We start from the raw sequence: 125535 nt of genomic DNA, 5'->3' as shown, positions 1-125535 counted from the left end.
GTAGTTTTTGTGGGGAACGCTCTGCCGGGATATAATCCTCTGCAAGTGACCACTAGATGCCGCTCACCCACTGATCTGAGGATGACCTGGACGTCTCCATATTGGTTTCCAGGGACTGTATATTGGGCCTGATATGAAGGAAACGTGGACGTTGTGGTAAATAGTGAAGCTGAGTTTGTTGCATCATATCCCAATATCGTCGCTATGTATTTTATGTAGGTTTGCACATGAGCCTATCATATTAGTTTAAGCAGATCTGTAATTTAAAGGGGTATTCTGATTTATTATTACTCGTCCCCCATCTACAGGATATGAGATTGCAGGGGGGAGGGGTTCATCCTTTGCCCCCCTCCCCTGAGATTCAATACAGCGCCACCCTGACCGCTTTGTTTTGAATGGAGCCGAAGGTCGGTGTGTAACCTGCAGCTCCATTCATTCTCTATAGTCAAGGACAACAAAACGGCCGGGTGCCAGTCTAGACATCCCTGGAGGACCCCCGCAGTCTCATACTTGTCCCCTGTCTTGTGGGGGTTGGAAACCCCTTTATCTACATCCAGTCTGTATATCCCAGGGCCATTAAGAACGTTTATAATTTTGGGTTTGGGTTGTTTTGACGCATTGAAAAAGGATCAGCCGTCAGCTGCACATCTCCCCTTCTAATAGCAGATGTGTGGGTGACAGCTGATTGCAGGAATAGGCAGCTAAAAGAATCCAGCGATTGCCCACGCAGCCTCCCCTGCATGATTACCGTGTAATAGTGTCCGTACATGAGGCCGATCTATGAGGTAGGTATAATGGTATATAGGTATTATGCACCCACCCTGACCTGAGGCTGGGACTTCCATCCATAATACAAACTGAAAACTGCGCGTATGATACACCTGTGTGACCCTGGCCTTACGATGCCGTCCTATGTGACTATGATACACCGTTATTTTCACTGGATTTCCCCATTTTAAAAGTAGATTAATAAAGAAGTTTGACTTTGAAACACCTTGTCAGTGGATTTAATAGGGGGGGGGACCCTTTACAATGCACTGATTTAATTAAATGGGTATTCCACTCAAGCTTTTAATAACTTTTGATACATTGCTGCCCATGGTGAGACTAACAATTCCTTCTATATTTGTTATTATCTATTCAGTCTCCTTCCCCCAGTTCTCAGCTGCTGCTTTCTGCCGAAGACACAAAAAGCTATGTGTGAGCCTGTCTCTCTGTCTCCCCCTCCTCCCTTCTGAGACAGCTGATGTAAACAAGTCCCTGGCAGGCTGTATCTGTAACATTGTAACTTCTTTGTAATGTTGGGAGGGTTAATCTGGGGTTAAGTTGCTGATGAACTCACTGTGATTATTCCTCCTGGTGTCCTGGCATCATGTGGATGTTACTGTAGCACCAACCACCTACCTAACCATTATACACACCAAGCCCCCTAATTCATAGCAGCAACCGGGGGGGGGGGGGGGGGGGCGCACTGCAGACAATGTGCAGGAGTGGTTTGATCTCTTTATCATGTCTAACTGTCTACAGCTGTGTGTCATATCTATCTCATTACCACACATGACAGATACATATATACCACCACATCTTCATCATCATCCTCATTATATATGAGATGTGATGGTGTGTGGTTGGTATATATATATATATATATATATATATATATATATATATAGTGGGAGATTTATCAAACATGGTGTAAAGTAGAAAAGGCTCAGTTGCCCCTAGCAACCAATCAGATTCCACCTTTCATTCCTCACAGACTCTTCGGTAAATAAAAGGTGGAATCTGATTGGTTGCTAGGGGTGACTGAGCCAGTCTCACTTTACACCATGTTTGATAAATCTCCCCCATTGTATCTATCTATATGAGATGTGATGGTTTGTGGTATATATCTATCTATATACAGTATATACACACCACACACCATCACATCCGCGGCTCAGTGAGGCAGATTTTGTGAATGGAATCTGGGACGCTTCTTGGCAGAGGATTCCAGCATTATAATACAAACACAGGGACGGCTTCTATGTGAATAAGGGCGCTATTACACGGGACGATTATCGTACAAATGATCTTTATATGGTTTGAAATTAAACGATAATCACTTCATATAAATGCAGGGAACGATCAAGCGACCAACGAGAAATCCTTCATCGTTCGTTTGGTGCTGACACCAGAATCATCTTTAACCGTTCGCTGTAATTCTGCATCGTTCCTTCATTTGACGGAATCAGACGGAGGAACCGACTGTAGTAACGGCCATCACATGTGTAATATACTGACCGATTTCAGGTTAATGATAAACAATCTTATGTCACTGACCGGGCTAGAGATGAGCGAATTATCTATCTATCTATCCCCTATCTATCTATCTATCTATCTATCTATCTATCTATCTATCTATCTATCTATCTCTAGTATCTATCTATCTATCTATCTATCTATCTCCTATCTATCTATCTATCTATCTATCTCCTATCATCCATCCATCTATCTATCTATCTATCTATCTATCTATCTCCTATCTATCTATCTATCTATCTATCTATCTATCTATCTATCTATCTCCTATCTATCTATCTATCTATCTATCTCCTATCTATCTATCTATTATCTATCTATCTCCTATCTATCTATCTATCTATCTATCTATCTATCTCCTATCTATCTATCTATCTATCTATCTATCTATATATCTCCTATCTATCTATCTATCTATCTATCTCCTATCTATCTATCTATCTATCTATCTATCTATCTATCTATCTATATATCTCCTATCTATCTATCTATCTATCTATCTCCTATCTATCTATCTATCTATATATCTCCTATCTATCTATCTATCTATCTCCTATCTATCTATCTATCTATCTATCTATCTATCTATCTATCTCCTATCTATCTCCTATCTATCTATCTCCTATCTATCTATCATCTATCTATCTATCTCCTATCTCTCCTATCTATCTATCTCCTATCTATCTATCTATCTATCTCCTATCTATCTCCTATCTATCTATCTATCTATCTATCTATCTATCTATCTATCTATCTATCTTATCTAATCTATCTATCTCCTATCTATCTATCTATCTATCTATCTATCTATCTATCTATCTCCTATCTATCTATCTATCTATCTATCTATCTATCTATCTCCTATCTATCTATCTATCTATCTATCTATCTATCTATCTATCTATCTATCTATCTCCTATCTATCTCCTATCTATCTATCTCATATCTATCTATCATCTATCTATCTATCTCCTATCTCTCCTATCTATCTATCTCCTATCTATCTATCTATCTATCTATCTATCTATCTATCTCCTATCTATCTCCTATCTATCTATCTATCTATCTATCTATCTATCTATCTATCTATCTATCTTATCTAATCTATCTATCTCCTATCTATCTATCTATCTATCTATCTCCTATCTATCTATCTATCTATCTATCTATCTCCTATCTATCTATCTATCTATCTATCTATCTATCTATCTATCTCCTATCTATCTCCTATCTATCTATCTATCTATCTATTTATCTCCTATCTATCTTCTATCTATCTATCTATCTATCTATCTATCTATCTATCTATCTATCTCCTATCTATCTATCTCCTATCTATCTATCTATCTATCTATCTATCTATCTATCTATCTATCTCCTATCTATCTATCTCCTATCTATCTATCTCCTATCTATCTATCTATCTTCTATCTATCTATCTATCTCTCCTATCTATCTATCTATCTATCTATCTATCTATCTATCTATCTATCTATCTATCTATCTATCTCCTATCTATCTATCTATCTATCTATCTATCTCCTATCTATCTATCTATCTATCTATCTATCTATCTATCTATCTATCTCCCCCCCCCCCCCTCCTCTCCGGCACATACAGAGGCTGCAGGGGGGCAGGTATGGGTTGGCACTGGCTGGCACCTCCTCGCTCCCCCGGGCACCGCTCTCTCTCTCTCTCTCTCTGTCTGTCTCTCTCCCCGCACAGGAATCCTCGGTCACGTCACTCGGTGTCGGGGCAGCACGTGGTGCGGGAGCCGTTATAAATGTGCGGGTGATGTTATCTGCTGGCAGAGTCCCGGCCGGAGCGTCACACATGGGGCAGACCGTGCGCCTCATAACGGTGAGTGCCGCATCCGGAGCCGCCAGCTAGGAGAGAGCCGCCCCGGCCGCTACACAGTGGAGGAAGCTGCCGCCTGGATGCAGCCTGCACGACACGTCAGATCTCCTCCAGCCTCGTCCAGCCTCAGCCCCCCGCAGCAGCAGCAGCAGCAGCTCCCATCCTCCCCTGCCCTGCGCCAGTCTGTGTGCGCCCTGGCCGGGATCTGGAGGTGATCAGGAGCCCCAGCAGCCTCAGTGTCTCCCATCACCTACATGACTGTCCCCTCCATGGACTGCTCCCTCCTCAGCCTCCCCACTCTCCCACTAACACTTATATTATTATTACATGTTGCTCTTTAGGACTTTTTTATACTTTGGGAACTTTTGGCAACTTTTAGAAACTTTGGAGACATTTTTGGAAACTTTGGGAAACTTTTTGAAAACTTTTAGAAACTTTTGAAAACTTTTTTTTTTTGGAAACTTATTTTTTTTTTTGCCTTATTGTTGTGTTTATTGTTATTATTGTAATTATTTGTACATAGACCTTGGGCTCCTGCAGTGTCCTGCTTGTGGATTGGAGAATCCCAGGGAAGATGCAGTCTTCTTCCTATCTGGTGAGCATGTTCCTCACCCTGGACCTGGCCCTGCTGGCCCTCAGCCTGTCTACCTGCAGCACCCTGGACATGGAGCAGTTCATGAGGAAGAGGATCGAGGCCATCAGGGGGCAGATCCTCAGCAAACTCAAGCTGAACAGCCCCCCAGAGGATTACCCCGAGCCTGAGGAGGTGTCCCAGGATGTCATCGCCATCTACAACAGCACCAGGGACCTGCTGCAGGAGAAAGCCAACCAGAGGGCCATCATCTGTGAGAAGGAGAGGACTGATGAGGAATATTTTGCTAAGGAAGTTTACAAAATAGATTTTCTCCCCCCGACTTTCACCTCTGAAAGTAAGTGCCCCCCCCCCCCAGCCCCTGGACCTGAGCACTGGGCGAGTATGCCAATTTTCCCATTCTAGATGTCCTGTTAGTGGTAGACGTGTATAGCATTCATCGCCTATGTCTGAGAACTACAATGCCCATTATTGGAATGTGATGGGAGTTGTAGTTTTGTAGTTCATTTGTAGCTGACTGCTGCTTTCCAGGACTACAACTCCCACTATGCTATGAGAGTGGCAGCTGAAACCCCCCATCGGCCTCTCTATGGGGCATTGACCTTATTGCACTTTATGGCAGTTCTCCCCAACCTGTTGCAAAACTATGGCTCTGTGCATGCTGGGAGTTGTAGTTTTGGAGAGCCACATGTTGGGGAACACTGCTCTTCTTTATTCCCTAGATCAGGGGTAGGGAACCTTGGCTCTCCAGCTGTTGCAACACTACAACTCCCATCATGCCTGGACAGCCAAATGGGAGTTGTAGTGTTGCAACAGCTGGAGAGCCAAGGTTCCCCTACCCGTGCCCTGGAGGCGTATTTGGCGCTCACCCCCCTTCCCCTCCAGTAGTCAGCACTCACACATGGATAGGAGTGATTATATAACCCTTACCCCTGTATAACAACCTATGGCACAGGCTCGGAGGGTCATCAGGCACCCTGGTGGTCCAGCTGGCACCACCTCTTCTAGCGGCCATGGTGACATAGTAAGAGATAGCGGGGTGCAGCCTGCCACCCCCCCATACTGGTCACACACTGGAGAGAGAATGAAGCAAATACAGAATGTGAACTGGAAATTGACTTGCAGCCAAGAGAAATTTTGCAATGCACTGTGAGCTCTCCTGGTGGTGACAGCATTAACCCTTCCTTCCCTGCTGGGCTGGAGCTTGTGGTAACCTCTGGTTGAAAGGAAGACATTGGGAAAGGGTGTTAGAGCTGGAAACCTTCTAGGTGGGTGCAGGGATAGATCTCAGGGGGCTTCATGCTGAGTAGTGCAGTCCTTGGATTATAGGGTTAATGAGGTCACTACAGGAAGGCTGAGAAGCGGCGCAGTGTGTAAGCGACAGAAGGGCAGAGATGTGGTGTAGTCATGGCGGAGGTCACTCGAAGGATACTAGACTTGTAACCACCAGAGAAGACTACAACTCCTAACATGCCCCGATGGGAGTAACAGGCCCAGAATTTAGAGACCACTTCGTTCTCCAGTTGTTTGCACATCTACATCTCCCACCATGCCCTAACAGCCGAAGGCTGTCAGGGCATGGTGGGAGATGTAGATGTGCAACATGGTGGGAGGTGTAGTTGAGATGCAACATGATGGAAGATGTAGGTGTGCAACATGGTGGGAGTTGTAGTTGAGATGTAGATGTGCAGCATGGTGGGAGTTGTAGTTTTGCAACATGTTGGAGAGCAGTGTCTTAGTTGGTCCCATTTGTATCTGCCATAAGATCATATAAACAGTAGGACACGATGAGAGTTGTAGTTTTGCACCACATGGGACGCCACAGGTTACGGTACACTGCATTAGGCCATAGCCATTAATGGAGCACCAGTGAGCCTCTATATTAGCTAGCAAGGCATGCTGGGCATTGTAGTTAATAACCCTATACAGGCCATGATGGGAGTTGTAGTTTCACAATAGCTGGGGGGGGGGCACAAGTTGGAGAACACCGTCTTAGATGATCACATCTGTATATAATATGAGACCATAGACACTTGCACAGTAGGACACGATGAGAGTTGTAGCTCTGTAAATCTTGAGGAGCATAAGACAATAGTTATTAACAAAGTGTCAGTGGGTGCCAGTTGTCTTCTGTACTATTTCTATACTTCAGTGACTAAGGCATGCTGGGAGTTGTAGTTTTGCAAATGAGAGACTGTCAGGGCATGCTGGGAGTTGTAGTTTTGAAAATGAGAGCCTGTCAGGGCATGCTGGGAGTTGTAGTTTTGCAAATGAGAGACTGTCAGGGCATGCTGGGAGTTGTAGTTTTGCAAATTAGAGGCTGTCAGGGCATGCTGGGAGTTGTAGTTTTGCAAATGAGAGACTGTCAGGGCATGCTGGGAGTTGTAGTTTTGCAAATTAGAGGCTGTCAGGGCATGCTGGGAGTTGTAGTTTTGCAAATTAGAGGCTGTCAGGGCATGCTGGGAGTTGTAGTTTTGCAAATGAGAGACTGGTAGGGCATGCTGGGAGTTTTACTACACTACTACTACTTTACACAATAACATTGTAAGGTCAGAGTAAATTTTCTTCTCTGCTATTTTTCTGCAGTAGAATCCATCTGTTGCCCTGTTACCCCTTCTCCCCCACATATATACCCCCTTATGCCCCCTATTTGCAGTTCTTACATATGTATTTATGAATGACATCAACTCCTCTTTGCATACACTTAAGCTGCTGACTTAGCGGTACTGTCCCTTCAAATCTTCATCATTACAAAATTCAAGGGGCCTTTATGGCACCTTACAGACATTGGCCTCCAGCCCCACTATGTCTATGCATCAAAAAAAAAAAAAAAAAAAAAAAAAGAGGTTCTGCAGCAGGTTCTATTATAACCCTAAAATGTGCAATAATCTCAGGCCGGAGATGACAAGAAATGGCCCATTTTCCCTTCTTCCCCACCGGCCAAGAATTCTCCTGCACTTAATGGTATTTTAACACGGCTCATTACATAAGGAATATGATAAACATACTCCACCCTTGTCTTTCCTGTTACCTGCCGGAGCCAAAGGACTGTTTCTAGTGCTTGTCAGCTTTTCTTCATCAGAACTTATAATGGCAAAAGAAGCGATGGGGACGTTAGGGGGCGCGGGCCTTCCTACAGATCCCATTGAGAATCTATATCTGATGGCACCTGCTGTATACACGTTATATCGACATAGGAATTGTTACAATATTGCAACTTTGTATGGGTGCAAAATAAATGTAGATCCTATTTATTGGGATTGAGTGAAATCTGGTTGCAGTTCCACCTATGACCAATAGAGGGCGACAGATCTTCTCAGATCCATTGCTTTTTCTGATGATTGTCTCCTGGTTGTGTCCTGGGATATTGGGAAGAGTTATTATCTCCATAGAAATGTCTGAATGATTATAGTAATGCCGCCTTTGATTATCAGAGGGAATCGGCTATGATGACTGTAATGTAATGCAAGTGTATTTATCATCTTAGAGCAACGCTTCCTAACCCCAGGCTCTCCAGCTGGTGCAAAACTACAATCCCCAGCATGCCCTGACAGCCGAAGGCTGTCAGGGCATGCTGGGGATTGTAGTTTTGCAACAACTTTTAGGGCATGCTGGGAGTTGTAGTTTTGCAACAGCTTTTAGGGCATGCTGGGAGTTGTAGTTTTGCAACAGCTTTTAGGGCATGCTGGGAGTTGTAGTTTTGCAACAGATTTTAGGGCATGCTGGGAGTTGTAGTTTTGCCACAACTTTTAGGGCATGCTGGGAGTTGTAGTTTTACAACAGTTTTTAGGGCATGCTAGGAGTTGTAGTTTTACAACAGTTTTTAGGGCATGCTGGGAGTTGTAGTTTTGCCACAACTTTTAGGGCATGCTGGGAGTTGTAGTTTTACAACAGTTTTTAGGGCATGCTGGCAGTTGTAGTTTTACAACAGCTTTTAGGGCATGCTGGGAGTTGTAGTTTTGCCACAACTTTTAGGGCATGCTGGGAGTTGTAGTTTTGCAACAGTTTTTAGGGCATGCTGGGAGTTGTAGTTTTACAACAGTTTTTAGGGCATGCTGGGAGTTGTAGTTTTACAACAGATTTTAGGGCATGCTGGGAGTTGTAGTTTTGCAACAGATTTTAGGGCATGCTGGGAGTTGTAGTTTTGCAACAGCTTTTAGGGCATGCTGGGAGTTGTAGTTTTGCAACAGCTTTTAGGGCATGCTGGGAGTTGTAGTTTTACAACAGATTTTAGGGCATGCTAGGAGTTGTAGTTTTACAACAGTTTTAGGGCATGCTGGGAGTTGTAGTTTTGCAACAGATTTTAGGGCATGCTGGGAGTTGTAGTTTTGCAACAGATTTTAGGGCATGCTGGGAGTTGCAGTTTTGCCACAACTTTTAGGGCATGCTGGGAGTTGTAGTTTTACAACAGTTTTTAGGGCATGCTGGGAGTTGTAGTTTTACAACAGATTTTAGGGCATGCTGGGAGTTGCAGTTTTGCCACAACTTTTAGGGCATGCTGTGAGTTGTAGTTTTACAACAGTTTTAGGGCATGCTGTGAGTTGTAGTTTTACAACAGTTTTTAGGGCATGCTGGGAGTTGCAGTTTTGCCACAACTTTTAGGGCATGCTGTGAGTTGTAGTTTTACAACAGTTTTTAGGGCATGCTGGGCGCTGTAGTTTTGCAACAAATTTTAGAGTATACTGGGAGCTGTAGTTGTCCAACAGCTTTTAGGGTGTGTTGATATTGTAGTTTTGCCACAACTTCTAGTGCATGCTGGGAGTTGTAATTTTGCAATAGCTTTTAGGGCATGCTCGGAGTTGTAGTTTTGCTACAGTTTTTAGGGCATGCTGGGAGTTGTAGTTTTGCAACAAATTTTAGGGCATGCTGGGAGTTGTAGTTTTGCCACAGCTTTTAGGGCATGCTGGGAGTTGTAGTTTTGCTACAGATTTTAGGGCATGCTGGGGATTGTAGTTTTGCAACAGCTTTGAGAGCATGCTAATATTGTAGTTTTTCAACAGCTTTTAAGGGCATGCTGGGAGTCGTAGTTTTGCAACAGTTTGGGGGGTCACGTTCTTACATAACTACTGGTGACTTAAAGGTCTCCAGATGTATTATAGCAGCTGAGCTCAACCAGATGAAGTAATATATAGCAAAGTCAGTTGATGCCAATGCCAGTAAGATGCCATAAAGGCCCCTTTAATTTTGTAATTTTGTAAAGCTCAACCACATGCAGTACACATATAATACATGGCGAAGCCATTGGATGCCAATGCCTGTAAGGGGCCATAAAGCTTCTTGAATTTTATAATGGTGAAGATTTAAAGGGACAGTTCAGCTAAGTAAGCAGCTTGCTATGTACAAAAAGACACTGATTTCATTCATAAATAGGGGGCATTAAGTAGTATATAGGTGGTGGGGGAGGGGAGGAGGCCATACATAAATTCTACAATATAATGTTAGAGGTGATAGTTGATACTCATGGATGACCGTATATTGGCTCCTGTCTATAGCAGAGTTCACCAACCTGTAGACCTTGCAAAAACTACAACTCCCGGCATGCTGGAAGTTGTAGTTCTGCAATAGCTTGAGAGCCATGGGTCGGCCCCCAATGAGCTAATGATGATGCTTTGTTCTCATCTTGTAGCCAGGTGCATAGATCTATATACTATACAGTAAAGTCAATGGATGACTGCCAGTGCCTGTATGGTGCCATAAAGCCTCTGTAATTTTGTAATGGTGAGGATTTAAAGGGACAGTACATCTAAGTCAGCAGCTTGCTCTATATAAAGAAGCATTGATGTCATTCATAAATGGATAGGTAAGAACTGCGGATATGCAGAAGCAGGACTCGCCGGGAGTTTTTGGAAGACTTAGAGGTGAACTCGATGGTCACAGCCAGTATACGCCGTGCGGTTGTATAAACTTGCACAGTAGGTCACATGATGAAGCTGGTAGCATGGGAAAGACTCGCAGGGAGTAGCTCCAAACTATTACAAGTATGCCCCAGCGCTCTATATATATGTATACGGCCTGGCCGATATTTATAGCAGCGCTGAGCGGCTGTGATAGACACTGCGTATATCCCAAAGGCTTATTCTGAATTAAATATTATTTTTGGCTAAGTGAGCCCTTTAAATAGAGTTAATAGGGATTGATATGGCGCAGCGCCAGGCTCCGGGTTATATGTTAGGCCAGAGAAGTATTTGTGGGAGATAGGAATAATTGTGTGTCACAGCTTATTACGCTCCAGTCCTGTTCAGGGGGGGATTTAAAGGGGAACTCCATCTCCGCTCCTTCAGGCTACTCTGGCTTGCCATATGTTACACACATATTGTGGGAAGTCACATGATCACTATGCAGCCAGTCAGAGGTCGCTGATTAGGTCACGCTCCCCCAGTGTCCCGATGTGGCCTCTCCGGTTTCCCCTGCTGGCTGCAGCTCCGCTTCTTCTGAGTTGAACTCGTCGCCTGCTTAGCCAATCACTGCCCATGGTGCTGTCCTGTCTCAGGCAGTGATTGGTTGAGTGGGCTGTCACTCCTGGGACGAGTTCATCTCAGAAGTGGCGGAGCTGCAGTCAGCAGGGGAAACCAGAGAGGCCACATCAGGACAGAGGGGGAGCGTGGAGAGGTAAGTATAACATGTTTATTAGGTTTACCAACAGGGCAGCAATCTATAAAACAATTTTAAATGTTGGATAACCCCTTTAACTTAAAATTCACGGTAAACGTGTCTCAAGCCCCCTCTGACGCCTACACTAAGCGTTTGGTGCCTGACACATTATATTGCATTGTGTGCCATGTGAAGGTTCACTTAAGGAGAGTAAAGCTCACCGCCGACGTACTCCCTAGATCAGCTGATCACAGTGGGGGGGGGGGGGGGTAGGACCTCAATCTCCCATCAGAGGACCCTCTTATGCAGTAGCACATCCTTTGCACGTGTAACGCTTGGCTCCCGGCGGCGTGCACGCGTCATTTATTGAAGGTCGGGATAATGCGGTTTGGTGTAATCGGGAAGTTTATCTTGTATTGCTCATTTACATTTTACGGGCAAGTTTACATTGTAAAAACACGTCGGCAGGAGCTTGCAGGTTGTCTGTCACGTCCTATAAAATGGAAGATCTGTATTGTTCGGCTGGATGAAACGCGTTTCGCTTTGTTTTGCATTTCTGTCATTTTTGGAAGGATTTCAAAAGAACTTCCTGGCTGAAAGCTGAAAATAATTATTCAAGACGTAGCCGAGTTCTTCGCCGGAGCTTAGAGACGACTGTATGTGGCTGTGGAGCCGAGGTGGTTCAGTATCCGGGACCCCAAGCCAAGAGCGCCAATGGGTTATGGTGTAGAGACTGTGCCGTAGAGTGGTGCCGGGTCAGTAGAGTAGCTTCAGCCATTCTCCATAGACACTGGTCAGGCTTATATAGGCCACAGAGAAGGCCCTTCAGCTCTTAGGGCTTATCGATATCAATGGCCAACCACAAAACCCTTTGTTGTGTAACGAAAAAGCTAAGCTGATCAATGTTTGCAAAGTTATAAAATCATGTTTTCCTTCCAAGCCCAAGAGTCGTAGAGGCCGGGCTGAGCAGCATAGATGCCTACTCCACCACCTTCCCCCGCCCTGCATGATCGATGTATAGGGCACAGTGCTGTGAGTCAAACAGGGAAGGTGTGGGGGAGGGTGGAGGCATGCATGCTGCAGCTCAGCACGACCTCCATTGAGCTTAGAGGGAAAACATGATTTTATAACTTTGCCTCCTTATCAGCTAAAAGACAGGTGTAATTTATTTTATCTCCCTTTTACCTATATCTGCAGTGGTGGATGCAACATAATTTAAAATTTTCAAAAGGGCAGTTCTTTCAAAAACAGCGCTACCCCTGTCCACAGGTTGAGTGTGGAATTGCAGCTCAGGTTTGTTCAAGTCACCGAAGCTGAGTTGCAATACCGGATACCACCCTGGGACAGGTGCAGCGCTGTTTTTGGAAGAAAGCAGCCATGTTTTTTCTAATCCTGTACACCGGCTTTCGTGCTGGCTCAGCAGCAGGATATAAACAGATGCATCTGTAAATCAGAATAGATCGCTGGGGGAACAGGTGTCGAGACCTTGAGCGGTTTCGGTCTAACAGGATTGAGTTGTGCCTTTATGTTGCTGGTATGGCGGAGGATGCCTATCACGGTCTTAAAGGGGAACGTCCTCCAAGGTCACCGGTGATGTCACAGAACATAGGAGTACGGCTCCGAGCTCAGATCGCTCGGGGTTAACGACAAGTTACTGCACATATCGCTAAAATCTGCAGCCTCTAATTATACCCCATGCAAAGGAGCGTTCTGACCCTCAATGGCAGCGGATTAGGAATTAGGGTCGATGATTGATTACAGACTGAAGAATGACAGACATCTCATAGCCGACGGCCAAGGCCGAGCAAAGGGCCCGGTGACGGGAAATCAGAAATTAGCACATAGGTCAAAGCAATTAAGAAAAGTTCTGTCCGTGGCTCCTGGAGAAAAGGAGAGAGAGAGAAAAGAACGGCCGAGGTTAGTTCAGGTCGAGTCACGTGAATGGAACGGTAACGGTCCAAGTCCTGAAATAAAGGGAACGTTATATGGACTCGAGGCCTGTAAACAATGATGTCATCCAGCGGAGCCCTGCGGGGGAGGTGGTCAGCTACAAACAGGGCAACATCTGGGCTGATAGCGATCAGCCAGAACATTAAAACTGGGAAAGAACGTGAAGGATGTGGTGAGAATGGCGCCTCCTAGGGGTGGGGTGTCAGTCAGTGTAAGGGTCCTATTACATGGAACGTTTATCGTTCGAAAAATCGTTAAGTTCGGATTTGAACGATAATCGTTTAGTGTAATAGCAGACAACGATTAAACGGCCAATGAGAAATCGTTGGTCGTTTAATAGAATTATTTTTATCGTTGATCGTTTGCAAATCGTTCGCATAGAATAAGACGTTGTTCGGTCGTTCACAGTAGCCATGACAGGACGAATGCAATAACGATCATAAGTAACGATTATCGTTCCTTGTAATTGGGTGAACAATTTCAGGTCGTTCGCCATGGCGGTCGTTTGATTTCATTTATCGTTAATCGCCGATCGTCGAAAAATCGCTTTGTGTAATATTTCCCTAAGGGTCCTATTACACGTCCCGATCAAGAATGTAAACGAGCGCTGATCTAGCGTTCGTGTTGACCAGGGACAGGGCCAGGGCGGCCCACAGGGATCAGTACAGACAGTTATCAGCTAAATGAACGCTCAACCAACAGCTATCTTACGTGTATACTTACCTTAAAGTGGTTATCCAGGTTTAGAAAAACATGGCTGCTTACTTCCTTAAACAGCACCACCCCTGCCCTCAGGTTGTGTTTGATATTACAACTTGGCTTCATTCACTCCAGTGCAACTGAGCTTTAATACCACACACAAACTGAGGACATGGGTGGCGCCGTTTTAGGAAGAACGCAGCTGTCTTTTTCTAAACCTGGATAACCCCTTTAAGGTTACTCTACATGTAAGATAGCAGCTGTGTTTTTCTAATCCTGGAAACCCCCTTTAAGAGGGGAAACTACGGCGAAAACTCATTGTATAACAATATGTAGCAGCTTGGCCGACTCCATTACCCCAATTCTTGACCACCATTCAGACTCTTCTCTTGGATCCCCTGTTCTGCTGATCCTTTGGGCCCCTTTGTGGTCACACCTCTATGACTCTATGCTACATCATAGGAACCTCACTTTCAAATAGGGCAGAGCTGCAGTACCACATACAGCCTATATGCAAGTGGGGCGCTGTCTCTATGAAAAGAAGAATAAACCAATGATACATGGGCCACATTGCATCATGCCTAGCGTTACAGTGGGTGAAATGGTCCGGCGTGCCGTAACGCCATATGGCGGCAGATGCTCACATTCCTCACTTGCAGCTGGTCGGTTTTTGTGTCACACATGTGTGTAACCAGTTGTAAGTTGTTTTTCTAATTAAGCGCGGTGTCGTTGGCTCCTCGGCTGATATTCCAGGATATTAGGCTGCTATCATAAATAGTGGGATCATTCTATCTGACATGTTAGATAATAGGTTCCTTCTGTGGAGCCTCGGGGACTCCTCACCCGCTGCGCTGTTTGCATACTACTGTACTACCGCTCTGACACCGACTTTCTGTTATCTTCTCCATCTTGATCACTGTGAGTTGTTGTTTTTCCATTAAATATCTAAACATGGAATCAACTGGTGTCACAAAGTTGTATAGATCTGTAATTTTCTTCTATTTAAAAATCTTTCAGTACTTACCAACTGCTGTATGTCCTGCAGGAAGTGGTGTATTATCTCCAGTCTGACACAGTGCTCTCTGCTGCCACCTCTGTCCATGTCAGGAACTGTCCAGAGTAGGAGAGGTTTTCTATGGGGATTTGCTACTGCTCTGGACAGTTCCCGACATGGACAGAGGTGGCAGCAGAGAGAACTGTGTCAGACTGGAGAGAATACATCACTTCCTGCGGGACATACAGCAGCTGATAAATAATGGAAGACTTGAGATTTTTAAATAGAAGCAAATTACAAATCTGTATAGCTTACCGACACTAGTTGATTTAAAAGAAAACAAAAGTTCACAGGAGGACCCCTTTAAAGGGGGTTTCCAGGATTCTATGGTTGATGATCTATTCTTAAAGGGGTTGTCCAGCAAAAAACTTTTTTTTTTTTTTTTTCAAATCAACTGGTGTCTGAACGTTATATAGATTTGTGATTTACTTCTATTAAAAAATCTCATGTCTTCCCATACTTATCAGCTGCTGTATGTCATGTCATTCTATGGGGATTCATATAAAACCAAGACAGAGTTCCTGTCTCGGACAGAGATGTCAGCAGAAAGCACTGTGTCAGACTGAAAATAAAACAACACTTCCTGCAGGACATACAGCAGCTGATTAGTATGGAAAGAAGTATGGAGTATGGAATAGAAGTAAATTACAAATCTATATAACTTTCTGATATCAGTTGATTTGAAAGAAAAAGATTTACGCTGGACAACTCCTTTAAGAGAAGCCATTAACATCTGATCAATGGTCATCTTGAACCTTTGTCAATTAGTTTGATCAAGAACCGAGACACAAGCACACAAGCAGACCTTGTGTAGCGGTAGTGCTGAGATACTGCGCCATACTTCTCATTCTCTTTAGTGGGAGCTCAGCTGCAGTAACACAGCATGGCCACTACACAGTGTATGGAGCTGTGTGCTTCCACTTTTGTTCCCTGTATTTGAGGGCCCATTGTTCTGGCAAACAGTTGATTGAAGGGGTTACAATGTGTCAGAATCCCACCATTCCAGGTGTCCTGTGGATAGGCCATCAGTTTTATGAAATACATGGAAAAGCTGAGGCTGGCATTTGTCAGCTAAAATTGGCCATATGGGTGTGATAGTTCAATCAACAGCTATCTCCCCTGATCCCTTATACACATTGCCAATTTTTGATTGATCCCTCCCTCCTCTCCCCATCCCACTGTAGGTAATCCCCTGTTTATTAGCCCTCTGCCTAGCAGATAGCAAATGTTAGACATCTCCCAGTATCCATCCAGTGCCCCCCCCCCCATGGTAGACAACTGACCTAGTGCCTAACATGATAGGTATCTATCCTATTGTCCCCCATGGTAGGCATCTTCCCTACTCTCCCCCATGGTAGGCATCTCCCCTAGTGTCCCCCATGGTAGGCATCTTCCCTAGTGTCCCCCATGGTAGGCATCTCCTCTAGTGTTCCCCATGGTAGGCATCTCCCCTAGTGTCCCCCATGGTAGGCATCTCCCCTAGTGTCCCTCATGGCAGGCATATCCCCTAGTGTCCCTCATGGTAGGCATCTTCCCTAGTGTCCCCCATTATAGGCATCTTCCCTAGTGTCCCCCATGGTAGGCATCTCCCCTAGTGTCCCCCATGGTAGGCATCTCCCCTAGTGTCCCCCATGGTAGGCATCTCCCCTAGTGTCCCTCATGGCAGGCATATCCCCTAGTGTCCCCCATTATAGGCATCTTCCCTAGTGTCCCCCATGGTAGGCATCTCCCCTAGTGTCCCCCATGGTAGGCATCTTCCCTAGTGTCCCCCATGGTAGGCATCTCCCCTAGTGTCCCCCATGGTAGGCATCTCCCCTAGTGTCCCTCATGGCAGGCATATCCCCTAGTGTCCCCCATTATAGGCATCTTCCCTAGTGTCCCCCATGGTAGGCATCTCCCCTAGTGTCCCCCCATGGTAGGCATCTCCCCTAGTGTCCCCCCATGGTAGGCATCTCCCCTAGTGTCCCCCCATGGTAGGCATCTCCCCTAGTGTCGCCCATGGTAGGCATCTCCCCTAGTGTCCCCCCATGGTAGCCATCTCCACTAATGTCGCCCATGGTAGGCTTCACCCCTAGTGTCGCCCATGGTAGGCATCTTCCCTAGTGTCCCCCATGGTAGGCATCTCCCCTAGTGTCGCCCATGGTAGACATCTCCCCTAGTGTCGCCCATGGTAGGCATCTCCCCTAGTGTCCCCCATGGTAGGCATCTCCCCTAGTGTCGCCCATGGTAGGCATCTCCCCTAGTGTCGCCCATGGTAGGCATCTCCCCTAGTGTCCCCCGTGGTAGGCATCTCACCTCATACCCCCCCCCCCCCTCCCATGTGTGCTTTCTTTTCGGAGTAGGGAATAGGAAACCCCCAGAATAGACTGACAGCGCCTTTCCCCCTTCTCTAAATTTGAGAACATAGGCACACTTGCTTATCTATCTAAGAACAAAAGGAGGCCATAACACAAATGAAATGGTCATCCAGTCCGCCAAAGATGGCAGCTGTCTTAAAGGGAACCTGTCATGAGCAGGCGGCTAGTTATACAGCTGGAGGAACTGAGCAGATTGATGTATAATTCTGTTGGAACATTTTCTGTATAATCTGTTATTATTGCTCTTTCTGGGCTTAGGAGTCCAGTGGGCGGTCTTTGTTACAGTTATCTGTGTGTAAACACATTCCGGAATGACTGTACATGACTGATTAGGACCGCCCACTGGACTCCTAAGCCTAGAATAGTAGACTAGTAATTGCTTACAGGACTTTCTTAGTTTTTTCTAGAAGCCGTAGAGATAATGAATAAGGAAAAAGAGGGAGAAGCCTGTAGAGTCTGTGTCTTTCCTTAAAGTCTGTGACTAAATATGTAAATAAGTCTAAAGCATGAGGTCTAAGTATTAGAACTGCCAATGGAACAAGCTGGGGCCAGTGTCAAAATGGGACAAAACTCATCAAAGGGGTTGTCTTGTGAAGTTTATAGGGGGGTCCTAGTCATGTGATCATCTTATTACAGGATAGAGCTCTAATAACTGCTCTGTAGCTGTAAAAGAAGTTCTACCCTTTATATGTATGGATGGTGCAGTTTCACAGGATCAATTCACCTTAAACCCCGCCCCTGCGGAGCTTACTGAGTAATTTCCCTACTTAAACCCATACACTGTTTCATAAGGAAGCGTATTAGAGAACTAGGAGGAAAATGATGGACTCTTCACAGGGGGAATGTTAACACATGGCGCACATCATACCCATGACCTTACGTTCAGCAGCACAGCCAGAACTAACCCCAGCAGTCCTGAACATCATTAGGTATACTGTTCTTTTTGCTTATTTTCCTTATATTTTCTTTTACATCCTGTCTTTTTTATTTTTACACGTTTTTGTGTCCTTTTCAAATTGACAAATGTTTTTGTTTATTTTTGTCCAAAAAAAAAAATAAAAAATCAGCTGAAAACCAAGACAGAGGAGACTTAGTGTTACTGTTTACTTAACATTAAGTCAATTAGCTAATACTGAAGTATTATTCTTCTGCTTGGCACAAAACTTCCTTCTGTTACCCTGACCCCGGCCGTGTTTATTTGGCTCTATCTGGCCGTATCAAACCCCACACCACACTGAGAAATACCACATCTGTCCCGGCTCCTGACTAGGCCGTTGTTTCATTCATCAGACTGGAAGAAGCCAGATGCAACAATTGAGAAGCTCTTCGTGTTTCTTTTTTTTTCTTTTTTTTTTTTTAACTTTTTGAAAAGAAAAATTTGAAATTGTTAAATAGAATTTTTTTTAAACTTTTTTTTTAATTTTCTTTTAGGCATCGACAATAAAACATCTGTTGTTTGTGGGTGATGAAATTAAAATGTTCAGGGAGAGATAATTGAATTTTTAAGTGTTGGATAGATTTCAGTAACTTTAATTTCAGCGCTTCCTGTGGAAATCAAACGCTGGATTCTGGATTCTCACGAGTGCGGCCGTAAAGCTGTCATTCTTTCCAAAGCCAGTGTTTCCCTCACATAATTCCTTTGTTTCTGTATTTTTTTCCTCCCTCCCCTCCCCCTATGTTTGGGATTTCGATTTTCCTTGGCCATCATTTTTTCTTAACCCCCTCCTAGTATCTCGTTTCCAGGACTGGTGAGTAAAGCTGGGTTCCCTTCCCGTGTATTGTTGGGCTTCCCCAAGGAACCCCGAAGATTGCGGTAACACATGTAGAATTGCAAAATAGTTTATCTGATTTCTTTACGCTTTTAAATACCGAAATCTATAGGGATGTTCATCCTGATCTTCCTGGTTCATGAATGTCAGCTTATTCCCCTGTACCCACTTAGAACACATGCACATATTTGCCATACACTTGTACGGAGGGTCAAGGGTAATTGCAGTTGGCTGACTGTTTATTTACCCAACAAAAGGTGCGGCCACATAGAGCGCATCATCCAACCCTGCCAATGGTGGACACCGCTCATGGACAATGTATGGAGCTTTTACGTCCAGTACGTCCAGTACTGGCAGTACTGGCTCACCTGATTGTAGTACTGGTTCATCCAAGGGCAGTGCTGGCTCATCTGATTGTAGTACTGGTTCATCCAAGGGCAGTGCTGGCTCATCTGATTGTAGTACTGGTTCATCCAAGGGCAGTGCTGGCTCACCTGATTGTAGTACTGGTTCATCCAAGGGCAGTGCTGGCTCATCTGATTGTAGTACTGGTTCATCCAAGGGCAGTGCTGGCTCACCTGATTGTAGTACTGGTTCATCCAAGGGCAGTGCTGGCTCATCTGAGGGCAGTGCTGGTTCATCCAAGGGCAGTTTTGGCTCAACTGAGGGCACTGCTGGCTCATCCAACTAAATCGCCTACATCTCTAGTATTCAGAATAAATCGTCTTTCAAAATATTGCTTGCCGCAGGAATTGATAGTTTGGAATCTTTTTATGTATTTCTAGGCTTCTGTATGGAGACCTCGGTAGCTTCTCGTAGCCCCAGGAAGTTTTGCATCATCGGAGGGAGGGTAGGCCGCGCAGCATCTGTTTGTAGTTTACAGAACACATCGTACATAGAAACATCTTTGGACACGGCAAAATGGAGACTCCTAATAGTTGTGTTTACACTGCAGGGACGAGAGCCAATAAATCATCATCAGTCCTTCTTAAAGTTCTTGGAATGCCCTTTATTTGAAAGCTCCTCTAGCGGAGTTCACAGCCGTGGAGGAATGCTGCGCTCTGTCCACACTCACTCGCTGGAAGGAGGTGCAGGCTCTTCTAATTACTGCAAATATTTTCACAGCACAAGATGACAAAAAGAATAAAAACGAAAAAAAAAAAATCCTTTACGTAAATCAAATAGAGTAATGTGACCGATCCGTCACTTTTATTTTATATATATGTACAGTAGCTATTCCTGCCCTGGGCCGGTGTTATAGTTGATGTGCCGTCTAACAGTGCACAAATAACTATATCGGTGTGATAAAGGGTGGGGTGCCAGTGGCAGTTTGTTCCAGGCATCTCCTACTCTTATATTACCTGGTCGAGGGCAGTGCAGGGATCCCGGTGGAGGTGGGCGTGGCACCCGCTCCAGACTCCAGACTCGCCGCTCCCTGTCCCCCCCCCCCCCCCCTTCTCATCAACATCTCTTGTTCCAATAGGCCAGGTGACACTCACAAGGGGATGTCTTCCCGAGATAAGAGACCCAGGGGGCTACCTAGACAACACTCTCAGGGTGGCCCAAAGTTGAGTAGCAGGTCTACACCACTTGTCCATTCCAGGTGGTCACAAATCTTTGGAACCAGGTCATCCGTAATAGTGGTGCCCCCTTAGGTTCCACGTTTCTAAGTCCGAATTTCGAATATTAATGGTAAAGATTTATTTTTTATTTATTTATTTTAATTTTAATTTAGTTTACTTTGATCATGCCCTATGGCAGATCTTAGATGACCTGGAGGGAGCTTCCTGCTTTGTATAGTGTAGTGTATAATAGTTGGGGAGTCACATGTCGGAGGCATGAGAGATACATGTAGCCTTTAAGTTACTGGTTGGAGAAGACCGTTTTAGTCTTAAAGGGGAACTATCAGCAGGTTAGACCAATCTAACCTGCTGATAACCCCCTAATGCGCACGAAGCTCTGAGGAGGAACGTATGTCTCTTACCTTCCTCTTCGTCGCTGTTCCCGTGCAGTTAGTAGTTGAATCCATGTCCTGGAGCACCGTTAAGAGCACTGCCGCACCCCTATCGCGCCAATCCGGCCCACCTGCACCTTTGATTATTATTAGAAGGAGCGGGTGCTCTGGGGCCGGGGCAGTGCTCCTAACGGTGCTCTGGGACGTGAATTTAACTACTAACTGCACGGGAACAGCGCTGAGGAGGATGGTAAGGGACATACCTTTCCCCTCGATGCCCTGTGCGCATAGGGAACTATCAGCAGGTTAGATTCGTTCTCCGCTTTTGGTATACTGACCTCAGGAGGCAATCTTACAAATTAGGTTTTGAAAGGAGTACAACATATATACATCCAGCCCAAAGTGGGGTTTTTGGAGCATTTACGGATGTTTTGGGAACACTAATCCAAAGATGACAACCAATATGGCTTTACTTCCTGATAAAATTTTTACTAGAGAAGAGAGCAACTGGAGCATGCTTAAGTCTCATCGTGTAACATTTGAATACTGATGGGTGAAAAATTTGGATGCAGCCCTAGGCCATAGGCTGCACCCATGTTTTCCCAGACTCCCTAGGGCTGCGTCCAACTTCTTCAGCCACCGGTAATCAAACGATCAGTCTCAAGCATGCGCCAGTTATGCTCATCTCTAATTTTTACCAAAATGGTCTCAACTCAATAGAAAATTGTAGGTATTCCTTAAATGTTGATTTCTTTAACTCCTGATTTGCAGCTCTATGGCCAATGGGGGGGGAACCTCTAAAGTGTATAACGAACACGTGCTTCTAGATCTGAGACCCCTTCTTGGCTCCCCCACTGGACTGACTGTACAGATGTAAATGAGTGAACGCTAAATACCATCCTGCTAAATATTTCCAAAACTGGGAAACAAACAGCGATAGCTGCCGAGCGCTCTTCAGCTTAAATTCCGCTTAGCAAAGTTTATTTGGATAGGAAAAACCACCGGGCTCTTCTACCCGTGTGTGAGGTGAAGTAAGAACCACAGTGGAATAAGGAGCAGAAATGAGGCGGATTTATGGCCGTGCGGTGGGTGAGGTGACATCATCCAAAATACAAAATTATATTCATGGCCGGAAGACAAAAAGTTTGTATTTGTTGTTAGGTGGAGATACTAAATTATCCCCGTTATGCAAATGTGATTGGCCGGGTTGGCGGCTGTTCTTGCTAAATTTTCCCAATATATGACATGATTAAAAATGCTAAGGTCTACAATGACACCATAAAAACAACAGAAGTCCAGTCATTCAGGGTGGCAAGGTTTAACCCTTTATGTATTTTTGCTTTTTTTTAATCTAAAATAAGAAATGTACTGGGAAAATTTTACTTACCGTTTTGTGTATACAGCTCCAGTGCAGACCTATGTGTATGTATGGTTCAAATAAACTTGTATGCATTATGATAGCACTAAACCAGGGATGGGGAACCTTCTGCCCTCCAGCTTCCTATCACAGCTATACTGTAGATGCGGTAGAACTTGCCAAAAGTTCATGATCGCACCAACCCGAATGATCAGCATTTTAATCCCTTTCCTAGAGAAGGTGGATGCAGTCTGTATTTATGTGTTCCAGGCAGTCCGCAGACTGCATCCACCTTCTCCAGGCAGCGGGATTCAAATTCCGATCCTTCGGGTTCGTGCTAACATGAACTTTTGACATTCGCTTAGCCTCGTGTATACCATGGTTTATTTTGACTTGGTTTTCAAAACATTAAGCAAAAACAAAATCATTAGGATCAGCCAAGAAAAAATTCTATAGCTAGACTACTTGACAAGAATATTTACTTGTACCTAGACTAGTAGACAAGAGATGGAGGATCAGCTCTAGTGTCTCTCCCTCAGTGTGTAAGACTATGCTGTGAGAGGGGTGGAGGGAGGAGCAGCAGCAGCAGGGGGTGAAGGTATTTGATTGGTCAGAGCACTCAGCTGAGCTCTGACATCACACCAGAAACAGCCCTCCCCTTCTCATCAAGTACGGAGAGAGAAAATGTTCAGGTACGGACACAAAAATCTGCAGGCTATATGTACTTTTCTGGCTGCACCACATCTATTACTATGACAGGTTTATAAGGAGGGAGTTGGCCGCCAGGGTGATCAGCTGGCTCACAGGGCCATGCCACTGGAGGACACTCATTTAGATGATTGGCCATTCTTATAACACAAGGGAATCTCATCTACCAGAATGGAAGCCCCCCTACTGATCAGATCATAGAGTGGGATCCAATATGGCGGACCTCCCTCTACAATATCCATGTGCCCTATCAGAGGCTCCTTCTTTTACTTTCATATATATGGTATAGCCCAATTAGAGATGCATCTAGAAGTGGTCAGAAGTACCTACCAGAAGTGTAAGATCCTAAAAGAGGTTGTCTGGGATTAACAAGGAATGGATGGTTGTACTGGATGGCTGCTTTCATCCAGTAACAGCACCACACCTGTCCACAGGTTGTTTTTTGTATTGCAACTCCGTCCCATTCACTTCAGTAGTACAGAACTGCAATACCAGACTCAAACCATGGACAGGTATGGCGCTATTCTCCTAATATTGCCCCCTGCCTGGAAGTCAGTAGCCAGGATAGATGCCCCAGTTGCCCCTGTCTTGTGTGACTGCACCATTTGTGGCCAGTCTGTGGCATGGAGACCTCTCTTATGGGTATAACATGTTCCTTAGTTTGCATATTTTTATCCATGGCACAAACTTTTTTTTTTTTTTTTCGGCCTCCATTACAGGTTCACTTTCACATTCATGCTCCATAGTTAGTATACTGTGCTCAGCGGCCGCAGCAGCGCACCGCCTGCCAATTTGCCCGTGTGCCAGTCCTACAAGCTTGTACCTTACCCGTTTCTCACACTGGAGTCTGTTATTTGCTTTTTATAAGAGTCTTTACAGTCTTCAACTTTGTATTTAATAAACATATTCAATCGGTCTCCCCCGGGAGCCGTTCTTTCTGACATACCTTTTCTATTCCAAAACAGTAGCGCAGTCTTCAAGAGTGTTGGAGGAAGATTTAAAAGATTAAGATATGGTCAGCGCTGCATATGTTTAATCTGAAACAGCTTTTTAAGAGGGGAGAGAAAAGTGAGACTCGGGGTACTGAATAATGGAAGTCAACAATCCAGGACTGGTCAGTTCAGGCTGTTACTTAAAGGGGTATTCTACTCAAACGTAACTTTTGATATGTTGCCGCCCATGGTGAGACTAACAATTTCTTCCATACTTGTTATTATCTCTTCAGTCACCTTCCCCCAGTTTTTTGCTGCTGCTTTCTGCTGAAGACACAAAAATCTGTGTGTCAGCTCTTCTCTTTGTCTCCCCCTCCCCCCCCCCCCCCCTCCCTTCCGAGATGGCTGATGTGAACAAGTTCATGACTGGCTTTATCTGCAACATTGTATCTTCTTTATAATATTGGGGGAGTTAATCATGGTAAGTTCATCAGCAGCTTGACCTCAGAATAACCCTCCCAGCATTACAAAGAAGCCACAATGTTGCAGATAAAGCTTGCCAGGGACTTGTTTACATCAGTCGTCTTAGAAGGGAGGGGGGAGGAGGGGGAGACAGGGAGAAAGGCTCACACACAGATTTCTGTATCTTCAGCAGAAAGCAGCTGCTGAAAACTGGGGGAAGGAGACTGAATAGATAATAACAAGTACAGAAGGAATTCATCTCACCATGGGCAGCAACGTATCAAAAGTTATATTTGAGTGGAATACCCCTTTAAAGGGGTTTCTAGGAGCAGCTGGAGGGGCCGCCGTCTGAACGATCCTTGGATTGTTCGGGTGGCCCATTGAAATCACCACCTGCTGCTGCTGCCACCATTCCTATTACACTTGAGACCATTGCTGCATAAATTGGGATCTTTCAACATGTTAAAAGAACACGATCAGCCGACATGCACAATTGTTGCCTTTCAAAATGTGCCATTATACCAAACGGTTATCGTCCTAAATGGTTGGTAATCGACCAAGTAAGGCCGATAATCGATCAGTCCAATAGGCCTTAAAATAATGAAGTTCTCCGGCAAATTCTCAGGAACCCGAATGGCCATAGACACCCAGACTCAGTAGCCAAGTGTCCCTGGAAATGTTGGCGGCTACGTTATACCATGTATAATGGTACAGTGCACATTGTATACAGTCCCCGATGCAGCGAGGCATCCGAATATCTCATTTTTAGCTTTTTTTCCACCCCTTCTCCTCATGTAAAAGTAAATTGTAGAATTTTCAGCAAAATGTTGTATGAAAGTCTCATTTATTGTAATTTATGAGCCGGCCTCACACTTGTATACAAAGAGACAAGAGAGCCATTCATTCCATATACACTAAACTTCGGGCCTGTAAGTGTTGTTTTGTAAAGTATCTGTAATCCCGGCCTCTCTGAGGGTGGTCTCTGCTTTGGGACCTTGCTGAGGGGGGGAACTTGCGGCCTATGTTTTATAATGTATAAGTATGTGTTAGTGATTTACGATGGCATCGCCTCTTTCTTTTTAAAATCAATTTCTGATCAAGGTTCTGGCATTTTTTTTAACTCCTGATAGGTGTGAGGTTGTCACCTAGTCAGGAATTAAAGGGGTCTTAAAGGGGTAAAATGTTGATGCAGGGGGTATTGAACCTCAGAGTTGGCGATAAGGCTCACTAAGATTTACGGTACTGTCTTATAGTAAGATTCTCCTTGTTGCCCATAGCAACCAATCAGGGCTCAACTTTCATTTCTCACATTGCTCGGTATAATATAAGCTGAGCTGTGATTGGTTGCTATGGGCAACGAAATATAAGACAGCACAATATATCTCCCCTAATGTGTATACCGGTATTGTTTATATACTGTATAGCACTGTTATTAGACTAGTGTATGTATGGAGCTGGTGTTTGGTAATTGTATGTTAGTATCATGAGTATAGGGATTAAAGGGGTTCTCTGCTTTGTCGCTTGACAGTAAGCAGATTACAATGTGACCCCAGTGATTACCTGTAGGCTATCTGGAATAGTGAACGGTAACAGCAGTATAAAGATAAGACAGTTGGTCATAGCTCAGCCTCCCCCTCCCATGGATTTACCTCTGCAAAGGTCACAGAGCATGCCAAGACACCTTTCCTATTCATTTTCATAGAACAGCTCCAGTCTATTGATCCCTATGTTTATTTCACACAGGGCATCACCCATCATAACGTTGTCCCTGTCAGACCCCAGGGACACAGGCCAGATGTTTACACAGGCACCTATGCTCCTGGCTGTGCCCAATGCTAATGTTCATCTGTTCATTTTACATTAGCTATTCCATCCATTTTTTGGCGTTTTACTTTTTATTTTCCACTGTTCTATATATATTTGCATTCACCGGGCCCGCGACTGCAGCTGTGCCCCAATACACAGGACATGCTGCCACTTGTGGGTGATAGAGCAGAGACCCCGGAGGCATGGGCATGACCTAGACCCGAATGTCCTGCAAGAAGTGGTGTATTCTTTCCAGTCTGGAGAGCAGGAGAGGTTTTCTATGGGGATTTGCTGCTGCTCTGGACAGTTCCTGACATGGACAGTGGTGGCAGCAGAGAGCAATGTGTCAGACTGGAAAGAATACACCACTTCCTGCAGGACATACAGCAACTGATAAGTACTGGAGGACTTGAGACTTTTTAATCAAAGTAAATCACAAATCTTTGGCACTTTCAGGCACCAGTTTATTTGTGAACTACCCCTCTAACTTCTGATTCTAGATGCATCCCTTATGTTTGTTATAAAGCCCCTCTAACTTTATATGATTTAGTTAATGACCCCCAGTTTTTAAAAATTATCCCGGCTATAAGAAGTTCTTTTTTTTTTTTTTTGGAGTTGAGATCCACCTGGCTTCACACCGCCTCCTCCGCCTGTGCAAGTGCCAGACAGGTTAAAGCTTTAAACCAAATAGATCAATTTACGACAGGATCTTACCACCCACGCTGCACTAAATGACAGTAGAAGGTGTTGAAAGCCGGAACAGGCCGATGTTTTTGTAATTCCCTCGTAGTGTTAAATTGGGCATGGAGTCTGCACGTAATCCGCAACCACAGCGAAATCTTTAATTCCATTAACATACAAGTGGAAAGGCGACTCATTGCGGGGATGTCACTGCAGCTCATGGCGTCCAAAGCGACAAAAGACAAGCCGCCTGCTCGCTTCGTGCTCCGCAGAGATTTAGCATTCGCCATGAACAGGGGAATATTTGATTTCTAAAGGTTTGAGTGCATGAAAGACCTTGGGCGTCCGGCACCACCATAGATGAAAGACATTACTATGTGAAAACCTTCCGTCAGGCAGATTGAGTATCACTCGTCCAGAAGCACAAATGTTCCATTAATGGTTTTCACATGGGCACATGGGTTTAATACTACGCTGCTGTGGCTTCACCGCGGGTGTCAGATTAGAACGTGGTTTATTTTTGGAAATTCTTTCGATGGATGCTCTGGAGGCATTGTAATGTGTTTGCTATAAACCAGTGATGGGGTTATAAACCGGTTATAAACCAGTGAGGGGGTTAATAGGTAGAACCTGGAACGGACGTGGTTAACATTATGTTGTCAGGCATGTACACCGCCATTATGATAAGGAGCACAGGTGCGTCTTGTCGATAGTAGAAGGTAGGTCACATACCGGCATTGTGTAGGTCACATGCTGGACATATGGTGCACAAATGATCCCCATGTTCTCTATACATTCCTCACACATGCACCTCCTGAACCGAACACGTGCTGCTTATCTGCCAGAAACATGCCATCTGCTGGATGCATGCTGCACACGTTACAGTCACACATTGGACACATACCACTCATATACTGGGGATATGCCACACTCGCATCTAGTACAGACACGTGACACCTGGCTCCTCAATACCTTCGGGCCATATTGTCCTTACATTTACTTATTTAATTGTACCCTCTGAACCCTAGTTTGCTGCTACCTGCCCTTCTCTGAAGCCTTGGCCTACGGGCATAATACAGGCTTTCCGAGCTAAGTATACCAATCCAGGAGCCACAGATACCATACCATAGAACCACAGATAGCAAGTTTTAAAGCGACTCTGTACCCACAATCTGACCCCCCCCCCCCCCAAACCGCTTGTACCTTCGCATAGCTGCTTTTATTTCAAGATCTGTCCTGGGGTCCGTTTGGCAGGTGATGCAGTTATTGTCCTAAAAAACAACTTCCAAACTTGCAGCCCTGTGCCCAGCGGCCATGGCCTAGATTGTTTATGCATTAGGCTGGAACACCCTCTCTGTCCCTCCTCCCCGCCCTCCTCATCATTAGGAATGCTCCAGGCAAATTGTCTCTTATTCCTCACCTGTGTCAGCACGGCACGTGGGCTGGATCGTTAAGGCACCTGTGCAATGTTCAGACAGGAGAAAATGTTCCAGTGGCATTCCTAATGATGAAGAGGGTGGGGAGGAGGGACGGAGGGGTGGTGCAAAGTTAGGGCACAGATATTCTAAGCAGCTATCCGAAAGCACAAGTGGTTTGGGGGGGGGGGGCAGATTGTGGGTACAGAGTCATTTTAAAGGGGAACTATCAGCAGGTTAGACAAATCTAATATCTGCCTGTTTTGCATGTTGTGCTGAGCATTAGGCATGTCTCTTACCTTCATCCTTTGTGCCATTCTCGTCCAGTGTTAATGTAGTGCCCAGTTTAATGTGTACCCAGTAAGGCTGTTTGGAGCACTGCCCTGCCCCCATAGTGCTGATCTACCATCGGACGGCCCGCCTATTCTAATAATATCAGTGGAGCGGGCTGGCCAGGGTTGGACCAGATTGGCGATCCTGGGGTGGGTCAGTGCTCCAAGCAACCTAACCGGACACAGGATTACATTAAAACTGCACAGAAACAGCACAGAAGATGAAGGTAAGAAACATACCTTCATCCTCAGCACCCCGCACACTATAAGGAGCTATCAGCAGGTTGGATTAGACCAGCTTTGCCTTAGGATACAAATCCATGCATAAAGGGCGATCCCTAGCTATACATTGCTTTACTAGATGTCCGTTACCCCACGTCTTCTATCCACAGATGAAGAGCTTTTAATCTTTATCTTCAATCTTTTAGCATTAGGTTAATAGCCTTAATTCTTCCTAAGCGGCCTCTATAAGTGGTTTACTAGGCTTAAGGGGCTTTCTTGAGATTAACACAATAAGTTTCTAGAAATGGCGCCACTCTTAGACTGGGTCTTGTATTGCAGTCCAGTGAGCTGTAATAGCAGAAATGGGCATGAGTCGTGCTATTTCTAAGAAAGGAAAAAAAAAAACCTTTCTGCTCTTATAAAACCTTTCCATTCTACATATGTATGGAGAAATAGTGGGCAAAGGTGTAATTCCATTCCTGACCAGTAGGGGTCTAACTTAAAGGATCCCTTGATCAAGTGATCAAAGGTACAAAACCCCTTTTAGGTTTTTCCTGTACATTGATGCTTCCATCCACCAATGTTCACTGAAATGCGAGATTTTAGAACGATATGACGATTTTTTGCATGATAATCTTTCAATGTAATAGAGCCCTAAGCGCTACATCCAACTTCTTCAGCCACCGGAAATCAAATGCTGCACGATTGGCTCAGACAAGCTTGCTCAAGGTTCGCTCATCTCCAATCCTGATCTCCTGTTGGCGCACCAAGTCTCCCCCCCCCCCCCCCCCCCCCCATCACATTTATGATATCTAGTAGAGTCTTGTGTTGAGCCGGGTGAACTCTTCATATGTTTATGTTGCTTACTTGTTACCTTTGGGAATACAGTGCGTTGTACATTGGTAATATAGAAACCATGTTTTACAATGTTTTATTCTCCCTTGAGACCAAGGCAACTTAGACCCTTGACCATCATAGAAAACTTTGAATAATATCCATTACGATTTTCACAGTCACCAAATGCCCCCCCTTCCCAATTCTGATCGCTAGATCGTCCGGGCAGCCCATAGAGGATAGCGGCGGTCTGCTTCTGCCGCTCCTATTCCACGGAGCGACGGCAGCAGATCGCTGCTATCACAGTCGCTTGTTTTTGAACACGTTTGAAAATCAAAGACTGCAATGATCAGCCGACATGAACGATGCCTTCTATTCCACGGGACAATTATCGGCCGTAATGGCTTACATCGGCCAAATACGGACGATAATCGTTCCGTGGAATAGGACCTTAAGAGACATATCTTCCTCCTCGGCATCTCTTCTGCAATAGGGGCATACCAGCAGGTTAGATTCATCTAACCTGCTGATAGTTCCCCTTTAAAGTGTCCTGGATTCCAGGGTGAGGGGGACAAACAGGATCATTACAAAATCAGACCACATCACATAAATAAGGTAAATGTCAGATTGGTAGATAGGGATAGAGGACCCTGCCCGCGAGGGCTGCCGCTATGGCTTCTACGTGTTTACTTTGGCTTATAAGATTTGCTTTAATGCGGAGTGTTCTTCTGTGTATTTTGACTAAGCAAAATTATCCAGCAATTTTTTTTTCTTTTTTACTTTTTTTTTTCATGACCATAGTGAAGCACACATACTGTAGGTTCATTGTGGCAAACAAAAAGCCTTCTTTATCTCCGTCTTTTCATTTCTAAGCGGCACGGGAGCTGCCATATTGATTGATCGCCTGCAATGACATGAAACTTCAGCCATAAACAGCGTTCATCATATAATCGGATCACTGAATGGGCGCCATTGCCTGGCTGAGAAAGAAATACCTTTTCTTCAAGAGGTCTCCTTCAGGCTCGGGAGTGAATTGGTTTTATCTAGAAGGACGGGGCGTGAACTATGCCCCTTTTATTTTTTTTTGCAATATTTAACTTATGCCTTCCAAGTTTTCTTTCGGCTTCTGTTGCTCTCTTACCGTTATAGGCGCCCAAAAGTGGAATGACTGGCATGTATTAATGGGACTTATGGTGCGTTTACACAGACAGATTTATCTGACAGATCTTTGAAGCCAAAACCAGGAACAGACTATAAACAGGGATCAGGTCATAAAGGAAAGACTGGGATCTATCCTCTTTTCAAATCCATTCCTGGCTTTGGCTTCCAAAATCTGTCAGATAAATCTTTCTGTGTAAACGCAGCATTATAGTGCAAAGTTATTTAAAGGGGTTATTCTCCAAAATATTTTTCTTTTGAATCAGCTGGTGCCATTTTTAGTTTACTTCTATTAAAAAATCTCAAGTCCTCCAGTACTTATCAGCTGCTGTATGTCCTGCAGGAAGTGGTGTACTCTTTCCAGTCTGGAGAGAAGAAGAGGTTTTCTAAGGGGATTTGCTGCTGCTCTAGACAGTTCCTGACATGGACAGAGGTGGCAGCAGAGAGCACTGTGTCACACTGGAGAGAATACACCACTTCCTGCAGGACATACAGCAGCTGAAAACACCATAAGGGTGCGTTCACACCTACAGGATCTGCAGCAGATTTGATGCTGTGTTCAGTTATTTAAATGAAATCTGGGGCTGCAGTGCTTGCTGCATTGTTATAGCCCCTCACCGCATTATCCATCCAGCCCAGTCAAATACTTGGCGACGTGGCTGTGTCTGGTATCGATGTTCAGGGCGAGGGTGAGCGGCGTGTGGTCCTCCTTCCAAGGGTTGAGCTACCTGCTGAATTTATAACCAGTCTAGAGAATAGATGGCAAATGGGGGTCCGACTCCATTCACCTTCAACGAGACCGATGGAAACAGTTGCTTGGCTATTGCTGTGAGTTCCGAGTGTTGACGATTTGGCTGCATTACTGCTCCATTCATGCTCTTGACTGGTGATCTTTCATCTACTACCTATTGCTTTTAAAGTAATTAGGTGTGAACTGCAGCTTAGCTGTAATACCAGACAAGGCCACATGGACAACAATGGCGCTGTGTTGGAAGTTAAAGTAAGGGGTGCTGTGTATTAGTGAGATCTAGTGTTGAGTGAGCACTAAAATGCTGGAGTGCCTGTTACTTGAGTGCTCAACTTCAGTAATGGGAGATTGGAGCATTTAACCAGGTTCCCCTTCCTCGGCAGAAGGGTGGGTGTCTGGTTCACCTGAAAACCTCAAAAAGTTAGGGTCCAATCACACGGAGCGATTTTTAACGATTAACGACTAATAATAAGTGATCGCAAACGAGATTGTTTATGGTTAACCTAAAATTGTTTACCATATTAAACAGAACGATAAGCGTTAGTTACGATCGTTACTACGATCACTATTGCGATTGTTACTATGATCGTTTACTCCTTCTGATCCCAGCAAAACAATAGGCAATGTCAATTACACTGAACGACTAGTGAACAAATGCGGAACTTGAGCGAACGAAGGTGGAATTACAGCGAACGATTAACGATAATTTTAGGTTCAGATCTAAATCAAAGATCAACAACACACGAACGATTTTTTGATCGTTGCCTGCAATTACACAGAACGATTATCGTTTAAATTAGAATGATTTAACGATTTTTTGCACGATAATCGTTTTGTGTAATAGGGCCCTTACTGTTTGGCCCCCAGAGGGTTATGTGCATCTTCACTTAACCCCCCTGGGGCCAGACTGTGCTCTGTTGGGGAGGGGGGGATTATACTTACAATCCTGGGATCCCGGCAGCATCTTCTATCTTCATCTCTTTCATCTGCAATCAGCCAACTAACAGCTGAGGCTGTTACACTGCTACAGCCACTGATTGGCTGAGTGGAGACTCCTGCAGTTTCTGCTTAGCCAGTTAGCAGCTGTGGCTGTGTCCCACCCCAGCCACTGATTGCAAATGAAGGAGAAGACACTGCATGCCGGAAGCCTAGGATGGTAAGTATAATTTGTGCTCATTTGGGTCCATACATGGCCCCATATCAGGCTGTATAAAAGGACCCTTACTAATGGCCAGATTTCTATGCACTCCTGGAAAATACAGCCGATTCCTGGTCACACTGGGACCCGCCTACCGAAAGTGTAAAAAAAAGAAGCAGCCGCTGTAAATAAATATTCTAAAAAGATACACTGAAATTACACTGAAGATTTCACACAGATAGTGAATATTGGAGGGTGTATTATTCCATTTTTATTTTTTCCTTTTTAATGGCACCCCTTTAAAGGGGAACTATCAGCAGGTTATATGAATCTGCCCCCTAATGTTCAGGTGACACCGAACTTACCTTCATCCTTGGTGCTGTTCTGGTGCAGTTAGTCATTTGCTCCACAGTCCGGTTAGACCGCTAGGAGCACTGGGGCACCCCTGTAGCACCAACCGCCCTTGGATTTGCACTATGGGGGTGCCCCAGTGCTCTTAATGGTCTTACTGGACCATGCAGCAAATGACTAACTTCACTGGAACAGCGCCGAAGATGAAGGCAAGAGACATACCTTCCTCCTTGGCGTCTCCTGTACAATAGGGGAATATTAGCTTTGGATTAGATTTGTCCAGCCTGCTGATTGTTCCCCTTTAAACCCCCTTTTATTGTGTTGCATGGCCTTAAAGGAGAAGTCCAGCAAAAGTTTTTATTAAAGTATTTTATTGTCCCCCAAAAGTTATACAAATCACCAATATACACTTATTAACTTCCTGGATAACATGGTGATGTCACTTTCCTAGATAACATGGTGATGTCACTTCCTGGATAACATGGTGATGTCACTTCCTGGATAACATGGTGATGACACTTCCTGGATAACATGGTGATGTCACTTCCTGGATAAAATGGTAATGTCACTTCCTGGATAACATGGTGATGTCACTTCCTGGATAACATGGTGATGTCACTTCCTGGATAACATGGTGATGCCACGACCCAACTCCCAGAGCTGTGCGGGCTGTGGCTGCTGGAGAGGATGATGGCAGGGGGACACTGAGGGACACAGGGCACTGGAGGGACACTGAGCATCCCTCTGCCATCATCCTCTCTAGCAGCCACAGCCCACACAGCTCTGGGAGTCAGGTCGTGACATTACCATGTTATCCAGGAGGTGACATCACCATGTTCATCCAGGAAAGGACATCACCATGTTATCCAGGAAGTGACATCACCATGTTATCCAGGAAGTGACATCACCATGTTATCCAGGAATTGACATTACCATGTTATCCAGGAAGTGACATCACCATGTTATCCAGGAAGTAAAGCCTTGATGCAGTAGTAAGTGGAGGGAAAAAACACTTTATAAGCATTTCCTGTAATAAGTGTATATTAGTGATTTGTATAACTTTTGGGGGGCAATAGAATACTTTACTAAAAAAATTTACCAGACTTCTCCTTTAATCCTGCACACTCCCTTTAAATTAACCCTTCAAGATCAAATGATTTTTGCCGACGGAATAAAAACGGAATAATGTTTATGGTTTCACCATCTGCACCCACGTGTAATGCCGGCCCGCCATACAGTAGCCTCCGAGAACACTTTAGTCTTTCTTTTGCAAAGTTTGTTCAGCAGCAATAATTGCCTAAGCCCTTTGACTATATGCAAACGGAATACCGAAGTTTATATCCTCGCGATAAATGTTTAAGAAAAGCTAAAAGAAACACGGCGAACAAAGGAGCGGCGTTTGTTTAACATCTGTTAATGTGGCAGCTAGGTATTTGACGTTCTTTGTAATAGCAGCCTGCCGAGGCCTTTACAAATACACATGTCATAATACAGTCCGCCAATGGAGGAAATGTTCCTTAATCACTCAGCGGCTTGTCTGACGAGATAGAGCTGGGACCTCTCGACTCCCGTCGAAAACATTGCAAGGGATAACCCAAAGATAGCAAACAGCCATCCCAACCTGCGGTTTTCTAAGCAAACAGTGAATTAAACCGCTCAATCCTTTGTGTATAATTATCGGCATTAAGAAAGTTTAAACACCCCTCGCACCGACGTCAGCCGAGCCGCCGCTGCTATACTTCTCTCGGTAAAGGCTCCGAGTGTTTTTCCTATTGCACTATACAATTATGTGGGTACGCTTCTAATACAGACTTCCAGTTACTCTTTGTAGGCGCATGTCTATGGGGCGCCTGAGGGTTCGGTTATGGGAGATTCGCCAGATTTTTATTTACAGATGTTAAGGTCAGTGTGACATTTAACTCCTTGGGGGATTGTCTGGGATTAAAAAAAAAAAATGGTTTTCTTTTCCTAAAATAGCGGCAGTTTCATCCACTGGTTATTTTTACTGTAAAATTACAAGTAAGCCCCATTGACTTGAATGAGCTGCAATACCAGAAACAGCTATCGTGGGCGGTCATGGTACGGCCTTTTAGTTCCTATATAGACAACAGAATAGCTTGACTATTGCAATATTTGCAATAGCTAACTCAGCCAAAATCAGGACATGTAAGTCCTGCCCCCTTGACCACACAGACACCCCCCCTGGACACTCCCCTGAACAAACAGACATATGCTCCGAACCACATAGACACTCACCCTCGGAACACATAGACATACCCCTTTAACCCCACATACACACACCCCTTGTACAACACAGACACACCCCTGGACCACATAAACATACCCCTTGAATCACAGATACACGCACACACACACACACACACACACCCTGGACCACCCAGACGCAACACCCTGAACCAAACAGAGATACCCTCCTGAACCGTATAGACACCCCCCTGGACCACACAAATCCCCCCCGACCAAACAGACATACCCCCCCAAACCACATAGACACGCCCCCACATAGACATACTCCCTAACCACACACCCACTTGGACCACATAGACATACCCCTTTAACCCCACATACACACACCCCATGAACCACTCAGACACACCACCCTAGACCAAACAGACATACCCTCCCAAACCACATAAACACACCCCCTTGGCAGACATACTCCCGTACCGCACACACAGCCCTGGACACAGAAACCCACCGATCCACACAGATGCACCCACAAAGATCGCAGAATTGGCCACAAAATACACACTTTAAAGTGAGTCCCACCAAAATTAGAGCTGTTTGAAATATTGTATTGTGAACCTCTTCTTTTCTTACTGTATATCTCAAGGAGACCAGATACTGATGGGTGGTCTTACTGGGGTCTTCTGAGACCTGTTGAGAAGGGGTTTTGGGGGGTAATTTAACGTAAGTAATTATTTGAGCTCAGCGCAACTCGAGCATGTTCACGTCTGATCATTCTTTGTTTGATTATGGATTAGGAGACTGAAGAAGTTGGATGTAGCCCTAAGGCTGCCTGGCGAACATGGATACAGTCATAGGCCATAGGCTGTATCCATAACTCCCTAGGACTTTATCCAACTTCTTCAGCCATTAGTATGCCGAACAATCGGACAGTACACTACTGTGACTTCGCTCATCCCTAATTTTAAAGTGTAAACTTAGCAGTAAAAATTGTTTATTTTATTGATTTGTTTATATGTTACTATTAGGCTGTGTTCCAATATTTCATCTGGCTCACCTGGTGAGGGCACGACCAGAGGGTTTCTCAGTCTGCAAGGCACAGTCTAGGAAGATATAGAAGAAGGGGTCAGCACTTACTAAATAAACCCAGTTTTATCTCGTATCTATTTCAGGGAACCTGTCACCCTGTCACCCGGGGCAGAGCCCGCCCGACCACCCAGTAGAGCCCCCGATACTTACCCGTTCCTGCCAGTCACGCCGACTAGAAATCGCCACCCAACAGTCTACCCGCTTAATATGTAAATGCTGCTGTGATTTCCTATGGATTCATCTCTTCTCATTTACATACTGAGCGCACAGACAGTCGGGCGGCGATTTTTCCATGGCAGGACCAGCAGGAGCAGGTAAGTATCAAGGGCTCTACTGGGGGGTCGGGTGTGCTTTGCCCCAGTGCTGGGGTGAGAGGTTCCCTTTAAAAGTCTCTGCACAATCTTCTATATTAACAGCAGCCACTGGAACAGAAACTAATGGCCGTCATTATCAAATTAACAGCCGTTATTTTCAAAACACAGCAGTTATTTGGCCTCGAATGGCCAAAAAAAAGAAGGTGTGTTAACCTACGGCTAAGGCTATGCTCCCACGATGTCTTTTTAGGCAAAAGAGCATTTATGAATAATATTAACGGCCGTCATTATCACCTAAAAAAGCCGTTGTGTGAACATAAGATGAATTTGGACCCAATTCTTGCCATGTAGTATCAGTGTCGTTATCGGACTCCTTTATGGAAGAGGAGCAGTTGGGTGAGTTTAGTCCCAACCTGTGCCCCCCCCCATAATGTATCATTGATATGTGTGTTTTTGGTGTCAGGTAATGAGGTTATTGTGCGGTTCACCACCACCACGTTCAGCACATCTCTCTATCAAATCTAGCGTTTCTATGCGAGATATCGAGTTTGCCGGAGACTTTTCCAATTCCCACAGAGGATTTCACTCGGAGGTCTGATAAGCAAATTTGGTTTGGACATTTACAAAACGTCTTCTTCCCAAGCTTCATACTGCGCAATGGAATCTCTCGTATTTACTACAGAAGGCGGGAAAGTGCCAGACGCCCACGTCCAGCCATCACCACTGGGCATCATAGAGGATAGGATATAGACTAAGGGGAATTCTATATGGTATTAGTGCTGGTTGTTAAAGGGCTCCAAATAGGCGGAGGGCAACAGCTATACTCGTAACTTTTTTTATTTATATATATATATTAGTATTGTTATGCTTATTTTTTAGATTTGGTTTTCTATATCTCTTTTCCCACTAATAGATAAGTGTATTGCTGTTTGGTAGCCATATTTATATCCATCAGTCTTCCTCTTTGGTGCGACCTATTGCAGCAATCATCCTGCACGTTAATACTCGACTGCTTTAACTATTAGCCAAGCTAGAATCTCCTCCCAAAGGAAGACTTACTAGTCCATACACCGCTGCTTTGGGGTTCTTGCCCGGCTTTACAGAGTCAGCTGGTACTCCCCAGTCATACAGTATTTCAAAGCTGTTTGAAGGGGTCTAGCACTGACTACCAAATACCCCCTGTAGGTGGCACCAGAGGGCAGGTTCTCTTCCTTCCGCCAAGGAGGAAGATATGTCTCTTACCTTTATCCGGCCCACCCCTGGCCACCCCAGACTGGAACTGCACCGGAACAGCGCAAAGGATGAAGTAAAGAGACATACCCTCCCCCTTGGTGTCTCCTGCGCAATAGGGACATATCAGCAGGTTAGGTTTATCCAGATTTGCAACAACGGCCGTGATTAATAGAAAAATTATGTTGCACTGCAGTCAGAGGGAATCCCGGCTGGAGTGTATACACATAGTATACACTCCGGCCGGGATCCCTAGCGACCGCAGCAAAAACTGACATGTCAGTTTTGTGTGGCCACTATTCATTGAATAGTGGCCGCACAACACTGACAGCTCACACAATGGAGAGTGCGGCTATGGCTATGGCTATAGTGATTGCACCCACATTACTTTTCAGCATAAATGAAGTTCATCCGTCTGGTACTGCAGTACCAGCCGGGATGTACCTCACTGAGAACGGCCAGTGTCTCACGTAGTGAGAACCCCACCTTAAGATGTACATTACTCCAGTTCAACCAATCACTGGCAAATCACTTTCTATTTTCCTGTGGAAAACTGTAACATATTGGACATATTGTTTGTTCTAATTTTTGTATATTTTGTCTACACATCCCTTCAGGGGACAAAATATACAAAAATTAGAATGAAAAAATGCAATAAGTTACTGTGGCGGGCAGGAGATATAACTGACGGCCAGTCTATGGCCACCTTTACCTGAGATATAACTGACGGCCAGTTTATGGCCACCTTTACCTGAGATATAACTGACGGCCAGTTTATGGCCACCTTTACCTGAGATATAACTGACGGCCAGTTTATGGCCACCTTTACCTGAGATATAACTGACAGCCAGTTTATGGCCACCTTTACCTGAGATATAACTGACGGCCAGTTTATGGCCACCTTTACCTGAGATATAACTGACGGCCATTTTATGACCACCTTTACCTGAGATATAACTGACGGACAGTTTATGGCCACCTTTACCTGAGATATAACTGACGGCCAGTTTATGGCCACCTTTACCTGAGATATAACTGACGGCCAGTTTATGGCCACCTTTACCTGAGATATAACTGACGGCCAGTTTATGGCCACCTTTACCTGAGATATAACTGACGGCCAGTTTATGGCCACCTTTACCTGAGATATAACTGACGGACAGTTTATGGCCACCTTTACCTGAGATATAACTGACGGCCAGTTTATGGTCACCTTTATCTGAGATATAACTGACGGACAGTTTATGGCCACCTTTACCTGAGATATAACTGACGGCCAGTTTATGGTCACCTTTACCTGAGATATAACTGACGGCCAGTTTATGGCCACCTTTACCTGAGATATAACTGACGGACGGTTTATGGTCACCTTTACCTGAGATATAACTGACGGCCAGTTTATGGCCACCTTTACCTGAGATATAACTGACGGCCAGTTTATGGCCACCTTTACCTGAGATATAACTGACGGCCAGTTTATGGCCACCTTTACCTGAGATATAACTGACGGCCAGTTTATGGCCACCTTTACCTGAGATATAACTGACGGCCAGTTTATGGTCACCTTTATCTGAGATATAACTGACGGCCAGTTTATGGCCACCTTTACCTGAGATATAACTGACAGCCAGTTTATGGCCACCTTTACCTGAGATATGACTGACGGCCGGTTTATGGCCACCTTTACCTGAGATATAACTGACGGCCGGTTTATGGCCACCTTTACCTGAGATATAACTGACGGCCACCTTTACCTCTTTTAAAACACTACTAAGTAGTAAACTATAAATCAGGGGAACTTCATCAGGAAAGAGGAGGATACAATGTGGGTCTTTAGGGATAGGAGACTGCTGCCAAATCTTTTCCTCTGTGTATAACCGACCATAGTCCTCTGTATAGCTTTATTGCTTTTCGGGGTGATTTTGTCTTCCCTATAGTAAGCAGAGTAGTTTTTGTTTGGAAACTTTTTGCATTTTATGTTTTTGCAGTCTCTGATGACTCAACTACAATTCCTGTTTCCCCAGAATATTCACCATTGTGTTTTTCCTGCCCAATGTTCCCATGTTAGTTTTGGTGATATCATTTGTAAGGGTTTGCAGGGTTATTATTATTATTATTATTGTTTTTTTTGTTTTTTTTTGCATAAGGGGAAAAACATCCTCCTAACTTTTCTCCGAGATTCCCGGAACCACCGCTTGTGTGAATGATTTATCTCGACCTGTTGCGTGTGTACAGGGGAAGTCTCAATTTGTTATAATGAGGATGTAGCCCATCGAGGATGTAGATCAGTTCTATGACCCGTAACGTACGCGGAGCAAAGTGATGTCATTTATTCCCCCGTGATGGGAAGGGTTACTATGCAGGGGACACGGTTCAACCAGAGGCCAATTATTTACAGTACCTGTTAACATTCACAGTAGGCCGTATGGCCTCCATACATCCTTGCTTTATTCTGCTGATCATGTAACCGGTCACACGATCGCCTAGGACAATATGTAGAGTTAAAGGGGCTGTTTGGCGCTAAAAAACTGGGATATTAAGCACTTAAATGAAAGGGGTAGTTCAATAAAAAAAAATCTTTCAAATCAACTGATGCCAGAAAGTGCCAGAGATTTGTAATATACTTCTATTTAAAAATCACCAGTCTTCCAGTACTTATCAGCTGCTTTATGCCCTACAGGAAGTGGTGTATTATTTCCAGCCTGACACAGTGCTCTCTGCTGCCACCTCTGTCCATGTCAGGAACTGTCCAGAGCAGGAGAGGTTTTCTATGGGGATTTGCTACTGCTCTGGACAGTTCCTGACATGGACAGAGGTGGCAGCAGAGAGCACTGTGTCAGACTGGAGACAATACACCACTTCATGCTGAACATACAGCAGCTGGTAAGTTTTGAAAGACTAGATTTCTCTTTTTAGTAGAAGTAAATTTCAAATCTAGGACACTTTCTGCTAATAGTTGATTTAATTTTTTTTTTGTTTGCTGTTATTGAATAGAGGCGAAGAAAAGATGCTAATATATATATATATATATATATTTATATATATATATATATATACACATATATATATATAAATATATATATATATACTGTGTATTTATATATTATGTACACTGTTGTTTCCGTCACTGTAACATCCACACATAACTCTAAATATACTGTGGCTGAACATCGAGGATTATTTGTCAGTAGTTTATATATATCTTATTATGTCCAGGTTCGGAATATCTAACTGTTTAGCACCTACCAGCTGCTCTTATGTGTTTATTACCACTCAGATTCAGAGATTTTAGCTGGATTTTACCCCCAGCTGAATAAGCAACATCTGCGAAACCTCCCAAATACCAAGGCACCATCCCAGCTACTCCGAGCCCCCCAGGACTTTGGTTCTCACTGTTATTGTTGTACATGTCACAGTTTGAATATTTTTAGTTTATATTTGAATTTTTGAATCTTTATATTTTGGAAAACAAACAAAAAAACTCATTATTCTGGGTTTTGTTGACTTTTTATTTTTATTGTGTAGAAAGATTTTTTTATTCTTCTCAAAGGAAAAAGTGAGCCATAATCATAATTGGTTATTACTGCGCCTCTTAAAAAAAAGTGTCTATTATAGAAGCTGTAATTCAATAAAAGTGTAAGTTAAAAGGGGCCAGGAGGCCAGTTTCCAAAAGCGAAGCAGATTTCTCCATGCTGAGCTTAGATGAGAGGAAAATGAGCGGTGCCAAGACTTTACACAACCATTTTATCACCTTACATGAACTTCTTCAGTATATGAGTAAACTGTTTATTATGGGAGTTGCGTTCACATGGTCTCTTCTTCCACCCGTACAATTTTTTGGATTTGTTCTTGTATCATCATCATAAAAAAAAAATTCTAAATTGAAAACATCTTATATTTAAGCTGGCGCCCGAATGGAAGATGTGATGTACAGTTCATGTGTGGATAATGTAATATCTGCTCAATATCTGGTATAGATAGTAACCTCTGACCTTATCTCTTGCAGAGGAAAAAAACTTTACTTTCCCATTGTAATTATTTATATAAAATTTTGAAAACTTGTGGTCCCCCCCGATTTGGGAATTCTACGTTAAAGAGGATGTACCATCACATACGTCCTCTTTAATCTGACTCAGGGATAGAACGGCGCCGTCACGGGGAAGCCACAATCAGAGAGATTGTGGGTACAAAGTTTCTTTAAGTGTCAAGGAGGTGGTGCTGAGCCGCAGTATGCAAGCCTCCTCCCCCATCTCTCTCTGCCTCAGGGATTGATGTACAGGTCTCAGTGCTGTACATCAATAATGCAGAACAGGGATGGTTGGGGGAAGGAGGGAGCATGCAAACTGCGGCTCAGCACCGCCTTCTTGACACTTGAGCTCTTAGCATGATCTAGATATGACAGATTTCCTTTAACGCTGTTTGTCCTCTGATACCTCTAATATGCTTTTGGACAATTCAATGTCCTAGCTTTCTGGAGTATTGTCCATGTGAAATTCGTGGGATAAGGGACATGTGACTTATTCCTGCATATTCCAAAAATACGCTCTGTGGTTCGCGGCTCCTGCTGGTTGGTAAATCTGGTGCATCCTCTGACTATCTTTTTGCTTAAAAACTGTAGCGGGTATTTTACTAAAAAGTGCTGTGTCTGACACCTACCCTAAAGTGACCAGTGAAAATTTATATCAGTTGACCTCCATCAACCATTGTTAGAATAAGTTGGAGAAGCGTGCGGCTAAGCACTTCTCTCCCCGATGTCTCACTGCAGGAGATGGGCTCCATTGGGGAGATTTATCAAACCTGGTGTAAAGTGAAACTGGTGGGTATCTCTCATACCCCAACTGATGTAAAGTTTTTTTTTCTCTATGAAATGTCAAAAGTTATGGGAAATTTATGGGGAATCACTCCCTGTTTAAATAATGTTTCTATGTTAAACAAACTTTTATAGAATTTTTTGCTTTCTTTTATCTAATTTCCATTCTTCTATCTATATTATAAAATAATCCGGATATCCTGCAGTTCTCATTCTCACCACTGGGGCTAAAACTAAGCTGAGACTTCCTGTTGTGTCTGTGGGGATAAGAGGAGGCTGCTGTAAAGTGATCTGTAAAGCATTGCAGCATCATGTGACCCCAGTAGATAGAGGAGACAATAGCAGCTCCCTGTGGAATGACCTCTTCACAGGTAACAGAGCGCGCTCAGTAATGTCTCACATTCATCTCAAGGGGACAGAACTGTCTATTGTTGTCTATGTCCATGGGTCTTGCTGTAAAGCATGTCACTAAATTACAAACAGCCCAGGAAAGATGGCAAAATATACAAAAAGTGAAAGAAAAAAAAATTACAGTCAGCAAATAGAAACAGATTAGAACAAAAGAACAAGTTTTATTATCTGACTTAAATCAGTAAAAGAAAATAGAGGTGACGCATTCTCTTTAGAGGGGTTCTGGAACCTTATATGTATAGGCTATTGCTACAATGAGTGGTTCCTACCAATGAGCACAGTAAAGGTATCATTTGCAGAAATGGACAAAGAAAAGCAGTCAGAGTCAACAGTTTAAAGGGAACCAATCACGCCGAAATTGCCCCCATTGATAAGGAAACGTGCTGGTACATCACCCAGCACGCTTCCCAAACATCCCCCTGTACCCTCCGTCCCCCCCTTTATTACCACGCAATCTTACATTTGTGAAGTCCCACGCCATATGCTAATCAGCCCCAAGTTGTCATGGTGGGCTGAACTAGTCATGGTCCTGGGCGTAGTTATCCGAGTCCTGGGCGGCTTCCAGCGTCGTAATCAAGCCCAGAGGGGCGTGATTCAAAAACCTGCGCTCCGCCAACGTCATCTCTGGCTTGCGTTCCAGGTTGGCGGCGCTTGCGTTCCACGACGTCGGCGTGTCGCGTCTTTCGTACACCACGAATGCGCAGTACGGCGGGAGAAGATGCTGACGCACTGCGCATGCGTGGCGTGCGGAAGACGTCGGCGCGCCGTCATCGTGGAATGCAAGCGCCGTCGGCGTGGAACGCAAGCCAGAGATGACGTTGGCGGAGTGCAGGTCTTTGAATCACGCCCCTCTGCTGGAAGCCGCCCAGGACCCGGATAACTACTCCCAGGACCATGACTAGTTCAGCCCACCATGACTACTTGGGGCTTAATTAGCATACAGTGCGGGACTTCTCAAATGTAAGATTGGGTGGTAATAAAGGAGGGGACGGAGGGTACAGGGGGATGTTTGGGAAGATGTACCAGCACGTTTTCTTATCAATGGGGGCAATTTCGGCGTGAATGGTTCCCTTTAAGGCTATATTCACACATTGTATGACACTGGCCGTTCCGTGACCCTGCCGGGTCATGGAACGGCCGGTGTCAGATAAGATCATCTCGGATGATCTTTAGCATTGCTGAGTTCTGATGCGGGCGCATCAGTGTGCATCAGTGTGCGCCTGCATCCGAACTCCCCACTACACACAATGGAGCTGCGCACTTTGTTGTGTGCACTGACAGGCTCTTGCGGCAGCTGCTCAATGAATAGCAGCCGCAGAAAACTGACATGTCAGTTTCTTGCGCCACCGCTAGAGATCCCGGCCAGAGAGTATACTATGTGTATACGCTCCGGCCGGGATTCCATAGACGGCAACGTAACGTATATTTTCGTATTAATCACGATTGCAACAACGACTGTACTTTTACAAAAATATGCGTTGTGTGAACATAGCCTAAAGGGGAACTCAGCAGGATAGACGAATCTAATCTGCTGATAAAATAATAATAATTTTTTATTTGTATAGCGCACACAGATTCCGCAGCGCTTCACCCATCTGTATGTTTTTGGGTTGTTTTTTTTGGGGTGTGGGAGGAAACCCACGCAAACATGGAGAGAACATACAAACTCTTTGCAGATGTTGCCCTTGGTGGGATTTGAACCCAGGACCCCAGCGCTGCAAGGCTACAGTGCTAACCACGTGCTGATATGTCCTTATTGCACAGAAGACACTGAGGAGGAAGGTACAATATGTCTCTTACCCCCCCTAGGCCCCCTGCCTCCGGTAAGACCCTTAGGAGCACTGCCCGCCCCCACAGCGCCGATCTGGCCCGCTCCATTGATTATAGTTAGAAAAGGGCAGACCAACCGGGGGCAGATCTTCATATATTTTTATATATGAGAATGGGGTAACAACAGTACAAGGGACATGACCACCGAGACCCCTTCATTGTGCGGCTAGGGTACACTCAATACCTTCTTCAGATTCCCTTTCCTTCTCATCTCATTTGTCTCCTCTACCTGCACGGACGCTACAGTATATGGTTTATAGGGACAGTTTTTGACGCTTCATTTTGAACGCTAGAGATGAGTTTCTTCTTAGAACCGTCTCTGCTCCTCCTCGAAAATTCCACAAAACATCCCGTACAATGACATAAAAGAGCGATGTGCTGAGTTACACATACTGTCTCGCAGAATAATTCCCAAACGTTGACTTAAAGCAACAATTTTTCTGCATGGAAGAAGGAAAATAAGGCCGTCTTTTGTAAATGCCTTTTGGTGAGAATCTTTGTTGTATGCTTCGCTTGGTTCCAACTGGCTCCTAGTCCCCGGTTTAACCTCATCCAGAAACACCAGAGCATAATCACTGCAGCCGCCTGTGCAAAGCGCAGCATTCCTGCTCGAGACAACAGCTGTGTTTTTAATGCCTTAGAATGTTGCCATTGTGGATTAAGTTGGCAAAGTCGGAGCGGGATAAGGGAGAAAAGTGTTTTTTTGGTTTTTTTTCTTGTTTTAGCTGAAGACGGAGATAAAGCATGCACCGACGGCTGAGAAGACCCGATAGTTTGTATGAAAATCTGTAGCCATATGTGGTGCACATCTAGCCCTACTTTATAAGAGGCTATGTTCACACAACGCATATTTTCGTAAAAGTACGGCCGTTGTTCAAATCGGCAACAGCGGCCGTACTTTTTGCGAAAAGATATGCTGCCTATTCTTCTATGGGATCCCGGCCGCAGCGTATACACATAGTATATGCTCCGGCCGGGATCTCTCGCGGCGCCACAAACAACTGAAATGTCAGTTTTCTGCACCCGCTATTCAGTAAATAGCGGACGCAGAAACCACTGTGGAGCGAGCGGATCCGGCCACTCACTCCATAGCGTGCAGTGGGGAGTTCGGATGTGGGCGTGCACAGATGCGCCCGCATCAAAACCCTGCGGCCAGAAAGATCATCCAGTCGGAATGGCCGGTCTCTTACGCTGTGGGAACACAGCCTAAATAGTACATGATAACAGATATGGGGACTAGAAATGAGCTAACCTTAAATAGGCGTTTGATTACCGATGACTGTAGAAGTTGGATACAGCCTTAAGGGCCGTATTACATGGGGCGATTACCAATGTAAATGAACACCAATCTCCTAAATCGACGCTCGTTTCCCAAGCGGTGGCCGATGATTTTTAGTCAAGACCAAAAGACATGATCAGCCGATGATCATAATGATCGGCTGAGCATTGTCTTTATTACATGGAGCGATAATCTGCTGAATCGGCCTGATTCAGCAGATAATCGCTCTGTTTAGTAGGGCCCTAGGCTGCCTGGAAAACATGAATACAGCCATAAGCCATTGGCTGTATTTATTCATATCTTCCAGGAGTCTCTAGGGCGCCATCCAACTTCTTCAGCCACCAGCCAGCCACCGGTAATCAAATGCTGCAAGCTCAGGTTCGGACAAATCGGAACCATAGGGCCAAAACCTCCCTCACCCAAGGCAGAACTTAAAGGGGTTTTATGGCTCTTTTGATACTATTGATCAGTGACGTTACAAATTAAAGGGGTTGTCTAGGGTTATTTTTATTTTTTTTATAAATGCCGAGTTGGAACCTCTGTGACTCCTATAGCTATGCCTCCAGAAGGTTTACAGTAAAAATATAAAAGTAATACTTACCTATCCCAGTCCCTACACTCACATTTCCCACCCATCCCACATTTGTGTCCTGCCTCCTGGTGCAACAGCTATAGGGGGGCACTGGGTAGGTGAGTATTACTTCTTTAGTATTTTTACACTACAATGAGGCATATGAAAAACTAAGACTAGGAGCAACAACAAAAGTTGTTGTCGGGGGGACCCCCACCGATCCTGAGAACGGAGTCACAGTCTTTCCCGCAATGAATGGAGGTTCCTGCACTCCATTCATTCTCTATGAGGCCTGACAAATGTTTCAATGTACTGTACAATGCCCAGAAACCTTTAGTCAATGGAGTGCGGGCCCTGGTGGTAATGCCAGCATAGTGGGTCTCCATTCAATGCGGGGTGAGTGTTTACATTCTTAGGATTGGTGGTGGGGGGGGGTTTCGATCTCACAGATAAGGAGATAGGAATACCCCTTTAAGTAGCATCATTCTACTAAAAATAGTTTGTAGCAGCGAATTCTCACCATTATCCAAACCAAACGTCTTTCTCTAAACTCAGCAGCAAGATAAGAGATTTGATGATTAAGTAATCTCATCTGGAAAGAAGAGCGAAGCTGACTCAGGGAATCGCGCTTTGAGAGGAGGCCCAGGAATATCTGTCCGGGCCTGGAATTACTTACATGCCAAACGTGTTGTAAATAGAATCGGCATCAATCAAAGACAACGTTTGATGCTGCAAAAAAAGTCATAAGTTGCAAAAAAAAAAAAGATTTGAAGATTTCCATTGTAAAGCAACAAAATGAAGGAATAAATCACATTTATAGTCAGACTGAGGGCAATTTTTTTTATTCTTCCAAGCAAATTATTGAGTTCTGTAACTCGTCATATTTCTCAGTCAATGAAGGTTGGCATGTCCAACATTTATCCAGACCACTCAATTCTTTCCAACGTGGTCATCAATATTCAATTCTTAATGTTCTGATTTTTTATTTTTTTTTGTAAAGTTCCTTCAGCAGGTGCCTCAGATTGTTCTTCAGATTTACTGTAGCATCTGCTTTAGTGAGTCTCGGGATTTACACCTCCTTAGACGGGTTCATTTTGCATCAGGTGCCTTTGACTTGCGTCACGTGGTTGGTTTTTTATTGACTCCATTTGTTACCAATAGGATTGTCAGGCTGTCGTCCCCTTTATAGAGGTCATACCTGTGGTTTTATCCATGTGATGTACATATTACACTTTCCTTAGACTCCTACTTTTCATAGTTCCTTGGAGTGGATAAGTAGTATTACTCTAGAAGATCTTTTTGGGTCTTTCATGTTCTCTATGGTTCCTCCCATTGACTTCATCTTGTTCTTGGTTGTCCTCTTTACTTTTAGATTTTTCCTAGTCATCATTGAGGTGGTTTTTCTTATAATATTACTGGTCAGTGACTTAATTATAAGACCAGACTTGATTTGACCAAGAATCATGTTCTTTTCCCTTAACAGATCTTACACCAAAATGAAAGTTGTCTGTCTTCTCCTGCTTCTTCTTCCTCTTTTCGACATAAAGGCCTATTTTTTTAACCAATGTTAGAGTGCGAGTCTCTTTGAATTCTAAGTTACCTGTATCAGGCACACACCCTAGGGACAATTCCATAGCCTAGGTAGGTTTTTTGGATTGAGGAGAGAAACTGGTAAACCCAAAGGAAATTCATCTTCTGAAATATGGAGAGAATGTATAACATCAATGCAGATGTTGGTCTTTGTCTGATTCCACTCCGCGACCCCATTGCGGCAAGATAACATTGTCGGCTAAGTTGTGCGATTCTTTAGAGAATTGGAAATTTAGCTTAAAGGGGTACTCCGGGCTGGGGGGCTTTTTGCCTATGGCCAGGGAGGAGGTGAATGAGGGCAATGACGTCCCCTTACCTCCCCTGTTCCAGCGCTGTGTCCCGGATCGCGCTGCTCTGGTCTGCGCTGCCCGGCCGCTTCCTGGTCTGTGCACGGGCTTGAGACGTGACATTTCAAGTCTGCTCAGCCAGTCAGTGGCAAAGGCGGGATCCCGCTCCCACCACTGACTGGCTGAGCAGACTTGAAACGTCACATCTCAAGCCCGCGTCAGAGACCAGGGAACGGCCGGGCAGCGCGGACCGGAGCGTCTCGGATCCGGGACACGGCGCAGGAACTGGGGACGGGGACATCATTACCCTCATCCACCTCCTCCACGGACATAGGCAAAAAAGCCCCCCAGCCCGGAGTACCCGTTTAAGGCCCTATTAGACAAAGTGATTATTGGCCATATTGTGCAATAGAAGACAATGATCAGCCAACATGCACGATAGGCTGAAACACAAACGATCAGCCTGGCAGCGATCTGCTGCCATTGCTTCGTGTAACAGGAGCAGCGGCAGCAGACTACCACTATTTTCTGTGGGCTGCCCAAATAATTTAACCATTGCCCCGGCAGCCTCCCAGCAGCTAATGACACCCCCACCCCCGCTCTTACCTGCTCGCGAACGGGGAATGAGGAGCAAGCAAGCGCTGACCTGACATATAATAGGGGCTTCAAAGGGTTTCTCCAACATCCAACTGTCCCAGTTCTTAAACCACCAAAGATCCTTTTGTTTTGTGGGTATATAGTCCTAATCACTACTATTTCAGAAATTGTTCCTGATGCGCAACTGCTTAATAATACAGTTCCCCGAATGCATTGCTTTACCTTATCGCTCCATCACAGCCATCCTGCCCTGACTACTCCCCTACCACAGCATATCTTCCCTGCCCAGAACATCTGGAGAACATTGCACCTACTGTATTCATTCCCTGTCTGCTCCTCTGCCTGTGTCATTGTTCAGCTAATGGCTGCATGCTATAAACACACCTCATTCTTCCCTAAATTTCCCAAAAAGGGTATGTTAACACACTGTGGATCTGCTGTAGATTTCAGTATTTTACATTATATACAGCGGCAGATAGTAGACCCACAATGTGTGAGCATACCTTAAAGACATACTTACCTGTCCCATTCCCCTGCCCTTGTTGGTTCCTGGGCCGCCCGCTCTGTACAGCTGCTTGTGTTTTCGTAAAATCGGATCACGTTACGCTCCCATAGGACATGGTCGCTCAGTCATTTCCTGAGAGGTCATTTCCTATGGGAGCGTAATGTCATTGTATGTTATGAAAACACAGGAAGTGGTGAAGAGCGGTAGAGGAACGGGACAGGTAAGTATACATTACCGACATGTCCCCCTCAGCCTAGTATTCATTTTTCCCAGACAACCTCTTTACCCAGTGATTTCCAACCTTTCAGCAGTCCTGCATACTGGGAGCTGTAGATTTGCATCACCTGGAAAGCCACATTTTTCAAAGCAGCCTCCATGTCAGCAGGAGCCACGACCAAAGTGATGAATCCATTCTGGTTCTTTGTATAATATACCACCTAGGTACATGCCCTCATTTATTAAACAACATCATTCTAATTGACCAAAAGTAACCAAAACTTTACAAAGTGTGATCAGCTGATCTGAGTCTTGCTTCCCCCCCCCCCCCCATCAGTTAACTGTGTCCGCCATTTTGCTTGAAAAAGAAACATAGTTAACAAATAACAAATAGAGTTCTTGCTATAGAGGTTACATAGGGGTTGTTATAATGTCTATGACTCTGCTCTGCCGTGTTCTATATACTGCCGTCCAGCAAGGTGACTGGAAGCAGAGGCAGGGAATGTATCCACGTAGACAGGCTGGCAGGCAGAACATTGACACGAGGATTAGATCTGGAGCTATTACTTTGCCTGTTTGAGCATTTCGAGCTTTGTTTCTTCACCTCGGTAATCGAACAAGTCATATTGTTTCTGTCCAGGGTTTTTTTTTTCCGGCTGCCGCGGTCCCACATCACATTCCCTCATCTCATTTTATGGATTTATTCATGAATACATTTTACTTTTCATTTCCCCTGTGCGCCATTCCTTTCCAAATCCCTTCCTTGTCTGTATCGGTCGCCTACTCTCTGAACTTGTGCTGGATTTTTTTTTTTTTTAGAGTAAAACTTTTTCCATCTGGACAGGAAAAAAGTAAACTGTAGTGAAGTGTCGGAGCTGAAATCATAGGATCTATGTATGCTTCTGCAGCCGCTGAGGAACTACAAGTCGCACGCAATCTTTCTGTTATTCGTGTTCCGGCACACGCACTTGGCCCATGGGGTGCCAGAGGGTCGGATTTTTATGGTTTATAGAATATTTTAATAAAAAGTTGATTGAATTTTTGATACCGTACTAAAAGTCTTAAAGTGCGCCTGCAGGGGAGGATTTTTTATACGTTGTGTTCCCATGACTGTGAATATGTCCATAGATAGAGACCAAGTCAGGGATCGGCAAAGGAGACAATGTTCCCGGACCCTCATCATTTACAACAGGGACCCTTTACCCGCCAGCTGTTTCAAAACTACAATCTCCATCATTCCTGGACAGCCACAGCTTATGCTATCCAGGCATGATGGGAATTGTAGTTTTGCAATTACTGGAGGGACAAAGATTCCCAGTCCTTGTTCAAAATATTAGAGTTCTCGAATGTTGTCTCCTTTCCTTTCCCTGACCCAGTCTCTATGGACGTATCCACAGTCATGGGAACATGGGACAGGATCTCCGTGACCACAGTCACTATTATTATTTGCAGTTTCAGCTGCACAACGTAGCGATCTTAAAGTGCAAGGTGGGCGAAAGTCACTCTGTAGCCCTAACTTTAAGGGGTTCTTAAGGATTCGAGAAGCATGGCTGCTTTCCTCCAGAAACAGCGCCACTCTTGTCCTCAGTTCGGGTGCGGTTTTGCAGTTCTGTTCTATTGAAGTGAATGGACCCGAGTTGTAATAGCACACATAACCTGAGGACTAGTGTGGTGCTGTTTCTTGGGGAACAAAAAGAGTCCAACTGTGGACAACCAACACTTGTAAAGGGGTCATTCAGGAATAGAAAATACTCATCTACTTTCTGCACCCCTGTCCTCAGGTTGTGCATGGTATTCAAATTCAGCTCCATTCACTTAAATGGAACTGAGCTGCAAAACCCCACACCCCAAACTGAGGACAAGAATGTCGCTGTTTCTGGAGGAGAGCGGTCATTATTTTCTAATCCTAGATAACCTATTAAAGAGGTACTCCGGGCTGGGGTCATTTTTATTGTACCTCCGGGGAGGGGGTCGGTCACTTACCTCTAGTCACTCACCTCCCCGGTTCCAGCGCCGGGTCCCGGATCGTGCAATCCCGTTCTCCCGTCCGGCTGCCGCTTCCAGGTCTGAGTTGTGGCTGGAGACGTGACGTCTCAAGGCAGCTCAGCCAGTTAGCGGTCGTAGCACAGTCCTGCCTCGGCCTCTGACTGGCTAAGCGGACCTGACACGTTATATCCAGGGACCCCACTCAGACCAGGAAGCAGCTGGGGACCCGATTGGCGGTATGCGGTCACCAGAGTTGGAGCCGGAGCATGTTGTGAGGCACATGTGTTGAAAGCCTGTCCTGGTCCGTACGGTGCAGTTAAGAATAGAGCATTTCTGCTATAGACACGGACATCTGCTTCCAAAATACTCACACGTGGGTCATGTAAGCGCCTGCCGAGGACAGGCGGGCATTTCTGTAGACTATTGTAAAATATAATCTCACCGGTGATGTCATCAGTTTATATGTCAGAGAGCGATAAAGATAGCAGCGTATCTGAGCTTCCACTGCACCAATGCCATCTGCTTGAGGGTGCTTCTAAGGAAGGAGTTAAAAGGGGGTTAAAGGGGTTATCCAGCGCTACAAAAACATGGCCACTTTTTGACAGCACCACTCTTGTGTCCAGTTTGGGTGCAGGTTTTGTAATGCTGCGTTTACACGGAACGATTATTGTGCGAATTTGCACGATAACGATTGAATTCGAATGATAATCGTCCGTGTATACGCAGCAAACGATCAAACGACGAGCGAGAAATCATTCATTTTGATCTTTCAACAAGTTCTCAAATCGTCGTTGATCGTTCCGCGTGAAGAGTCGTTCGCCGATTTAACCAATGTGTGAGATAGGCTTTAAGCGATCGCAAAACGAATTTCTGTACAATATATCATACCGTCTAAACCCTGATCTTTATGAAAAAAAAAATCGTTAAACGTACGATCGGGCGAATTATCACTCCGTGTAAACGTAGCATAACTCAGGTCCATTGAAGTGAATGGAGTTAATTGCAAACCACACCTCACCTGAAGCCCAGATTGGTGTTCTCTCTGGAAGAAAGAGGCCATGTTTTTGTAGCGCTGGATGCGGGGCAGCGCACTGATTGGCCAAGCGGTACGTGCCAGGAACCCCCGAAGCAAGCCGGAGCGGGGACCAGGGGATGTATAGGCTCCAGCGGCCGGGGGGTTAACGGGGGGGGGGGGGAGGGGGGTGGCAGACATACTTACAGCGGTCATGAGTGTACTGGGCAAGGATCCGCAGCTGGTCTCGCTGCAAATTCACAGCGATAAATCCGCTGCGGTTCCGCCTAGTGTGTTTGTACCCTTCAGCAGCATTTATAGGAAGGAGCAGCAGTGCATATTATAAATCCATACATGTCTTGTGCCTGGGCCAGGCGAGAATGCCACGCAGTATAAAACGTATGAAAACATAGGGATGGAAGACAGATTAAAATATTCAAGAGATTGGTGTCTTCCAAAATACACAAAGCACAATCCTAAAATGGGTTTTTGGTTTAGTGACTTTGAGAAAACAGCTGGTTACATAATATGTGGAGATTTGTATTCAGGTCACTCTCCACCAACCTTCACTTTCCATTCAAACGTCCCGTATCATTTTCAGCATGCTGTAGGCTGTCAATGTACGATGCCCAGGATCTGATGTCCCTCCATTACAGCTTCCCCTACAGTTATTAGATACGGCATCCCTGTATTATCATGGGGTCGGCTGTTTGGACCCATATATATGTAGCCACGGCTCCTTCAGCTGTTTTCACAACCTTTGCCAAACTTAACCACCCGCAGCTGCAATTCCGACACAGTGCTAGGTCTGGTGAGGAGCCAAAGAACTCCTTAAAGTGCTTGCCTAGTTTACAAAACCCATTTTCTTACACCCTAATAGAGAATTAATTAGAGAAGGATAGAGAATAGAGAGTTAATAGAGAAGGATCCGCTGTTCAGGTTCCTCATCTCTTGGCCAGAGTGTAAAGAGATGACAAAGAGCGTCTCCCGCTCTGGAGGACCTGTCCTGTCCTGTGCTACACAGACACATGAATGGCCATTGTGTAGTTCTTAGATTCCCCTGTGGTGGAGCTGTAGGGAAATTAAACACTTACTGATAGGTTTTACTAAAGGCTACAGCTGATCGCTGGATGTCCCCATAGTGGGGCATTGGTATTCAACTAGTGGTTTAAGGCTCATCTCAGGGAACCCTTACACCTTAAGACCCTATTACACTGGCTGTTCTGAAGGAGCAAGCAAGCGCCGACCTGTCAGATCAGCGCTCGCTTGCTCCTCCTTCCCCAACCGCCAGGCGGTAAGAGTGCGGTGGGGCCTCCCAGACGGAAGCCATAGGAGATAGGGGCAGTCTGCTGTTGCCGCTCCTATTCCACGGAGTGACGGTCAGCATATCGTCGTTATCGATGTTGAATGACAAGGATTAACTGACATCCTGCATGTTGGCTGATGGTTGTCTTTTAACACAAGCTATTACACCAAGCAATTATCTGCCATATCTGCCTCTCGTAGGGAGTTCAGCCATCAATCTAGGGTCTATGGTGCTCTCCTAAACCACCACTCACAGATGATGTTGGTAGATATAGGAGTTAAACATAAACATCATGGAAGTTCATCGCAAAACCCCTTTGTTCTCAGGGAGATAAACCACAGCAAGAACAGCCTCACTGCAGCTTACCCCTCCCCATAGAGAAAATAGGAACGCTCGGCCGTACCTAACGTTCCTGTGTATGGGGAGGATGGATGGATGGTGGCAGAAGAAGACTGTATAACATGGCACAGCAAGGGTATATAAGATAGACTTTAGGTCTAGACTCTCATTACTATACTGTAAGCAAAGAGATGGGAGAGAAGGTAGCCATACTCTGCAAGGTGGTGGTGGGGGGTGTCCCATATTTATCTTATTGTATAAAAGGTAGACGTGATTGTTTGTTTTCCCACAGTAAGGGATTACTGTTATCTCTACCACTCATTCCTCTCTTCCTCCTACACCTTTCCCATTGCTGAAAGAGGAATAATAGCAGCGTTATAGGCCTGGACGAGTGGGTGTGAAGCTGGCGAGAGAGGAGTTGACATCCTGTTTTTAAATTCTTCAAAGAAGTCCATTGGAAGTGGTTAGACAAATGGAAGGCCTCTATAAATATGTAGGAAAGGTTTATTTTTTTAACGTGCTGACAGAAGATACAGACGTCCTCCAAAGACTCGTATAGGATATGTGATGTTTGCCAACACTTTTTTGTATTTTAACCTGCTCGTGTGAAATGTACGGGCGGCGCGTTGTGAGGCCCATGTCAACTTTATCTGGTCAAGCTGCCACCGGCCCTTCAGTCTTCACCTGATCTTCTCTAGAAATGTCGCCCATCACCTCTCGGCTTGCAGTCAAAGTTAAGACCTATGACCTCTGGTCTCCATTAAATTGATAATCAATCACCTTTGAGTCTTCTTGGAGGTCTGGCATTTAGTTGTCGTGAGTCAGAAAGTACAATAAACATCTGGAACTTTATCTACATCACGTCAGGTGATTAAACATGGAACGAGCCGTCATAAGGGCGATCAGTTTTACATGGCCCTTTAGTGAACTATTATGTAAGCCGCCAAAGTTGTCTAAATCACTGATTTGTTCAAAAATATATTTGTTCACATATTTGTTATCATCTAGTTGACGTAAGGGAGGAAGTGGTGGAGTGCCTCATTTACTAATTTGGTAAAAACAGAGCTTGGCCGGACACCAATAGAAGTTGGTGGACATCTTGCAGTCTGTTGTTTACACTTGGTGGCCACAAGATTATCCACTGCCAAGATCTGTACCCAACCCTCTCGTTTTGGCCAAATATGTCATATCAAAAAAACCATGCACTCTACTTACAGAAAGTATAAAAAGGCCTGTAAATTTTTGATGGTGCAAGCAGAAAGGTAATATCATATTTGCCCACATATTAAAAGGTTAACATGGGACATTGAACCCATCTTGAGTCCATCCAGGTAGCAAACCATTCTCTTTTTGGGTGGGGTTTACGTAAAACCTTGACCATTTTGGTTTTCGATTCCAATAATTTGTCCAGGCAAAATCAGACTGTTGGCAAGTAAGATCATTTACCTTCCCTGTAGCTGCTTTACCATGTTGTGTATGTCAGTGTAATATAGTAGGTTGAACCCCACGTTGATTTTTTGAGTATGGGTCTTAAAGGAGAAGTCCAGCGAAAAATTTTATTAAAGTATTGTATTGCCCCCCAAAAGTTATACAAATCACCTATATACACTTATTATGGAAAATGCACATAAAATGCTTTTTTCCCTGCACTTACTACTGCATCAAGGCTTCACTTCCTGACTGATGTGATGTCACTTCCTGGATAACATGGGGATGTCACTTCCTGGATAACATGGTGATGTCACTTCCTGGATAACATGTTGATGTTCCTTCCTGGATAGCATGGTGATGTCACGACTCGACTCCCAGAGCTGTGCGGGCTGTGGCTGCTGGAGAGGATGATGGCTTAGGAATGCTCAGTGTCCGTCCAGTGCCTGTGTCCCTCAGTGTCCCTCTGCCATCATCATCTCCAGCAGCCACAGCCGCACAGCTCTGGGAGTCGGGTTGTGAAATCACCATTTTATCCAGGAAGTGACATCACCATGTTATCCAGGAAGTGACATCACCATGTTATCCAGGAAGTGACATCACCATGTTATCCAGGAAGTGACATCACCATGCTATCCAGGAAGTGACATCACCATGTTATCCAGGAAGTGAAGCCTTGATGCAGTAGTAAGTGCAGGGAAAAAAGCTTTTTATAAGCATTTCCTGTAATAAGTGTATATTGGGGATTTGTATAACTTTTGGGGGGCAATACAATACTTTAACAAAAATTTTCGCCGTATTTCTCCTTTAAGGTGGCCACATTAGATAGAAGTAGCTTGATCGTAGAATTACTGTTGAATAAATGATCGTCATACAGGATCAATAATACTGGGATGAACAATGTCTCTGGGAAACTTCTAAGAACTTTCTTAGAATATAATTTCCTGAAAAATTGTTAATGGACCAAGGATCCTTTCCTGAAGGAAACCTCTTTCCTGATCTTTCTTCTATAAGCCAAAAAAATTTAAACACAGCCAATTTCTTTCCAGATGAGGATGTTCCATCCTAAAACGATCATTTACTGTTACATTTCCCACAAAGAACAATCAGTTTGGGGAAAAATATTGGTTTCCTTCAACTTTAATCAAACGTATATAGATATTCAGGCGTTGTTTTTAAATCATGTTCAGAACTCTACTTTTGTCAGTGTGTTAAAGGGGTATTCCTATCTTGACAAGTTATGCCCTATCCACAGTATTAACAGGATTAGGCAAAGCTAAGATATCTCGGTGGGTCCGACTGCTGTACCCCCCCCCCTCCATCCTGATCTTGAAAAAGGGGATCACAAAATCTGAGTGGTGCTCTGCACATGTGTGCTACTACTCCAGAAGCTGCATTCATCTATCTCCGATGGCTCCATTGAGAATGAATAGAGTGGCGGTTTGCATGCAGCAGGAATTTAGGGGTCCCCTTACTCAAGATTATGGGGAGCCCTAGTACCCAACTTACCGCCACCCATCACCAGCCCATATCCTTGCTTACCCATCACCTACTTACCTTCTCCATGGCCTGGCCGGCTGCTGCCGATGGGGACATCCAAAGGCCACCGCCGCCTCTCCCTGCCGCACTAGTAACCTCCGCTGGCCTGCCTGACCTCCCGACACCCATAACCTGGCCTGCCCCAGCTGTGGGCCCCCATCTCCAGGATGCCGACACCGGTGCTTCGGCATGGAGGGGAGAAGCGGCGGTGGCTGGCCGGGACATAGGGAGGGTAGGCGGTGGGCTGGTGATGGGTGGCGGGATGTCGGGCAGGCCGGTGGAGGTATTCTCTGTGACAGGTGAATGCTGGCGGCCTGGAGAGGAGTCCTCGCAGCTGGTTCCTCTTCTAACAGTGGCTGCACGTGGCAAGTTCAAACAGCTGCCCGCTCGTGCCTCTCTACCACAGGGCACATCTGTTTAAAGTAAGGATTCCCATCATTATGAGGGAAATCTCCGCTCCTTTACAGTAAGTAGGGGTGCAATATACATCAATACTGCTAGTCTTTACACTGTTGGCCCGGTACACCCATGGAGTGAAGAAAACGATTAAACACATTTACCTTGTTCCCTATGGGACTGATCGGTTATGGAACAGACTTCCAGAACCGACTGTGTTCGAGAACAGAGGTATTACTGTAAAAAGGAATGATGGTTGACCTCAGGGAGATCAACCAAAGCACTGCACAGACATCATCACCTGTTTCTCAACGTCATAAACGTCTACTCATCTACTCAGGTAGAAGATCAGGCATACCACTCACAGATGGATGGTCCTTCAGCTAACAGATATTTGCCCCCCTATACCCCTACACATTTGCTTTGACTTCATATAAGGATTACAGAAAGAAGTGGGAGCCGCCTCGAAATCCACCTAAATGGGCAGGACACACAAACTCCTTACAGATGTTTCCTTAGTCGTGGATCAAATCCATGGCCCAACTTGAGCCAGTGTGTGGCCATAAGACTATAAAACTAATGGATATTATTATATTTATAGCCTTGGTCTGATCACAGTTCAGTGCCTCCCGGTAACAGATGGGTTAAGTGGCGGATACATAATTGCCCGCCATAAGCCAGACACCTGAATAGGATTACATGTGTTGCTTTCTTTTTCTTTTTTTCGTAAATCGCGGTATTAAAAGGATTAAAATTAAATATATTTTAAGTTGATACACGTACTGGTAATTATAGCGCAGCTAATTTAACCTGAGGTAGAGAAAACAGTTGGACATTCTCAATGCCAGATGTCGAATTTCATAATTTAGCAGGGCAGAAAGAAAAACAAAGCAAATGATTTGGGAAAAAATCCAAAAATTGAAGAAAAATGTTTTCGCTGCTACCAAAGATTGACACTTCAACCGTGTAACCAGACACATATGAATGATGCATGGTGCATGGATGGATATGGCCAGGGTCGTGCACGTAGGGACGGACCGACGTGCCGGGAAACATTCCGATGTGAATTAAAAAAAAAAAAAATATATATATATATATATATATATACTGTATAAAAATCCATTAAAAATGAGATTTGGTTAAACACGTTTTCATTTGAATTTCCATCTCACGATTTGCACCATTTTCGCTGGCACAAATTCACTTCTTCAATAGGCACTAGTAACTTTACGATACAAAAACTAATGATTATACTATAGCCCCCCCCTATGGTGAAAAGTGCAGGAGGAGGATTATATATACAGTATATATATCTGGCCTGAAGGGGTTGTCCCCTTTGGATGATAACTTTTTGTTAGAATGGGCTTTTTACAATAAGCTGATCCCAAATTGCATAAAAAAAACATTCAGCTGCAGTCAGTGAGGAAGCTGAACGCAAGTGTTCTACCTCCCTGTAGTGCCACCACAGGACAAATGAAGTATTACACTGTTACTTATGAAAATCAGTGGGTTATCCAGGTAAAACCATGTGTTTAGACCATGATGATGGTAGTTGGGCATGATGGGAGTTGTAGTTTTGCAACAGCTGGAGAGCCAGGGTTCTCTACCCCTGTTAATGCTTAATGTAGGTCAATGGTCAGTGGTCTCTGCTGCCACCTCTGTCCATGTGAGGAACTGTCCAGATAAAAAAAGGTTTTCTATGGGGATTTGCTGCTGCTCTGGACAGTTCCTGACATGGACAGAGGTGGCAGCAGAGAGCACTGTGTCACACTGGAGAGAGTACACCACTTCCTGCAGGACATACAGCAGCTGATAGGCACTGGAAGATGAGGTTTTGTTTTTTTTAAAGTACATTACAAATCTGTAGAACTTTCTACAGTTTTTTTTTTTTTTTTGCTGGATTACCCCTTTAAGAGCTAGGAGTTAGGTCATATTATGGCTTCTTCATTCAATCCCAGTCATTCTAGGTAACCAAATGTGAATCATCATAGAACCCCATTCAGTAGGGGTCAGAAGGTTCACATGATGAGGCCATTATGCAGGGTTTTTACCATCAAACTGGTTTGAGGTATCTGTATAGAGTAGATGGAGGTCAGAAGTTGGAGCACACCCCAGTATTAGTAATGAGAGTATGAGACCAGGTTCCAGGAGGATAATAGCGCAAGTCCAAGAGGTTTCCATTGTCTTCTCATAGTCCTTGATGTATAGACCACGGCTCGCTCTAGCTAGTATGATCTAGGACTACCTACGTCCTAGTAACTTGGATAATTTACCATAACTTACTTCTTGTACATTGTATCACTTTGGAACATTGGAAAAACGTTGTCGAGATATTTTATTCCATGAACTGTATATTATTTGCTTTTCCTTTTTTTGGTTTGGTTTTATGACCCTCTCATCATATGGGATTCACACTGCTCTGTGGAAATGGAAACACGGCTCTAGTATTTGAGCAGGAGCCAGGAAGCATTTATTGTGGCTTGTACATTAGAAGCTACTGGAGTTCTGTCCCGGATATGGGAGATTTATAATTAGTGCCTTGTTTTAGGAAACGTCTCATGACTTAGAGCTGGTTCATTCGCTGTGTGCATAGTATCCGCATCTGACATTAATATATACATTTCTCCGCTCTTCTCCATTTCTTTTTATTGATGTCTCCCAATAGGCGATTTAGCATTGTAATGGCTGTCGTCTTAAAGGGCATCGGCTCCCCAGAAGATGCTTTGTTTTTTTGTAGTTTTCTGTCACTCTTGTCCACGCTATGTCTGTTTTTCCGTCTAAGGTCCATTCAAGTGAATATCTTTTCCTAAAGGGGTTGTCCAGGGATCGGATCCCCGACACTCCGCATTCGCTCTTGCTCATCTTGAAATTACAGGGGTAGACATGGCACTACAGGTCCATATAACAACTATGCCCAATAGCTGCCCAGTTCTTGTGACATACACCCCCCCCCCCACCACCACCACCTTCTGAGACAGAAAGAGGAAGGAAGTGGAGCTCCAAGAAGAGAACAGGTTTGACTATTTCTGCGCCCTGGACAAGCCCTTTAATTCTGAGCCCCTATTTTAAAGGGGCACTAAACTTATACATTGATCGGGCAGAAGGGGGCGGTCTCTGCTTCAACCAGTTGTCATACAGCCATATACAGGAATGTGTAATATGACACAACATTGACCCAAAGTGGGTCCACTTTTCCTAATTTGTATATGTACCAGAGTCCCAGCCAATTGTGAAATGAGAAGCAGGGTGAGTGTCAGCAACTTTCTGCTCATGGGCAAAGTTTATGGAGGCTCTCTGACTGGCACAGTTTATGGAGGCTCTCTGACTGGCACAGTTTATGGAGGCTCTCTGACTGGCACAGTTTATAGACACTCTCTGATTGGCACAGTTTATGGAGGCTCTATGGTCGGCACAGTTTATAGACACTCTCTGACTGGCACAGTTTATAGACACTCTCTGACTGGCACAGTTTATGGAGGCTCTCTGACTGGAACAGTTTATGGAGGCTCTATGGTCGGCACAGTTTATAGACACTCTGATTGGCGCAGTTTGTGGGGGCTCTCTGACTGGCACAGTTTATGGGGGCTCTCTGACTGGCACAGTTTGTGGGGGCTCTCTGATTGGCACAGTTTGTGGAGGCACTTTGACTGGCACTGTTTATAGGCACACTCTGGCTAGCACAGTCAATGGGGGTTTCTGATTTACATTGCTTATGGAGGCTCTCTGGCTGGCTTAGGGAAGTTCTTTGGCTAGAACTGTTTGTGGGGGCTCTCTAGCTAGCACCTTTTATGGGTTCTCTGGCTGCCCTCTTTATGGCGGTCATCTAGCTGGCTCTGGTTATGGGGTTGTCTGGCTTGCTGGCACTGTTTATGGGGTTCTCTGGCTTGCTGGCACTGTTTATGGGGTTCTCTGGCTTGCTGGCACTGTTTATAGGGTTCTCTGGCTGCCCTCTTTATGGCGGTCATCTAGCTGGCACTGTTTATGGGGTTCTCTGGCTTGCTGGCACTGTTTATGGGGTTGTCTGGCTTGCTGGCACTGTTTATAGGGTTCTCTGGCTGGCCTCTTTATGGGGATTCTCTAGAACAACTATCTGTAAGTCTCTGCTATTCATTAAGGGAGCGTGGCCGATAATCAGGAGTAATACATATGCCAAACATGTTCACAATCCAGTGACAACACGGACATATACAACATAATCAATCTTATTGGACAGGTAATGCATCTGACCACAAAAATAATAATATTTTAGCAAATAGTTTTCATGTCAAGACCAATAACTCCGTCCACAATGTGTGTGAATATTACAGAATTGCCGCATCTCCTGGAAGAGTTTCTATGGAGTATGTCATAACACTGGAGAGCATTCCCATGTTACCGATGATGACACAGCTAAACTGCTAATTTATTGTGTCTCCAGCTATAATATATTTCAATTACAGCTTGCACCATAATAGCTCCCCAGCATTTCCTGAACGTCTTGTTACAGCCATTACATATTCATTGCTGCTCCCATCTGGAGTTTGTTTAAAGTTGAATTGTGTCAGTGTAAAAGTTAAGCAGCCCAGAACAGAGGGACGCATGGAGGACTGGGGTCACGCTTCAATGGTTTAGGGTAGGACTGGAGAAGAGAGAATGGTCAATGGGTTGAATATGGGAACAATTTTATGGTGGGACACTACATCTAAGTTCTAGAAGTTCTTAAAGGGGAACTATCAGCTGGTTAGATGAATCTAAACAGCTCATAGCCCCCTATTGCGCAGGAGATGCCAAGGAGGAAGGTACATCTGTTACCTTCATCCTCTGCGATGTTCCCGTGCAGTTAGTGGTTTACTCCACAGTCCAGTAAGACCGTCAAGAACAATCCTTCTCCCCCAGCTGGCCCTCTCTATTGACTATCATTAGAAGGGTCAGACTGGCTGGGAACAGATGGGCGCTAGGGGTTGAGCAGTGTTCCTAGCGGTCTTACTGGACAGTGGAAGAAACGAATAAGTGCACGGAAATGGGTCCGAGGATGAAGATAAGAGACATACCATCCTCCTCTGCGTCTCCTGTGCAGTAGGGAGCTATTGGCAGGTTAGATTCATTAAGAGAAACCCCTAAGACTACCCTATGCTTTCCATGGACTGGACAAGTTGTCCACCACCAGTGAAGCTCCACACCATGGACAATCATCTTTTGTTTCTTGTTGCAACTCTCCCCATCAATAACTAGGAATCTCATTCATGACATGCTCCACCTACAACTTTTCCTACCCATGATGTCAAGTGATAGGTCTTCGTGTTGCCTGATTTTAATAAACCTCTAACTGGACTCATTGGGGCTCTAGCAGGGGAATAGTGTCAACATCAGCTTCAATGCAGTTTGGGAAATGAAGGACTCAAAGATCTATATTCAGGGGGTAAGCACAGACACACATATATTTTCTATGTATTTCCAAGATCTGTTAATGTTTTTGGCAGAGAACACCGGCTAAGGCATCCTATCTGGTCTCCAATGGCCGTTGAACCAGAGATCAGAAGATTGAAGACCGCTGCCATGTGTACTTACATATATAGAAACACAGCAAATCAACATGGGTGGTGTTAATAGGCGGCCATGGCCAGAGTGTATTGATGATCAATGTCAATTAACCACTATAACTATTTGTAGGAAGCATCAAAAGGAAAAAATAATGGTCATCCCAACAAAGGCCAAGTCTCAAAACCTGGTCATACGCGAACTGAATGACCTTAAAGTCTCACACTTGGACAGTAGTGAAGCAAAGAACCTAAGTTGGCCATACACTTGACCGAATTTGAGGTATCTCCCCCGACCGCACCCCAATACACCACCATGTGTTTAGTTTCAATGGGGAGGAGGAAAATAGATACTGATAGACATCCTTAAGTACAAAAGGATCGGGCATGCTGAAAACCAACTGTCCAATCCTCCTTTGCCATCTTGAAATTCTAGTAAGGCCTTGATTTTTGGCACGTATGTCATTGGCACGTATCTAATTGACAACTCAAATGTCTATGGCTACCATATCCATTTGACAATATAATTTTCCATTAGAACTATCAACATTGCTCATGCTGTATATCATTGCATCTTGTGAATGACTATTACAATCTCGTCATGGCATCATCCCATTGTGTTCGCTTCACTTATCCTGTGCCATGAGCTATGTAATGCTGCTGTACGTCAGACGCCTTTGGATGCCGGTTAGGTCAGTGGTGTGCTATCACACGTCTCTTTGTTTTCGATGGCTCTGAGAGGTAATGAGGCTGATTGAAAACTGAAGCCGAGATTATTGCGCTGACATTATGCAGAAGCGAGTGAGAGAGATAATTACACTTCAATTTCCTTGCCCCAAGGTAGGGACACATAATACCATACTGAATAGTTCAAACCGTGGTTGTGCAATCCCTGGGAACTGCTCCACCATCCCCCATATCCTTCAACATTGTGTTTATCATGTACAAAGTGACGGCTTCCAGAGACACCGGTGACCCGGCAACAAAAAGACTGCAAAAAACATCAGGCTTTGGGAAATGTTTATTTGCTCTTATGTGAAAACTTTCAAAATGTTAGTGTTTTTTTTGTTCTGAGAACTTCATAGGCCCACAGTACAGTAAACACAGGGCCGGCCTTAGATTAATGGGCTCTGGAGCCTGCTCTCTATAGAAAGCCTACGTATCGTCTGGTATCATACGGCTTTTGCAAACAAATGTTGGAAATCTAAGATGTATAATGGGCTGACGGCAGACTGTTACGTTACAATATTTATTTCTACACATTATTGATGACCTGTTTTCCCAAGTTAGCCAAAACCAAGGTCTACGGTTGAGTTTTGCGAGGTTATCAGTATTGAAAGAAAAAAATCTGCTTAACCCCTAGTGTATAGTCATCACCCGAGCACCACCCCTTCATATTAAGTGCATAGCCTCATAAGGACAACCCTTGTCCATGTGCTCTATGGGTTGTGAACCAGGTCTATGAGCCCCTATAGGAGTTACTCCAACCAGGTCAATCCACTCATGGTTGACCAGACATTTGGCTGCAGAAGGCGAAATGTATAGTCAGATGCAACTTAAACGTTTTTTTGGGAATGTGAGAAACCGAACCTGGCTGATCTTGCCCGGCCTCCTTCTGTTTACGAAGGTGTTGACTCTGTAAGACACTCATTTAGGATTCTGCAACCAAGAGGAAAGTCGTGAAATGATTTTTCCCAATGAATTGAAAAAGTTTGAATTTTGGGCAAAGGGGATGGGTGCTCAGTGTACTTAGCACCAATTAAACACGCAAAATCAGGACCTATAAAGCCCCATCTCCAAAACTGCCTAGGATAGTCGTTGTAGTCGTTATTTACGATTGTTACTACGATAGTTTACTCCATCTGATCCCAGCAAATGAAGGAACGATGTGGAATTATACTGAACGATTAGTGAATGAATGTGGAATTACAGCAAAGACTGTTTGATCGTTGCCGGCATTTACACCATACGATTATCATTTAAATTCAAACAATATAACAATAATTCGAACGATGATCATCCCACGTATAAGGCCCTTAGAAGTGGATCTTCAGTGGTTCAATAGAACCAAAGTTATATCAACATAGAATCACCATAGGGCCCCATGGTGGTCTGAGTTCACTTTAATTTTACACATTTTGGTGCAATTTTTAGAAAATTCTTATATTGTTCATCAAAGCATTTCATACTTAGAGAATTTAGCATTATGGACAATTTTTTTCTGCATTAAATGGAGATGAACTTATTTGGAAATAATGTTGAATGTTCTTTTCCAGTTCAGATTTTTTATTTAATTACTCCATTACTGGCGTGTGTACAGGATGTGGTGCCATAACAATGCCGTACAATCTACCAGGAGTCTTTAGGAGAGTAGGATGAAAGGAGCAGATTGATACATAGTTTTGTGGGAAAAGATTGGTTATAACTTGCCATTTACTATTTGAAATGCATCCGGATTCCAGTGGGCGGTCCTAATCATTGATTGACAGCCTTCCTTGTGTGAGAATTCGTAGAAATAGCTGTTAGTCACTGATTTAAGACCGCCCACTGGACTCCTAAGCATAAAAGGAGATGGAATTTCATTTAATAAAATAATAAATTATAATGAATCTTTTCCCACAATATACCATTCTTCCCTTTTTCAGAGACATTGCCTGTCTTGTCTAAACTTGCAAAATCGGGATAATCAAAGGACTAGAATACCGTATTTGCTTTCTTCCCAAAAAAGCACCACTCTTGCCCTCAGATTGTGTGTATCACTGCAGGTCAGTTCTATTGAAGTAAATAGAGCTGCGTTGTAATTCCAAAAACAACCAGGTGTGGCGCTGTTGTCAGAAAAAGCAACTTTGTTTACCTAACCCTGTATAACACTCTTTAATTCGATGGCCAGGGACACTCTCTGGATAGGTTTTGCACAAACCTCGCCCCTTCTGTTGCCCTGTTTTTTGTTTTTTCCTTTGCTGCCAAGATCACGACTATTGGCAAGTGTGTATTGTACTTAGTCCAATGCACTTGAATGGGGAGACGCGTCATCCTGGACAACCCCTGTGACTGCGGATTGCCGGTTCCTGATGGCGATCAGCTTGACTGCCACTTACACAATGTCAGGCTTAGCCGTCCTGTAGTTACAGAGTATTTGCTGGATTTTGTAGGTTCTCAGAAAGTCAGCGTTGTTATTGTAAGGCCGGGATTTGACTGATTGGGATGAAGCTGAGGACATGGCTGGTGATTTGGTGGAATTAACATGTTATATTGATGAGTCCCTTCAGCTCTGGTTACGGCAGCTCGGAGAATACATCCTTTTGTTTTGGCTTTGGGAGACGGACTGGCGTTGGAGAAGAGGCCGGTGCAGGTGCATCCTCCCCATCTGCAAAGAACTCCCCTTGAAGTTAGTGTTTCACAAGTCTCCGGTGAATATTCCTGACCTCATGCATTAACTCTGAAGGCATCAAAAGAAGCCGCAAGAAAGTCAATGTTATACGAACCAAACTGACTGAAGTGTGTGCAGTGCAGAGGCTCATGGTTCACCTCCTAGCTGGGTAGTATAGAATATTCATATATTGCCGCCATATTCTGTAGCACTGTACAGCATTTAGTCATTCCCTAGAATAACAGGTGTATCCAGTCCTCAGTTTACATATACAACATAAAAGTTGAGCAACTCTGTTGTACTAATATAATTCTGAGCTGCGTTAACAGTTCTGCAAGCTTCAGAGCTGAAATCAGTATTCAGTGCTGGGATGTATGAGGCCCTGAAGAATAATCTGATGTGAAAGTACCTGTATCCCCAACGTCAGTACTGGAACTAACAGCAGTAAAATGTGTTTTTTTTTTGCTGTAAAAAAAAAAATGACTTACCTTCCCTGATCCTGTGACTGTTTTAGTATCTGATTCTAATCAGTAAATAAAAATTTAGGTGATACATTCCCTTTAAATATATGCCTGCAATACTTAATTTCCCCTCTAGAGGCCACTGCAGGGAAATCAACCATAAAGAAGCGGCGATCAGCTGATCACCCTGATGGTTTTAGTAGAACATATCCAATATTAACATATAGTTGTTACCCTCCCTCCCTATATTAATAGTTATGGTGCGCGGAGTCTCTTTAAGAGAGAAGAAGAAAGTCTCATATTTTTCCTTGACGCCATAATAGACTTACTATTCAAAACAAGAAGGAAATCCTGCTCTTCGGATAATTTTATTTCCATATTTCGGATGCTTCCTTGCCACATCCACTCCATAATTAGTGTGATTGTAATAGGAGATGAAAGCTGCCAGAGAAAGGTTACAGTAATCAGGAGGGGAAATGATCGGAACAAGGCGGTGATAGGCGGCAATAATGAGATTTGCAGAGAATTATTGTGCAGCGAAGAGCAGGCAGAGGTCGTAATATCTGACATCTTTCTTCTATTGGGGCCTTGGCTCAGCAATTTGTAGACAGATGGTTGACGTTTGAGGAGAAAGTTGGCCATTGTCTGTTTTAAATATAGTGGGGAGGACCGTATTCCGCAAAGAATGTAAATGATTGAGACGATTGGTTTTGAAGGCTTCGCGTTGGCTCTGTGGGATGGGAAGCAGCGTAATCTTACTTGATCACTTAATAGTGTGTTTTCCTTGTGCTGCATTGTGGGATTTCTTCTGAGGGGACTGGAACAAAAATTTGCATGTGCTTAGATGTGCGGATAGATAGATAGATAGATAGATAGATAGATAGATAGATAGATAGATAGATGATAGATAGATAATAGATAATAGATAGATAGATAGATAGATAGATAGATAGGAGATAGATAGATAGATAGATAGATAGATAGATAGATAGATAGATAGATAGGAGATAGATAGATAGATAGATAGATAGATAGATAGATAGATAGGAGATAGATAGATAATAGATAGATAGATAGATAGATAGGAGATAGATAGATAGATAGATAGATAGATAGATAGATAGATAGATAGATAGGAGATCGATAGATAATAGATAGATAGATAGATAGGAGATAGATAGATAGATAGATAGATAGATAGATAGATAGATAGATGATAGATAGATAGATAGATAGATAGATAGGAGATAGATAGATAGATAGATGATAGATAGATAGATAGATAGATAGATAGATAGATAGGAGATAGATAGATAGATAGATAGGAGATAGATAGATAGATAGATAGATAGGAGATAGATAGATAGATAGATAGATAGATAGATAGGAGAGAGATAGATAGATAGATAGGAGATAGGAAGGAGATAGATAGACCGATAGCCCAACAATGTGTTAGCGGCACCACCTCCAGATGATATGTCCTGAGTGCCAGCAGGAACGTACTTGACCAGGGTACAAAAATAGCTACTTCAACAAATTTCCTGCAGCACACTTTGTAGTGAAAATTTCAGTGGAGTTTATTTAATCTCAAACTAGAGAAAACATGAGTGCAGCACAGCAAAAAATTAAGCAGGTACGATGCGACGTTTCGGTGACCTCCGTTTTGAAACGTCGCTTCGTACCTGCTTAATTTTTTGCTGTGCTGCACTCATGTTTTCTCTAGTTTGAGATTAAATAAACTCCACTGAAATTTTCACTACAAAGTGTGCTGCGGGAAATTTGTTGAAATAGATAGATAGATAGATAGATAGATAGATAGATAGATAGGAGATAGATAGATAGATAGATAGATAGATAGATAGATAGATAGATAGATATGAGATAGATAGATAGATAGATAGATAGATAGATAGATAGATAGATAGGAGATAGATAGGAGATAGATAGGAGATAGGTAGGAGATAGATAGATAGATAGATAGATAGATAGATAGATAGATAGATAGATAGATAGATAGGAGATAGATAGATAGATAGATAGATAGATAGATAGATAGATAGGAGATAGATAGATAGATAGATAGGAGATAGATAGATAGATAGATAGATAGATATGAGATAGATAGATAGATAGATAGGGGATAGATAGATAGATAGATAGATAGATAGATAGATAGATAGATAGATAGATAGATAGGAGATAGATAGGAGATAGATAGGAGATAGGTAGGAGATAGATAGATAGATAGATAGATAGGAGATAGATAGATAGATAGATAGATAGATAGATAGATAGATAGATAGATAGGAGATAGATAGATAGATAGATAGATAGATAGGAGATAGATAGATAGATAGATAGATATGAGATAGATAGATAGATAGATAGATAGATAGATAGATAGATAGATAGGGGATAGATAGATAGATAGATAGATAGATAGATAGATAGGAGATAGATAGATAGATAGATAGATAGATAGATAGATAGATAGATAGATATGAGATAGATAGATAGATAGATAGATAGATAGGGGATAGATAGATAGATAGATAGATAGGAGAGAGATAGATAGATAGATAGATAGATAGATAGGAGAGAGATAGGAGAGAGATAGATAGATAGATAGATAGATAGATAGATAGATAGGAGATAGGAAGGAGATAGATAGACCGATAGCCCAACAATGTGTTAGCGGCACCACCTCCAGATGATATGTCCTGAGTGCCAGCAGGAACGTACTTGACCAGGATACAAAAATAGCTACTTCAACAAATTTCCCGCAGCACACTTTGTAGTGAAAATTTCAGTGGAGTTTATTTAATCTCAAACTAGAGAAAACATGAGTGCAGCACAGCAAAAAATTAAGCAGGTACGATGCGACGTTTCGGTGACCTCCGTTTTGAAACGTCGCTTCGTACCTGCTTAATTTTTTGCTGTGCTGCACTCATGTTTTCTCTAGTTTGAGATTAAATAAACTCCACTGAAATTTTCACTACAAAGTGTGCTGCAGGAAATTTGTTGAAATAGATAGATAGATAGATAGATAGATAGATAGATAGATAGGAGATAGATAGATAGATAGATAGATAGATAGATAGATAGATAGATAGATAGATATGAGATAGATAGATAGATAGATAGATAGATAGATGATAGATAGATAGATAGATAGATAATAGATAGATAGATAGATAGATAGATAGATAGGAGATAGATGGATAGATAGATAGATAGATAGAAGATAGATAGATAGATAGATAGATAGATAGATATGAGATAGATAGATAGATAGATAGATAGGGGATAGATAGATAGATAGATAGATAGATAGATAGATAGATAAATAGGAGATAAATAGATAGATAGATAGATAGATAGATAGATAGATAGATAGATAGGAGATAGATAGGAGATAGATAGGAGATAGGTAGATAGATAGATAGATAGATAGATAGATAGATAGATAGATAGGAGATAGATAGATAGATAGATAGATAGATAGATAGATAGATAGATAGATAGGAGATAGATAGATAGATAGATAGATAGATAGATAGATATGAGATAGATAGATAGATAGATAGGGGATAGATAGATGGATAGATAGATAGATAATAGATAGATAGATATGAGATAGATAGATAGATAGATAGATAGATAGATAGATAGATAGATAGATAGGAGATAGATAGATAGATAGATAGATAGATAGATAGATAGGAGATAGATAGATAGATAGATAGATAGATATGAGATAGATAGATAGATAGATAGATAGATAGATAGGGGATAGATAGATAGATAGATAGATAGATAGATAGATAGATAGATAGATAATAGATAGATAGATAGGAGATAGATGGATAGATAGATAGATAGATAGATAGATAGATAGATAGAAGATAGATAGATAGATAGATAGATATGAGATAGATAGATAGATAGATAGATAGGGGATAGATAGATAGATAGGAGATAGATAGATAGATAGATAGATAGATAGATAGATAGATAGATAGATAAATAGGAGATAAATAGATAGATAGATAGATAGATAGATAGATAGATAGATAGATAGGAGATAGATAGGAGATAGATAGGAGATAGGTAGGAGATAGGTAGGAGATAGATAGATAGGAGATAGATAGATAGATAGATAGATAGATAGGAGATAGATAGATAGATAATAGATAGGAGATAGATAGATAGATAGATAGATAGATAGATAGATAGATAATAGATAGGAGATAGATAGATAGATAGATAGATAGATAGATAGATAGATAGGAGATAGATAGATAGATAGATAGATAGATAGATAGATAGATAGATAGATAGGAGATAGATAGATGATGTGTGGCGTTATTATTGGTAAGACTTTATTCTGATGACACTGTTTTATTACCTATATGCTATACATTTAGATTATGGGCCTGAACTTTAAAAGTTCTTAATGTTATTTAGTAACCAAAAATGTCACCAAAAATGTTTTAAAATAAATTATCATTTTTGTACATTATTATGGGGTCAACCATATTGCCTGAGCTAGCACTCACTCATTTCTGTGGGAGATGAGTATGGTATTATAGTGTATAGTGTATTTGTACATGTATGGGGCTATGTATACACTGTATGGTGCTATGTGTACACTGTATGGGGCTATGTATACACTGTATAGGGCTATGTGTACATGTATGGGGTTATGTATACACTGTATGGGGCTATGTGTACACTGTATGGGGCTATGTATACACTGTATGGGGCTATGTATACACTGTATGGTGCTATGTGTACATGTATGGGGCTATGTGTACACTGTATGGGGCTATGTGTACACTGTATGGGGCTATGTATACACTGTATGGGGCTATGTATACACTGTATGGTGCTATGTGTACATGTATGGGGCTATGTGTACACTGTATGGGGCTATGTGTACACTGTATGGGGCTATGTATACACTGTATGGTGCTATGTGTACATGTATGGGGCTATGTGTACATGTATGGGGCTATGTATACACTGTATGGGGCTATGTGTACACTGTATGGGGCTATGTATACACTGTATGGGGCTATGTGTACATTTATGGGGCTATGTATGCACTGTATGCGGCTATGTGTACATGTATGGGGCTATGTATACACTGTATGAGGCTATGTGTACACTGTATGGGGCTATGTGTACATGTATGGGGCTATGTGTACATGTATGTGGCTATGTGTACACTGTATGAGGCTATGTGTACACTGTATGGGGCTATGTGTACATGTATGGGGCTATGTGTACATGTATGGGGCTATGTATACACTGTATGGGGCTATGTATACACTGTATGGGGCTATGTATACACTGTATGGGGCTATGTGTACATGTATGGGGCTATGTATGCATGTATGGTGCTATGTGTACACTGTATGGGGCTATGTGTACACTGTATGGGGTTATGTGTACATGTATGGGGCTATGTGTACATGTATGGGGCTATGTGTACATGTATGGGGCTATGTGTACATGTATGGTGCTATGTGTACACTGTATGGGGCTATGTGTACACTGTATGGGGCTATGTATACACTGTATGGTGCTATGTGTACATGTATGGTGCTATGTGTACACTGTATGGGGCTATGTGTACACTGTATGGGGCTATGTGTACACTGTATGGGGCTATGTGTACACTGTATGGTGCTATGTATACACTGTATGGTGCTATGTGTACACTGTATGGTGCTATGTGTACATGTATGGGGCTATGTGTACATGTACGGTGCTATGTATACACTGTATGGGGTTATGTGTACATGTATGGTGCTATGTATACACTGTATGGGGTTGTGTACACTGTATGGGCCTATGTGTACACTGTATGGTGCTATGTATACACTGTATGGGGTCATGTGTACATGTATGGGGCTGTGTATACACTGTATGGGGCTATTTTACACTGTATGGGGCTATGTGTACATGTATGGGGCTATGTATACACTGTATGGGGCTATGTGTACACTGTATGGGGCTGTGTATACACTGTATGGGGCTATGTGTACATGTATGGGGCTATGTATACATGTATGGTGCTATGTGTACACTGTATGGGGCTATGTATACACTGTATGGGGCTATGTGTACATGTATGGGGCTATGTGTACATGTATGGGGCTAAGTATGCACTGTATTTGGCTATGTGTACATGTATGGGGCTATGTATACACTGTATGGGGTTATGTGTACATGTATGGGGCTATGTGTACACTGTATGGGGCTATGTATACACTGTATGGTGCTATGTGTACATGTATGGGGTTATGTGTACATGTATGGGGCTATGTGTACATGTATGGGGCTATGTGTACATGTATGGGGCTATGTGTACATGTATGGGGCTAAGTATGCACTGTATTTGGCTATGTGTACATGTATGGGGCTATGTATACACTGTATGGGGTTATGTGTACATGTATGGGGCTATGTGTACACTGTATGGGGCTATGTATACACTGTATGGTGCTATGTGTACATGTATGGGGTTATGTGTACATGTATGGGGCTATGTGTACATGTATGGGGCTATGTGTACATGTATGGGGCTATGTGTACATGTATGGGGCTATGTATACACTGTATGGGGCTATGTGTACACTGTATGGGGCTATGTATACACTGTATGGGGTTATGTGTACATGTATGGGGCTATGTGTACATGTATGGGGCTAAGTATGCACTGTATTTGGCTATGTGTACATGTATGGTGCTATGTGTACACTGTATGGGGTTATGTGTACATGTATGGGGCTATGTGTACATGTATGGGGCTAAGTATGCACTGTATTTGGCTATGTGTACATGTATGGGGCTATGTATACACTGTATGGGGTTATGTGTACATGTATGGGGCTATGTGTACACTGTATGGGGCTATGTATACACTGTATGGTGCTATGTGTACATGTATGGGGTTATGTGTACATGTATGGGGCTATGTGTACATGTATGGGGCTATGTGTACATGTATGGGGCTATGTGTACATGTATGGGGCTATGTATACACTGTATGGGGCTATGTGTACACTGTATGGGGCTATGTATACACTGTATGGGGCTATGTGTACATGTATGGGGCTATGTATGCACTGTATGCGGCTATGTGTACATGTATGGGGCTATGTGTACATGTATGGGGCTATGTATGCACTGTATGAGGCTATGTGTACACTGTATGGGGCTATGTATACACTGTATGGGGCTATGTGTACACTGTATGGTGCTATGTATACACTGTATGGTGCTATGTGTACACTGTATGGGGCTATGTGTACACTGTATGGTGCTATGTGTACATGTATGGGGCTATGTGTACATGTACGGTGCTATGTATACACTGTATGGGGTTATGTGTACATGTATGGTGCTATGTATACACTGTATGGGGTTATGTGTACACTGTATGGGCCTATGTGTACACTGTATGGGCCTATGTGTACACTGTATGGTGCTATGTGTACACTGTATGGGGTCATGTGTACATGTATGGGGCTGTGTATACACTGTATGGGGCTATGTATACACTGTATGGGGCTATGTGTACATGTATGGGGCTATGTATACACTGTATGGGGCTATGTGTACACTGTATGGGGCTGTGTATACACTGTATGGGGCTATGTATACATGTATGGTGCTATGTGTACACTGTATGGGGCTATGTATACACTGTATGGGGCTATGTATACATGTATGGTGCTATGTGTACATGTATGGGGCTATGTGTACATGTATGGGGCTATGTATGCACTGTATTCGGCTATGTGTACATGTATGGGGCTATGTGTGCATGTATGGTGCTATGTATACACTGTATGGGGCTGTGTATACACTGTATGGTGCTATGTATACACTGTATGGGGCTATGTATACACTGTATGGGGCTATGTGTACATGTATGGGGCTAAGGGTACACTGTATGGGGCTGTGTATACACTGTATGGTGCTATGTATACACTGTATGGGGCTATGTATACACTGTATGGGGCTATGTATTCACTCTATGGGGTTATGTGTACACTGTATGGGGCTATGTACACACTGTATGGGGCTATGTGTACACTGTATGGTGCTATGTGTACACTGTATGGGGCTATGTGTGCATGTATGGTGCTATGTATACACTGTATGGGGCTATGTGTGCATGTATGGTGCTATGTGTACACTGTATGGTGCTATGTGTACACTGTATGGTGCTATTTGTACATGTATGGGGCTATGTGTACATGTATGGGGCTATGTGTACACTGTATGGTGCTATGTGTACACTGTATGGGGTTATGTGTACACTGTATGGTGCTATGTGTACACTGTATGGGGTTATGTGTACACTGTATGGTGCTATGTGTACATGTATGGGGCTATGTGTACACTGTATGGGGCTATGTGTACACTGTATGGGGTTATGTGTACACTGTATGGTGCTATGTGTACACTGTATGGTGCTATGTGTCCATGTATGGGGCTATGTATGCACTGTATGGTGCTATGTGTACACTGTATGGTGCTATGTGTCCATGTATAACACTATGTGCTCACTGTATTGCACTGTAATAATGTTACTTAGGAACCATTTGATGCTATTGCGTTGGCCCCCAACCCCACTCCCCATTGGCACTGTATGGCAGTATACTTTAGATGCTATTATTGTGGCAGTATTATGGCGGCATTATTTATTTCCCCTCCTGCCCTGCATGAAGCCCCTATAAGCAGTATCAGCATCTTTATTATCGATGACTCTATCGCCAATTTATGATCCTAACACGTGGAGTCTCCTTCTTTCTAGTACGGTTGGGTGTGGAGAAGAATGGGCTGGGTGTGGTAAGCTTGGGATCCCAGCACTTTGCAGTCGGCTCTCCTGTAGCATTGCTTAGTGTCTTTACCAGTGAGGATAATCCAGGCAGCAGAGTTTGTCGGGATTTACATGTTATTTTGGCAATTTGCGCTGCTGCTGTGACAACGAGGTGGTTTGGCAAAGCCGGAGCATTGAGGTTTGTGCTCGTCTCTCATTGCGTTCAGGAGAGAGGGAATAGAAAACAGAAGACCTACTGTTATCCGGCTCTCCCCCCAACGAGAATAAGCAGAGGAATTTTCGCCAGAATCATTAGTCCTTTTTCCCAAATTCTCATACTTTTTATTGGTCATTTATCTGCCAGTTTGCGTTTCATAACAGAACAGTGGAAACGTACTCCGTGCAGGCTGTAGTAAACACCGAGGACACCGACGCTTCTCAGCAACCAAGAAGAAGGTGCTACATTGCTTCAGAGGACGCGACCATGACGCTTCCATGACCCCAAGTGTCCACCTGACCCACCTGAGAGGGAGCTGCATACATTAGCTGGGCCTTAGTTTAAAGGAATACTCTGGCCAAAATCTTTTTCTTTTCAATCATCTGGTTTCAAAAAGTTCTATAGATTTGTCATTTAATTCTATTTAAAAAAAAATCTCCAGTCTTCCAGTACTTATCAGCTGCTGATTGTCTTGCAGGAAGTGGGACAGTGCTCTCTGCTGCCATCTCTGTCCATGTTAGGAACTGTCCAGAGCAGTAGAGGTTTTCTATGAGGATTTGCTACTACTCTGGACAGTTCCTGACATGGACAGAGGTGGCAGCAGAGAGCACTGTGTCAGACTGGAGAGGATACCCCACTTCCTGCAGGACATACAGCAGCTGATAAGTACTGGAAGACTGGAGATTTTTAAATAGAAGTAAATTACAAATCGGTATAACTTTCTGAAACCAGAAAGTACTCTTTTAAAAACAAGGAAAAAAAGCCACAATAAGGAAACAGCAGTAGAGAAGGAGCGTGTTGGCTTTGTGGGAGACAGTGACCTGACCAGTCATGTGATGTAGGTCACCCGGACACCCGGGGACCCTGTTATGAAGTGATTATTGATAGGGAGTGATGGTAGCAGCAGGAGATGGTGTGCTGATTCTGGAGGAGGCAGTGACCTATGTTTATAGTGACAAGGTTAGGCTAGGTTCACACTTCTACCAGGGCTCCATTCAGGGGACTATCTTGGAAACTCTGGGAATGAGGATAGCAGCAGGAGAGGAGTGTGATGGTGGGAGGCAGTGACCTTAGCACTCATGTTTCTGAGGACATAGCCTCATGTCAATCATATGCTAGTATGAAGTGAATATTCATAGGGAATGAGGATATCTGCAGGAGATGGATGTGCTGATTTTGCAGGGGGCAGTGACCAGACCAGTCTTATGATGATGTTTGTGAAGAGTCTTGTGTACACAGGACGATGATATGAAATGTTGGTGACATAGGGGGAGATTTATAAAAGATGGTGTAAAGAGAGACTGGCTCAGTTGCCCCTAGCAACCAATCAGATTCCATCTTTCATTCCTTACAGGCTCTTTAGAAAATGAAAGGTGGAATCTGATTGGTTGCTAGGGGCGACTGAGCCAGTTTCACTTTACACCATGTTTGATAAATCTCCCCATTAAAGTCTCTATGGTTATGGGCTGAGGATTGCAGCAGGAGAGGAGTATGCTGATATTGTGGGGAAGCAGTGACCTCCTCTCTCAGGTGGGAGGACATAACCTCATATAAACATGAAGGCAGTGACCTCCAATAATCTGACCCTGATGTAAGAGATACATGTGCCACACAACATTATAACCAATGAGGTCAGCAGCAGCAGCGGCAGCAGGAGAGTGTCCTGGTTTTGTAGGAGACAGTGACCTGTCATAGTGTTATACATAAAAGATCTGATTGTAATGAAGAAGAGTAATAGAAACTGGTGACAGAGGCTCGTATGGGATGTACACCTTATAGAAACATCATTGGAATCGTAATTCTGCCTGACCCCATCTGTCTAATAACTCCGCTGTAACAATGTGGTGCCCATCACATGACCAGCGTCTGGATGTAAACAGTGGCTGTTCAATGACTGAACGCAGAGATACTGAAAACAGAAAGTACGGAAAGACTGACTAACATTGTGTCACACGACATACAGGCTTTATTCTTCCAGACCAGAATACCTGTTCAACTCCATTACAGTCATGTAAATACAGGTGTAAGTCATTCCTGGGTAATGGAACGTGTCTCTATAACCCGTGTATGAAGAAAAACGCTGGCAATGTTTATGGCAACCGGTCACGTACATAATGGCGGCTCATAAACACGGACAAATGCTGCCGATTGTTCTGGAATCTGTAACAATATAATATACAGTATACCCTCTGCACCATGGTTATTGTGTATTCTACAGCAAGTACCCTAAAGAGAGAGAAGAGAATCTACAGCCATATCCCCCTCCTCCCCATCTATCTATCTATCTATCTATCTATTTCCTATTATCTATCTATCTATTTATTATCTATCTATCTATCTATATCTATCTCTCGCCTATTTATCTTCTATCTATCTATCTATCTATCTATCTATCTATCTATCTATCTATCTATCTCCTATCTATTATCTATCTATCCAACTATCAGTCTATCTATCTATCTATCTATCTATCTATCTATCTATCTATCTATCTACCTATCTATCTCTCTCATCTATCTATCTATCTATCTATCTATCTATCTATCTATCTATCTATCTATCTATCTATCTATCTATCTATCTATCTATCTATCTATATCTATCTCTCGCCTATATATCTATCTATTTATCTTCTATCTATCTATCTATCTATCTATCTATCTATCTATCTATCTATCTCCTATCTATTATCTATCTATCCAACTATCAGTCTATCTATCTATCTATCTATCTATCTCCTATCTATCTATCTCCTATCTATCTCCTATCTATCTATCTATCTATCTATCTATCTATCTATCTATCTATCTGTTATCTATCTCCTATCTATCTATCTATCTATCTATCTATCTATCTCCTATCTATCTATCTATCTATCTATCTATCTCCTATCTATCTATCTATCTATCTATCTATCTCCTATCTATCTATCTATCTATCTATCTATCTCCTATCTATCTATCTATCTATCTATCTCCTATCTATCTATCTATCTATCTATCTATATCCTATCTATCTATCTATCTATCTATCTATCTATCTATCTCCTATCTATCTATCTATCTATCTATCTATCTATCTCCTATCTATCTATCTATCTATCTATCTATCTATCTATCTATCTATCTCCTATCTATCTATCTATCTATCTATCTATCTATCTATCTATCTCACGGTGGAGCTGGCTAGTTGTACACTGAATTAGGATATTCTTATCAGTCCAGACAGTCCATTAAAATCTTGTCCATTCATAGATTTTCACACATTAGTGAGAGCCATTTTGCCCGTCTCAGCTAACATTCCAGAGGACGCCATCAATTCTCCGGAAGCCGCAGACATCAATAAAGCCAGACAGGTTTCCTGAGCCGTACTAATATTTATGAATATTGGTGCAGCCCCCGTGTCTTTAAAGCTTTTCCGCCGTCCGTCATTGTTCGCACTCGGCATAGATACTGTACATTCAGGCTTTCATGGTAGATCGCCTTTAGAGAACTGACTAATTACTCTAATTGCCGGTGGGAAGAGGAATTGGCCGGGATCTGACAGGGATAACAACTGGCTTTAATAAGTGGATGTAACTGTAAATATTTGCAAATCCTCTCTCGATGACTACTGCGTTTCGGGAGACCAGGTTGGAAGCTGTAATTGTGAAGTGTTGGCCGTAGACCAAAGAACGGGAGCTTCATAAACACAAAAGACCATAAAAATAAATCTTGGTAACACTTGTTTACCGGCGGTAATTACAAGACAAAGACGTTCCTTAGAGTCTCCCGTCCTTACAGAATTCAGGCAATTAGACCCGGCTCATCCTTATTAGAGATTGCCGTCTTTTCCTTCAAGGAAAAAAGAGACATTTATTTTTTCTGCGCTCATGTTAATCTTTCGATGTTTGTTGCCAATGATGGATTTGCCAACAAGCCTATGCTAGGGAAAACAAAACATCACCTCACAATGATGTCAGATGGAGATCACTCCCACACTAGTGCAAATTACCCACAATTCAATCTACCTAATGAGAAGGTTTATATAAAGGCCTTAAAGGTTTAGGTCAGGTTTAGGTCAGTCTTGGATAATTCATCCAAACTGGAAAGTTTTTTCCTTACTAGGAGAAGTAAGATTTCCTAAAGGGGTTGTGTGGGATTAAAAAAACTTGAATACTTGCTTCCACCAACAGCGCCATACCTGTCAACAGGTTGTGTGTGGTATTGCATCTCATCTTTCATGTAAGTGAAGATGTTCCATAGGTTAACCCAGCTAAAAGAAGTGAAAAACACCTTCAATGAACTCATTGGGGGGAGATAGGATCTAAAACTTAGTAAAGGTAGCCATATATTTTCAATTTGTTAAGCCAATAGTTATCTCTCTTGACCTTCCCAACGTTTCCATTTCCTCTTTGGAGAAGGTAAGACATCTATGACTTACTTATCTCTTCCAGAACAAAAGAGTTTGGCAGTAAAAAACCAACACTAATGACCCTTTTCTCCCCATCAACTTCTGTAATGGGAGTATCGGGAAGCCACCATATCCTGTAGACCAGGGACGGGGAAGCTTGGCCGTCCAGATGTTACTACAATTCCCATCATGCTTTAGCTTTGGCTGTCCAGTCATAATGGGAATTTTAATTCTGCAACAGCTGGAGAGCTGAAGGTTCTTTATTCCTGCTTTAATGCATAGTAATCTCCTTTTGTAGATGTGACTAACTTGGGGGAATGGAAGGTGTTTGATATTCCCAGTCATCTCTTCTTCTACACAGATGGTCAGTGTAGCACCCTAAAGGTGGTGACCATACACTTACATGAAAGTCGCCAAATCCCACCGATTTTTACTGGATCAATTGACTCTCTAATGCGGATGGGGTGGGGGAGGCTGATTCTGTTTTCAGCTATTAGTCGTATATGGCCAGACCCCTGGAAAACTGATATCCATTTGGCGTCTAATTAGTCAACGTTCGTATCATTGTCTCAATGTCTTTGAATTAACATTACTTGCTTTACTCGACTTTTACAAAAAAAAAAATTTTTACTTTTTGCAGATGCCATCCACCTAAATTATTACAATCCTTACTTCAGAATCGTCCGTTTCGACGTCTCTACAATGGAGAAAAATGTTTCGAATTTAGTGAAGGCAGAATTTAGAGTGTTTCGTTTACAGAATCCAAAAGCCCGCGTATCGGAGCAGCGAATAGAACTATATCAGGTAAGAACCGGAATAATTTATATGTATCTCTATGCTCTGGTCCGTCCTTATTGTTAGAAAGATAGATGATCACAGGCTGCTAGGACAATTAGCAATAATCTTTAAGGGAAGCTGACAGCTAGTGTTCTGCTTCCCTGCAATGCCGCCACTATTCAAATAAAGTACTACACTATTCAAATCCATATTCTGTCCATGAAATACACAGATATCTTCAGTCCTCCAGTCTTTGTAGCCACTTTCCATTCTGAGAAAGTCTAGGTCTAATTTTATGTTCTATGCTTTTCGTCAAAGAATTTTACAAAATTTGATTTTGTCGTTGTATCTTGTAATTAAAAAAGCTCCAGAGAACAGAACACAAAGTAGTCGAAAATTCCAGGAATAAATCCCAAACTCGGACTAAAGCAGCAGCAATGTATGATGACATTTGTGGCACCACTCCAGTGGATTTGGTGTATGGTTGCAGTTTTTTTTTATTTCTTTAAAGGATTTTGTTCTTTAAGAGGTTGTGGCCAGAGTTATTGGAGTTTGTGACCTCGGGTGCCCTGATTACAACAATGTGTTTATTTTCTTTTCCCCCTATTCTCAATACATAGAGATTTTTGTATTTGGCTGCAAATCTACTCCTTTACCCAAGTAGTCAAGTGGGCGGTAGGTTTTTTTCAGAAGAAGCATAAGGGGAATGTGAGGCTTCTATCCCCTGAGCTTCATATTCACACCCCCGAGCATCATATCCACACCCGGTGAAAGAAAGTTACAGTCCGCTTGACATTTTTTTTGTCTGCTCATATCGTGCTACACAACAGACACCAGACAAAACCCAATGGAACCCATTTAAAGGGTATTGCTGTCTGAGTTTTTCCCTATCCTCTGGCCCCAGGGCTTCAGTTATCGCAGTAGATCTGATAACTGGGGTCTGTAATTTTGAAAACAGAGGCCCCAGTGCCGCATTAGAATGGAAAAGTGGGTTGTGCATTTTGGCCCTGCACCATTCATTCAATGTGGGATAGAGATGAGCGAACCTGGAGCATGCTGGAGTCCATCCGAACCCGAACTTTCGGCATTTGATTAGCGGTGGCTGCTGAAGTTGGATAAAGCCCTAAGGCTATGTGGAAATCATGGATGTAGTCATTGGCTGTATCCATGTTTTCCAGACAACCTTAGAGCTTTATCCAAGTTCAGTAGCCCCGGCTAATCAAATACCGAACGATCGGGTTCTGATGGACTCGAACCTGAACCCGGTTCGCTCATCTCTAATGTGGGAGTTGCGGTAACAGCTGAGTACAGTGTCCAACTATTTCCCATAGAGAATGAATGGAACGGTGGTGGACATGTACAACATGCTGCTCTATTCTAACAAGAGACTGGGGTCCCCGTTCTTGAGATTGTGGGGGAAGGGGGGCAAATGCTGGAAAGGGTATTACTTTGTCAGAGAGGAAAACCCTTTTAAAGGGGTTAACCAGCGCTACAAAAACATGGCCACTTTCTTCCAGAGACAGCCCCACTTTTATCTCCAGCTTGGGTGGGGTTTTGCTGCTCGGTTCCATTGAAGTGAATGGAGCTTAATTGCAAACCGCACCTAAACTGGAGTCGTGTTGTCGCTGAAAGAAAGTGGCCATGTTTTTGTAGCACTGGATAACCCCTTTAAAGGCAATTGGATCCAGCAGAATTTGTTAGTATCCATTGTTCAATGAACCATCCAGCTGTTGTAGTGAACGGACCCTGTGAAGGAGACACAGATGTGAACGAAGCCTAACTCAGGTTTCCTTTAATTAGCGGCCTGACCTGCATTCTTACACCTTATTCTTATAAGCGGAGGTCACATGACATGAAGTCATGCACAGAATATGTGGATGCTACCATGTCAACCCAAGCGCTCTCCGGCAGGAGATCACATAGTAAGGAAATCTGAGCTAATAAATTCCCTTTAAACCATATCTCACAAAAACAGATTTCCCTTCATATTGGAGTCCCGGCGATTGCTTCAGGCCGTAGTAGGAGCTGCAGTTTTGGGGGATCTTTTCTGGATACCAGGGATTAATGTTAATGGTCCGCTGATGCTTTCGGGATATACAAGGAGGTTAGATAGTGACAGAACAGACAGGATTCCCAAGAGAAATGGCCGTAGAGTCACGCGGGGTCAGAGCTCCGTTTCGGAGTATTTCTGCCAAACGTTGACTTTATTGGAATGTGATCAGATAACGTTGCGCTTTATGGGAATTCTTCTCTGCAGATGACATCTCAGTGATAGTTTTCAAGCTTTTTAAACACTGTCCCGACTGTCACACGGCTCCGATAAAAACCAAGAGTTTACATTCACTGACGGGTCAATGGGCAGGATTGTACAAACAGAGCGCTGCGCCAGCAGATGAGATGGTAGAGGCAGATGACCGTAAAGTCCGAGATTCACATGGTTGGGAATTATTGGAGAATTTTTTATACAGTTTTGATCATCTCTGTTTAGGAGATATAAATCCTTAACTAATAATTTCACTTATAATTTTTAGCATTATTCTCCATTTAATGCCCCGAAACAGAATTTTTTTTGCAAATGTATTAAAAGGAAAAACAAAAATTTCACATGGACTTGAGTATTCAGACCTTTAGCTACGACACTTGACATTGAGCTCTGGCTCCTCCTGTTTCTCTGGATCATCTCTGAGATGTTTCTTCGCCTTGATTGGAGTCACCAGTGATAATTCAGCCAATTGGACAGGATTTGGAAAGACTCCGCCCCGTCTATATAAGGTTTCACAGCTGATGATGTATATAACAGCAAAAAAAAAAAAACAGCCATGAGGAGGAAAGAACTGCCTGTAGAGCTCAGAGACAGGATTGTGTGGAGGAGCAAATATAAAAAAGGTAACACTTTTGATACACTGGACGTTCCCAAGAACTTAGCAGCTTCCATAATACTTACATGAGGGAAGATGGAACAACTAAGGCTTTTCCTTGAGCTGCCATCCCACAAGTGTTAGTCATCAGGGGAGAAGGGTCTTGGTAACAGAGGTGACCAAGAACCAAGTGGCCTAACTTCAAACATCCTGTGTGCAGATAGAAGAAATTTCCAGAAGTTCACCATTACTTCAGTCTCCACCAATCTGGTCTTTATGGCAGAGAGGCCAGGAGGAAACTTCTCCTTAATAATAGACACATGAAAGCTAAAAAAAAAAACACCTAAAGGAGGAAAAAGATTCTCTGGTGTGATGAAACCAAAACAGAACTTTTTGGCCTAAATTTTTGGCCTAAATTTTTTTTTTAATCAACATTTCTGGAGAAAATCGGGCACTTCTCATCACCCGCCTAATATCAACCCTACAGTGAAGCATGGTCGGGGAACAGGGGGACGGGTCCGGGTGGAGAGAGAACTGAATGGAGTAAATTACAGAGATATTCCTAATAAAAACCTGATCCAGAGCATTCTGGACTTCAGAGTCGGCCGCAGGTTCACCTTCCACCTAGACAATGGCTCTAAGCACGTCTTCGGGACAACGCAGGGTCAACTCTTTCAATGTCTTGGTGAGAGCCGTGACCCCAGTTATACATCTCTGGAGAGACCACACAATGGCTCCACCGACTGCCCCCATCCAACCTGACGGGGTGTAAGAGGATCTGCAGAGAAGTATAACATAAAAAAACAAAATCCAGGTGTAAACCTTGTGGCCTCACAGCCAAGAAGACCGGGGGCCGAAATCACTGCCAAAGGGGCTTCACCCAAGTCCTGAGTAAGAGCTCTGAATCCTTAGGGCCATGCGAGATTTTACTTTCTCCTTTTCAAAAATTAGCAAAGATCTCTTGTATTCTGTTCTCACATTCTTATTATGGAGTACTAAGTGCCGACCGTACAGACTCTATACAGAGTATCAGGAGTATATGGGGTGTGAAGTATCCAGAGTATATCCTGTATTGTTGATAGTTCTCCATGGTGCAGCCAAGAGTTAAGTCCGATTTCATATAAAAGTGAGAACTCAATGGGCAATGAAGTGTTGATGAAGTGTGTCTGTGGGACTGCTGCTTTGTCCGCCTTATTGCTCCGCTCCATTGTCCGAATCATGTTTATATTTTACTATTGTATAAAACATTTTCCACTGCAGCACATTTATGACATTGCAGTATTTGTGCCTTTTTGGCTCTAGTGAACATTTCTTAGCTCTTTCTTAGCTCTTCTCTTAAAGGGGTACTCGGGCAAAAATCTTTTTCTTTTAAACAAACTGGTTTCAGAAAGTTGTATAGATTTGTAATTTACTTCTTTTTAAAAAATCTCAAGTCTTCCCATACTTATCAGCTGCTGTATGTCCTGCATTAAGTGATGTATTCTTTCCAGTCTGACACAGTGCTCTCTGCTGCCACCTGCTGTCCATGTTAGGAACTCTCCAGAGCAGTAACAAATCCCCATAGAAAACCTCTCCTGCTCTGGACAGTTCCTGACATGGACAGAGGTGGCAGCAGAGAGAATACACCACTTCCTGCAGAACATACCTTAGTTAATAAGTAATTGAAGTCTGGAGATTTTTAAATATAAGTGAATTACAAATCTCTGGCACTTTCTAAAAACCAGTTGATTTGAAATAAAAGATTTTCACTGGAGTACCCCTTTAAAGAGATGCAGAATGGAGAAGAAGCAAACTTCTCAACTAACCCTCACTTGTATATGGCAGCGGTCTCCTTTCCAACAATTTGTAATTTTTTCATATTTATTTATTATTTTTGTGATAATTCTATTTATTGTGTATTTAATAGTGTTGCGGTGTCTGAAGTTTTTGCCTTTTCTTATTGTGTCCCTACAGATTCTTAAATCCAAAGACTTAACGTCCCCGATGCAGCGCTACATAGACAGTAAAGTGGTGAAGACGAGAGCGGAGGGGGAGTGGTTGTCATTCGATGTGACAGAAGCTATAAAGGAATGGCTCCGTCACCGAGGTAAGGACGGGTCTCTGCTCCGATCCCTTGTAGAAGATCTTATTACGTTTGGGCCATGGTGGTCTTTAGTCATTGGTGTGAAACACTATGCTCGATTCCGATCGTTTGGCATTTAGATACCATTGGCTGAAGAAATTGGATGCAGCCCTAGGGAGTCCAGGAAAATGTGGATACAACCATATGCCATAGGCATATGTGTCCCTTGGGCTGACTTCTTCAGCCAATGCCGAACAATCGGACTCGAGCATGCGCGAGCTCACCTCTAATGGTTATACATTTACATTAACTGTTGGCCAAGCATTCGGGGTTAATCCAAACCAGCTGACCCCATCCCCTCACCGACATCATCTCTCAAAAGGCCGCCATCTACCCGAGACATATGGCCAAACCCACTGATGGCGGCTGGCAAGATGTATGGACACCTTAACACATGGACAGCTTGAGTCCGCTAGAGTCTTCTGGCCCAAAGAGGTGGTTCACAATAAATTACAGAAAAGAGAGGGAAGGGACACAATAGAGTCATAAAAAAAATTTAGAAAAACAAATGGAACAATATTAGGCTATGTTCACACAACGTCCAAAAAAGGAAAAAGGCGTCCGCTTTTTGTGTTTAAAAAGAAGTCCGTTATTGCATCATTTCAATTGGCTTAACTAAAATGAATTGAAGTCTATGGAATAACGGACGTCTTTTTACACATTGTATTGAATGAAGGACGTCTTTTGAGGTGGACATATTCAATACAATATGTGAAAAAGACATCCGTTATTCCATAGACGTCAATGCATTTTAGTTAAGACAATTGAAATGATGCAACAGACGTCTTTTTAAACACAAAAAGCGGACGCTTTTTTCTTTTTTTTTGGATGTTGTTTGAACTTAGCCTAATTCTGATTCGTGACATTTGTAACTTTTTTTTTTCTTTTACAGATCGAAATCTTGGATTTAAAATAAGTTTACATTGTCCTTGTTGCACCTTCGTACCCTCCAATAACTACATCATCCCGAACAAAAGTGAGGAGCTAGAGACCAGATTTGCAGGTACAGTAACATTATAGGAGCCTGTATTAGAGCATAGCTGAGTGTTGTCCTCGTGTAGTGCTCCAGCTAAAGTCACTCAAATACTGACTCATGATTTCAGCTCTGCAGGCTCTACGTATGGAGATATTCCATTGTCAGCTCCAGGTGTCGGGAAAAGCTGGATCCAGTCCTGGGAAAATTCTCCTTATTTCCCAGGACTGGATCCAGCTTTCCCCGATATCCGGGGAGGAGTGGCAGGGAGCAGAACAGAGTTGAAAGGCAGCAGGATGATAAGTTGCATGCCGATCAAACAAAGTGCTTGGCTTTGAATAGATGGGCAATCCGCTCATCTCTAGTAGATATCAATCCTGATTCCGGTTTCTATCTTTTAGGTATCGATGACTCCTTCTTATACCCTATCGTGGACCACAAAAATCTGAAGCCTGGTCTGAAAAAGCACAACAGCCAGACCCCCCATCTACTGCTGATGCTGCTACCGTCATACAGACAAGAGTCCCAGCAATCGAGTCGACGGAGGAAACGGGCATTAGACGCTGCCTATTGTTTCAGGTACGTGAGCAGAATAGCTGTAAATGTTCCCATCAACGAAGAGATAGATATAATGACTATAATAGAATAGAAGATCTAATTAGTTAGAAAATCAAATTTAGTTAGTGAGATGGGAAACAAAAAGTTTCCTTGTCTCTGGAGGACCCAACCAGTCCATGTGTTACATAAGCAGCCCATTGATTTTAATGAGCACCATGTAATTCTTCACTCCTCCTGTGGGGGTGCTGCAGGGGAACAGAACACCTGCTGTCGGTTTGCTGCACGAGCACAGCGGATCTTAAAGTGACACTGTCACCCCCTTTGTGCATTCTGACATCTCGACACAGGTGTAAAGGGTAAATTTAGCGTTTTTCATACCTTATTTCATATCATACGTCATGGTGTTTGTTCAAGTAAAAAGTGGCCCCCTTGACGCCCATTGGTTGACCGACGTAAAGGGGGCGGGGTCTAGACCTTTCTGCCAGCCTGTTCCAATGGCCGGCGAGGGGGCGGGGCCAACTGTGGTGTTGTAGGCGGGGCTAAGTGGCGCTAATGGCGCAAGGCCCCGCCCACTTAACACAATCTGCAGTTGATAAAAGATGACTTTTTACTTGAACAAGCATCATGACGTATGATATAAAATAAGGTATGAAAACCGCTAAATTTACCCTTTACACCTCTGTAGAGATGTCAGAATGCAAAAAGGAGGTGACAGTGTCACTTTAAACAGCAGTCTATTTTTTAGAAACTCCTGAAAAACCCTTCAAAAAAGAAGTCCGTCAAAATTTTTTATGAAAGTATTGTATTGCCCCCCACAAGTTATACTAATCCCCAATATACACTTATTACAGGAAATGCTTATAAAGTGCTTTTTTCCCTGCACTTACTACTGCATCAAGGCTTCACTTCCTGGGTAACATGGTGATGTCACTTTCTGGATAACATGGTGATGTCACTTCCTGGATAACATGGTGATGTCACTTCCTGGATAACATGGTGATATCACTTTCTGGATAAAATGGTGATGTCACTCCCTGGATAAAATGGTGATGTCACTTCCTGGATAACATGGTGATGTCAAAACCCGTCTCCCAGAGCTGTGCGGGCTGTGGCTGCTGGAGAGGATGATGGCAGGGGGACACTGAGGGACACAGGGCACTGGAGGGACACTGAGCATCCCCCTGCCATCATCCTCTCCAGCAGCCACAGCCCGCACACTCTGGGAGTCGGGTCGTGACATCACCATGTTATCCAGGAAGTGACATCACCATGTTATCCAGGAAGTGAAGCCTTGATGCAGTAGTAAGTAAGTAAGTAGTAAGTTTAGGAAAAAAGCACTTTATAAGCATTTCCTGTAATAAGTGTATATTGGTGATTTATATAACTTTTGGGGGGCAATACAATTCTTTAATAAAAAAATTTCGCCGGACTTCTCCTTTAAGTAGAGTTTGCAAATTTTATTTGTTGATATTAAGTGTTAAATTACAATATACATTCTCTTATATGTATTATGGTAACTTAGGTTTTAGTTTCTAAGCAGTTTTTAGGACATTTTAAGACCCCTTAGGGTATAAACCCACACACCGTATATGCAGCGTATTTACTGCTGCGATACGCAGCAAACTCGCAGCAAACTCGCAGCAGATTAGATCTAAATAACTGAACACAGCATCAAATCTGTACCAACAAATCTGCTGCGTATTTGTTGCATATCTGCTGCATATCTGGTGTGTGGGTTTATACCCTTAAAGTCATTTACTTTAATTGACTCTGCGGGGCGGAGCTTGTGGAGTTGTTTAGAAACAACATTGTCCAATTGAATTCTTAATTGGACAACAGCTTTGTGAGATATATGAAGAGTAACTGTAAAGTTTGTGTCTCCATAGAAATGTCCAGGACAACTGTTGTCTACGCCCTTTGTTCATCGACTTCAAGAGGGACCTTGGATGGAAATGGATACACGAACCAAAAGGCTATAATGCAAACTTCTGCGCTGGAGCTTGTCCCTATTTATGGAGCTCAGACACACAGCACTCTCGGGTAAGTCGTTTGTAATTAACATACATGACTTACTGTATATAGATTTGTCATTTACTTCTATTAAAGAAATCTCCAGTCTTCCAGCACTTAACAGCTGCTGATTGTCCTGCAGGTAGTGGGGTATTCTCTCCAGTCAGACACAGTGCTCTCTGCTGCCATCTCTGTCCATGTTAGGAACTGTCCAGAGCAGGACCAGTTGATTTGAAAGAAAAAATATTTTTTGCCAGAGTACCTCTTTAACTCTCTATACACATGACCTTCTGGTGTGGCCAAGTGGGAATGTATTTTCAGTGGAGAGATAGGGAATGCTGCTGACCAAAACTTTAGGAGGTGGCCTATCCCCCCAAAAAACAAAAGGATTGGACAGTTGACACCCAACTACCAGATCTTTCTTTCCCCCTACTATATAAGATGGTTGCCGGGTGCTGCCAAAATTAGTAGCATAAACTAGTGACAGAGAAGCTGAACAGAATGATGTATCACTTACATTGTCCTATGCAACTGATCCAGAGATCTCCTCCTGAATAACATGGACAAGTAGTCCTCTCTATTATATGCATGAGCCCAGTAGTCCTGGATATTCATGAGAAGCAGAAAACTCTGCCCACCAGCTGCTGATTGACAGTTATCTATCTATGCTGTGTATAGGCAGTTAACTGTCAATCAGCAGCTGGAGGGCGGGGGGAGGGGTGTGTCAAGAATTCTATTCTCCTGCATATTAGGAGAACGGCTGAACAGAATGATGTAAGTAATACACCGATCTGTTCAGCATTTCTGTCACTATTTTATGCTGCCCTTATTTAAGTAGTCCTCTCCATTATATGCATGAGCTCAGTAGTCCTGGATATTCATGAGAGGCAGAAAACTCTGCCCCCCAGCTGCTGATTGACAGTTATCTATCCATGCTGTGTATAGGCAGTAAACTGTCAATCAGCAGCTGGAGGGCGGAGGGAGGGGTGTGTCAAGAATTCTATTCTCCTGCATATTAGGAGAACGGCTGAACAGAATGATGTAAGTAATACGCGGATCTGTTCAGCATTTCTGTCACTAGTGTATGCTGCCCTTATTTAAGGCGTCATAAACCTACTGACAGATTCTCCTGAAACTCATAGTAATAGACTATGGGTATTTACGTACGTTGGAGTCTTATACCACAAGTCTCATATATAGTGGAACCTCTAGAACCTTAAACCTCACTCCGCACTTTACAGGAGAAATGTTCTCAGGAAGTTTAGCTGTCACAAATATCTTTTAGGCATTTACGGTACACAAGACGCCAGCAGGAATGTAACACAACGTAGGCTTTGTGGCCGCGCTGAAGAGGTCCTCTGTGCTTGGTTATAAATAGTCCATTGAACCTGTAGGAAAAGGTCACTTTATGTTTTACTAACCTATTAATGGCATCCTTATAAATCCGTAAGCGTTGCCACCGGGTAACTTATACACTTCCTATAGTGCCACAGAAATAGGCCGCCTTATGTGCTGTAAAAAGGAGCTTTGCAACTACTAGATTTGTGAGTTTTTTCTTTTATAATTTTATTTAAAAATTTTGTATATTGATTCTATATATTGTTCAAGCCAAACGTGTTATAGTTGATTTTCCGTCACTGCTTCTATTCCTCTTACGTCTGTATTACGGATTTGGGCTATGTTCACACAATGTATATTTTTGTAAAAGTACGTCCATTGTTGCCGATTGCAGCAACGGCCGTGATTATTACAAAATATACGTTACGTTGCCATCTATGGAATCCTGGACAGAGTGTATACACATAGTATACACTCCGGCCGGGATCTCTAGCGACGTCGCAAAAAACTGACATGTCCTGTCAGTGCGCACTGTGGAGTGAGCGGCTCCGGCCGCACGCTCTATTGTGTGCAGTGGGGAGTTCTGATGCGCGCGCACTAATGTGCTCGCATCAGAACGCAGCGGTGCTAAAGATCATACCGGCCAGGATGATCTTATCTGACACCGGCCGTTCCGTTCCGTCATGGAACAGCTGGTGTCATTCAATGTTTGAACATAGCCTTGTATTGTATGGATTTGTAATGCAGTGCCTATAGCAATCTATGTTTTTGCTGTATCATCGATCCAGCACCGTGTTCCTATCATAGGAACAATACTTTTCCAGAAGAATGATTCGTTTCTTCAAGGGGTTTTCCAGGCAAACCAGACTGTTGAGCTATCCACAGCTTCAGTGTCTGCTTTAGGTTATGTTCACACACCGTCAAAAGCGTTTTTTTATTAGACGGCCATAATTTACCAGCAAATAACTGCCATTATATAAAGACAATAGCCGTTATTATCCAAACAATGACTGTTGTTATAAAATATCATTGTTCAATTTGTAATGGCCAGACCTGGTTACTGCAGCTTATTTGCCATTCACTTGAACGGGAGCTGAGCGGTTACATATCACCACCACCATACAATGAATGGAGCACCCTACCATTCAGTGACTGATCACCTGTTGACACCTGAAAACCCCTTTAAGAAACTAATTATAGCCACTCTTCCCGAGATGTCTTGCTTCTAAGATGGGTATATAATGCCGTACGGAGGCTGTAGGTAGTAGGACATTGCATCATGTAACACACTAATTGACTTCTTAAATCTAATGTTTTTGGCCAACCTAAGGTTTGATATATTTGACCTGAATGGACAGGATCTCATAATGAGTTGTCAATTGGGTTTCCATAAACCAAGTATTAGCAGTAAAGATGAGTGAGCCTCAAGGATACTCAGGTTTGTCTGAACCTGAACTCTCTGCATTTGAGTACCACAGGCTGGAGAAGGTGGATGCAGCCCTAAGGGGAGTCCTAGAACACATCCGAGCAATGCTGCACGCTCGGGTTCCGACAAACCTGAGTGTGTTTGAGGTTGGCTCATCCCTAATAAGCAGATGTTTTGGGCTTGGTGAGATACCTGACTAGCCATCTCAATTGTTGTGTAAAGAATGTCTCCTCCATAGGTCAACCTTCTTAAGGGCCCATACTAAAGGAACAGGCGAGCTAGCTCCTCGTTCCCTATTACACGCACCGACAGTGAGTGGGGAGGAGCAGGGTGTAGGGCAGTGGAAAGCTGGAGGGGATTCCCTCCGATCCTTAGATCTTTACGTCAGGGTGGTCCATAGAAGATAGTGACAGGGAGGAGTGGGGGGCCCACAGGGAGCTGCGTGGGGGCCGCCCCCCCAATCTTAACATCATCAAGGTGGCCCAAAGGAGATATCGGTGGTCTGCTGCCTCCCCTCCTATTACATGGAGCGACAACCAGCAGACCATCGCTATCGGCATCGTTTTCTTTCAATGTGCATGTTGGCTGATCATTGCCCTTTAACACTACCTATTACACCAGGCGTACATCAGACGTAATGGCATATAATCGGGCAAATACGGTTGATAATTGCTTGGTGTAATATGGCCTTTATAGACAGAACAACTACAGCTTTTTAGAAATCTAAGGGCTGTATTACACATCTCGTAGATTACTACACCTTTTATATGATGGGATGGGCATCCCCTATTATACGGATAGAAGTGTGGCCAACAAACTTTTGACAATTTTGGCAAAAATTATCCAGTGTCATAAGGTCCTTAATGTAGTTATGTTCATTATCAGGACTTTATCCTGTAGGAGGTGAGGAAATTGTGGTAACAACCATGCCCAAAAGCCTGAGGAAGCCCAAAGACCTCATATAAGATCATTGGGGCCCACAAGGTCCAAATTTGCTATTGCTCATATGTGTTACATTTAACATACCTCCTATCTATTTTCCATAGGTGCTTGGTCTGTATAACACCATCAACCCAGAAGCATCCGCCTCACCGTGCTGTGTATCTCAAGATTTAGAATCTCTGACCATCTTGTACTACGTGGGAAAGACACCGAAAATCGAACAGCTTTCAAATATGATTGTAAAGTCTTGTAAATGTGGCTAGACTTACCGTGAAGGCATGTATTTTTAGTGGGAATAAAACAAAAGAAAAACTTTTTCAAAGAAAAAAAGCAAACAATAGGCCTTGTTCGATCAGTGTTATATTCTAAAAAGAGAAGACAAAAACGGTACTAGTGTAAACTTTTTTGAAAGTTTATTTTTAATAACTGGCAGAAACTATACATCACCGAAGGCTTTATCCAGAGTTGTTAATAAAACTTGGAGTGGAACATTACACCCTCTCCCATGCTATGATGTTCCTGTGTTACAGTAAGAGATTTGGGCCAATTTCTTCAGTCTCGATGCCTGCCAGGATCAACCCAGGTCTCCTGAAATTAATTTTGTTGACACATCATTTTTCCTCTCTGGTACCCTGTCGAATACATCATGAGATTTTCTGGTTTCCCTCCCATGCCTGTGTTGTAACCAGCTTTGAAAGGCCCACTTTATAATTTTTTAAAAAAATTGTTTTTGTATTTGTAGTTGACAACACTATAAAATAAAAAAGGTATAAAAAAGTAGATGTGTATAAACATAGGAGATTTGCCTCACATAGAGTTTCCGACCTATTAACAAGATCGAATGTCTCGATTTTTTTTTTTCTGAGCATCAAGAATATTATTTTAAAAGAATAAACACTGGAATAATGTGTTAGTTATTATGTGAAAGAAGAAAATAATGGAAAAATCCCATTTAGTGGAGCCGTATCTATCCCGGTAACAGTGACATTTTTTCTCTCTCTCTGCAACAAGCCATCTACACATTGGTTAGTTTCTTTTTTTTTTTTTTTTTTTTTTTGCTCTTTTTGACTGATATGCATGTGAGGTTGGTCACTGTTCCCTAGGTACAAGATGGTTGTCTAAAAAAAACTTGAGTTGGATCTAAGAAACAGGTAGATTTAGTGGACCAAGACAATATTTAGATGCTTTTTCTTATCTTTACTTGAAAATGACAGACTCTGACTGATTGCTATGGGCATAACCACTGTTCTTCTGTTCTCTTACGATTCCTGTTCCAACTGCCTCAACCTTAATGGTGGTACATTTCATTGTGGGCATATCCCTTCTATATTTTATTGTGCCAAAACAAAGGCTATCTTCAATCTTTTTCTGGGTCTGGATCAGTAGACTTGAACATCTAGACCTCTCGGAAGGCTGGGCGGTATGACCAACTTTGACCAATTTCTTTTTAGTCATGTTGACTATTTAGATTTCTGATCTATATTAGATATCTAAATGCACCTAAGACATCTTGATGTGTCATCGGGACAGTCTCCTGTAATGTTTTTCTAATACTAACAACAAAAATAACTATGAAAGAGAATCACCCAGTTCCTATCATAAACCAAAAATCCAAAAAAGGTCTTTTGGTCCACCCTCAAATTTTTATGGCACCTCTGGGTCTCCTTATGTAGAAGACCAATGTACAATCTTACAACATGCCCATAGCAACCAATCAGAACCATACTGTTATTTTATACAAAGTATCAAATATTTTAGTAATTACCGTACCCAACAAAAATTTGTTGATCCTATCCCGAAATCTCAGTCTGAGGCATTTATATGAATGAATTTAATGTAAATTTCATTTATTAAACCAGTGAAATATTTAATAATTGCTGGTCTAATCAACAGACCTTACTATGATGCTGTATAGCTATGCTATATGTTTTTTGTTTTTGGGTATATGTATTTGTACCAATAGTATTATAATGTGGGGGGGGGGGGGCTGTGGAGCCAACATTATTTGGAAACTATTCTGTAGATCTCTGTTGTAAACATTGAAAACCAATAATTATGTTCATCATGTGTAAAATATACAATCATACCGTATTTTTATACTCTGTACAAAATGTCAGCTATGGCAACTTTTTACACTTGGGGCTCTTTTTGATCGCTCGGAAATTGTTGATTTTCTGTGTAGCTGGCCAGTATGAGCTGAGTCCTGTACATTGACTTGCACTAGAATACATATGTTATGTTACTACATCTTGCTCATAATTACGCCGTAAGCTACCTGTTCTTCTTCCTTTCGTTTTTCTGTATATTTCCAAACAGAACAAAAAAGTTGAGATGTTTCTTACGGTAATGCATTTGAGATCTATTGGGAATTATTTTGTACTCCATAGACTAGGACATTGTCTAATTGTCGGGAATATGTGAAGTTGAACCCCAACCTGATAAACTATTTAGTGTTATATCTAAGCCTCCTGTTTATTTTAGCCTCCTCCTACCCAAAACTTTTTTTTTTTTTAAGTTCTGGGTAGGAGGAGGCTAAAATAAATAATAAGCACTCACCTCCCTGGCTCCAGCGCTGATGCCGTGTACCACTTCACCTGGGATGTGGCGTGTCAGGCCCACTCAGCCATTCAACGTCCAAGGCATGACCCAATTACAGTTGCTGACTGGATGAGTGGGCCTGACACATCCCAGGTCCTCTCTTTAACCAGGAAGTGACAAAATCGACAGTGCACGGCATCAGCGCTGGAGCCAGGGAGGTGAGTGCTCGTCATTTCTTTCAGCCTTCCCCTCCTTGGCACTTTTACAAAAAATTGCCCTGCTCAGAGTTGTCCTTTAATATTAAGGCCAGTAAGTCGAATTTTTTCCATTAATCAATGCAACAAAATTCTACTCTAGTTGTCAAATTCATATTTGAAGGAATCGCTAGGCTGAGCCGAAAAGCAATCCATAACCCAAGGAGTCACACTTTTCAAGAAAACTAAAGAAAAAACATGTATCAGTTCTTAAGTAATTTTCCAGTTCAGTTTATCTACGGTAACTCTCTATCTAGACTATTGAATTAATATAGGTTGGTCTGCCATTTGGTCAGAATGATGGAGAACAAAGCAGTCTAAATTTCAATTTGAACTCTGTTCCAGTAAATAATGTAACAAAAAATGTATTTTCTAAATATTTTTCAGATATTATTTCACAATTTCTAATTTAGTCTACTAAATTCAGGGACATTTTGCCCCATGCATAGTTCAACCTCTGAAGTTTTATGTAGCCTTAATATGGAACTCATTGGTTCCACTGTATGAAGCACACAAAAGTTTTTTTTATTACACACTGTGGCATGTTTAATCAAATACCATATTATAGCGCTATTCTCCAACCATAAAACAAAAACAACATAAAACAGCATGTAGGGTTACAATGCAACTGTAGAGCCACACAGTCAGTATACCTCCGTACAGCCGGTTCCGATATGTGCATGTGACCTAACGAGTAGCCTTGTGTACTTTTTTTTTTTTTTTTTTAACAGATCATCAGCTATCAGCTATTACCTAACAGAGAATTGTAAAATGAAATTAAAACGTAAGAAAAGTAACATTTAATTAAAAAATTTCTTCCTCATTTATCATTTCAAAAAGTATCATTGTCTAACTTAAGCCTTTCCTATCTTCCACAAACGATTCAATTAACGTTCTAATTTTGTCTCTTTTTTTTTATACAAAGTCTAATTTTTTTTCTATACAGTTTACACCCAATAGTTCTCAACATTACTAAAACATCCCCATGATAGTGCGCTCTACAACCTACCGTATGCTTTGAATAAAAAAAACTAAAACTTTCTTCTACTCAACTCTGTAAATAGTTATAAATATGAGCAGGAACAACTTGTAAGTGATTTTATTTTATTGTCATTTTTTACTTTTTTTTTTGCTAGGAACGTGCAGTGAATACGCCATATTCCAATAATGTCAGTGTAAAATATTTTATAAAGGGTTGAGAAGCACCCTATATACACAGCAACAACCTATAAAAGGTGTATTTAATTTTTTTTTTACCATGAACTTTAAAGAAAAAAAATAAAAAATATTCTTGACTTCATCATTCTTAGAACTTTTGTTTGACTTCCGCTCTCCAGGAAATACGCCAAGTTTTCAGTAAAGCAATTTTGAAGGGTTGAGATGATTAAAGAGAGAAGCAAATGCGTAATGGTTACTGGTGGGATTCTGGATAGCAAAGGCTTCTTTATTTTGCATGTCAAAACCATTACCCTGCGGTGGATGCAATTAAATGTGAGTGAAATGGATTTCTTCAACAGTGCATTGTTAAGTCAGATTTTTTTTTTTTACTTACCACTTTTGAATTTTTTTTGTTTTTCCATTTGAATTGGGTTTATTTTTTTTTTATTATGTATTGTTTATAAAAAGAAAAAAATTAGGCAAAAATTGTTCAGCCTTGGGCGTTTCATACAACAATACACCTGTATAGACCGTGTAGGAGAAAATAAATATACAACCAGTTCAGCTGTATTTTTGACTGATTATTATGTATTTTAACACATTGTATGTTTGTTTTCGTGGTGCTGTAGTGGTAAATAAATTATTTCAGTTGTACAGTTTGTGTTTTCTTTTCTTTTAATTTACATTACAGCATTTTTTATATGTTATTTTTCATAATTTGCTAAACTAAAAACCTATAAGGAGAAAGTCCTTAGATATAATATATGATAATAGTATTCACATTCAGACTAAGTTCACACTCATAGGCCTCATTTTGAATTGTAAATGGATGAAACAAAGGGCTAAAAGCAAAAATAACTGGAAAAAAAATGTGTGAACAGAAACTTGGTAGAAAATAGAGTTAAGAAAGCATAAACTCAACTTACTAAGAACATTTCTTGACATGTCACAGCCAGCGTCATAAACAGAAAGATGCACCAGCAACGTGCAAGTGCCAGGACTTACTGTATACTCTTTCCCAGTTACCATTAGTGTGGAAACATCCCAACAGCTAAGCACTGGCAGTTTTTGGTATAATACTAGTTATTTCAAGTTGTTTCACACTTAAATATCATACTACATATGGTAGTCATGCTACACATTAGGCAACTGTAGTATTGCAGAATGGCTTCTAAGTAAAGGAACCACAGGTTAATGTTTATATGTGATGGTAAATATTATGTTGCTTACACCACCATTTCTAGAAAAATAGACATTGTACCACTAGGTCATGACAAAATATCTAACCATATGGACTAGACCACTTCCCGCAGCTGCTGAATATTAGTTGGAGATCACTTAAGCTGCTCTACCTCATCCCACAGATGTCTGGGGGATTATGATCTGGGCATTGTGAAGGTCACCTTACTGTCCAGTTCCTGAAACCAATCTGACCCTTGTGGATGGAGCATTTTCATGTTGATAGTCTCCTTCTGCCATAGGGTCAACAGCTGCCATACTTAGGTAAGCCTTACTATTCCAATGTCTATCCATAGCTATAAGAGGACCAGGAAAACATTCTCCACCCCACTCCATAACTATTCATTACTGATATGAGGGCTCAATAATTCATACATCATGTGTCAAATCCTAACCCTCCAGCATGGTGCCATAGACATGTGAGTCCGCCTGACCAGGCCATGTTCCTCAACAGAGATCTGAATCTATCTGACTAGGACATGTTTCTCCATAGAGATCTGGATCTATCTAACCAGGCCATGTTTCTTTATAGAGATCTGGTTACATCTAACAGGCCATGTTTCTTCACAGAGTTCTGATTTTATCTGGTCGGGCTAAGTTTCTCCATAGAGATCTGGTTTTATCTGGCCAGGCCATATTTCGCCACAGAGATCAGGTTTCATTTGACCGGGCCATGTTTCTCCACAGAGATCTGGATCCATCTCGTAAGGCCATGTTTCACCACAGAGATCTGGTTTTCTCTGGCCAGACCATGTTTCTCTACAGAGATTGAGTTCCATTTGAACGGGCCATGTTTCTCCACAGCTATCTAGACCCATGTGACCGGCTATGGTTTTCCGCAGTGATCTGGAACCATCTGATCTGCCATGTTTTTCCACGGAGATCTGGATCCATCTGACAAGCCATGTTTCTCCACAGAGATCTGCATCCATTTGACCGGGCCATGTTTCTCCACAGAGATTGGATCCATTTGATCAGCCATGGTTCTCCACAGAGATCTGAATCCCTCTGACTGGCCATGTGTCTCCACAAAGATCTGGTTCCATCTGACCAGGCCATATTTCTCCACAGAGATCTGGTTCTATCTGACTGGCCATGTTTCTCCACAGAGATGTGTATCCATATGACCGGCCATGTTTCTCTACAGAGATCTGGTTCCATTTGACCAGGCCATGATGCTCCACAGAGATCTGGATCAGGCCATATTTCTCCATTAGTACAATTTTTGTCCACCGAAGTCTAACCCATAGACGCAATGGTACTGGGCTGGTCATCTGCTGACGGTGACATCAAAGAAGTGGTGAGTTTGGACATGTTAGTCGGACACCAGCCTTGAATTCAGCTGCAGAATCCTGACTGTGCTCCTCCTGTTCTTCAGAATGATTTCTGATATTCTCTTCATACTTTCAACACTTTTGCTTGAGAAAACCTCCCCAGTTTATAATTGGCTAATCTAGCACTGAAGATCAGGTTTTGTCAAAGATCAGTGGATTTTCCCATCTAATGGCGATCACTTGTTTTTATTCTGTATTCGGAGGTCATGGGTCTAACAAATAATCCAATTACAGTGCTATACAATTTATATTAGGATATATTTCTTAAAGGGGTGGTCCAGGTCAATAAACTAGGATTGCATTGACTTCCATAGGTGTGTTATGGCTTCCCGTGATGTCACATTCAATATCTGTTTCCTCTTCCTCCCTCATTCCACATTGATTTTAGCCCTGCCTCTTGTGGGCGGAGTTAATATTGGAGCTCAGAAGAAGCTGTAGCAGAAAGGGCAGCATGACTTGGAGGAGAGCAGGGGTTGATAAGCTGCCTTATGGGTGGCATAGTGGTTAGCCATTTTGTCTTGTGGTGTTGGACTCAAACAAGGTAGCTCTCAGCACTGATCTCCTCCATGTCATGCTGCCCTTACTGCTACAGTTTATACTGTGCTCCAATATTAGCTCCGCCTACAGGGGCAGGGATAAAATCAATGTGGAATTTCAGCCAGCCCATGGGAAAGGACACCAGCTCCACCCACCTAATGACTCCATCTGTGATCATGTTCAGTGGAAGGAACAGGAAACAGATATTGAGCATGACATCACAGGAAGTAAAGAAATCCCAAGCAGAGTGGTCATGTGACTAAGCCTAAGAACACAAGAGCTAAAAATAAATAATGAAAGTGCATATAGAACAACAACACTCACAGAAGTTAATGAAATGCTAATTTATTGGCAACCCCATTAAGCATTGGATGAAGGCCACCTATGGTGTCCCTATTAGTTGAGGGCCCCTGCATCCATAAAGATTAGAGAAGAGCAAACCGTAAACACATTATGGTTCATCCAAACCCGAACTGTCTGCATTTGGAAACCTGAAGGAATTGGATGCCGCCCTAAAGCTGCCTGGAAAACATGGATAAAACCATAGTCAATGTTTTCCAGGACTCCCTCGGGCTGCATCCAACTTTTTCAGTCACCGGTAATCAAATGCAAAGTTGGGATGCACCAGAACGCCAGACTTGTATATGTTCTTTTACGTGTTCAACTGCTTCTGTAGCCTGTTAAAGTCCGGAGGCGTGTGGGGGGGGGGGGGTGAATTGATAATGAACAACTACTTACCTCTCATTATGGCTTCAAATTGCCTTTCCAGAAGGTCCGGGACCCCTGCCGGAAGCCATTTTCCCCCTAGTCATGATGACGTCACAACTCGAGGGAAAATACCAGACCCGGCTGATGGCCTGGCAGTCAGGCTGGTTGTGACGTCACTGACTGGTTGAGCGGGTTGAGCGTCTGGTTGTGACGTGTGCAGCGCCGGAGATCCCAGAGCCCAGCGGGGGTCCCAGAGCGAACGGGTGAGTAGTAGTGGTTATTATGTTCCACACCACCTCTTCAAAAAATAGTTTCTGCGTTTCATCATCCCGTGCCGTAGAGGTTAACCAATCCTTCTCAGAGACAGCATAGAACCGAAGACATTAAAACATATTTTTATTAGAATTAATGTAATATATAAGAGCATTTTATTAGTGGCGGAGGAGCAGTCATAAAGCATGGTAACAATAATGGCCATCCCCTAAGCTCCATCACAAGGTCTTGCTTCGCTCCCAGGAGTCTTGTTATGTCAACATTCCTTCTAACTTTGGATGAGAAGAAGATAAAACATTAACAATAAAACCAGAATTTCGAGCCGCCAGGATCTCCTTGCCGTTGACTAAACATGTTTTTAGCATCGGTTTCTGGGATAATGTTAAAAAGATCCCTACGTGAACTCACATTTTTTATGGCTGGAAGACTGATTAAGTTTCATTTAAGACTTTATGGGCTGCAGCTCCTACACAAAGAGTTATATTCTGTAATACATCTTAGTCCTCTGTTTACCCCTTCACTGCTTCGAGAAGCCTTGGAGGGGTCAGATAAGCCTCCGTCCTAAATAATTTTTTTGAATTCTCCTTCTTGAATTCTCTGGGTTTTCCCCTCCCCCCGTGCTTAGTCCATTATACATCCTGGAAAGTCCAACATCTCTATGTTCTGAATTGTCTTGTGCAGGGATGGGGAACCTTCAGCCCTCCAGCCGTTGCAAAACTAAAATACCCATCATGCCTGGACAGCCAAAGCGTTAGCTGGAAGGCCGAAGGTTCCCCATCCTTGGTCGGGTGTATCTAGTAGAGATGATTGAACAAATCGGAAAATCTTAGGTTCTATCTAACTCGATCCTAGGTAATAGGCTGTATCCCGTAATTCCAGTCGGTACCCGGGCTGTCTCCTCCTTCTCCATGGAGCGGGAAGGCATCGGGAATCAAATGCGGAAGGTTCGTCAAGGTTCAAGTTCTATAGAACCCAAGATTTTTCGATGTTCGATCATCTCTAGTATCTAGAGTGTATCTGCTGACATTAGACCCATTTGGTATAAAAGGGAAGATCTCTAAAATATAAGGAAGAACAAACCTTCTACTTAAAGGGGTACTCCAACACTGGGTAAGAAAAAAAAACATGCTTTAGAAGAATAAAGCATTGCTTATCTGTCTGCCCCAGTTCTGAAACCACACACACACAAAAATATATTTGTTTGAGGGTCTTAGTTCTGTTTTTCCTGGTTAAGCAGTTTCTGAGTACTACAAATCCCAGAATTCTTTGCTTTCCCTTAGATGTTAATCACAGTCATCCCACCATGCCTAATCCCCACTCACAACACGCCTCCCTCCCAAAGCTGTTGCAGATCATCGCATTTCACTGCAGACTATTACACAATCAGTGACGTTACAGCATCTGCTGCATTCACTCCCTGTCTGTTCTTTCTTTAGCATCATTCATCACAAGGCATCATGTTGTAATTACACCTCATTCTCCCTAAATGTCCCAATACATATATACAGTATGTATCTGTGTATATGACAGTGAGATGGTGGTGTAGGCCAGAAAGGGCTGGTCAGAGATGGTGACATCACTCGGGGAGGCTACTATGGGACCCAAAGATTGAGGAAGCCCAATCATGTGTAATAATGTTGTACCCTTATGGAAGGAATAAAACGTTGCTGGTTTCTAGCACTACTATACTGGTTCCATAACCTATGGCACTATTATTTATACCTTTATATAGGTATTATTTATACGTTCAGATGCTGCTGCCAGTAGGTGGTGGAGGCCCATTCTAACTTTGCTACGGGGCCCCATGAAATCTAGTTATCCCCCTGAACTTATTGTCCAGGAAACCACCCATTTAAAGTAGTTATTGCCCCATTGCACCATATCACAGTATATATATATATATATATATATATATATATGTGTGACTATGGTGGTAGATAGATCTGCGCAGGAGCTGTATACACTATACAGTAGTAGATTTTCTTTAACATATAACCTTGTATTTTAGATAGCGGGGTTATAAGAGTCTACATACCAGAATGTGTTGTTCTGCTTTGCCTATTGTCCTTGTATTTTCCTGTTCTCGCTCATTCGGAGCCACATTGTACAGCACAATGGATGACAAATAACAGTAGCATGCATGCACACTCTGGGAATTGTGAGTACACAACAATCACTCCAGACCTTATCGTTCCAAACTTCTAAAAGAAAACCTAGTAAAACATGTGACCTCTCGTGTGACTGCTCCTCGGCCGTGTAAGACCATGTGGAAAAACATCTGCTTTCCATAGAAAAATCTTTTTAATATCTTTTGATATCATAACAGCTTGATCCTCGGAATGTGCAGAGAATGTAAAGGCATGAATGTAGAGGCGGAGAGCCGGGCCCTGACCGTAGCGGCTCCGAGCTAGTCCTGGAGGACCGGCACTTGACACTGTAATAGTTATTATGTCCTTGAAGACAACTTATTTTGTGGCTTTGCCAAGAATGTTTAGGCCTCATATTATTCTATCATATATTTTATCATAGTGAGCAGTGGAGGATCATAGTGACGGATTAACATACGGGCAATTTGGGCGGCCATCCCGGCTCTCAGAGGGTCCATACGATAATCTGGCACTGTCACCCGCCACCTGCACTGCTGTCATACAAGCATAGGATAGTGGGCTGCACACAGTGCCGGCCGGACAGCAGAGGAGGTGCAGTTATACTCAATGGAGATATAGTAGTGTTGTTGGGTGAAACTTGGGGTGCACAGGAGGACATGGGAATCTTCTAAGGGAATGTGGGAGCACTGGAGAGTATTATAGAATTATAGGGGGCATGTGGGGACACAGCAAGTATGGTAATCTTATGGGGGGATGTAGGGGTGCAGGGAGTATAAAAATCTCTTGGGGGGTATGTGGGGCACAGGAAGTATGGTAATCTCATGGGTTGATGTAGGGGTACAGGGGGCATGTAATGTCATGTGAATTGTGGGGAGCACAGGGAATATGATAATATCATGGGGGATGTGGGGGTACATGGAGTATGGTAATGTCATGGGGGGATGTGGAGTAACAGGGTGTATGGTATTCTCATAGGGCAATGTGGGGCATATGGAGGATGATAATCTCATGGGGAAATGTGGGGAGCATTGGGGCATGGTAATATCATGGGGGCATGTTGGGGCACAAGGAGTATTATAATATAATGGGGGAATGTGGAGAGTATAAGGGGGCATGGTAATCTCATGGGGGGGGGGTCCAGGGTTTATGATCATCTTACATAGAGAGTGTGGGAGGCTACAGGGAGTGTGATAATCTGGAGTGAATGCGTGGGGTGGGGGGACACCTTATAATATCTTGGGGGTAATGTGGAGGGAACAGGGAGTATAATCATGCCATGGGGGATGTGGGGAGCACAGGGGCATGCTAATCATATGGGGGGTGGGAGGGGGAATGATGCCAAAATGACAATTCACGTCAGTGGGACAAGCTGCAAATCCAGGTACAGCTGCTACTGACTGCCAGTTGTTGTACTGGTTAAAGGGGAACAGCAGGTTAGACGAATCCTCTGTCCCCTTATGCACACGGGGTGCCGAGGAGGAAGGTATGTCTCTTACCTTCCTCCTTGGCGCCATTCTCCTGCAGTTACTAGTTGAATCCACGTCGCGGAGCACTGCCCCGCCCTCATTGCGTTGATCTGGCCAACCTGCACCATTGATTATCATCAGCCTGGCATGGTGCGATGGGCGCAGGGCAATGCTCCTAACCCTGCTCAAGACAATAGGAAATATAAACTTAGTGGTCAGCATGTTGAAGACAGCCCTGAGTTCAAATATAACCAGGACAACATCTTCTTTGAGAGTTTAGGGAGCTGGTGGTCCGCCAACCTGAAGCTATTATTGATTTCAGAGCCTACCTCTGGAGTAACACGTCACTTCTTATTTTGCACAGTTCTCCGACACATTTTCCTGTTTATTTTTTTAAAGGGACACTGCATAAATCTGATGTGGAAAGCTGCACAGTACAAGCAAGGTGATCATTAACACTAGAAAAAAAACTTAGAATATAGGAAATCTTCACACTGGCCCCCTGAGAACATACTGTATGCTGATTTTACTTTTTTGTGTAGATTTGGACAGAATCAGCAGAGTCATCTCTTAGGGGGACATTTATTAAGTCCGGCGTTTTTTACGCCGGACTTATAAATGTCCCCGCATCTCCGGTGCTACGGGGATTTATGTAGGGGCGGACTGCCTCTACATAAATCCTGTGCGCTCTGGTGCGCACGGCCGAAAACCTACGCCAGCTGAGGACTGGAGTAGGTTTTCGGCGTATCATTTTGCGGAACGGATGGTTAATCGAACGGACTCTGTTCCGCCCCCTTGACACCCCCTCCCTGCCCCCCGGCGTACCCATCGGAAAGTGGCGATTCGCGAATATTTTATTCGCAAATCGGCCATTTGGGAATAAAATATTGCGCAAATCTGCATTTTCCTCCGAAAACCCCCGGACCCTAAATGTTCACATTAATGACACATCTGTTGTATGGAAACACCGCTTCTAGGAAGCCGTAAGGGTAAGATTTTAGGACCTTCAATGATCAGGACAATGGAGGCACTGCTCGTGAAAAGACTTTATCTCATTATTTATAATCCCAGGGTTATACTCATGTAGGGCTGTGACGGTGTTTTGGGCCCTTCAATGGTTTATAATGCAGGTTTAAAGAGGTTCTCCGGGAAAAATGAACTTTTCCCTTATTCACAGGACAAGTAAGAAATCGTGGGGGTCCAACCCCTGTCCATTTCCGTATCGGGCCCCCGGCTTCTTTGTTATGAATAGAGCTGAAGGTACCGCACCTGATCCTCGGCACTGTTCATTCCTATGGAGCCGCTGGAAAGAGGTGAGTTAGGACTCTTCCAGCTTACTCACGGCTCTATACGTAACAAAGAGGCCGGGGACACGATATGGATATTGGGAGGGGGGGGGTTAAGAAGGTCGGCCCCCCCCGCAATATCTTACCTGTAAATAGGGGACAAGTTCATTTTTCCTGGACAACCTCTTTAACTAAATTATCCATGCAGATGGTCTTCAGCCTGTGACCATCAAGCCATTGCCCAACTACAACTCTCAGCATGCCCTGATGGGTTTGTAATAGCTGAAGTGCCCCGGGTTGGAGATTTTATGCAATCTGTTCTCAGACAATAGGTATACAGACAAGTGTAAGTGTATAGATAGATGTTTCACTGGCCGTTCATTCTCTCTAGCCGTGCGCCGGCATCTGGCACTGAGCTGACAATTCTCACTTAACAAACTAAAATAAACATCGCTATATGGCGGCTAATGGAAACCACTTTGGCATTTTTAACACTTAAATGATGAAATAAAAATGATTTTCTTTCCTAATTTGGTCTCTAATCTTATCAGCAGCGTGTTAATGGATTTCTGAGAGGTTAGCCTATCACAGATGGCCATTGTTCACAGTATGACGGGACCACACGCTGCTCACAGAAAGATGATTGTCTGGCTGACCGCCTTAAAGAGACCTGCATTCTCTGATATCAGGAGGGATATTATTGGGCTAATAGATTTCAATTGATTGACAGAAATGTCAGTGTGTCCAGTCTAACATGTGCTCTCTGGTGCCACCTCTGTCCATGTCAGGAACTGTCCTGAGCAGCAGCAAATCCCCACAGAAAACCTCTCCTGCTCTGGACAGTTCCTGACATAGACAGAGGTGGCAGCAGAAAGCACTGTGTCAGACTGGAGAGAATACACCACTTCCTGCAGGACATACAGCAGCTGATAAGTACTGGAAGGCCTGAGATTTTAAATAGAAGTAATTTACTAATCTGCATAACCTTCTGACACCAGTTGATTTGAAAACAATTTATTTTCTCCAGAGTTCCCCTTTAAAAGCAATGTGTCATCAGAAATATTAGTTGTTTTATAAACACAGAGGTTTATTCTTATGATGGGCTGTGTCTGGTGTTGCGATGGACTATTTATTAGTATTCTATAGTCCTAGAATTGGTATAATTAAGGGTGGTCCTAAAGTTGTTTTTACTGAGGGTGGTCCTGGAGTTGGTATAACTGAGGGTTGTCCTGAAGCTGGTGATATTGACGGTGGTCCTAAAGTTGTTTTTACTGAGGGTGGTCCTGGAGTTGGTATAACTGAAGGTGGTCCTAGAGTTGGTATAACTGGGGGTGGTCTTGGAGCTGGTAAAACTGAGGGTGGTTCTGGAGTTGGTGTTATTAAGGGTGGTCCTGGAGTTGGTATAATTGAGGGTGGTCCTGGAACTGGTGTTATTAAGGGTGGTCCTGGAGTTGGTATAACTGAGGGTGGTCCTGGAGTTGGTATAATTGGAGGTGGTCCTGGAGCTGGTAAAACTGAGGGTGGTCCTGGAGTTAGTATAACTGAGGGTGGTCCTGGAGTTAATATAATTGAGGGTGGTCCTGGAGTTGGTGTAATTGAGGGTGGTCCTGGAGTTGGTGTAATTAAGGGTGGTCCTGGAGTTGGTATAATTGGAGGTGGTCCTGGAGTTGGTATAACTAAGGGTGGTCCTGGAGTTGGTGTAATTAAGGGTGGTCCTGGAGTTGGTATAATTGGAGGTGGTCCTGTAGTTGGTATAACTGAGGGTGGTCCTGGAGCTGGTAAAACTGAGGGTGGTCCTGGAGTTAGTATAAATAAGGGTGGTCCTGGATTTGGACAATAAGTTACTGTGTATGAATGGGCAGAACTTGGGTAAAGACATTTCTCAGAAGCAATTGACAACTTTAAACGACTTAGGCAACGAAAAGACATTGTTATAATCTGCTTCTTCTGTTACAAAGCCAAACAATGCCCAACAGGTTGTATATTGCCCCGAATTTGTGTGGTTTTCCACCAGGATTTCCAGTCCGCCTCCCATTTTCCAATAACAAGACTAACGGGTAGCGTTTGACTCCCCATGAATTTTTGTGACTCTTTGCACATGAGAATAAAAGCATTCTTCTATGGAAGCACAGACAGATACATGAAAGGTACCACGGGTCTCCTTGCCCTAACAGTTAACAGTGTCAGCAGTTTGGAACGTGAATGTAACTGACCTGTTGACTTCTAGATAAATCACCTTCACAGAGAGAGTGTTAGAACCTTCTATAAGCCATTTATCTTTCTCCATTTTTTTCCCGCTCTTTGCCAAAGTTGCCATGTGACTGTACAATGAGAAGAGCTGCGTGTGTGTTCTCAGCTGTGGCTGAATACATCTAATGAAGTCATATGTTTGGCTTGTCGCGGGATTGGGTGTAACAGCAATTTATTCATTTATGTGTCAAAAGAAGATTGAAAGGAACAGAATGCAGATGCGATGATCCAAACAGAACCGATGTGCTCACTCCGGAGCATCGACCTGTAATATCATGGCCTCCCGGTATGGAGGAGAAGTAACCATCATCCGGTATAGAGAAATCATCCGTCATTTCATCAGTATGTTTCAAAAACGAGTAGCAAAAGGCAATAAAAGATGGTATAATTGTGGAGGGTGTGGAGTAGTAGTGGCTACCATGCTCCTACACCAGAGGGCACCACTAAGACTGATGCCAGATAAGCAGGGATCTTAAAGTGGCCATAGGCCTTAAAAAACTCAGCCAACCGTTATCCCTCCAGTCCTGCCCAGGTACATGTATGTGTGCTACAGCCAAACTGTTCTGTGTTCTCTATAGGATGGGGAGGGGGCAGCCAGACCGCTCTGGTGCCAGCTTATCTCTTTGAGAACAAAGAAGTCATCTATCACACTCAACCCCTATTTCCACAGTCATCATCTGTTGGTGGAGTCTTGGGAGACCCCCATACTTTTTATATTGATCGCCAAACCCAATTAAGCATAACGTGTATGGGGACTTTTAAAGTGTCCGTACACCATTAAAACTATGAAACGTTTGCACGGCCAAGAGCTATCTCTCCTGTTCTGCCCATACATTTGAATGCTCAGCATGACCCATGTTTTCTGAATTGGAAGAGGGGAAGAGCAACTTATGTCCCGAAAACAAAAGGGCTGAGCGGTAGTGATGAGCGAATACTGTTCGATCGAATAGATATTCGATCGAATAGTAAGGTATTCGATCTATTGAATATTATCGAATAGTTTGCCGAATGTTCAATAAATATTCGATAAATATTCGATAAGCGTTCAAATCCCCCTACTTCCGGTTTTATCCTCCAAGTGGTCAAGTAGATGTTTTTCAATAAACGAATACTTGTTCCCATAGACTTTAATGGGATCGAATTTTCGTTTGAATATTCGAATATCGTGAAGATATTCAAACGAATATCGAATAATCAAATATTTCACTATTAGCTCATCACTACTGAGCGGTAATGTTGAGTAGACTTGCCAAACTTGCCAAACGCTAAGCATTTGACTCACAGCATCTGAAGAAGTTGGATACCGCCCTAAGGAGCCCTAGAAAACATGGATACAGCCAAAGTCCGGCTTCACACTATGTAAGACACCAGCCTTTCTGTGACCCGCAGCCGTTCTGTGGCTGCAGTACCGGCAGGATGATGTTCATTTCTGATGAATTGGGATGCAGGCGTACCCATGTGCACCCGCATCCCAATTCACCGTTGCACACAATGGAGCATACAGCCGGAGCCGCACTCTCCATTGTGTGAACTGACATGTCTTCAATAAATAGCGGCAGCTAGAGATGAGCGAACTTGGAGCATGCTGGAGTCCATCCGAATCCGAACTTTCGGCATTAGATTAGCGGTGGCCGCGGAAGTTGGATAAAGCCCTAAGGCTATGTGGAAAACATGGATATAGTCATTGGCTGTATCCATGTTTTCCAGACAACCTTAGAGCTTTATCCAAGTTCAGCAGCCCCCGCTAATCAAATACCGAACGATCGGGTTCTGATGGACTCGAACCCAAACCCGGTTCGCTCATCTCTAGCGGCCGCACAAAACTGACATGTCAGTTTTTCGTGTGGCCGGTTGGTATTCCATTCAACAACGGCTGTGATTTATGCAAAAGATACATTGTGTGAACATGGCCAAACATTGTATCCATGTTTTTCTGGCAGTCTTAGGGCGGCATGCAACTTCTCCAGATGCCGGAAGTCAAATGCCTAGTATTCCGGCTCAGAGAATGTTGCCGAACCTGAACAGTTCGGCAAGTCTGCTCAACACTACTGAGAAGTTAAAATTCAACATGAAATCCTCTGACAACATCCGTTGGGGAGGGGTTGGTGGGGCCCCTTTATACTGTACATTTTACGGGTGGCCAATCACAACAAAATCAGGGGGATGGACAACTTTTAACTGACTAAGTGGTGCCAAGAGAAGCCATAAGCCAGAGAACAAGTGGTGCATTTGCAACGGGCCCACTTGCTTTTGGGGCCCACCTGCTATGGACCAAGGTATAGCCTTTGCATTATGGCTGACAAACTTAAAGCTTCCCCTCTGGCCACTAGGGCTAATGCTTCTGAAGATGCCCAAGAACTTTGCAATGTTTTGAAGGCCCATAAGGAATAACCATTTATGCATTTGGGGCGCCATTCATTTGAATTTGCAACTTTCCTCTCTTTTCGTCATCGGTAGAGATCCCAGCAGTTAGACCTCCACCGATCAGCTAATTGAGCTAATTGAATGCAAGAAATTTAAGAAAGAAAAAAAAAGTTCTCAGAGTTTTCTTGGCTTCTTCCGTTTGTGACTTTGCAGGAATATTCAGTGTGTCATTCCTATTGCTGGATGTTTTTCGTGTTTAGTTACTATGGGCTTGTGTCATGTTTTGGCTGTTTGCCATGTTATGGGGGAGTTGTAGACTACATAAATGAAGCTATACATTGTGTTCTAGAGATGTGAGAAGCCATTACATGAGGGCTCCTTGATAAAACATCTCTATAGGATGATATCATCTTAGGTTATTTTACATGTGGAGTAGGCCTCTTCTCAGGGCACGTTAAGTTGAAAAACGTTCCTTCCCCATTTCATAATTCATTTTACGCTGGGACAGTTTACTATTTTGTGGTTGTATTTTTTGCAGTTGACATGGTGATAAGGATTACATAGGTTGGATACTCAGCGGCCACAGACGTTATTGCTATTGCTTCATCACAGGGGTAGAATTATATAAAGGGAAAACTCTTTGCGAAGACCACCTTTAATTGCATTGAAAGTGGTTTTCTATGGGTTTGGCCTTAAAATGAACATAATGGACGAGATTTATCAAAGGGTGTAAAATATAGACTGGTGTAAACTGCCCACAGCAGCCAATCACAGCTCAGTTTTCATCTCTGGCAAAATGGAAGAGGAGCTGTGATTGGCCGCTGTGGGCGGTTTACACCATTGTATATTTTACACCCTTTGATAAATCTGGGCTTATGTATAATGTTTGGTAGAATGCTCAACTCAAGTATTTAACTAGGCAGATTGGAGGGTGCCTGGTAACCTAAAAGTCACAGTCTTAAGTTAAACCCCTGGGGTCCAGACTGTGCTCTGCTTGGGGGTATACTTACCATCTGGGGCTTTCTTCAGTCTTCTTCTCTACAATTAGCTCCTTCTTTTACAATGAGCCAATAAGCAGCTGAGGCATGACGCCGTTGCAACGTGATTGGCTGAGCAGAGACTCCTGCAGTTTCCACTCAGCCAATCAGCGGCTGCAGCGGTGTCCCACCTCAGCTGCTAATTGACTCATTGTTGAAGGAGAAGCTGAGGAGCTATGCATCTTTTGCCTCCAAGGGATTAAGTGTGGATGCAATAGCCAGCTTACCGCTGGAGTTCTGATGTGTCTTGTAGAAACCTATTACATTTTTTTCATTCTAATTTTGTATATTTTGGCCTTTCAAGGAACGAAATATACAAAAATTACAACGTAGGGCTAGGTTCACACTATGTAACTGTGCGGCTGTATTTTTTATGCGGCTGTAAATGTGCGGATGAAACTCCGGCCGTGGGAAAAAATAGACATGCGGCTCAAAACATACGGTCATTTACTTGGAAATCTGGTTCAACTAAAAATAACAAATAAAATCTTAAGAAAGTGATGGAAACACCTCTGGATGCATCTGGGAAAGCAGGGAAACAGTTTACATGAATCGCTATTACCGGGGTTTGCGATCCTCTGCACTAATGCCGATGTCTCTCATGGTTAATCTATTAAAATAATAAAACACATTTTCGTTGTAATAAAGTCCCTTTCGTTGTTCAATAATTAAATTTAAACGAATCCATCATTTTGCAATTAAATATACTGTTAAAATAAATAGATATATAAATAAATGTATATTTATATATATATTTATTTTTTGACAGTATATTGAATTGCAAAATGATGGATTCGTTAGAATTAAATTATTGACCAACGAAAGGGACTTTATTACAAAGAAAATGTGTTTTATTAATTTAATATATTAACTATTAGATGCATCGGCATTCGGCATCATTGCCGGCTATTTTTGAAGTACTCCGTACGGACCGCCTGTCAATCCTCGGCCGCATGTCCAGCCGCAAACAATGGTCTTGTTCATTTTTTACGGGTCCGTTTACGATCGGGCCGTAGATTCATACATAGTGTGCACTGTGCAGCCGTATATCCTATACTTTCCAGCGTACGAATGAACCACCAAAAATACCGCCGCACAATTACAGCCGCAAATACAGCCGCACAGTTACATACTCTGAACCTGGCCTAGAGATGTAATAGGTTAACCATGCACCTTGCTCTCTGCCAAACAGTGGGCACCTGGTCAAATGTTTGAGTTTCCCATTGATTTCAATGAGGTTTCTTACTCGAGTCGAGCGGTCAAGCATTGAAAAAAATCACTCGAGCATTTTAGAGCTTCTTCAACACTGTTAATTACTAAATGTCTGCATTATCATCAAGTGATACTTGTTTGTCCAACTTTTCTTAAGATATTACAGATACAGTAGCTTGACCCTAAATCGGGTTTTCCACCACTGTCGTAGAAGGTGTTCTATACTTATTTACATGCCAACCGTGAGAAAGGAAAGATGATTTTGAGTTTTTTTCAGTGTTCCAAAGCAGCTGCCCTGATTACCCCAAAGTACCATGCTAAATGGGCCCATGTATCTTTAGTGGGGCTGTCTTAGCCAGAGTTGATGAATAACTGCTCCAGTGATCTTGTTGCCATTGCCACCATGTATAGCACAGTAGTCTCGTCCTTAATGAGCACTATGTACTACTATTTTGCCAAACAAAATCATCTGATTGCGTGAACATGGTGTTGGTTTTCTCCTGAGGAGTGAAACGCTCACCTGTCTGATTTCTCCTGACTCCTGAGTACCCAGACCCCAACCATTTAACACTTTTGACACATATGTATGAGATGCCACAAAGTTACTTTTTTTAGGTAACAGGGACACTTTATGGGCAAAAAATAATTTTTTTTAGATTTTTGGGTGGTTATTTTTCCAACTACTTGGTTCTAATCCCACTTCCAATACTTTGCAAAATGATGTCATAAGGCACATTGGCCACATTCTGGTATGCATTACAGCTTTGACCAGCTGTATTTCCAGCTACTTGGCTGCAATCCCAACCACTCAATCAATTTTTTATCTAACTTTTTTCTTTTCTATTGTGTCTTTTTTGTGTTGCACAGTTGCAATCTTGAGTCATATGGCACAAGGTGGTGGACATTACATGTTCCTGTAACGACTGGAGTCATGGATCTGCTGTACCGCTACTAGCGATGGTGTAAGCCGCACCAAGGAGCGGCGTCTAAGGGGCCGCTGGTCTTCATCAATGCTCGCCGCAAGGTTGGATGAACTTGGTTCTTCAGGTGACCACAAGGTCCCTACCCCTGGCTTGGCTTGCTAGCGGCAGTGGGCGAGGTGCAGCTGGAGACTGGTAGGCAGGCAGAAACACAGCAGGTCTCACGGCTGGAATCGGGATAGCAGTCACAGGCAGGAACCACAGATAGTAGGAACCAGAAACGGCAGGAATCGTGGGCTGAAGAGATTACAGTGCCGGGCCCCTGCACATGGGCTCCGGCGTCAAAGCCAGTAGGGAGAGCGGCCCGGGACAGTTCCAACATTCTCTTTGGTTGTCCATATTCCAAACTACCTGGTCCAAATTTAGACCAAATCCATTATTTTTATTTTTTGTCTACATTTTTGTTTGCGTTGCTCCTCCTATTTCTGGGGTCTACAATGACAACACTGTGTCATAAGGCACATATAACGTGATATACATTAGCCATTCTAAACATCCCTTTGGATGTCTGTAGCCCCAACTCCTTGGTCCTTATTCCTTTGTATCATTTTAGTTTTATCTAACTTTTTTATTTTTCCATTGTTCCTCTATTTTACGTGGCCTCAATCTCCAAAATTATGTTATAAGGCACATCCTGATATACATTACACATTCCAAAAATCACAATATCTTCTGTCTGTTCAGACTTTTTTTTTTGAAGGACGAAAAAAAATAGTAGTTGAATCTTTTCAGGAGGCCAATAGATTCCATGTTCTTCCCAAAACTTGTTAAGAAAAATTTTGTTTTGTTATTCTTGGTCTCCATCCTCTGTAATTAAATTTCCTTGTTCTTGACAGCAGCGTTAAGCTCCGAAACGTGAACTTGTCCAGGGTAAATAAGATAGGTTCACCCCCTTACACCCATCTCTCCCTCCATTGTATTTTTACATTGATATATTCCTTTGAACCGCGGCCATTGATCATTTCTCACAGGGTCTGCTTGTAAAACATGGCGTGAAGGACAGCAGGTCAAGTCTGACTACAAGGGGGAAGGTCGGCCAGATTTTAGGCTTCATATCTGGATGAATCATCAAATATGTCCATGTTTCCTCTTGGCCGCGTTATAAAGCACATTTTTTGAAACAATGAGTAGATAGCTGAACGTATTCAGCCGCAGCTCACAACAATTACAGATATTTAAACTATATTCTCAATCCGCCAGTGATTGAAGTCAATGGACGGATAACATTTCTCAAGCTTTGTCTGAAGAAGAATCAACTTTTTTGGAACATTGTTTTCACTGGTGTCCAAAAAGGAAGCAAAGCCGGACTGGCAGTGGTGATAAGGAGTTTATTACATTAATATTATCTGGACTCCGAGAGCGATAAAATACTCAGCTTTTCGTTGGAATTTCTAAGCGGAACCCTATGGGGGATACAGAATGCTGGTAATACTTTGGCGTAATGTTCAGTTGTAGATAAAGTCTATTCATTGTTTCCTACATACAGTGAAGGCAGCCGGTCTTATATCACATATACATGACATCTATATTCACAGCATTACATGACCGTATATAAACAGGACAGGAACATCTGCCTCTAGGAATAATATTCTACATTATTTTTTTTTTAATTTTATTTCACCTTGAATAAACTTTGAGTGATCAGAGAGAGAATGTAATAATATTTGTAATTATAGTTATATTGTTGTATATAGGAGCAGTATTATAATAGTTATATTCTTGTATATAGGGGCAGTATTATAGTAGTTATATTCCTGTATATAGGAGCAGTATTATAGTAGTTATATTCCTGTATATAGGAGCAGTATTATAGTAGTTATACGCGAACTGGAGAGAGTGGAACGGCTGCACATCCCATCTATGGCTGATACTAATGCCGCTAGGCCTATATTAAAAATCAACACCAGAGTGTCTGTATATGAATTGATCAAGCCATATTGCCCCGTGTACCACCGCGCAGGTCCTCTGGTCCACACGGGTCCCTACGCTAACTCCACACCGTGTCGGTCAGCGACCGCCAACCCCGCAAAGCGTGCACGTGCAGGGAAGGGAGGCCATGGAACGGCCCTGCAACCCCAATGTCACAGGACCAGACCCAAAAAGCCCCACCAAAACCCAGCCAGCACCACCGGCGGGGAAGGCTGCCCCCAAACGACACAAGTATGGATATGGTATTACACTTACCATTGCTGCTCTCACAGAATGGGGAAGACATAGGGTCCAGACATGTGAGCACAGGCATATCCTGCTAATTTTGGTCATGTGGGTCTTATAAAGGAGTGCGAGCTGTTCAGAGAGGGAGAACCGCAAAACACGAACTGGAGAGAATGGAATGGCTGCACATCCCATCTATGGCTAATACTAATGCCGCTAGGCCTATATTAAAAATCAACACCAGAGTGTCTGTATATGAATTGATCAAGCCATATTGCCCCGTGTACCACCGCGCAGGTCCTCGTAGCGTAGGGACCCGTGTGGACCAGAGGACCTGCGCGGTGGTACACGGGGCAATATGGCTTGATCAATTCATATACAGACACTCTGGTGTTGATTTTTAATATAGGCCTAGCGGCATTAGTATCAGCCATAGATGGGATGTGCAGCCGTTCCATTCTCTCCAGTTCGTGTATTATAGTAGTTATATTCTTGTATATAGGGGCAGTATTATAGTAGTTATATTCTTGTATATAGGGGCAGTATTATAGTAGTTATATTCTTGTATATAGGAGCAGTATTATAGTAGTTATATTCTTGTATATAGGAGCAGTATTATAGTAGTTATATTCCTGTATATAGGAGCAGTATTATAGTAGTTATACGAACTGGAGAGAATGGAACGGCTGCACATCCCATCTATGGCTGATACTAATGCCGCCAGGCCTATATTAAAAATCAACACCAGAGTGTCTGTATATGAATTGATCAAACCATATTGCCCCGTGTACCACCGCGCAGGTCCTCTGGTCCACACGGGTCCCTACGCTAACTCCACACCGTGTCGGTCAGCGACCGCCAACCCCGCAAAGCGTGCACGTGCAGGGAAGGGAGGCCATGGAACGGCCCTGCAACCCCAATGTCACAGGACCAGACCCAAAAAGCCCCACCAAAACCCAGCCAGCACCACCGGCGGGGAAGGCTGCCCCCAAACGACACAAGTATGGATATGGTATTACACTTACCATTGCTGCTCTCACAGAATGGGGAAGACATAGGGTCCAGACATGTGAGCACAGACATATCCTGCTAATTTTGGTCATGTGGGTCTTATAAAGGAGTGCTAGCTGTTCAGAGAGGGAGAATTGCAAAACACGAACTGGAGAGAATGGAACGGCTGCACATCCCATCTATGGCTGATACTAATGCCGCCAGGCCTATATTAAAAATCAACACCAGAGTGTCTGTATATGAATTGATCAAGCCATATTGCCCCGTGTACCACCGCGCAGGTCCTCTGGTCCACACGGGTCCCTACACTAACTCCACACCGTGTCGGTCAGCGACCGCCAACCCCGCAGCAATGGTAAGTGTAATACCATATCCATACTTGTGTCGTTTGGGGGCAGCCTTCCCCGCTGGTGGTGCTGGCTGGGTTTTGGTGGGGCTTTTTGGGTCTGGTCCTGTGACATTGGGGTTGCAGGGCCGTTCCATGGCCTCCCTTCCCTGCACGTGCACGCTTTGCGGGGTTGGCGGTCGCTGACCGACACGGTGTGGAGTTAGCGTAGGGACCCGTGTGGACCAGAGGACCTGCGCGGTGGTACACGGGGCAATATGGCTTGATCAATTCATATACAGACACTCCGGTGTTGATTTTTAATATAGGCCTAGCGGCATTAGTATCAGCCATAGATGGGATGTGCAGCCGTTCCTTTCTCTCCAGTTTCCGTATTATAGTAGTTATATTCTTGTACTTAGGGGCAGTATTATAGTAGTTATATTCTTGTACTTAGGGGGCAGTATTATAGTAGTTATATTCTTGTACTTAGGGGGCAGTATTATAGTAGTTATGCATACATGGAGATAAAGAGTCGAGCACTCACCAATAGAAAGTTGTTGAAGGTTTAAATTAAAACTGAAGAAACTTTCTATTGATGAATGCTCGACTCTTAATCTCCACGTATGCATTCATTATCTCTCACTGTCTGAGCACCGCAATTTATGAGGTTTTTATACCGCTTGAGCTGCATACACCCCATTTGTCGACGCTAGTGATTGTGCTACTTATCAGCTGGTGCCGGTTGGATCTGTCTCACCCAGTATATTATAGTTGTTATATTCTTGTACTTAGGGGGCAGTATTATAGTAATTATAGTCTTAAAATATGGAGAGTCCCAGCAAATCCCACCCAATAGCCTTTCTTATCGATTATTTGCCGCACGCTTTCCTTCATACGGATGCTTTATTCAGTAGAAGAGATTGTGGATTGTTACCTTTGGCTATTACATGGTCGAAAAAATTCCCTGGGTTAGTTATATGTTGTATGTTGTATGAATTAATGTCATTGATTAATAAATTATTCTAGGATCAAAGTACCCTGAGAAGTATGTTGTGTTACAATAAAAGTCGGGAAGAGAACACAGTCGATCTCCATTACAGGAATATATGGGATAATGTTATCTAGTTTATGAATTCCAGTGGAGCGCTATACAAATAAACAAAGCTACTGTATCACACAACAAATCATGAAATGATGGGGCCACACGGGGACCACACGCTCATACGGGAAGATAAACATTACTAAATGTGGGAAGCAACACAAAAAAAATTGCGTCATATTAATGGTATGTAAAAAAACATTCCAGGACTTAGTTTATAGGAAACCTCAGTGCTGACCCCCAATGTGGTCTGTATCTGTCTCTCTTTACCCCATAAATAGCTATGGTGCTATAAGTCGACTCTATGGAGATGAAGTCTATCACTTGTCTCTATGGTCTGTAAAGTTTTCGAATGGTGAGATGAAATGAAGAGGTGAGGGGTGTCACTAGGGTGTTCAGGGTCAGTCGCTTTCTCTGTTCTCCTCAATCTAGTTCTGGACCATTATGGAGACATTTGTAGCCGCGACTATTTCTGCACTTAGCGGGGGCCAAGTGATGCCCACTCACTGATGGTGCTCCACATATTACTATTAGTTCCTTTTAAAGGTAAACATATTTTCCAATAATTTTTGCTGATCTCTTTTTTTTTTTTTTATAATTTTTTCTCTATATTGTAAAATAATCCTGATATCCTGCAGTTCTCATACTCACCACTGGGGCTAAAACTAAGCTGAGAGTTCCTGTTGTGTCTGTGGTGATAAGAGGAGGCTGCTGTAAAGTGATCTGTACAGCATTGCAGCGTCATGTGACACCAGTAGATAGAGGAGACAATAGCAGCTCCCTGTGGAATGACCTCCTCACAAGTCACAGAGCGCGCTCAGTAATGTCTCACATTCATTTCAAGGGGACAGAGTCTGTCTATTGTTATCTATATTTATGAGCCTTGCTATAAAGCATGTCACTAAATGCTGTTAAGAACAGCCCATGCAAGATGGCAGCCCCCATAACAATGTACACAAAATAAAATAATAAAAACTTTAGTCAGAAAATAGAATCAGATTAGAAAAAAAATAACAATTTTTAGTATTTGACGCTAATGAGTAAAAGAAGATGAACCCCAGATTATACCCTGTAAATAAATGCAGATCCCAGGTCAGAACCCCTAAATACTATTTCAAAAAACAACACATATCAGATTAATTCTTGTCTTGTAATTCTCTCGATATTGTCTGTTATGGTACATGGGATTAAAGAGGACTACAAAAATAAGGAAGAATCAGATGACCCATGGGAGAATTGCTTGCAAAATGGCCACCATTTATTGATTTGCATGACTTTAAGGGTCCTATGAGATAAAGCGATCTTCACTTATTAGCGATAAACGATTGCAAACGGGAGCTACTTTAAATCAGTCACCATATTAGACAGAGAGATAGTCGTTAGTTACGATTGTTACTACGATCATTTACTCCATCTCATTCCAACAAAAAAAGAAACAATGTTGAATTACACTGAACGATTAGTGAGCGAATGGTGCTACCCCTATATCTATGTGGCTAAGGAAGGTAGAGGACATCAGATATATGGAGGACCTCGCGGCTCAGATGTATGAGCCGTATGAGCAGCCCAGTTCTTTCCTACTTGGTTCTACTAAGACCAATTTGTGGAAATGGATGAATACAACGCCCTTCTAGCCCAGTGAGGGAGCCTTGTACCTCTTCATCCTACCCTACGCTCTCCACTAGGGATGAGCGAACCGAACTGTTATGAACCAGTTTCGTTACGAACTTTGGAAAAAGTTTGGTTTGGCGCCGAACCGAACTTTGAGAAAGTTTGTTACGAATCTGGTAAAAATATCAATGGCAACACAAAATTGTACTTTTTTCACTGAATAGACCAGGATACAAGGGATTATTACTCCTATAATCCCTTGTATCCTGGTTTTCTGTGAATATCAAGATGTGTGACGTCACCCCTGTTAGGGTGAGACCTTAAATTAGTCTCCTCAGATATACCTGGGTGCTGCCTAATCAATGTAATGTGAAAGCTGTCTGTGAGTATTAACATGAAACAACTTCAGTGTTCAAGCTTATCGAATTTATTAAGGGAAAATCAGTTCATATCTTTACAATCCGGTTAAAAAAATAGAAGAAACACCCGTTTAGCCGCAACAACAAAAAGTTTAAAAAAAAGAAAAGTCCAAAAAAAAAGTCCAATCACTGTCCGAGAAACAAAAAAAGTCCAAAAAAAAGTCCCATCAGCTGTCCCATCGGTTGTCCCATCACTGCACAGTTGTGTAGAAAAATGTTGGCGACTCATTGGGTATCTTGTGCACCCCAGTGCTGATGTCTGCTCCTTTAATTATGGGCAAGGGCAGTACATGTCTGTTACTTCCCACTGGGTCAACATTCCCCCAGAAGACCACCAGAAAGTTAGCCCATTCTTGCCACTGTCACCTCCCCGGTGCTTTAGGGGGCCAGTTCTGCAAAAGTTCTGCCTCCGCCAGCTTCCAACCATCCACCGCTTTGACTGCAGTCCAACCTGCCCTGGTGTCTTACCAACAATGTCAGGCCTGGCGCTCTCAGGCTGTCCTCCATTTTGTGAGCCTGGGTGAACGGAGCCACAGTGGGCAGGAGCTCCTCCGGACCATCAGGTAGGAGATGTATGAATGGCTGAGCCAAGGTCAACTAACAGTGGAAAGTGTTGTAGCCCACAAAGGGAGGAACCTTTTCTCTGCAGTGCAGATGGGAGGGCTGAGCCATACACCTTGTATGGCACACGTGATAAACCTCATAGTGCACAGGTTTCTTTGAACATGTCATGCCAATTGTTGATCCCTTTTGAGGACGCGACTCTGTGAGCAGGCATCAAGGACTTCATCCCACTCGTCCGTGTTATTGAAAGTGCGGTAACCAACATCATCAGTGAGGAATCCCAGGCCACCACTCCAAGGCTGATCCTCCTCCTCCATGAATAGTCTGTTCGCAACCATACTGGCCTGGGTGCAATCAGGTACTGCCTCCTCCTCCTCAAATAGTCCTCCAATATTCTCAATCATACTGGGCTGTTTGCAAGTGCTACTGCCTCCTCCTCTCCCTCCTCCACACTGGGTCCAATACAGTACTATTACTGCTGCTGGTTACACTGTCAAAGCGGCCATGTAATCCCTGAGCAGTAGCCACTGAATCCTATGGCTAATATTACATAAAATGGCGTGTACCAGTGGAAACCAACTCATTAAGCTCTTTATTTCAATTACTTCATCTAATTACCTGGATGCCTTAGAATGAATTACACCTGCCAGGATTGTAGACAAGTAATGGTGTCTACCTCACACAATGCCAACGTTCTTCCTCAAGCCTCCAAGTTAATATCTAACACGCCATCTCAACAATACCACGCTTTTGCATACAATGGACAATTGAGGATCAGCTGCCAGGAAGAATTATAAGAATGCCATAGGTCTCCAATGCCGACACATCAGACAGGTATCCTGAAACTAAACACACGGCAAACGCTCACTTAAAAATGTCAGCAATGCCAGGGATGTCTCTGCATCAGTGAATCTAAAACCATAAAAATAAATTACATCAGAGAACGGTATGTGCCCTGCGTGGAAATAAAAATATATTAACAACTGATATCCCATTCAAACTCCTGGTGGCAAGAACTGGTTATCCGTCAGCCATTCAATGATTGCTGCTTCGTGGGAGGTCGTCACTAGAAATCATTGCTAAAAACTGAAAAAATGTTGCAATTTTTTCACAATTTTTTGAGCATGTTTTTACTCTGTATTGACGTTGACTGTTCCAATGCGTTTCACCTATGTAGAATAGTTGAATAAGGGGGGAAAACTGCAGGATGTATATGTAATGCTTCAGATCTCTAAAGGTTGGCTACCAAGTCACTGATCAAGTTGTATTGGATCTTCTAGATGTTTTATTATAAATGATTCGGCTAGCATTACAAGTTGTCTATAGCAGAGGTCCCCAACCTCTATACACCTAGGACCAGTTACATGCATTGCAGTTTTGCCAATGACCTGGTGGTGGTGGGTTTTACCAGTATAGAAGGGACAAATAATACCAATGCGCCATGACTGCTTCTGTTACCAGACTGATACTAAATAAAAGCATATATTATACTCTTTACCCCTTTGTTTTCATATAGTAGTTAGATCTCCCCTGTGTACCCATATAGTAGTTAGGTCTCCCCTGTGTCCCTCTATAGTAATTAGGTCTCCACTGTGTCCCCATGTAGTAATTAGGTCTCCCCTGTGTCCCTATATAGTAGTTAGGTTTCCCCTGTGCCCACATATAATAATTAGGTCTTCACCGTGTCCCGATATAGTAGTTAGGGCCCCCCTGTGTCCCCATATAGTAGTTAGGTCGCAACTGCATTCCCATATAGTAGTTAGCAGTTTGGTTCCCTTTGTGCCCCTATATAGTACCTCTGTGTTGCCATACAATAGTAAGATATTTGTCCTAATGTATATCACTTAATGTAGGAGATAGTGAGTCGGCACTACTACAATAGTCCTATGCTGTGTCCAGGTATAAATGTCTTAGAGATTCATGTTTTTATAACAGAGATACAGTGGGGCTGAGCAAAAAATTGTTAAGAAGGTTCCCAGGTTACAGCACAAGCAGTTTATAGTCAGAAAGAATGCGGCACTCACCAAAATTCAGCAACTGCTGAATGCCTGATCTCTCTGAATGTGGTGCTTATCTTTTTTGTAATAAATAAATGAAAAGAAGTTTGGTGAGTGCCACCTTCCTTTTTATAACTCTACAACTACTATATTTTTCCTAATGTGACATTTTTAGAAAATCTTCAAGCATCTCCAAATATTCATTTATAAGTCCTGCCGTTAGCTTAGCAGCAGCCTAAAGCTCATCAGTTCTAGTGTCCTTATACCAACTCTTCCTGTCCTTTGCACAGTTCAGCCATGTCATTGAGGCACTGCTTAGTTTCAAGTCAACATCTGCATCAATATTTACATCATGCTAAGTAGCAGTTATTATTGCACATTACTATAGATGGTTTGGAGCAAAGATGAGGAACTTTATTTATTAAGGAGAGACAAAGACTAGAATTTTTAAAAACATTTGTAAATTTATTTAAAAAAGAAAAACTTACAATTCTCATGAACTTAGGTATCCTCAGCCTTTGCTATAACCCTTGGCATTCAGCTCTGGCTCCTTCCATTTCTCTTGATCATCTTTAAGATGTTTCGGCACCTTGATTTGAGTCACTAGTGATTATTCATCTGATTGGATAGGATGTGAAAAGACACGCCCTGTCTATATAAGGTCTCACAGCTGACAATGTATATATCAGCAAAAACCCAGCCGTGAGGAGGAAAGAACTGCCTGTAGTGCTCAGAGACAGGATTGTGCAGAGAAGCAGACCTTATATGGAAGAAGATGGAACAACCAAGCCTCTACTCTTCCTAGAGGTCCTGTCCTATCAAACTATGTTATAAGAAGAGAAGGGCCTTGGTAAAAGAGGAGACCAAAATCTAAAGGTAACTCAGGCTAAGCTCTGAAGATCCTGTGTGCAGATAGGAGAAACCTTTGGAAGGTCATCCATAACTTCAGCCTTTGCCAATCTGGGCTGTATTGCAGAGTGACCAGACAGAAGCTGCTCCTTAGTAACAGACCCAGTAAAGCATCTGTCCATAAGATGTCCCATGTGACCATGTCCCGCTCCTAGTGTTCTCCATAGGCAAATACAGTCTCAGTGGTGGACACTGGGGGGGTGGAGCATGGTCATATGCTCCTCCATCTTATGGACTGAATCACCACAGAGCAGGACAGCCCAGCCAGGAGGAGGGGAATCTGATTTTAGCTCTTTGAGGTACACAGGGAGCTATGAGGTACACTGAACAATTTTACTATAAAGCAGCCAACCCCTTTAATTTTTTATGGCCTTGAAGGAGAAGTCCGGCCATTTTTAAAATCCAGCAGCTGGCAGGGGGGAATTTGACAACAAGTACAGAACTTACCTCTCCCCATTCCCCCGGTGAGCAGTGGGACATGCCTTGAGATCCCCACTGGACTCCGGGGTCTCCGGTGCTGACATGTTATGACCCGGCTGATGGACAGGGACGCTGTTCCAGTCACTGATTGGCTGAGTGGCCAGTCTATCAGCTGGGACAGACCTTTTTTACCCAAGTCATGACGTCATCACAACTTGGGGGAAATGTCTTCCGGTGGGGGTGCCAAGGCGTGTCCCACTGCTCACCAT

General features: G+C 43.1%; 1 protein-coding gene across 1 annotated transcript; it reads left to right on the top strand.

Moving 5' to 3' along the window:
• Window positions 1-4103: 4103 nt before the first annotated feature.
• TGFB2 (transforming growth factor beta 2) lies at window positions 4104-96497 on the top strand. Its single transcript, XM_069955591.1, has 8 exons — window positions 4104-4161; window positions 4682-5087; window positions 81647-81810; window positions 86595-86727; window positions 87656-87766; window positions 88138-88315; window positions 90181-90334; window positions 94115-96497. The coding sequence occupies exons 1-8, from the start codon at window positions 4135-4137 to the stop codon at window positions 94271-94273; spliced, it is 1332 nt and encodes a 443-aa protein (XP_069811692.1). The 5' UTR covers window positions 4104-4134; the 3' UTR covers window positions 94274-96497.
• The last annotated feature ends 29038 nt before the right edge of the window (window positions 96498-125535 follow it).

This window comes from Dendropsophus ebraccatus, chromosome 15, assembly GCF_027789765.1.
Source record: "Dendropsophus ebraccatus isolate aDenEbr1 chromosome 15, aDenEbr1.pat, whole genome shotgun sequence".
Classification (NCBI taxonomy): domain Eukaryota; kingdom Metazoa; phylum Chordata; class Amphibia; order Anura; family Hylidae; genus Dendropsophus; species Dendropsophus ebraccatus.
This window is presented reverse-complemented; position numbering and strand designations above follow the sequence as displayed.

Excerpts from the sequence above, each read along its gene's own strand:
- TGFB2 (XM_069955591.1), top strand. The coding sequence starts at position 4,135 with ATGGGGCAGACCGTGCGCCTCATAACG. Across the intron at positions 81,811-86,594 it reads AGCGAATAGAACTATATCAG|ATTCTTAAATCCAAAGACTT; the intron begins GTAAGAACCGGA and ends GTGTCCCTACAG. Across the intron at positions 90,335-94,114 it reads CAGACACACAGCACTCTCGG|GTGCTTGGTCTGTATAACAC; the intron begins GTAAGTCGTTTG and ends TATTTTCCATAG.